At 40.0% G+C, this 144,179-nt stretch overlaps 2 protein-coding genes across 4 annotated transcripts in view; one reads left to right on the forward strand and one right to left on the reverse strand.

Moving 5' to 3' along the window:
- Positions 1-525: 525 nt before the first annotated feature.
- Positions 526-104,737, reverse strand: MAPKAPK3 (MAPK activated protein kinase 3). 3 transcript variants are annotated; one of them, XM_067463617.1, is made up of 11 exons: positions 104,524-104,737; positions 99,848-100,226; positions 28,484-28,623; positions 19,600-19,664; positions 18,689-18,768; positions 18,166-18,292; positions 17,352-17,427; positions 16,942-17,066; positions 13,710-13,795; positions 3,828-3,908; positions 526-2,476 (listed from the first exon to the last, which is right to left on the reverse strand). In XM_067463617.1, the coding sequence occupies exons 2-11, from the start codon at positions 100,067-100,069 to the stop codon at positions 2,318-2,320; spliced, it is 1,161 nt and encodes a 386-aa protein (XP_067319718.1). In that variant the 5' UTR covers positions 100,070-100,226; positions 104,524-104,737; the 3' UTR covers positions 526-2,317. The 3 variants fall into 3 exon arrangements, with proteins under 3 accessions (XP_067319718.1, XP_060621781.2, XP_060621779.2); XM_060765798.2 differs by having other exon boundaries at positions 3,828-3,905; positions 104,516-104,737; XM_060765796.2 differs by having other exon boundaries at positions 104,516-104,737.
- Positions 104,738-133,416: 28,679 nt separating this feature from the next.
- The window catches only part of CISH (cytokine inducible SH2 containing protein), a 13,786-nt gene continuing 3,023 nt past the window's right edge, over positions 133,417-144,179 (forward strand). The window contains exons 1-2 of the mRNA XM_060765795.2: positions 133,417-134,286; positions 142,945-143,171. Coding sequence (XP_060621778.2) covers positions 134,240-134,286; positions 142,945-143,171 — 274 coding nt within the window. The 5' untranslated portion in view covers positions 133,417-134,239. The remainder of the gene's footprint in view (positions 134,287-142,944; positions 143,172-144,179) is intronic.

Below are 144,179 nucleotides of genomic sequence, written 5' to 3' on the forward strand. Positions count from 1 at the left end.
TAGTCAGTGTTTCATATACATAGAATTCACCTGACAAGGAAACAGACTGGTAACTTTTTTAAAAACAAAAAATATTTTGTTGTCCTGTTTTTATTCAAAAACTGCTACTCATTTACAATTTTTCTAAAAACTAATAGGAAAAAAATTAGCCCTCTTATATTTTGAAATTAAGTTATTGTTCTCTTCTTAAATGATGCCTTTTTTGTGCTGGGTGGGGATAAGGTAAACCACTAACATTTAATGGAAGTGAATCAGCAGGGTGTAGTGGTTTGAACATTGGTTTAGGATTCTGGAAACCAGGATTTGAAGTTTGAATCCCAAGTTGGCTATGAAACCTCAGAGGGTGACCTCAGAAAAAAGCAATAGCAAAACCTCATCTGAATAAATCTTGGCAATAAAATCCTGTTTAGGTTCATCTTAGGGCTACCATAGACAGAAACTGACTTGAAGACACACAACATCATCAGCAACAAGGCTGATCCCATAAAAAATACAGCTTCATCACATTGAAGAAAGCAAGTCTCATTTAAGAAAAAATGGTAAAGAACCATTTATTGATTTATGCAAAATGTTAATCTATCAAACAGTCAAGAGTTTGTAGATTTGTCCAGTGCTTCTTGGTTTCAGTTCAATACCTACTTGCAGGTCAAAGGGAGACACCTAATGATGAGAGTCGACCTGTCAGGCACTGTAGTTTCCTGTTATCAGAATAACCCATCCTCTGTAATTTTGGCATGAGTTTCTGATGCAGAGTTTCCACAAATACTGGCTTGATCTGGCTTACTAGTCACAAGTCTCTTCCCTCTTCTCAGGCTGTCTCATGAGTTTGGAGGCCTTGTGAGACATTTTGCATTCATGTTGCATTTTGAAGACACAAAGAGCAGCAATCACCTGTTTTTATCTGGTCCAAATCACAGTGAAAATGGTGAAAGAAATAATTGCCATTTCTGCCTCCAGTCCCACTGAGAAATCCAAATGCTTTCTGGGATTTTTCTAAGCAGTGCTGAAGCTGGAGATCAGAGAAGACAGCTGCTGTCTCATGGTTTCTCAGAGCAAAGCACAACTGAGAATCCAGGGATGCGAACTGTGCAGTGTTCTTCTTACTGGGATCAAGTAAGGCTCATTTGTATGGAAAAATTAGGGTAACATGCACCTCTATGTAAGCATCCTTCTGTGTGAACTGCTCCTTAAATTAGGAGGTTTCTAGGAATGCTCACATATCTTATTTTTTTCATCAGGTCAACAAGGTGCACAAGCTGACATGTGACCATGAGTAAAATGGCAGATGTGAGAAATGAACAGTCTGCATATTGTACAAGCTTTGCTTGTATGCTGTAAAAGAGGAAATGGAAGGTGGAACTCTAGTTTCAACAAGACATTCTGTCTTTCACCTGAGAAAATTATCTGCTAAGAATGGTTTGGGCATGTGTAGATCAAGAAATTGGATCAACTCAAGCCTAACAACACTCACAGCTAGTTGCTACATGTATGTTCACCAGGAAAACATGGCCAATTATACCTCCTCTATACAGGGCACAACATTAAAACAGAAATGTCACTGTCACTACACAGGAGAATGCACAGCGTATTTACATGCATTTTCCTGTATGAATTGCTTTCCATCTAAGACATGTGTGAACATGGAATCATGGCTTAAATAATCCTTTAAGATTAAATATTTTCCTGAAATTTCAAAAGCAATGTTTCCCTGTTCAAACAGAAATTCTACTAGTTGACAGCATTATCTCTAGAACTAAAATAAAGCAGAAAATAAAGACCAAGAAAGAACATGTGAAAAACCTATTCTCTTCACAGAGACCCTGAACTTTCTGTTCCTGAGGTCTATACAACGGTAGGATTCATTTCTCTTAAGGACACTGGATATAATCCAGCCAAGGTTAAGTGGTTTTACATCCCATTGGATTCTGTTAAACTTAGGCCTACACTTAAATCTCTTCATTTTAAAGCAGGGAGATTTAAATGTGCTTAGCATGGCTACATATGTTGAACCTGCATTGGCTCAATAACCATCTACTCAGCTAAAGCTTCACTGGAATTCTATGGTTTTCTGGAACACCCTAGGTAATTTCTATTAAAATGTAAAAGAAAAGTATAAACAAATAAATTCCCCTTAGACAAAACCAAATGCCAAAATAAAAAGTTCCAGAACATCTTATGTTAGATGCTTCAGTGCACCTTGGCTGTAGATCACATGCTCATCAATATTTCAGAGAGGTAACCTTTGCTTTGGTGTGAAGGTGAGCTGAACTCTGTTCGAGCAACTGTTCCATTTTATGTTTATTCTTCACTCTTTTCTTTATTGGTTGTTACAACCAGGAGATGCTGAAGAAGTGCCTCCCTGTTTTTGCTTCTTGCGACGTTTGTTGAGGAGACGGTTGTTAGAGGTTTTCAAATCTTTAATTTTTACTTGGTCGTAGTCCACTCTCATGGTTGCCAAGGCACTTGTCATTTCCTCCTGTCAGCCCCAGGAAGGAAACAGGGAATTGGTTAGGAGGTCAAGTCAATCTCCTCCATGCCGTGACTAAAACAGACTCCTCTATTTACCACCCTGAGCAAAGACTTTAAAAAGGCAGCCTCTTTTCTGACAGGTTAGAATACATATAGTTACCAGATAGACTCCATGGCTGAAGAACCAGAAGGAAGAAATTTGTAAACAGAATTTAAATTCTACGTAATACTGATAAGTGGAACAGAATGACCATCATAAAATTAAGAATTTGATGCTATAAAAAGTTCCCAAAAGCAGTAGGCTTTTAGCACTACACATAAATTAATAGGTAATAAATTAATTACACTCATACTACATGCTAGAACAGACTATGACTTTTCAGATATTTTCTGGACTCCAGTTCCCATTATCCTTCAGAATTGGCTATGCTGGCTAGTGGTGATGGGAGCTGCTGCCAAGCAGTGTCTGGAGAATCAAAGTTGCCCCACTCCTGTTATGTACCACAGCTTTAAATGTATACAGGATACATCATTTACACCCCACCCCCTGGTTCATTTAAACCTATATTAAATCCCTCGTTTTAGCCACAGAAACACACTGGGTGACCTTGAACAAGTCACACCCTCTCAGGCTCAGATGATGGCAAAGGCAAACTGCCTCTGAAGATATTTTGCCAAATTACCTTATGATATATAATATGGAAAGCTAAAAATTGGTTGCCATGTCATAAATGACTTGAAGGTACACAACAACAAAGTAAAAAAATTAATAGTGAACTGACCTTAAGGTTCCTGCAACAGAAATTTATGAGCATTTTTCAAAATATAAACAAACAAGAAAAACTTTCACATATTTCTGAATTGGTTTGGAAATGACCACCAGAGTTTATAAAGTTACTTGAAAAGCTGTAGGTATTAGTTCTAAGGCACAAACAAACTCTTAACTACCCTATTATTAAAAAAGATAACATATTGTTCCTTTGCTCAGAAGTAATTAAAGCTGATGATACTTTTTAGTTATTTTTAAAAGAAATATACAAATGCTACATGTGTCACTGGCCTCTGATAAGAAACCATCAGCCCTCCTATCCACTTCATTGATGTTTAAACATTTTCAACAAACATGATCTGAAACCAGATCATACTTTTCACCCACTATCAAGTGAAGCCACTATTTAGTGAGGATGTACATCAGTTGACTGTAAAATAACTAAAAAGTTACAGTTGAAAGACAAAGGAAAGCCCATGTTATGTTATAATGGTAACATAATGTGATTGTTGGGAAAAATATTTATAGATGACTGATTACTTATAACTAGTTACTGCCAAGCAATATACAAAACTTAGGTCATCATTACCTTCACTTCGTCCCAGTGATCTTTATCCTCCTGTAGGACACGGGCCGTGTGAAGAGGGGTTGGGGGCACCACCATGGACTGCTAAGAAAAGCAAAGAGGTAGCAAGGTGTAAAAGTTACTTTGACAACAAAATAGTCCACATAAACACTAATTGTTTCTGATAAGATGATTTCAAGTTTTTATAGAGGGGGGGGAGGGGGGAATAGAAAGATGGAGGGAGGGAGAGAGGAAATATATCTCCAAAGCATCATGCAAGTGAAGATACAGTTCTTTGCATTCTTAAACACAGTTGTGTTTATAATGTGACAGAATTCTGCTTACTTAGGATACATGTTTGGAACCTCACAGAGGAAATAATTGATGGGGGAATATAAATCTGATGCAGAAAAATAGAGAAAGGGTGAAATGTCCCATTTTCCCCTCTCATTGCTTCTTTGCTTTCAAATTAGCTCTTTCTGTGAATATACAGAATGACCCCTGCATCTGTAAATCTGGCATCAAACAAACCATGCCAGAGAAAGTATTTCCCCTCGTGGAATTTTTTAGATCCTCCAGTACAACTCTATGCTATTATTATTATTATTATTATTATTATTATTATTCTATTTATTTATACCCTACTTTATCTCTCCTGCAAGAGCAGGAGACTCAAAGCAGCTTAACATAAAAGCATCAGTATACAATTTAAAATATACAAATATGTAAACACTGAAACAGGATTAAATATGAATGATATTAAAAATGTCCAGTTAAAACCATTAAAACAAATTCAAAGTTAAAAACAACAGCACCCCCTGAATTGATCTTAAATTCCTTCATCTGGAAAAGGCTGCCTGAATAGAAAGGTTTTAGCCTGCTGCAGGAAGGACAAGAGGGAGAGCTCCATTCTGGCCTCGTTCAGAGTTCTGCATATCAATGTGAAGTAAGGGAGCACATCCTGCACAAATATGGAGACAGGCTGTATTCTAATCTAGCAATATGTTTCTGTATAACTGTATAGTTTGGAAAAAATCTAGTTGTCCATCTACACTTGTGGCTTTGACTTTTGTGCATTTGATTATTCATGAACTTAAAACATTCTCTAGGGATCTAATCAGGTCATGCTGGAGGACCTAGAATTTTTTTTAGAGAGAAACACCTCTAATATAATTCTGTTTTAGTGAAAGTTGACCATAAAATCATGCCAGAAGATCTAGAAAATATGAGAAAGGTGTTCTCTCAGGTAAAAATAAAGCGTTTTTCCCCTTTACTTGTGGTTTTTCACTTTCACGGGGGTCCTATCCACCTAACATAGGAGCCCCCGGTGGCGCAGTGGGTAAAACCCCTGTGCCAGCAGGACTGAAGACCAAAAGGTCACAGGTTCGAATTCCAGGGTGAACGGATATGAGCTCCCTCTATCAGCTCCAGCTCCTCATGCGGGGACATAAGAGAAGCCTCCCACAAGGATGATAAAACATCACAACATCCGGGCATCCCCTGGGCAACATCCTTGCAGACGGCCAATTCTCTCACACCAGAAGTGACTTGCAGTTTCTCAAGTTGCTCCTGACACGTCAAAAAAAAAAGATTCTACCTAACTCCAGCATATACAGAAGGCTGACTGTAAACCCACAATTCCCAGCTGGAGAACACAGATGTACAAGGTGGGCCAAAAGTGTCAAAGGTGTCTGATGTTTTAATAACATTTTGATATTTCAAAAATATGTTACATGTAATATAATTTTCTATATATGATGCTATGGTATTGTAAATTAAAAGCAAAACAAAAAATCAAAGGGCTTATTAAATATTGAAATCCCTGTGTGAATTTTGGCCCACCCTGTAAAAAAGATAAGCAGGCTGATGCCTTTAAGATATTTTGTGATACAGTTCTCATTATCTCCAAACAAGGGCTTCCGGGAGATGTAGCCTAAATTCATAGCAATTTTACTAGAGCTAAGTATTTTATGCTATTATTTCTGTTTTCCCACTTCTACCATTTTCAACATTTTTCCCTTTTACTTTTTTGGCTGTGGCTGGATCTAATAGTGCTGAGCCCAGAGAGACACTGTTTTAGGACTCACAGGCAAAAATTAACCAGTGTAAGGAAGTACAGAGGATCAGAAAAGCTGTAATGAATATGCATGTGGGCAAACATGACACCTTGTCTTCGCAAATGAGTAAGACAGTGAGGTCTCATCGACCTTTCAATAGTCATGATCTAAAATACTGGTAAGTTAAAATAAAATCATCAGACCTGTTCTAATTTGTTGAAAAGAGAGGACAGATGGGAATACATTGAAAAAGAGTTTATGCAGAAATACCAAAGGAATGAAGGTTATTTTGGCTTTTTCCTATACTGGTTCCTTGTTCGTGGGTCTTTTATGGGAATCTAAGATGGTGCATTCTTAGGGAACACGTCTTTGCAGACATACCTGGCAAGAATCCTTTTCGTGAGCAAATAGTAGCAGGCTAATGTTACATGGAACTATTGTATTAGTGATGTACTGGCACAGAAAACTTACGACCTATATAATGAGAGGGTGCAGAAATAAATGTGTCTTTAATTGCTGAAATGTTTTCATTTGATGAATTCTAATGTGATGAATTCTAATAACTCTGTGAGAGCTGATTTAGAATAGTGGTTTGCGTATTGGAGCAAGAATGTGAAGGCCAGGGTTTGAATTTCCAGTTGGTCATGGAAACCCACTAAGTGACTTTGGGAAGGTCACACACTCTCGGCCTCAGAGGAGAGCAAAGGCAACCCCCCTCTGAAAAAATCTTATCAAGAAATCCCCGTGATGGGTTCATTTTAGGATTGCCATAGTTGGAAATGACCTAAAGGCTCAAAACAATACCTCTATAGATCAGAGCTTTCCAAAAAATTTCATATTGCTGACATATTTTTTCATGACACAGTGATTCAGTCTTACTAGCAAACTAGAGGTTAAATTAACCCGTTATAAGAAATACAGCCACATACATAAGTTGTAATAGTGAAATGTGTGGGGACAGAACATATCTCATGAAAACATTTTATTTATATATTTCAAAATGTATCATTTATAAGGCAACATACATTGACAGGATTTTTGTCATTTCTCATTACATTTGCACAGCACACCTACACACTGCAGCTGACATACTGAAGTGTCACGACACAGAGTTTGGAAAGCTCTGCTATAGATTTTGTTCATAATTCATTTGTTCTGTACACCAGTGGTTCTCAAAGTGTGCCCTTGGGGCTCCGCAAAGCATACTGAGGGGCTCCACTATTCTCTCCTTCTCCTCTGTCCTCCCCCCGCGAAGCTTTCCCCCCTCATTCCTGCTCTTTCCCCCTTGCTGCCAAAAGCCTTTTCCTTCATGGCAGAAGGCAGTTGAACTGGATGGCCCTTGGGGTTTCTGCTACTATTATTGTTATTATTGTTGTTGTTGTTATTGTTGTTATAAAGGCTGAATAGCCATCTATTGGGAGTGCTCTGATTGTGCTTTTCCTGCATGGCAAAAGGGACTGGGGTCTTCCACTGAAATATTGTTAAGATTGTGTTGGTTAAAACTGTTCTTCATTTTAAATATTTAATTGTTCTTTCTTTCTCTTTTTTTGCACTACAAACGAGATAGTGTGCATAGGAATTTGTTCATTTTTCCCCAGTTAGTTCATAGAAACACTATCCATCCTAAAGCCCTAAACGGTTGAGGCCTTGCGTAACTTTGTGACTGCATCCCCCTTCCCTATGAACATGCTCAAGCCTTAAGATCTGCTGGGGAGGCCCTCCTCTCAATTCTGCCACTGTCACAAACATGGTTTGTGGGGACGAGGGAGAGGGCCTTCTCAGTGGTGCCCCCCCAGCTTTGAAACGCCCTCCCCAGAGTGATTAGGCAGGCCCCACACTGTCCTTTTTCTGTAGGGATCTGAAGACTTGAATGTTTAAACAAGCCTTCGAGAATGTCTAGCTCCAAAGGTCTGCAATCACTGACACAGCACTGCACTTCATCCCATGTCCTTGTTCCTTAGTTACAATTTGCACTACCCCAATCCCTTGTTTTGTTTACAGTCTGGCCATGTCTTACGGTAGGTGTCACTATAGGCTTTTGAGCAATGTTCTGAGTTTTAAATTGTTGTTTTTATATGCTATATGTTTTACTGTATTGTATTGTATTGTATTGTATTGTATTGTATTGTATTGTATTGTATGTTTTTATGCTCTGATTTAGGCACTTTGTGCCATATGTAAACCACCCCGAGTCCCTTCAGGGAGATGGAGGTGGAGTACAAGAATAACGTTATTATTATTTATCCATCTGTCACTGGCCCAGCCCATCTGTCAAATTTTAAAACACAATGTGCCAACATGTGTACCCATGACTCACTCACTCACTCTCTCTATATATATATATATACATATAGTAATATATTTATGAAAAATTCTTGAAACTCCATGAGAAACTTTTGCTTCAAAAAGGTCTCCATGGCTGAAAAAGTTGAGAACCCTGCTGTACATTATTGCTAGTTGCCAAACACTGACTAAGTAAATTGTTGCTGTTGGGATAATGACTTATATTAATCCATTTTGATTTTGTTAGTACTGACCTAGTTTTCCAATTTGTTAAGATCATGATGAAATCTCATTCTGTCCTCTGGGATATTCATTTCCTCTCCCAATGTGTTATCTGCAGATTTGATATGCAGATAACTGATAGACTGATTCATTTCCATTCCTTGTTCTTAATGATCACAGCATCTTGCTCTAAATCAGGGGTCTCCAGACTAAGGCCCTTGGGCTGATGCACCTTTCCAAGGTCATTTACTCAGCCGTTGCCCAAAACTTTAGCCTTAAGGTCACTCTAAGCCTGAAACAACGAAGGCACACAACAATAACAATCCTGGGCTATGTGGCCATGTTCTAGAAGCATTATCTCCTGACATTTCGCCTGCATCTATAGCAAGCATCCTTAGAGGTAGTGACCTCACAACCTCTGAGGATGCCTGCCATAGATGCAGGTGAAACATCAGGAGAGAATGCTTCTAGAACATGGTCATATAGGCTGAAAAACCTACAACAATCCAGTGATTCCGGCCATGAAAGCCTTCAACAATAAAATAACAATCCTAATTATCTCATCAGCCAAAAGAAGACCCACCCTTCCTAGTGAAATACTGGTAAGTTTATATTGGTAAAATTGTTCTTAATTTTAAATACTGTATTGTTCTTTTGTGGTTTTTTTTGCAATAAGATATGTGTAGTGTTCATAGGAATTTGTTCATGTATTTCCCAAAATATAGTCCACCCCCCTCCCCCCAACAGTCTGAACTGGCCCTTGACTTAAAAAGTTGAGGACTCCTTCTCTAAATGGTCACAGACTGACTGTTTATTGCTCCATTCTAAACTTTTAAAAGGTATTGACATCAAGCTGATTGGTTGAGAGTTATCCAGATCCTCGTTTTTCCTCTTTTTTTTTTTTGAAGATGGCAGCAACATGGAGGGATTTCAATTGTTCACTAAGTCTCAAAGATTATAAAGTGAAAATGGATAAATGAATTCCTTTAGTATTTTTGGATGCAGATAACCTCATTTCAGACAGCTGAATTCATTTATAGTAATTAGGTATTCCTGTACCACTTTTATTTTGGGCTCTAACCCCTTTTCCTGTTTTCACAAGGTTGAGCACTGTACTCTTCTGGGAGAAGAAAGAGGCAAAATAGGCGTTGAGCAGTTCCATTTCTCTCTCATTTTTGTCATCTTCTCCATGCAGCGTACCCTCCATTTCCTTTTTCTTCCTCTAGTTCCAAACATAACCAGACCTCTGTTTTCAAATTATTTTTCAAGCTTGAGCTCCTTCTGAGCTTTAGTTTTTCAGACCTTCTTACAAATACTGACAATTTGTCTGTACTCTTGTCCCCTTTGAAACATTCAACACATTTCATAGAGCCATGGAGTTGGAAGATACCACAAGTAGCATCCAGTCCAACTCTCTGCCATACAATCAAAGCACTCCTGATAGATAGCTATTCAGCCTCAGTTTTAGAATCTCCACAAAAGGAGACTCCAGCACTCTCTGAGGCAACACATTCTACTGTCAAACATCTCTTACCATGTTTAAGTGGAATCTCGTTTCATGCAGTTTGAACCTATTGCTGTGTGTCCTAGTCTCTGGAGCAGCATAAAATAAGCTTGCTCCATATTCAATATGACATCTTTTCAAATATTTAAATATGGCTATCATGCCCCTCTTATTCTTCTCTTCTCCAGGCTGAAAAAAACCTCTCTAAGCTGCTCTTCCTAGGGCTTGACTTTCAGGCTTTTGACCATTTTGGTTGCCCTTCTCTGGACACATCCCAACTTGTCAGTATCCTTCTTGAAATGTGGTGCCCGGAACTGGACACAGTATCCCAGGAGAAATCTAACTAAAGCAAAATAGACCGGGATTATTCAGTCTCTGATGCAGCCTAAAATCTCATTGGCTTTTTACAATGCCAGATGACACCGTTGAATCATATTCAGCTTGTGTTCTACTAAGACTCCTAGATCCTATTCAAATCTACTATTTTCAAGCCAAGAGTCACCCTGGAGTCCTTTATCTGTACATTTCTTCTTCATTTGAGATGTTATTCATGCACCCTGGTATCTTTACATACATATTTCCCAGTTTTCATTCCTATTCTATTTGCTGTTTATCATGTTGTCTATATTTCATTTTTTATTTCAGGAGCAGTTGATGATTTCCATGCCAGCAGAGTGGCAAGTCTGCATTAGTTTTTAGTTTGAATTTTAAAACAGTTATCCAAGGTGCTGAACCATATTTCTAAATAATGTTCAGTGTTTTGGACAAAAACTTCGGCAGACTCATCACTCCAGGGACAAGGAAACTACCAGCCGCCTCTGGTTCCATTTAGGGTTCTTAATTTAATGAGTCTCTGTGAGGCTTGAACAAAGATGAAACAATTGAATTTCTTCTGGGTTAATTCCTTGGGAATTAGCATCCAGCATCCACAGTCCCAGCAGTCCCCTTGCTTCAGTTTCAGCTGGTTATTAATACATCAAATAAATGGGTAGTATTTACTTTCCGCATTCTCAACTATACAGTTTGATGATTCATCAGGATTTTACCTTTCATGGAAACTAGGTACCTGCCATGTCAAGAGAGGTCATCTTAATATGGTAGCTACTTAGCTTTACTCTGGTGTAGAATTCTGATTGTAAAAAAGTCTTCTGGACAGTAGGTACCACCATCCATTTTGATTTTTACTGACTTTGGATGTTTACTGCAGCACACAAAATAATTTCTAGCTTTCTTAATATAAAAACTGCCACTCTTCTCTGTAGGTTTGCTCCCTGGCTTTTTCAACATAAAGGATGGAGTAAAGAAAGTAACTACCAGAAAGTAACTATTTATGAGATACAAAAAGTATGACAGTTATTATGTATTTGTCTATCCCCGTTGTCCTAGATGTAACCTGAATTCTGTGGAATACTTATTAAAGATTAATCAATTACAGTTGGTGTTCTTCATCCCTTGATCTTAAAATTCTGAACACGCGGAATCATGTTTTCAACATCAAATCAGCCCGCCTCCCTGGGTTTTGTTGTTGTTGTGTGTAATATTTTCCCAGATTTGGAAATTTTGAAAGTTTTCCACAGTTTCGTATGTATTTAGTTGGCTCTAGCAAAAAGTATTGACTGACCACTAATTTTGGGCTTTGGCAGCCACGGCTCCCTCTGTGTCTCCAAGGAGAGGAAATTCATAATTCCTTTGTATACTACGTGAGCTTGTTAGCTTTCAAGGCACTTCTCTTTTCAACCACATTTTATTTAAATCTCAGGATGTGAAGCAGTTAATTCTTGATTTCTGTAAACTTCTCATTTTTAATTTGTGCTTGCTCCACATCAAACATTGCTGGAACCTAAGCAAGGTATTTACATTTCATGTTGGCCTAATATCAATTAAAATGATTCTGCAAGGAACAAATCTGTTGCATTCAGTAAGCTGAGGCATCTATTAAAGGAAGCAGCTGCTAATCGTTTTTTATGATATGATTAAAGCAAAACAAAGCCCCTAAACTAAAAAACCTCCAAAGTAATCCATATAATAACAGTACCAAGCACATCTTGAACATGGAAGTGGGATGGAGGGTGGGGGGAGTGAGAAGGGGGTTGGAATGGGTTACTTTGGTAAAATAAAGAAATGCTTAGGGAGGACGAAGTTTGCCTAGCATGAATCACTGGCCAAAGGGCCAAAAAGATGCATCACAAAAGATGCCTCACAACACGAATCAAGGAACATGAAAGGCACTGCAACCTACTTCAACCAGAGAAGTCAGCCATAGCAGAGAACCTGATGAACCAACCTGGACACAGCATATTATTTGAGAACACAGAAATGCTGGACCACACCAACAACCACCATGTCAGACTACACAGAGAAGCCATTGAAATCCACAAGCAAGTGGACAATTTCAACAGAAAGGAGGAAACCATGAAAATGAACAAAATCTGGCTACCAGTATTAAAAAACTCTAAAATTGCAACAGCACAACAACAGAGAAGAAGCAGGCAGGGACATCTAATTACCTCTCAACAAAAGTTTGCTCCAGACACAGTCAGCCCATTGTATGCTAATCAAGGTGGTCAGTTGAAACATTCACACCTAGCTCCAGCAGACAAGAGTCATTTTTCCCATCCTGGTCTTTCCACAGATATATAAACCCTTTTTCCTAGTTCCAACAGACCTCACTACCTCTGTGGATGCTTGCCATAGATGCAGGCAAAACGTCAGGAGAAAATGCCTCTAGAACATGGCCATATAGCCCGAAAAAACCTACAACAACCCAGTGATTCCGGCCATGAAAGCCTTCGACAATACATTGCCTTACAATTACCTGAAAGATGCTCTCAAAGTCTGTAGTTCACAGATTATTTAAGGACTTTTAATATATTTAAGTTTGATTGATTAAGTCTGATTGATTTGTTATATTGTTGTATTGATATATTGTTGTATTGATGTTTACTGTTAATTAACTTGTTATGTGATTGCTTTTAAATACCCTATAACCTTGTACTTTGTATACTGAAACTGTTGCTGTTAACCGCTCTGAGTCGCCTAAGGGCTGAGAGGAGCGGTATACAAATAAAGTAAATAAAGTAAATAAATAAATAAATTTATCCTTCTCTGAAAAATAATTAAGTACAAATATAAATGAAACTTATTTAGAGCCACCCAGGGCCTTAATAAAAACAGGGGACAGAAATCTGACAGACAAAATTAACACAGAAGACTCTGGTGACCCGCTGCTCAGCAAGATGGGGGAAGAGATCTCCTGAAACCTTTCAGGCTTGTAGCTTTAGTAGCGGCTTGTTTTCTGCTTGAGGCCAAGAATAGCGCTGCACAATGAAGGCTGAACCACCACAGCCTTTTAGTTAGCCTTTCCTATAAAAGCAGCCTCTGGTGTTGTTCGGTCAAAGTGCTGCACATAAACCTCCGCCACTGCTGCACTCACTGTCCCTAACATTAGCAGCAGATCTGTGCCAAAGACTGAGAATGCCCTCAAAGCAGTGGGTTCGCTTTTCACATCAACACAGTTTAGCGCAATGGTGCCTTGCATACCTAATAATAGCCCTCCATAAATCCTACACTGATGAGGTAACATAGCTTTTTATAAGTGAAGAAAAATGTATGTGCGCTTGGTGCAACGAACAGCAACTGCCAGCTGAGAGCAGTTGGGATGGGGGTGTAATGTACTTCACTGCCGCTCACAGGGAGAGAGATCATTTTTATCCCCAAGTGCTCCCTCACGCTGTGATGGAGAAATTGTAAACAGGGCTCAGTCCTGGTTAAGTTAGTTCTACTCCCCCCTTGTCACAGTAAGCCATCTAGTACCCTTCTCTCACGCATGGCAGGACTTACATTAATCCAAGGGTGATTCATAAATTGAGAAATTGTCATTCTCTCTGTTGGGTCTGTCTTCAGCAACTGGCGAATTAGCTGCTTAGCTGACGGAAAACAACAAAAACAGAAAATCAACATGGAAAACAAAAGCCCCCCAAATTCAGAAAAAATAATAAGATACTGAAAAAAAATGGATTAAATTCTTGAACCTTTCTTCTGCTGTCAAATTAGAAAATAGTTTTACACCTACACATGACTCTGGAACACACACATGCATGCACACACACACACACACACACTTTATTTAATAGCAATTTGCAGAGAAATCAAAAGTATGAAGGAGGAGAAAGGGAAGACTATAAAGACTTCAACAGACTCATTTTACTGGGACATAACCATGGCTTCCAGTGCGTCTCTCAGAGAATTTTTTATACATCAGAGGGGAAAGTTGTGGAGCATGTCAGACATTGCACAGGTATCTCAGCAGCCTGAGACAACATAGCTCCTGGCGAGAAATGCTGGGAGTTGCAGATCAACAACATCCAAAGGATCATAAAATTCCCCCCATCCCTCTGTTTAAGGTCCACATTTGACACAGCAATCCTAATGACAAAAATAAATTCCATCTGAGATAAACAGAATTGGCTGCTTCCATGTTGGTATGCTTAGGTCAAAAGAATTGATATTGTCTTTTATAAAGTTTATCTGGAATCGAATCCCATAATATATGAGTATAGCTAGTACCGAGTAGTAGTTTGAGTGTTGAACTAGGACAATGGAAAACAGAGTTCATATCCTTGCTCATTCATGGAAACCCATAGGGTGATCTTGGTCAAGTCACACTTTTTCAGCTTCAGAGAAAGGAAAAAGGCAAACTCTGTCTGAAAGATTCTTGCCAAGAAAGCCTCATGGAAGGGTTGTTTTCATTATAAGTAAAAACAACTTGAAGGCACACAACATCAGCAATCTGCTTACAGTTTCTCCAACAGAGATGTTTAATGCGTTGTGTGGCCAGAATCACTGTGTTGCTGTGACTTTTCCGGGCTGTATGGTCATGTTCCAGAAACATTCTCTCCTAACATTTCTCCCACATCTATGGCAGGCATCCTCAGAGGTTGTGAGACCTCACAACCTCTGAGGATGCCTGCCATGGATGTGGGCAAAATGTCAGGAGAGAATGCTTCTTGGAACTTGGCCATGCAGCCTGGAAAACTCACAGCAATCCAATCTGCTTACACATAATGACTCTTTCTGTGGTCAGTCTATAAAAGCAAAGACTTGAATGGAGAGTGAGTTCGCATCTCCACAATCACATTTATACAAATCTCAGGTGCGCACCTATGGAGGAGGCTAAGTCAGTGGATGTGTGATCCCACTCTTCCACATGTTCAGATTTAATTGCATAGGTGGGTGAAAACATTTATCTGGATGACTGCTTTTTCAAGAAGAATGTTGGAATTTCTGACATTTTCTGAGCCTTCAGTGCAGCCTAATTACATCTAATTTTAACATAACAGATTAGCAGGAACTGAAAATTCAAAAATTGCATATGCTTCTGGATTTGCACAAAGAAAACATTATCTGAAATATTGATTCACATCCCTAAAATAAACTCTTGGACCACATGGGGATGTACTGCATTTGTAGCTCTGCTAATGTGCATCTTAATCAGGCAGTCTATTCCATTTCAACAACATTGAGGAAAGAAGATTCATCCCCAATAATGACTGCAATGATTAACAACTGATTTGGTGACTGAGCAAACCACAGATGTCCCGGGTTGGGGGAGGAATCTCTCCAAATGTTCCTTCCCACTCTCTCTAAAAATTATACATTTCCAAGTTTATTAAATATTGCAGCATGTGAGCAGGGCCAATCCAAGACATTCTTCTGCCTGGATCTACTATTTTAGCTGACTCTTCTTTCAACACTAGTGATGGTCCAGTATCTTCTGCATGAAGGCAGTAGGGAAGCTTGGAAAATGAATAGAGGTTACATGTCACACACAGTTGTCTCATCCAATAACCTGCTGCTGGCTGCCACTCTGGCTAATGGTAGGGTTGGCACTGCCAATTAGTCATATACTTTATGAGCATCAGCCCCAACCTTCATGGCCAGTAGCTGGACTGATAGGATGTGTAGTGCAAAAACCTCTGCAGGTCTACAGGTATTCTCCACATGACAGGTATTCCCCACATGTGGTCAAGGGAGACAGTGAAGAACTTCTGTCCACAAAGAAACAGGAATTTCTAGTCTGTATGAGGATTAGGGAGTGTGACATTTCTGGTGCTTGATAGCTGACAGGACCTTCCTGTCTGGATATACCTTGCGGTAACAGGACGATGTGACTTCTATCAAGGTAGATGCTGCAGCTTCTCTGAGAGATAAACAAGGTCTGTCTCACCTTGTATGTATGTCAGCTGCAACAATCAGATGCATATGGCAATGTCAACACAGCTAGCCGTAGGTAGCAGAATATCTTTAACATGGTGCGTCAATGAACTACTCGCTGTGCACATGCTGCTTCATCTCTGAACACTTAATCTGCTTTAGGGAACATCACATTTGCAACCATTTCTATTGCTGATGTTTCGGTGTATGTCAACCAGGCACTAGCATGACATATTTAAATTGCTACAAGAGTAAAGAAAATGTCAGACAGCAATGCTGCCTACTGCCTAGATATAGGACTTGTTAACTGGAAACATTGTTGCCTTTCTCTTTTTTGCCCTGGTGTTTCCATCAAGTTCACTCTAATGCTTTGTCTGAATGTTTAAATTTTATTTATGTCTAATGTTTAATGGTTTTAATGAATTTAAGTCGAAGGTATATGTAGTAATTAGTTATTATGATTTCTTTGTGTTACTGTATGTTGACATTGAATTTTTGCCATTAATATGTTGTAAACCTCTTTGAGTCCCCTCAGGGCTGAAAAAGGTGGGATATAAATACAGCAAATAAATAAATAAATGAATGAATAATACCAGTACAGGGGATGAAGTCACAGTGTTTGAGAACAATATTAATGTATGGCTTTATAATTTGTTTTCTGGGTTCATAAATATTTTCTCTACAATGCTGAGTACTTTTTCTATACTTTTTTTGAATTTTATACCGTTTAAATAAAACCTTATACTCTCATAGATTTCAAATACGCTGTCCTATCATTCCACAGAAGATCCAGTGTATCAAACTTCTTTCACTCATCACCAATGCATGTATATGAGAGAAAAGCATTAGTTTAATTTACCTTCATCAGACACCTCTGACCATTCAGGGTTTGGAAATCCATACTGCCCCATCCGAATTCTCCTCTTCATTCCTGGAGAAATGGCTTGGCCAGTATTGGAGTAGAATGGAGGGAACCCACACAAGCTGTCAATCACAAGACATAGAGAGAAAGGCTGGCACTAAGAAGGAAAACACCACACCTCCCCACCTCCTTGATCCCATGTAGAGTCACATATGGCCACTCATTATTCTGATGTAGTGAGTAATAACCCAGTGACTAATTTCTCTTAGTGCAGATTAAATGAAAATACTGCTAAGGTGCCATTGGCATTAGGAACGGATGTGGGTTGCAATAACAAGCAACTGCTTATGTCTGACATATCAAGAGCTTTGCTTTATTAATATTTTTTCTCCCCACTTTACACTTACAGAATGTACATGATGACACCAAGAGACCACATATCACAGGACTTGTCATACTTCTCTGGACCAAGGACTTCCGGGGCTGTGGAGCATGGAGCAGGGTGGGAAAGAGAACCAAATGTACATGATCAGCGTTTCTCATTTTGATTACAGAACAACAAATGCTTGTTGTTATATATATATTCCTATTTAAACCCTTTCAGAACCACTGGAATCTGACATGCATTTACCATTGTTTTATATTTTGTGTGGGTGCAAAGTGGCAAGGATCTTGAGCCACTGTTCTACGCTCATGAGTATTGGCACCATAAATCTGGCAACCTCAGAATCTTTGTTGTTTTCAATTCCAAGCCCCAAAGGCTGTGATCCGAGAATCACAGCCATCTGTCTGATTGAGGGGTTGTCTGCCATGTCATCCAAAGTCTGTCTTCCAGGCCCAGTAAAGCCTCAGAGCTTGCCCTTCAGTCAATCATCTTGCAGTAAGTCCAAAGATATGACCTACCCGAGCTCCTGCCCCTTGTTCTCAATGTGCACCCTCGAAATTGACCTTCTGACCAGTTTTGGCTAGACACTTGCCTCCGCTTTCCAGATCCTGGACTGCTGTCTTGATACATGTACTCTGTCTGTTTTTAGGCCATGTATTTGCATTTGGTTCTGCTGAACTATTGCCCTTATTCCTGGAATACAGCTGCTTGAAATCAGACATTTGCTGGGGCTCAATAGTGAAAGCAAACTATATTTTCAAAAACACTACACTTTTCCTCCCACACCACAATCTTCAAAATAACTATGTGAAACTGAGTGGAAAACACAGACTCACCTACATAGTATGGAGTATAACACGGAGTTTGCAGGGCATTCTGTATTGTTGTCTCTTTGGCAAACCCAAAGTCTGTGAGTTTTAGCACTGCATCCTTCTCTTTAGATGTATAAAGCAGATTTTCTGGCTGTAATGGCATCAAGACAGAAAGATAAAATGAATTTAAACAGAAAAGTCTTCTGGGAATAAGTTCTGCTTCATAGTAATCTTTATTTCTTTCCTCTAGGTTGATAGGTAAAGTAGCCTTGTTTGTGCATTTGTTTCAATAGATTATGAGATGGTTGTCCCGATTTTAAACAATTAGATCTTCTCTGACATGGCTTTTTAAAATGCTCTGGGCTGTCAAATAATTGCATATATAGAAGATACTTTAGTTCCTGGCTCCTGCTTCTTTACACAATTTATAATGGGAAGAAGCCTTTTCATCTCCATGTAGCAACATGACCTGTATAAATCAGCTCTTGCCATTTGCTTGTATTGTTCAGTTTCTTCTCTATTCCACCAAGGCACTTTCAAGCCTCACCTTGACATCTCTATGGGCTATATTCATTCCATGTAGATACTGGATGGCTGTTCCAATGTCTCTCATTATTTCAGAGGCCTCTGGAAACATAATTTTAAAGAAAGGTCACATTAACATTCCCACCATGCCTCAGAGAAATGAAACTAGGCAATGTTTCTGACTAGCAGCTAGCTTATTTGTTTACAAGGTAAGTATCAAGACAGGGAAAAACTAAAATTAGTCCCAACAGCTGTGTTTTTATTTTGCAAATGACAGCCCCTCTCACTCCTCCTTAAGCTCTACTACTCACTGGTCCCTAGCTCACAGGGCAACCATAGATATGACAGAAATGCACATATTTCCTGCGTTCAACAGATTAGACCATATTATTTACTCTTATGTTGTGTTTAACCTATAGCCTATATGTAACAATGCTGGTCTTGTGTGAAAAAATGTTTAAAAATAAAGACTGCACAATTTTAGCCATTAGTTGTGCAATTTCCTGCAAAAAGCTCTGGTTAACCTCTCCGCCTCTCACCCACATTTTGAAGGTAGTTGGGAAAGAAACTAACTGCTGAGTGCTCCTAGCAAGACACAGGAGAGGGTACTCTTTGACGGGAGGGACTTGTCTTCTTTGGATTACAATCACTACAGCATTGACAGCCTGAGAGGAGAGGGGAGGATTTCACCAGAGTCTGAGAGGATGTACTGCTCCTCTACTTCTTGTGTCCATGAGATAGCAGATTGCAGCCTGTGCCCACTTACATCTGGTTTGAAAGTCAAGAAATAAAAGTGAAATACCTTTGAAATATCAGTTTAAAATGGAACAAAATAAACACTCTACAAAGTTTAGCACATATGCTCAGAGTTCAATTTTTCTTTCTAACATCGTCATTCCAAAAAAGGATGTTCACATCAAAGTGACATTTTACCTTTTTCTGTAAATGCTTGGTCTCCTCGCTCCTGGATCCTGCTGAACAGCTCCCCTCCCTCCATGCTATAAGGAGAGAACAGACCATTTCATTAGTTTATTTTCATGGGCCTGATATGTTCGCATTTCATACCTTCTGCTTGTTTCAAACATTAATGTCTTTATTCTTAAAAGGTGCCCAAAAGTTAATGTAGTGAAACCAATAATCATTTCCCTGCAAGCTGTTTGGGTAAATCATTGGAGATAGATATAATGTATCTTTTTATCAAATACTTTGTACTTTGTTACTTAAAGAAAGTAACTTCCTATGTAAGTGTGGGATAACAGGTGTAAATTCTCCTGCTTATGAAGCTTTAGAGTTTGGGGCAGTTCTGGAACTTTTGAGATGCCTGGAAAGTGAATGTGCAAGGATCCAGTCACAAAGCTGTTTCCCTTCCACATCCATACCTCAGGTGCAGGTCTAGATGTAATGCAAGCATCACTGCTTGACAAAATCCATGAAACCTAGAGGCTTGTGTTGCCCCTGTTGATTGCTGAGATTTTAAACCTGAAGCAGTTAAGTGAAAGGCTATCTTGAGACATAGCTGAACTTCCAAAAGCATCTTACTCTGATTACCACCAGACGTTCATATTATGCACTTCTTGTGGTAATCTGAAGCAGTACAAGGTACTCTGGACATGTAAAAGCTTGGATTCGACATCTCCTATAGCTAGGACTGGATAAGATGTATTTTCTAGATATAATGGACTGTAGTTCCACCATCCCCCATCACTTGGCTATGTAGATTAGGGTGTATGAAAGCTGTCTCCAAAAAGTATAGGGCCATAAGCAGAGGCAGCTCCTCTCTTTGGCCTTGTAAGCTCTGGGAAATGAAGACTCATAAAATACAGGCAATAAAATGACCAGGTAGCACTTTACACACAGGGTACTTAAGTATAATTAACTTCAACAGCATTTAAATTGCATAACAGCACATAAGATGATAGTCTCAGTAAGTGGCATGCTCGTGACTGTAGCCTGATGCCCTGCACCAAATTACACACACACACATAAATACACATATTTGTGTGTGACTATACATTGAGACATTTTCACCTAAAAATTTACTCTGTAAGCCTGAATTGACTGATCCACAGGTCAATGTTGGTATCCATAATAGCTGAATTAACAGCAATCACAGTCTAGATATTTTTTCAGGAACTGCTGAGGAGGCCATACTGGTGGTGGTTTGGTAAAGAATACAGATAATATAAAAGCAACCCAGCAAACCCCTCCTGGGCCTTCTCCACTCAACTCAGGGGGGATGGATGGAGGAAGCTGAGGCTACCAAAAAGGTCCTACAATTTGCTTCTGTGCACATGTACTCATTTGCATCCCTTGTTATATGCCCATAAGTTTTGTTCTGAACCTATCCACATGTCATAGCAGATCTCTTAATCTTGGGACCAAAACCTTCCCTTGATTTACACATGAGATTGACTTATAGCTGAGTATTTATGGTACATCTGGAAAGTTATCTGGCTTTGGTCAGGTTGATGGTAATGATTTTGTTTCTGAATGAAACATATGTTTGACTAAGGGTTGGACAAACACAACAAGTACCAAGTAGCAAGGGGACAATAATCTCAAATAAACAGCAAAGGGGAATGTCCCATGGGTTTGATGTCTTTACACTAATGCCCAGAGCATGGAGAATAAACAAGATGAGCTGGAACTCTTAGCATGACAAAACAGTTACGATGTTATAGGCATAACTGAAACCTGGTGGGATGAGTCCTATACTTGGAATGTAGCAATGGAGGGGTATAACGTATTTCATGTATATATCAAACAGGAGAGGGGGTGGAGTAGCATTATATGTCAAAATATTTACACATGTGAAGAGATGCTAGACTTGAATCATGGAAACCAGGTTGAGAGTATCTGGATAAAAATTAAGGGAACAAGGACATAAAAATATGTAGTTGTGGGGAGGGGGTGTCTACTACAGATATCCAAACCAGAGGGAAGAACTGGATGAAGCCTTCCTTGACCAGATGACCAAACATGCAGAAAACAGAGATATAATAGTAAGGGGGAATTTCAACTACTCTGATATTCATTGGAAAACAAACTTTGCCAAGAGTACTAAGTCCAACAAATTCCTCACTTGCTTTGCAGACAATTTCATTGTCTAGAAGGTAGAACAACAAAGGGATCAGCTATTCTAGATCTGATCCTAACAAACAGTGAGGATCTGGTCAATGGAGTCAAAGTGGTGGGAGCCTTAGGTGGGATTGACCATGTGCTCTTAGAGTGTGATTCCGTGGACAGGAATATTAAAGAAGGGAGTTAATGATGGATGGGAATTTCTTAAAAGTGAGATACCGAAGCCACAATTGCAAACAGTGCCAGCAAGGAGATAAATTGAAGAAGTGTAAAACAACCCGAACTTTTAATTAATCAAAGATTTAAAAAAAGACATGCACAAGAAATGGAAAAGGCAGGAAATTGCCAAAGAGAAATTCAAACAAATAACCTTTGCCATCACTTCATCACATATAATTATAAGGCTAAGGCACAAAATGAGCTCAGGCTTGCTAGAGAGATTAAAAACAATAAAAAAGGGTTCTTTGGTCATGTCAGTAGGAAAGGGAAGAAAAAGGAAATGGTAGTGCCTCTGTGTGGAGAAGGTGGTGAAGTGCTAACAGGGGATAGGGAAAACACAGAGCTGCTCAACACCTTCTTTGCCTCAGTCTTCTCCCAAAGGCAGATTGGTATTCAACCTGAGTGATATGGTGCAGATAAGATAATAGGAGAAATGCAACCCAAAATAGGTAAAGAAGTAGTCCTGGGATACCTGGCTATCTAAATTAATTCAAGTCTCCAGGGCCAGATGGACTACATCCAAGAATATTGAAGGAACTAGCAGAAGTCATTTTAGAACCACTGGAGAACAGGAGAAGTCCCAGCAGACTGAAGGAGTGCAAATGTGGAGATTCCACCTGACTGGAAGAACTGTTCAACAGTGGAACTCTCTGCCGCAGACTGAGGTGGAAGCTCCTTCCTTGGAAGCTTTTAAACAGTCTGGATGGCCATCTGTCAGGGTGATTTGATTGTGCTTTTCCTGCATGGCAGGCGATTGGACTACATGGCACATATAGTCTCTTCCAACTCTATGATTCGATTATAGCATCTACCACCTGTTAAAGAACATCATATCAAATTTCATGTAAGTAGACCCAAACCCAGTAATTGTACAAAGAAAGCCAATGCTTATTAATTGGCCCCAAATGGCACAATATCAACCTAAGTGTAATATCATTTGTAAATATATAGGAGCAAAATACAGAAATCTAACAAGTTTGTTTAGGTAATTTGATGAATCAGGTTCAAGATGTTATTACTGTCAGGTCTGATGACTTTGTGAGCAAGCATGCAAATGGTACAATTTAACAAAGAGGCACAATGAACTATAATATTTATAAAAAGTAAAGATCAGGAAAAACAAACAAAAAAGCACAGTAAGTTTTAAAGCCTATGATTTAATATATAGGCAGACTTCACAGAAAAAGCTGAATCACTGCTATTTGCTGACCCAACTGGAAATGAACAGAATAGACTGCAGAAATGTTACCAATAATCCCTGAAGTTCTCATGCCATCAATATTCTAGAAGAAATGAGAGAGAAAAATAAAGGAAGCAGCAAAAGGAAAGGAAGGTATGATTGAAGAGAAGTGTAAAACTGATTCTGTAGGGGTTAAAATTATAACGTGTATAAGCAAACATATGGACATTTGGGAAAGGAAAACTTAGATTATAAAAAGGTATTTGCTTAATTGCTGTATTTGGTTTAGGAAAGAATCAGATATTTTCTTAACTACCAACTCTATTAACCGTTAGTCTGAGTAGTGAGAACTAAACTGAGTAGTGAGAACTAAATAAAGACTCAAGGAATACATTTGTTAGGATTCATTTTTAACTACTGCCACGTATCTCACTAGATTTTGTGAATGATCCTACTAGAATTTTAGAAGGAAGGAAATATTCTTAGTATGGAATGGAAAGGGTGGGGGTGCCATCCTGCTCTTTTGTGCTCTGGGGTGGCAATGGGAATTGACTTCAGAATTATATAACATGATTCTGGAAGTCAATTAGCACCTTACATTAAGATCTGGATCTTTTCAGGTATCAAATGAATCCAGAGTAAACTGGGAATTCCCAGTTTACCCCAGATTATTTCAGGTTTACTTGAGGAATCCTTTGGACATGTTAGGCAAACCTGTGACCTGTCATGATTTGTGAGCCTCTGTGGAAGGATCCTAAAACAAATCAAGATAATGCTTGATTCTGTCTTTCCCCTTTATGTTAGAACAGGCTAACACAATTATAATATCAGGCCCTTGAGGTGAAAATGGTTAGGGGTCCCCCATTGTCCTATATATCATTCCAGAGGTGGAATGGGAGATGCATTATGAATCTTCTTCTGCTGATTTTATTTTGCTTTCTATGGAATATAATTTTATAATTTTATAATATACACCAAGTTGAAAGCAGTAGAAAAAGAAGGCAGTATTAAAGATGGATTGATTTAATAAAGGAAGCCATGGTACTGACTTTACTTCACAGAATCATAAAATCCTAGAGGTGGAAGAGACTACAAGGGGCACCTTGTCTAACCCCCTGCTATGGAGGAATGCATAAGTAAGCAAACCTGAAAGATACCCATCCAGCTGTTCTTTAAAGACCTACAAGGTGGTGAGTCACCCAGCCTCCAAAGCAATGTATTCCACTGTCAAACAGTTCTTACAGTACTCCCTCCCTTCCTAATGAATAGGTGGAATCTCTTTTCTTGTAATTTGAATCCACTGGTTCTCATTCTCATCTGTGGAGCAGCAGAAAACAAGCCCATTTCTTCTTCTACATGACCTTCTTTGAAATATTTAAAGATAGCTGTCATGTCACCTTTTACTTTTCTCTAAACTAAACATACCCATCTCCCTAAGTTGTTCCTCAGAACCATACAATTCTGGGATATAAGGACAGTGTAGAAGGGCTTTAGTGTTGTTATAAGTCAAAAGCCAGTTTGATGGGAAATGAGAACAACCAACTGTATATCACTGTTTATAAATGAAGTTTTCTTCAACAACACTCCCTTCCCCCAATTTTGGCTTCTCCACTCATTTTTCTACTATTCTGCTTTACTTTCAACCCATCCCTTAATTTATTGGCTCACACACCTGGACGGGCTGGAACTATTAATTCGGAGACAAAAGCTTCATTTAGTTAAACCTATGCTAGCCTATGCTATGCAATCCTGTAGTATGTCTATTGTTGGTGGACACTTGGATAATTAAATGGAAAGTCCCCTGCATTTCTTGGCTATTAAAAATGAAATCTGCCCCTTCTGTTCCTCCCTTTGGCTTTCTACCCACCATCTTTTTCAATGCATGATATAGCTGGAAATGTTTAGTAAGGTTCAGGCTTGAAGCCAAAAAATATAGCTGCTAAATTTTGGCCTGGGCTCTACAAGCTAATGGTACTCCACCAGACATCAGAAGAGCTGCAAAACCAAGAATAAGCCATGAGAGCTAAGACAAAGATCCACCCAGAGGAAAAGTGTTCCTGCCATATATCAAGGGAACCACTGACCGCATAGGGAAGCTGACGAAGAAACACAAACTACAAACTATCTACAAACCCACTAAGAAAAGCCAACAAATGCTGCATTCAGCAAAGGACAAGAGGGATCCTCTCACCTCTGCAAGAGTCTACTGTATACCATCTAATAGTGGACAAGTCTATATAGGGACCACCAAACGCAGCAAGGCCCAAACATGAATCAAGGAACATAAAAGGCACTGTAGATTAATTTAGCCTGAGAAGTCAGCCATTGCAGAGCAGTTGAGGCATATTATTCGAGAACACAGAAATGCCGGACTACTCTAACAACTACCATGTCAGACTACACAGAGAAGCCACTGAAATCCACAAGCACACGGACAGTTTCAATAGAAAGGATGAAACCTTGAAAACGAACAAAATCTGGCTATCAATATTGAAAAACTCTAAAATAAGGACAGTAAATAAAGAACAATCAAAACCAGGAGAATTCCAGACAAGAATAATCAGGGCCAGCTAACACCTCTAACCAAATTATCCTTCAGGCAGGAACCAGCCAAGCTTTGAAGCTGTAAGGCCATTAAATGCTAATCAAGATGGCCAATTGCAACATTCACACTTGTTTCAAACAGTCAAGAGTTTTTTTCTCCCTACTCAGAAATAATCCCTGTTAGGTTTAATCTGCAGAACATGTACTCTACCACTGATTCCTTCAGATCATATTTTGATAAGGCAGTAGGGAGCCAGAACACAACTAGTAATTGGGCAGCACTGTTTTCTGCATATGCTCAGAGGCACAGAAAACATGTATTTTAAGCAATCTTCATCCTTAAGTCACTGACTGATTTTTGTGGCCAGCTTTTTACTGCTGTGGTTGTAGTGGACCAGTGTCCCTTAACAGAAATAAAATTTTAAATTCTTTACTAATATTTAGTATCACTCCTTATTGACCTGAATAAGCAAGTTCTTTGAAATGCCAGAAAAAAAAACTGTACATGCTAGTGAGGATGTGAGGAAACAGAGAAAAAGGAAAGATATAGTTCAATGACAAAACCTAAGTGGTAATTAGGACACCTTTTCCAAGCCTGACAGTTTTCAGAGTTATTGAGTTTCCAGCATCCCCAGACAAAAATTGCTGTATGGGATTTGTATTATATCTGAGGGAAAATTCCAGGTTGGGGAGAAAGCACCTCTCAAAATTTTAAAAGTGTCAACAAAGTATACGTGGAGACATAAACACCATTTTTAAATATCTGAAAGGATGTCATAAGGAAGAGGGAGCAGGCTTGTTTTCTGCTGCCCTGGAGACTTAATAGGACTTGAAGCAACGAGTACAAATTCCAGGAAAGGAGATTCCACTTGAACGTTAGTAAGAATTTCCTGACCATGATTGCTGTTCAACAGTGGAACTCTCTTCTTCGTAGTGTGGTGGACGCTCCTTCCTTCCAACTCTGTGATTCAATGATTCTATGAGACAATCCCCTTGTCATTCTCTGTAAATGCAACAGTCTGTGCCGGTTTTAAATGAGTATAATTAATTAAGTATAAGATTTTTCCAATATTTGTGCTGGTAGTAATGAATTAGTTCCCCAATTTCCAACATGTAATATTATCAAATTAACATTTAAACCTACTGTTCCAGGTGCTGTGTCCAACACTCTAGTACTGTCTCCACCTTCTACTTTTCCTTCTAGTTTCTGGCAACTGGCCAGGGCAACAGATAATGGCACCAGCTTCACAATTTCAGATCATGTCTGTACAGGAACGTTCATTAAAGACCCTGAAGGGACTATCCTCACAAGAGATACCAAGAGACGAATGATATGATTTGCTCAAGCTTGGGTAATAAGCAAGCAAGAGGGACCACGGGAGAGGTGTATGTACATGGTGAGGAAGAAATTGATACAGAGGAGATTTTCTCCTTCTCTTATAATAGAAGCTGGATCATACAATAAAGTTAATGGTGTAATGTTCAGGAAACAAGAAGTATAGTTCACAGAGCTGCATATGAAGGCAGAATCTCTAATACCATTCTCATCATGACAGGAGAATTCTGATTTAATAGGCTAGTCTGTGGGAAGATATCATTTCTTTTTTACTACAGACAAGCCCTTTGTGACACAAGGAGAATACAGATTCTGTCCCCAAGTAACAGAGCACTCTCTGTTTAGAACACAGAGAGCACCCACCTGAATAAAACATTCCTAGTGTCTGTGACTTTTGTATTTATGCACAGATACTTCCAGACTTGTTTTATGTGGTTTAAGTACAAGAAGTGATGTTTATACATGATGTGTGTGTGTTGGCGAGTTACACTGGACATCTTTAAATCCATATGACACAAATCTCTCCTTTTGAAATATAGAAAGTAGGGGGTTCATATTGGCTATAGACAAGTGCAGTGTGCTTTGTGGGTGCTACTTGAGTCTTGAAAACAGATACTGTACATTTCAAACACTGAACTACACCACACTTCTATTTTGCTCTCTTTGGCTAAACTAAGGGCTGTTCAGCTTCTATTTGTTCAGGCGGCTGCATGGTCATTTTTGTCACACACATAGCCCAAGGGAAACAGGAGAATAACGCCTTGCCTATGCTCCACCTTGCCTTCTTGCTATGTGGACGAAACTGATCAAACATCCTGGAAATGTTTTAATTGAAAGGTGGCACATAATCTAAACAAGTAAACAGTTTAAACAAGCAGAACAGATGATGCATCCTTAGCAGGGTTCTGCAGGGAGACAAATGTCACGCACACCCTGCTTCTGACCTTCTCAGAGTCACGCAGCTGGCCACTGTGGGACACAGGACGCTGGACCAGCTGGTGCCTTGGCCTTATCCAGCAGGGCTCTATTGATGTTCTTCTAATACACAGGCATGGATGAGTTCACATAAATGCAGATTTCTAAAACAACACAGGGAGCTCTTAACACAGAGTGGGTCATGCCAATATCTGTTGCAGCTGGAAGGTCAGAATTCATACAGAAGTATCACATGGAGTGGGGGGGGGGATTAAATCATTGGCTGCTTTAGATTGGGTGAGACTTCTGGTCAAACAGAAACTCACAAATACAGGCTGATGAAAGGAAGGGCTGATGCAGGGAGTGGTGCAATGAGGAAACGCACCCAAGGCTTTCCATAAGATTCTCTCTACTTTATCAAATCTTTGCAGTCACCATGTTACTACAAAGGTGTATGTTATATTGCACTATAGAGCTCTTATAACTATCTCCTGGAACCCCCAAACATGAATTATGTAATAATAAACTTCATTGATTCTTACCATTCCATGATGATTAGGAGGCATCTCTTCCCATGATGTATATTTTCATAAACATCCAGGATGTGGACGATGTGGGGACAGCCAGAAGCCCGCCAATGATGATCCACCTCTTGTCGTGCTTTTGGGCTATCATATAAGAGCTGTGGAAAGGATAGGGAACAGGTAGCATGATCAAATTTAGCTTTTTGGTATAATGTCTAGCTCACTGTCCTAAGGATCCTAATGGTCATGAAATTTAGCAAATACAGAAACACATTCAGCTGGACAACAGTGAGAGAAGGTGGCCATTCCTGATTTTATCAGAGCTATTGTTGTCATCTGGAAGGACTGTTGTTGTTTGGGAATAAGCAGATTTCCAAAAGAGCATCCAGTATGTTGGGATTGAATACATTTGCTAAAACTACAGTTTTTTTCCAGAAAAAAATACCATTTCAAGAATATACAGAAATGTAATATTAGCCTTTTTGACAGACTGAAAGACATAACATTGTTTATCCTGGACAATAAATGCAGGTTTTTCACAAATTCTGGGAATGAGTTTGTTATTGGCTTGAGGTCCAAATCCTAAAACAGCTACTTACAACACAATATATAACATACATGGCAGTACAGAGACAAAGGCCTGCCACAAACCCAAATGCCAACTCCATCCCTACATCTACTCTGGGAACAAATATACAGGAACCAATAACATCGCTCACAACATGGGAACTATATTTACTTGCTGTTCCTCCAATGTGATATATGCCATCCTATTTCAGTAATGTCCTTCTATATTGTATATATATTATTTAACAAATAGTAAAATCTCAACCCAAGAGGATAAAGTTGACAAAAACAGTTGAAAATCATCCCAACTTTCTTAGACATACAGTATGGGATATACAGATTGCAAACTTTGACAAGGAAATTACAAAGGAAGACTAGAAAAAGAAACAGTTGAATAGAGCTATATTCACAAATTCCAACTCATTGGAGGTTCAAACAAGATAATGGTTTTATAGTGAACTGCATATATTAATATATGAGTCTTCAATAATGCATATAAAACAAAAGAATGTCCTCAGAGAAGGATTTGATTCCAAGGAAGCTAATATTTGGTAAGCCGATGTATTGCTTTAATACATCAATACTAACTGATACTCTAAAGATCTGAAAAACATGTACTGTCTCACCACAGTTTTTTGAATATTTGGAGGGGTCATGATTTGCATCTTCTCATTTCAATTACAGTCTATCCCATTCCCATCAGTGTATAAATATGTGAACTAATTTAAGGTTTTCATATTATTATGTACAGTATTGCATTTGAAAAAGTAGGCTAACATTTACGAACACTCATGCTAAAACAAAAAGTCAGTTGTAAAAGTGCTGCTTGACTTCTTTCCCCCTTCCCTTACCATTCTCCTTTTTACATTACTTTAGGAATATAAAATGAATAATGTGTATTTTGGCTTGACATGAAAGTATCATGCTTAATTTGGTATAGCTTATTTAACAATAATTATGAATTGAATATATATAGGGCTATATAACAATCAAACAAATAAACAAATGGTTTTTCATAGTTCCAAGCAAACATAAAGCTCATGCCTGGGCACTGTGATCAGTGAATGAGGCCCTGCTCTCGGTCCCACTCCCATCTCAAGTACGGCTGGTGGGAATGAGAGAAAGGACCTTCTCCATGGTCGTCCCCTGCCGCTGGAACTCCCTCCCTAAGGAGATCAAAAATTGCCCCCTCCTTATTCTCTTTTAAAAAACAATTAAAAACCTTTTTATGCACTCAAGCATATAAAGAGGAGGAGTTATAAACACATCTGGTGAAGCAAAGTGGAATTGGAATATGGAAATAGTTTGTTATACTGGCTTTAAATTTTTAATTTTTAACTATTGTTAGTTTTAATTGTTGAATCGCATTTTAACTGAATATTGTCTAGTTATGTTTGATTAATTTATTGTCTGGTTATATTATTATTTGATATTTCCTGTTTAATATGTTCTCAACTGTTTACGATTGTTTATTGTTTTTCTGCACTTCACAGTATTGAATGTTTGCCATTTTATGCTGTAAACTGCAGTGAGTCTCCCCCCCTCTCCCGGGAGAGAGGGCAGGACAGAAAAAAAGTATTATTATTATTATTATTATTATTATTATTTCCATGACAAGAAATAAGAAAAAGAAATACATGTAAGGAATTGAAATGAGTGGTCACATACATAGGTTTTAGAAAGAAGGTAGAGTAATACATGAACACCTTATCTCGAATATTTTATTATTCATTCTAAAAACTGTGATGTATTTCGCCTCCATTTTTTGGAGGGAAGAGGCTTAGGGAAAAATGAAGGAAAATGTGGGGACGGGAGGCTTTTTTTTGTTTACTTGGGTATCACAGATCTACCAATGATAAAAGAACAAAGACTTCATTCTTTTCCTCTTCATAACAGTATGCATGAAAAAACAATTTTATCATAATGTGCATATTCAGCCCCCAAGATCTAAGAGACAACAAGTTCTGGGCAACGGCAAATCTCATTGGACCAGAGACAGAAGTCTCAGCTCTTCAGACCATGAAAACAAAGTTTGTTTCTTCTCCTCAGCAGAAAAAACTGTCACCTGCAAAGTATACTCTGGGGCCTTCAAGCAACCAAGGATTGTTAAATACTCAGTGACTGTATGAATATGTTTATTGAATGTTGAACTAACCTCATGCATTTCAAGGGTCACTGCAAGTATGTTTTCTTATGCTTCACTCTCCACTATAGGCTGTAACTTTATTTTGAAGCATCCGCTAACATTCTCCATCATAGATCAAAGCAGAAAATAACTTCAGCCATCACAAAACAGGAAGCCACACCTACTGATTTGCCACACTCACAGAGCTTTAGATGGATGTGATGCAAAATAATAATAATAATTTTATTTTTATGCCCTGCCACCATCTCCCTGAAGGGACTCAGGGTGGCTTACAAGCATGACCAAGCCCAACACAAACCAACTAAAAACACATTTTAAAACATAATAAACATATAACAATCAAATTAAACAAATAAAACCAACAGAATATAAAACACCATTAAAATGAATCAGAACAAACCTCAATAAACCAAGAATCAGGAATAAGGTGGGCAATTAGAGAGGGCTGGGAATGGGCTTGTGCATAAAGCAGATTATAGGGCCAGGGCTGGGGTAAAGTGATGAGTTCACTCTAACCATCAATTTGGCCTGGGCATTCATGAACAGGGGCCTAACCATTATCAAACGCACACTGGAACATCTAGGTTTTGAGGTCCCTATGGAAGGTGGACAGAGTGGGTGCTAGCCTAATCTCAGTAAGGAGGGAGATCCAGAGTTGAAGGGCCACCACCAAGAAGGCTCTCTCTCTTGTCCCCACCAACCCTGCTTGTGACAGTGGCGGGACCGAGAGAAGGGCCTCCCCGGCAGATCTTATGGCCCGTGCTGGTTCATAGGGGAAAATGCAGGCATGAAGGTAGGCTGGACCCAAACTGTTTAGGGCTTTGTAGGTAATAAACTGCACTTTGAATTGGGACTGGAAACTTATCGGCAACCTGTGGAGCTGTATTAATAGGGGCTTCGTCTGCTCCCTGTAAGTAGCTCCAGCTAACAACCTGGCTGCTGACTTTTGCAACTGTTGCAGTTTCCGGGCTGTCTTCAAAGGTAGCCCCATGTAGAGTGTGTTGTCGTAATCCAGTCTGGATGTATCTAAGGCATGGACCACTGTGGCCAAGCCAAGCTTTTTGAGATGCTGTCTCAGTTAAGCGCTGAGTCCAAAGAGGATCACCAGACTGTCATCAGGGGGAGTGTAACCCCACTGAGCACAGGTTGTCATCCTATACCCCGATCGACCATGCAACTGACCAGGAGGATCTCTGTTTTGTTTGGATTAAGCTACAGTTTGTTAGCCCTAGTTTGTTAGCTTGTTGCATCACTCTCAGTTCTGTAACTGGTGAATTCGGTAAGAATGGCTAACTGAAATGTTGAGATTGTGGGCTATTTTTCAGAACACAGATGCATTTCTTGGAATGGCTAGCAGAAAGTTATTCTTAAGCAATTTCTGTGACTTGTGACACCATCCCCATCTAGTCTTGTGCATCTGCTGAGAAGTTGGCACATCCCTGGCCATTTCCTGGATGTTTTGTCTGGAATGAATACAAAAAATGGTACTTTCCATAGAATTTTTGTAGCATAAGTAGGGACTCTGATGGGCTTGTAGTGGGACAGCTCGGGACAGTACTATCAATGAAAAAGAATGACAATTAAAAATATTTTATCTACTTCCATTGCCCCACCTCTTTCCCCTTCCCTTCCTTTCTCTCTTACTTAAGCAAATTCCAAAGGAGCAGGAAGCCTTGCTTTAGTAGTCTCTCCTGTCCTGGTCATGTTCCTAATAGCCTGTTCTTTCCCCCTGTTCTGAGCACACCCCTCATTAGGATGCTGCTGCCCACTGCAGTCAATGGGATCAAAATAAAAATAAACTCTCTATTGATTTCAGTAACTTGACTCTGAAATTCACTTAATCCTCTAAGCATATGCAGCTACCTAATCAAAATTCAAGGATTTTTCCCCACACCATCTTCATGTTCTGTGCACTGCTGATATCCCAGCTAAGAACATGAACATACACACACACACACGCACGCACACAGAGACACAAAGATTCATCTATTCAGTACATCACACACATTTATGTTGCTATGAATAGCTTTTATTAGTTATTGGAAAAAAATAAGGCACAGAATGTTTTTAAACTAACACAAGTGTTTGTAAGCTCCAGTTAATGAAATTACTTCTACACTTTAACCAAACAATTCATAAACATCTATTCAGCAACAAGGAACATTTATTGTGCTATGAATACATGGTTTGGAAAGCAGCAGAAAAATCCCTGGAGTACCAAAAACATACCTTACCAACACACTATGCTTGTATATACTGCTTGCTATATGTGAAAATGATCTGTGTAGAAAAACTGTCTCCCCTGCCCCAAATGATCAAGTTAGAATTGCTGTAGTGTAAGAAAAATTAGAGTTACTAAGGACTATTTCAGACAACAATACTTTTTCTGACAGCAAAATAAATTTTATCTCACAAAAGTATGCATGTTTATTCAGTTGAGCTCACTGGGATTTGCTCTCAGCTAAGTGGTGTGGGAATGCAGACTTAGTTTGTGATACGTGAATAGCAGCATGGATTGTCAATGTTTTGAAACAAGCAAATATTAAATCTATGTTTTATGTACACAAAGCAGTTGGGATTCTCTTCCTTTTTCATTTAAGCAGCAAGATGAACACAAAATATGTTGCTACATTTAAGAAACGAGAATTATTTATTACTACTCATCTTTTTCAAATGCTTTTTTTGGTCTTATTATTCATTATTTTTTATTTCAACAAGCATTGTGTTACTGCATGAATTATATAGCATTAGTCCTATTTTCCATTGGGCCACAGGGAACAGGGCCCTGCCATTTTCATAGTTATCTCGTATAACCTGTTTTCTAAAATACAAACACTTCGGGGACCAAACACATGATTCTAGCTAGACTTTTGACTGACTAAAACCTATACCATGATCCGTTCCTGAGCATGTTTCAAATGCTTATCGTGACTTATAAAGTCCTATAGGCTTGGGACCAGACTATCTGAAGGACCGTATCTGCCAATATGAATCTTTTAAGCAGAGGCGGCTCAACCCATTACGCAAAGTAAGCATTCGCAGTATAATTGATTTTGCCCAGGGGCGCTCTTGAGGCGCTCTTGGGGGAAAATAGACCTTGACATATGCGAGTTGTAGTTACTGGGATGTATAGTTCACCTACAATCAAAGAGCATTCTGAACTCCACCAATGGTGGAATTGAACCAAATGTGGCACACAGAACTCCCACAACAAACAGACAATATATATCAGTGATTGGTTGGGGGGGGGGGGGCACCAAAATACTGTTCGCTTACAGTTGAAAATTACCTAGGGCCGCCTCTGCTTTTAAGATTCTCAGGGGAAGGTTTTTGGTCCCATCACAGACTTCCTTGAGATCACAAGACAGAGCCTTCTCAGTGCCTGCTACTATTCTATCAAATGTCCTTCCATGGGAGACTAGGCAAGCTCCTTCTATCCTTTCCTTTCATTGGGAGGCAAAGACATTTTATATAAGGAGGCTTTTAATATATAAGCTGGGTGTGTGGGTTTATTTTATAGGTTTTTTTTTTTACTGAACTTTGAAACCCTTTGGATGTTTTAAAATTGAATTGATTTAAATTGTTTTAAGTTTTTACTGTAATTGTTTTTAATTTATTGTGTTTGGAAGCCACTTTGGGTCCCCTTCAGGGAGAAAGACTACAATGTTTTTTTTGTTTTTTTTTTAAAAAAAACCAATTAAATACATAAATATGCAAATGATGTTCTGTTCAACAATGTTAGTCTACACAGGTGGATTTTGACAGAGTAATCTGTTCTAAAGTCCTATGAATGTGGATTTTCTCTCTTCCTTTTATAGTATTGGGTGCACCCCCACCTCCACTTTATCCTGTTTTATAGTCTCTACAAGTACCATTTCTGCCTTAGATATTTCAGTCCTTAGGAGCCAGCTGTCTATGGTACCCAATAAGCATGGTTTAGTCCTATAATTAAAAGGAAGTACTATCACTTCTGGCTATCATGTGTGCATTCATAGCACTCAGTTAAAGGGTGATCTACTTTCCCATTAATAATACAAGATTAGCAAAGCTGCAGAGGACAGCAAATACATATAAAGATAGATAAAATATAAAATTTATTCACCCAGAAATAAAATAAAATCCCATAAGAAAAGGTGTATAGTTTTGAATGATGAGCTGAGAGGAGAGAAACAATATCTATCAAATACAGTATCAGATTGGACAACAGAAAAGATAGCTGTCACTGTTAATTAATGCAAATTCACAGCAACTGAAATGTGACACGAATAACCAATGACATTAACATTGGGTCTCACATTTGCAAAACAGATAGCTTTTTTCTTCAGGCATTAACAGCATTCTATGCAGATGTAAATAAATGAATTATTTAGTTAGCTGTTTTGTGATTTCTTTAAATTACCGATTTTGGTTTTGGGTCATATCTTTTGAGAAACAAATGAGGTAGAAAAGCGAGGCAACCTATGGTTCCAAAATATGGACTAATTCCATCATATGACTACTGTTCGTGCTGGTTGATGTTGATGGCAAATGAGATCCACCAACATCTGGAGGGGCACTGGTGCCCTATTATGGTGGGTTGGGAGTGCTTTCATTGTGCGTTCTTGCAAAGCAGGGGGTTGGCATGGGTAGCCCTTGTGGTCTCTTCCAACTTTATGATTCTAAACACACCGCAATTAGTATTCTCAATCCAGGAAACATATTAAAGAGTAGCGTTGTTCGGCATACAGAAAATACAACAGACCCTCAAACCCATAAAAGGGCAATATCTTTATTGGCCAACTAAAATGAACAAATACATAATATGAGCTTTCAAAGTTTTACTATCTTTTTTATCAGGTGAAGGATGATTTTTTTAAAAAACCCGCACAGACACACTTTTTGTGTCTGATGTTATTTCAGCTGTGGTTCACTTGTTCTGGATGCATTTCAACATAGGGAAAGGCCATATGAAGGTCAGGGAGAAATGGTAATTAAAGACAGGTATTGGCATTTCAAATCCATTACTAGCTTTTCTAATGGAGCCTTCTTGACAGCAATAATGGACCCTTTGGTACTAGGATTCCCCCCAACATCAATACACAAATTCCTTTATATACAAGTGACATAGTAAAATTGTATTCCTTATACAAAATGGCAAAATTAAGATTTGCTTTTTGTTTTTTAAATTTGGAATATTTCCAAGCTATGGATGGTGGAATCCATGGACACAGAAACCATGGCTACAGCAGGCCAACTCTACCAAGTTTGAATGAATGTTCTCTCAGAATGGCTTACTTCGATTCTGCTTAGTAGAATCTAGTTTGGTATCAAGTTAAAACTCATACAGAAGAGACGGACAACTGTGGCCTTCCAAATGTTGTTCATTTATACTTAAAATCACTTACCATTGGCTATGCTAACTAGAATTAGTGGGAGATGCTGATCAATCCAACAAATAACACACATTGAGATGTGGAGCAACTAACCCCTGGTTTAAGATTTTCAATTGGATGAAAAAGAGGAATATCACCTCCTTCTCTAAGGAGCCCCCGGTGGCGCAGTGGGTTAAACCCCTGTGCCGGCAGGACTGAAGACCGACAGGTCACAGGTTCGAATCCGGGGAGAGGCGGATGAGCTCCCTCTATCAGCTCCAGCTCCTCATGAAGGGACATGAGAGAAGCCTCCCACAAGGATGATAAAACATCAAATCATCTAGGTGTCCCCTGGGCAACGTCCTTGCAGACAGCCAATTCTCTCACACCAGAAGTGAGGTCGCTCCTGACACGACAAAAAAAACCCAACAACCAAAAAACCTTCTTCTTTCTTTAAATGACACCTACCAATCAAAATGGGCTGCTGGTGGACATAAATGATTGGCTCTCCAGGGCATGAGTTACAGTGTCAGGAAATATCTTACCTTCCTCTGAAGAAGGAGAGGGATATCAGATCTCTTAACTTCATAGTTTCTACATGTTTTGTCTGTCATAAAGAGGAGAGATGAGCAACATCCAGGGAAGTGAAACTGGTTTCTTTTGCCCTTAGAAAGCAACAATTATAAAAAGCCTCCCTTCACCACCCAGACATCAATACAGTATGGGCTGTAGGAAAGAAAGGGAGAGAAGAGGGGAAAGTGGACTTTTCCCATCTACCTGTGCTATTATCAGCCTCAACTGTCAGCATGGCCTAGCTCTAAACCAACCACTAACCAAATGAAACCATCTGGATACTAGAAAGATGGACCTGCTGTGGTGTCACCCACAGAGCACACTTTACTTGCTAACCAACAGGAACATGACTCAAGATTGCTCCATCCCAACACCTTTGGGCAGTTATGCTTAACTTTCCAATAGGAACATGGGGAAGATGTGCATTTTGCTTTTAGGGCAGAGAAACAGGGGTGAGAAAGGCGGTATATAAATACTGTAAATAAATAAATAATTTTTTCATGGCAGGAGCGTCTTGAGAAACATATGAAGATTGGTTAACTAATCAGGGCAATTTGATACTGGAGAATCATTATTAAACGCAAACAAAAAGAAAAGGATAAGGAAACAAGCCATTAAATGAGTCACTTTTATGGGACTATAACAAGCAATGGCAACCGGTTACTGGTGTTAACACGGTAGTAAAAGGGGGAGGGGGAACTGTTTTTAATACTTTTATTAGGGCGGGCTAGACTAAAAGGAGAGGGATTGTCATTTTCTTTTGTTTGGTTTTTAAAAGTCCTAGGACATTATTTATTTCTGCATTTCCTTTCAATCTCTGTTTTTCACCACAGCTAGGGAAAATGATTGGAACGAGGTTTAACAGCACACGATTCTCAATACCCCCTCCTACATGTGGTGCTTGTTTTGATCACTACCTAATCATTGTTTTTTACTCTTACAGAGGCTATTGCCAAAAATGCAAGACTTTCTTGTTTTTAGAAACCCTGATTCCTGCATACCGCCTGCCTGTCTCATCCCCTGGCCTGAAGCCCAGGTGTTTTTTCAAGTGACAACAATTGTCTGTTGTCATGTGGTGATGACAGCTATCTACAGAAAAGATGCTAACCTGGCAGAGAAATTTATAGATTTTTTTCAGGGAGCATCAGATTTAAATCAAATCATTTTGCTTGTATCAAATTCATTATGGACAATATACTCTTACTGTACACTGTAATGATACATTATTGTATTTTTTTCCATAAAACTAAAAGTGAACAAAGGCAAAGGTCCGGATAATTTGCATGCTGAATATGAATTCTTAAGAACGAAGTTATCATTGCAAAATGGAGAGCATTACATATATGTACAGACCATAAAGCATAACCATTACAGCAATTAGACTTCCATTTTATGATTGTTTTATTATACATATGTCAATTTATGTATATAACCAAAGAGTTAAATTAGTGATGTATGAAGAAAAATCCTCCGAATGACCACTTGAAATCATTGTAGTAATAATAAGTGACTCTGACCTATTTCCTTTTTCATTTCACTGGATAATTTATAGGAAGAGTTATAGTTATCATGGTTGGAGGGCTAGAAATATCCTTTTCTGACCAAAGCGCATGCTCAGCTTTGTCCTAAGATGCTTCCTTTGAGGACTTATTCTTTTCTGCCTTATCCCTTAACACTCTACTGTGACCAACAAATACTATGCAAATATGAAGAGGCTTTCTTAATACCTGGAATCAGCCGAAAAGGGGAAAAGATTTAAGGAACCTCCAAATATCCAGATCTTTAACATCCTCTTCGAGAACATTCTCTTACTTTCTCTAATAGCAGTGGTTCTCAACCTGTGGGTCCCCAGGTGTTTTGGTCTACAACAGGGCTCCTTATTAAACTAAGGCCTGGTGGTCAGATACGGCCCTCCAAGGTCATTTACCCACCCTTGCTCAGGGTCAACCTAAGTCTGAAACGACTTGAAAGCACACAACAAGAACAATCCTATCTCATCAGCCAAAAGCAGGCTCACACTTACCATTGAAATACTAATAAGTTTACATTTGTTAAAATTGTTCTTCATTTTAATTACTGTATTGTTTTTAAGTGTTCTTGCACAACAAATTAGATATGTGCAGTGTGCATTGCAATTCGTTCATTTTTTTTCAAATTATAATCCGGCTCCCCAACAGTTTGAGGGACTGTGACCTGGCCCTCTGTTTAAAAAGTTTAAGGTCCCCTGGCCTACAACTACCAGAAATCCCAGCCAACTTACCAGCTGTTAGGATTTCTAGGAGATGAAGATCAAAACATCTGGGAATCCACAGGTCGAGAACTACTGTCTTATAGGATAATGACTTCCATTAATTCCTATGGTGAAATGTAAAAGTACTTAACTGTGTGACAATGTCGTTGTGATAAATATGAATATGGGGATGTGGATCACAAGGTCCTTCAGATGCTATTGCACTTTAACTTACAGCAGCTCTGGCCAGCATAGCCAATGATGAAACTGCTGGTATCAGTAGTCCAACAACATCTAGAAGGCTGCATAATGCCCATTTCTGTTGCTGGAAGAAATCCACCTTACAGCCACTGAAAATGAATACTCCTGCCCATAGGTACATTATAGGGAGCAACAATTTTCTGTTGAAGAAGTCTCCATAGTTGCACCAAAGGAAATGATAAGGCTATTTAACTATTTGTTTGAACTCACACAGAGAAGAGGACTACACAAGGTCTATTATTGCAAACTGGTTCCTCACCAGTTCCTGCCTGGGCCTCTTCTAAATTCTGTCAGACCAATGCTGAAGAGATGTATTATATATCCAAAAGTTCCTTTAACTCTAAAAATTTAGGATCTAGCTGATGGGATAGACAAACCCTAAGATGATGTTGAAGAGGAGGAGAAACTCTGTTTATCTTTAGGGTCTATAAAAAATGGAGCTTCTCAGAGTCCCTCTCTCATGAAAAATCTATGGAACTTAAGCAAGCAAGTAGAAAGGTTCATATGCAGCATCGTGAGCTGTCCTTTTCATAAAATACTTTTATGAGGAAAAAGCAATATTTGAAAAACACCCTTTGAAACAGCACTTCAGTATTCACATCCAAGTTCAAAATATCTCATATCTTGGTCTACATTGATATGCAAAAGAAAGCAGTCACAGTATCGCAATTTCTATTGCCTTCACAGGTTTTGGCCATTACTGCAGAATATAGTGACAACAAGAACTTCTTATGTCTGTCCAAATAATGTCAAAAACTAGATTTATTGGCAACTTTCAGCAAAAGAGGTTTAGACATTCTTGCCTGGTTGTGCATTACAAACTGCAAGTAGCTTTTATGCCCAGAAACTCTTTACCACAAGGTCCCTGCAGTGTTACATCCTAGGGCTGGTGTTTCTTAATTTAAATTCTACACATACAATACATCTGAACTGGAACATCTTGGTGATAGGTTTTAGTAATATAGCCTAAATTTCTCCAGATTCCTAGGAAAGGAAACGCACATGCCAATAACTCTTCTCTCTTGGTTAACTCCCTTTCCCAGAGTTCTGGTCTAGGTGGCTTTTCGTTCTATGAGAGAAAGTAGGGATGCTTGCTTTGCTTGAGCTAGGCAATCATTATATACATTTCAAGAACAAGATCTGTGGTTGCCTGGAAACCACCATGTGCTTGCCACAAGAAGCAGCTGGCATTGACTCCAACGCAGCCATGAATGCGCTGGTGCTGCTCCCACCATTATATACAGACATTTCATTTAGTAAAGGGCTCATAGGCACTCCTCCATTCTCATTGTCTTATCAGTATTGCTAATGTCACATGTAACCTTGTGTGGCTCTTTGAGATCTTTTATCATCTGCCTGCTCCCATAAATAAGGGCATTAAAAGAATGTCTGTGGAATGTGAGCTGCACTTTCTGTTGGCCTTTGGACTCCAAGCTACATCTTAAAGACATATTCTTTTGAAGACTTCATTTTTGTAAGTCATACTTGTGACCCGAAGGAGAGCCTACAGGACTACCGTGGGAAGATTTGTTCAGAATGGGGTTTTCCTCATTTTCCTCTGAGACTGTGAGAATGTGAACTGCTTAGGACAACCTAATGGGTTTCCATGGTTGAATAACAGTTTGAACCCTGGTTTCCAGAGTCCTAGTCCAAGACTTACACTCTTATGCCATGATAGTTGTGCACTGATAAAAATAAAATCCCTCCTTACATACTCAAATCATACCAGGCCCGAGTTGAGAAGGTGGAGCAACCATTTTACAGCAACCATTGCATCTTGATATGTTTCTATCAATGTCTCACTTTGCTTCCTCCTGAAGAGTTTGCTTCCTATAAGCTGCACTAAGATATTGTAATAAAATATGGGGACTTTAGCAGCACAAACTTTGAGGATGGAAGGAAAGTTCATTGATTGATTCACTAAGTGCTGCAGTTCATTCCCAATAGGGGGATCTTGTTTAGCATTACTGCTTGCTTGGAACATTATAAATCAGTTGACCTTGAAAACAGGATTTTCTACTGGGAAGCTCAAGTATCAGACACACTATACTTCAATCGTTCTGTTTGCAGGAACCTTCTCAGAAGCAGAGAGAATAAGAAATACTATTGGATGTAAGATCTTATGCCCCTTTTCTCAAGATATAGAACAAAATTGGGATAGGATAGAGCTCTTGCTCTGAGAAAAGACATCAACATGGCTTGCTCAAAATTCACAGTTGCTCAATATACTGTGGAAACTTCTCACTTCCAAAATATCTTCTGGTACTCGCTAATATACTCCCACAAAAATGGATAATCAGAAAAAAATGCTCCCAAAGAACCTCCAACTAGCAGGTTCTAATCATGTTTACTTGTAAGTAAGTCCCACTGGCTTTAGTTGGACATCCCATACACTAGCCATGCCAAACCCCGTTGATTGGTAAGGCTAATTAACACTATGACAGCAAGGGGTAGAATATTTTTATAATTAATCACACTACATAAAACAGATAGACAAGCTCCCATTGGTGAAAATACAAGCTTTCAAGACTAAGAGAGTACTTTTTCAGACAGCAAGCAAACCATAAAAATGAAGTGATAGAAAGAAGTTAACATTACGCAAGTCTTCGCCAAAATCAGAAGATTAAAAGAGAATAATAATGAATAAAGAAAGCCTGGGTGAAAGCCACAGAGTCTTTGCTCCCAGGTTTCAAATTTTTATTTAATGAAGGAACATTTGCACTTCAGAATTTTTGGATCATATTAACAGAAAGGAATTTTAGTTCTTTACTGAGTACACTCTTTATACCAAAGCAATCATTAAAAATCTACAAAGAAATCTAAAGGGCTAAGTAGGAATTTAGAGAGGTTAGGAATGAAGCATTCTAGCCACCTTGGCTCCTTATCCATCCATTCAGTACTTTAAGAGAAGAGAGCTCTGTCTCCCATGCTGTCAACTGAACTTTTAATAAGCACAGGCTTCAGTCCATAGAAGAAGATTAAAACTAATTTCACGCCTTCTCCTGGCAGACAACAGCAATATTAAGATGTGTAGTCCTATTAACATCCTAAACCTGTTTAGCAGAAAACAAAAAGCTCTCTTAGTGCCAGAATTATGTGGGCATGTCTTTCCACCCATTACTTCTAACAAGTTTAAATCTCCTGAAAATATAAAAAGTAATTTTGCAAACTGAAGCCAGCAACTACACTCCCAAGGCCTGCAAATTAATATTAACCATTAAAACTGTTAATACATTTATTTGCTCTCTCACTCAAACTTTGAACCTTGATACAGCAATAATACATTACTAACCATCTGGATCTTTACTTGAGTGAGGTGGAGAATTAGCTTAGTAGTAAGGACAGCACAATCTACACTATCAGAAGGCAGTGAAATATAAAAATAAGCAGGCAGGTCTTCTATCAGTTGCCAGCATTGTAAGCTAAATTATAACTGTGGCATAAAAAGAAGAAGAATGCACCTCAATAAACATGCTTGCCAGAAATAAGTGCATGGCACTCTGGCAAACAGTATGCCCGGCATCACACATATTGTCTTCTCCAATTTATGTGTGAGTTCTAGAGAATTTGGGAGAAGTCTCTTAGATGCACTGAGTATTTAAGCTTTTGCCTCATGTCTGAGCCCAGCAGGAAAAGCCATCTTTCTTTGAGTTCACTGCACATGCCAAAAGGAATTAGGGCTGGGCAATGCCTTTCCTATCTATTCAAAGAAAGGGGAGCATCTACCTAGCTCAGGGGTCCCCAAACTAAGTCCTGTGGGCTGGATGTGGCCCTCCAAAGTCATTTACCCATCTTGTCCTAAACATTAGCTTTAGGGTCATCCAAATCTGAAACGACTTGAAGGCACACAACATCAACAATCTTAACTAACTTGACTATCACCTCAACCAAAAGCAGGCTCACACTTCCCACTGAAATATTGGAAAGTTTATGTTAGTTAAAATTGTTGGTTTTAAATATTGCATTGTTCTTTCAATGTTTGGGGGACAACAAATAAGATATGTGCAGTGTGCATAAGAATTTGTTTCAGTGTTTTCAAACTATAGTCCGCCCCCACCCCAAAGGCAGTAAACCAGGCTTCTGCTTTAAAAGTTTGAGGATCCCTGATCCAGCTGATCAAGGAAAGGTGGGGGGGGGGGGGGAGGGGCGCTACCTCTATGCTGAGGCCACCCCATGGAGGCTGAAGGAAGGCTCAGTAATCTTAAGAAGGCATTCAAACATGAAGTATCACCAGATTACTTGGGACATGGAGTAAGTCTTCTTACAATGCATTTTTAAGCTGTGGAATTTGCTAAAGCAAGATGTGATGACAGCCATCAGCTTGACCTCTTTAAAGGAGGATTATACAAATTCACAGAGGATAAGTGCTTGCATGGGGCAGTGGCTTCACTGTTGAATCAGGACACCGGGAGACTGGTGTCAAATCACCATTCATTTATGGAAACCCACTTGGTGACCTCAGGCAAGTCAAGCTTTCTCTGTCTCCCAAGAGGAAAAAAAGGACAAATCCACTCTGAACAAATTCTACCAAGAAAATCCTGTGATATATTTGCTTTAGGGTTGCTATAAATCAGGAGTGTCTTGAAAGCACATAACAATAGAAACAACAGTGAAGACCCACCAGCGACCACTTCCCTCAATGGTTACAAACTCCCTTTCCAGGATCTGAGACAACATGCCTCTGGATACCAGTTTCTTATAGTAAGTTGTCTCACCGGAACCTAATAATAATAAAGACGACGACGATGATGATGATGCTTAATTTATAACCCGTCGTATGCCCCCAGGGGGACTCTGGAGATGTGAAGGAGAAATAGGATCTTAGTATTTTAAAAAAAAGAGAGAGAAGTTGCCTCATGCACTCCAGCTTAAAAATATTGGGATGTCGCTGTTCAAGGTGTGTGGGTGAGTGAAGGACATCATATAGATAATAATAATTAGTCCTTTTTAAACACCAACAAAAGGAAAAGAGCAAGAAAACAAGTCATGTAATGAGTTACTTTTATGAGGCTGTAAGAAGTAATCCAATACAGTTTATGTTAGCTACACTAACAGCACCCTTGTGTTCTAAGCACCCTTTCCCCTTGCTTGGCTGGTAGCTAAGATATGACTGTCATTTGAGATAGATATTTTGTCTATTTTAGAAGAAACAATGAATTTCAAGCTTTTTAAGAATAAAGGGGAGTTAATTGTTTCAGCATAAGACCAGGGCTCAATTCCCCATTTGGCTACAGAAACCTACTGGCTGACCCTGTGTGAGTTATACATTCTGAGCCCTAGAAAATCCCGTCTTAGTCACCGCAGGGTCACCATATATCAGAAACAACTTCTAGGCATACAACAACAGCAATCTTTGATACATTTACATTTACATGAGTAATAGTTCGCATGACAATTGGACCTGCTCCAGAATCCATCCCCAACTCAAATATGTTGGAATGGAACAGAAATTAAGGGGAAATTATCCTTGCAAAATATCCCTCCTACCTCATCTTGTATAATTTGGCTTGTTTCATTTTTGCGTCATCTGCTCACTCCTGTTTTTCTATATTAAATCTGTACCAGCCTGTTAGTGCAGGTATGTGGGCAGGATTTGTCTATCATCCTTCCTCCCAGATTTGTTACAAAGGAAAGAATGCTATCAGAAAATAGGCTTTACTGCACATTCACACAACTAGAAATGTACAATCATGCTATGATAGGGTATGCTAACCTGGCTTGGAGTTGATGAGAGTTGTATTCCAACCCATCACAATGGCACCAGGTTGAGAAAGGCTTGTGTACACAAAACAAATTGGTGAACTGTGGATAAACTGTGCTACTTTTAAGCATATTACAGAATTTTACAGTTAATTGACAGAATAAATCCAGAGAGTGCTCTCTAATGATTGCTCTTTATCCTGGAGAGTAGAGATTCGGCAGGGGTGCTGTTGTATTTCAACATCTTTCAAATTACTTGGACAGAGCAGAAGGCATGCTTATAAAATTTACAGATAACAGTAAATTAGAAGATGTAACTAAAATCCCAGATGATTCGATCAGAATTCAAAATTGCCTTGACAGTTTGGAAAGGTGAGCCAAAACTAGCAAAATTAACTATAATGAGCTATGTACTACATATAGCCAGTAAAATGAAATGAACTACAACAGAATGGGTGACACCTGGCACTAACACAGTATATGTGAAAAAGATATAGGGGTCATAGAAAACCATAAGTGTGATGAAGTGGTCAAAAACCTGATTTAACATGAGCATAATGTTCAGATTAAGAAAAGTAATTGTGCACTCTAAACAGTGTCCACAGTTCAAGAAGGGTATTTATTGTTATTGTTATTGTTATTGCTATTATTATTATTATTATTATTATTATTATTATTATTATTTTAGTGACACAAAAAGACAGTATGTCACAGCAAACAAGATCTATATGCTGGATTTCGAATCACAAGTCGAACACTTCCCAAGCGTTTAGGACTGTGTGATATATTTTTGAATGATGTGTGCAGATCCAAGTAAGGTGGCCTTTTGCAGTTAACAGATCGTGATTTTGTCAATGTTTATTGTTTCCAAATGCCAGCTGTGATCTTTTGGCATGGCACCCAGTGTGCCGATGACCACTAGAACCACCTTTACCAGAGCCTTTGCAGTTCGATTTTGAGGTCCTGATAATGACTGAGTTTTTCCTCAATGCGGCTGTCACCCGGCATGGCAACATCCAAACTTTTTTCTTTTCCACAATTGTGATGTCTGGCATATTGTGTTCCAAAACTTTGTCAGTCTGGATTCAAAAGTCCCACAGTATTTTTGCGTGTTCATTTTCCACCTTTGCAGGTTTATGATCCCACCAGTTCTTTACTACTGGCAGGTGGTACTTGTGACATAAGTTCCAATAAATCATTTGAGCCACAGAGTTGTGTCTCTGTTTGTAGTCCGTTTGTGCAATTTTTTGCAGCAGCTGAGGATATGATCTTGGAGTCCTCGTGGACAACAAGTTAAACATGAGCCAACAATGTGATGTGGCGGCAAAAAAAGCCAATGGGATTTTGGCCTGCATCAATAGAAGCATAGTGTCTAGATCTAGGGAAGTAATGCTACCCCTCTATTCTGCTTTGGTTAGACCACACCTGGAATATTGTGTCCAATTCTGGGCACCACAATTCAAGAGAGATATTTACAAGCTGGAATGTGTCCAGAGGAGGGCGACTAAAATGATCAAGGGTCTGGAGAACAAACCCTATGAGGAGCGGCTTAAGGAGCTGGGCATGTTTAGCCTGAAGAAGATAAGGCTGAGATGAGATATGATAGCCATGTATAAATATGTGAGAGGAAGCCACAGGGAGGAGGGAGCAAGCTTGTTTTCTGCTTCCTTGGAGACTAGGACACAGAACAATGGCTTCAAACTACAAGAGAGGAGATTCCACCTGAACATGAGGAAGAACTTCCTGACTGTGAGAGCCGTTCAGCAGTGGAACTCTCTGCCCCGGAGTGTGGTGGAGGCTCCTTCTTTGGAAGCTTTTAAACAGGGGCTGGATGGCCATCTGTCAGGGGTGATTTGAATGCAATATTCCTGCTTCTTGGCAGGGGGTTGGACTGGATGGCCCATGAGGTCTCTTCCAACTCTTTGATTCTATGATTCTATGATTCTATGATCAATGGTTTCATCAGCTTCCTTGCACAGTCTGCATATTATTATTATTATTATTATTATTATTATTATTATTATTATTATTATTGCTTGCAAACTCTGTTTTGCCTGTTTGTTAAAAATTGTTAAAAATGTAATACAATTGTCTGGTTGATACTGACACGATAAATAAATAAATATTTAATAATTAATAATAATAATAATAATAATAACTATTATTATTATTATTATTATTTTATACCTCACTTTATATCCTCCAAAGGGATGTGTATCTATAGGTGGGAAACCAAGGCCAGATCCACACTATCAAAAAAATTAAGACCCACTTTCGATTATCCTGAACTGATTTGAATTCCTTCAGCATCACATATAGCACTGAATGTGTGTTGACAGCAACATTATTGCCCACGCCCCACAAACTTACTTTAGGAAAAAGAGAGTGTTCTACCTGTTCCACATGATTGCTGAATCAGGTTATTTTAAGCAAACAACTTTTCTTGGACCACTCATCTGCACTATCATTGGCTACTATGTATACCTGTGCATGCCACTGTTATTATCTTTCGTAGACTTTTTTTTGTCTGAGTGTGTGTGTGGCTGTAATTGATGACACATAGGAGTTATTCTGGCCCTTTTATCACTATAGGCAGTCCCCAAGTTACAAACAAGATAGGTTCTGTAGGTGTGTTCTTAAGTTGAATTTGAATGTAAATCAGAACAGGTACATTTTTAAGTGTAACTCTAGCCATATGTGTGTTTGTGTGTCACACATAGGGAAGGGTCAACACTCCTGTGGCATTTCTTTTGCTGTCTGTGCCTCTGTTCAAAAGATTTTACCTCACTTTCTGTCTATGTGATAATTGGATTTTGAAAAATGTGGCTTGTTGTGGAAACCAGGATTGGTGATATTAAGTGGGGAAACTTTTACCCCATGAAAACTCTTTCAGGAGTGAATTTCCTTTCCTAGGGATAGATTTCTCTCATTTCCTGTTGTCTTACCCCTGTTCTTATCTATTAGTCATTTGTTAGTCCTATGTTTGTAGCTTGGGGACTGCCTGTGCTATAAAGTGAGTGAGTGACTGAGCCAAAAAGTGCATGTGCCTCTTCCTTTCCCAGTGTGATTTCCTCCTCTATGCGAGTGAGTGAGTGAATAGGGGTGCATGCATGTGATCACTTGACCCTAAAACTCCCAAAACGCAGAGGAGAAATAGCATTTAATAGAAATTTATAAACCATTAATTATTATAAAAAAAAATGTAACCCCCACCCCAATTAGAGAACCTTAGACTTTAAGAAATTAAAGGTAGGCAAAATAAATGGTGGGAGGTGTCCCAAAGGAGTTTAAGCTTGTGTCCAAATTTTTACATTAGTGTAGGTATGCATGTAAAACTCTATCCAATTGAGTGAGTGAGCAAATGATGAAGCCAGAGAGTTCATGCACTCTTCCTCTTCCTTTTCCTCATCTAATCCCCTTCCCATCTGAGTGAGTGGCTGATGTGCGGAACTGGATGGGGAAGAAGGAATAGGGGGGGGGGGGGCATGTGCACCTATTGTACCCTTATTTGGATGGGAAGTGAATCAGATGAGGAAGAGGGCACTTAAGTTGCCTTACAAAATGTGATGGTGTCCAGTGTGCTATGTCAAGGAAATGTCCTGGTAACGTGCTAGGACACTTCTCAACCTCTGTGTGATGAAGTGGTTAGTAATTTACTTGCTCACTCAAGCAGAGATCTGCATACATTTATAAATACATAATATTTGCTTCTGCTGCTTCGGAGACTAGAACATGAAGAAATACCTTCAAATTGCAAGAAAAGAGATTCTACCTAAACATTAGGAAGGTCCTTTTAATGGTAAGAACTGTTAGGATAGTAAACTACCTCCGGGCTCTCTCCTCTTTTGTGGTAAGTGAAACAGAGGTTGGATGGATGTTTCTCAGGCCAGCTTTGTGCAATTACTTTGGGAATGGGGGGGGGGGGGGAAGAGCTCCCCCATTCATAACATTGAAGCAATACATTGCTTCCAGTTAAGGAGTTACTATTTCCTGTCTAGTCAGTGTGAAGGCAGCTGTCTATTGCTGTTTGTTTAGAATAACCATGTTTAACCTGTTCCTCTGGTTTTATCTGTGTCTTGACAAGTCAGGAATAAATTATGTATGAACACCTCACAAATGGATAACATACTATTAAAACTTTATTAGCCACTATACAAAGACCAGCTCAAATGGAAGTCTTTTCCTAATATCTATCACATGACAAACTGGAGCAATAAATATGTACTATATTTGTATAATGAAATAGTATTTATGAATAAACTAGGACCCTGTCAGAAATGGTGCTGCTATTCTTGACTGTGCAGATAGAAGCTTTTCCACGCTGCCATGAAGAAAAGGGAACAAACCAGTTCAGTGGTGCTTTGTGAAGCAGTAACTCAAAAAGATTTAATTTCATCCTGTTGGGTGTCTGATACAGTAGAGGGTTTTTTTCCAAGCATGGCTTCTCCTAGAGATCAAGTTGGTTTTACATACATTCTAAGCCAAGAAAGGAACTGGTTATCCCATGTGCAAACAAAGGACAAATCTGATTCACAAATCAACACCAAATGCTTGAAATACAGTAGTCTCGAATGCCACTGTTGTCACAATGACTGGAAGCTTTCCCATCCAGTTGTTCTGGACTAAAACTCCAGTCATCCCAAGCCAGTGTGACTGGAATCATGAATGCAGTAGCCCAAGCACTCTCAAGTGTAGGACTATATATCCCAAGTCTCTTCTTCTGAACCCTTCCAGTGCCTCCAGACTCCCTGACTCTCCCTTTTTTATTTTCTTCAAGGGTGAATTACCTTTTTTGGAATGACAATTCACATTTTAAGTAGGTTACACCTCCACACTGTGCTATTTAACATATCCGCACCCACATGCTTTTCAAAGCTAGAAGTGTATGTGGGCCACTTCTGTTTGCTTCTTTCTGGGCATCTTTGGCAGTTTGTGAGGCTTCCAGGGGGCCTTTTGGAAGGCTGGCACAGGTAACCTCTGAAAAGGTGGTAAATGCATTTATAAGGTGCATTGCATGTCTGGAAGAAGTTTCTCTAGATAATCCTATGGCTCCAATTTTTCAACCAGCAATAAATAAAAAGAAAATTGGACATCAAACTGGCAACAAATGCCTGTGCAACACTGACACAGTCTCAAAAGGTAACACACAGAGAATAAATACTTGTGACTGCTGAGTCACCAGTACAGGGCTTTTATTACAGCACAGGTTTAGGTGTGGCATATGTGGTGTTCAGTTTTAAATCAGAGACTGCAAATTGACATTGTCCTTTTCTGTTGAGAAAAAAAATCTTAAAGTATATCAGAATGAAACAAAGAGAAAAGTGGCAGATAGTGAATGGAAAGCGAGAATTCAATATCAAGATCTTCCTGATTTTCAATGAACAGTTCCAAGGTTGCAAAGAACAAAGGGGGATAGCTGTTGCATATGATCCTATGTGGGAGTTAATAATTATAAGCTGGAAGGAACTTAGTTCTTTGATAAATTCTTACTTCATCTCAATTCTACCATAATCTTGACAGATGGAGTGGTGGACTCTCCTTCTCTGGAGGTTTTTAGACAGCAACTGGATGGCCATCTGTCTGGAGTGCTTTAATTATGTATTCTTCCAAGACAGAATCAGGTTGGACTGGATGGCTCTTATGGTCTCTTCCAACTCTATGGCCGTATGATTCTGCATAGTCTTATCCAGGCCACCTCCAATATGGGGAATACTGCCTTGCTATCCAGGCTCTTCTGTGGATTACCAACTTCAGGTACATAAAGCATTTTATAAAAGTAAAAGTGATTATTAGTGGCAATGGAGATCTTTTGTAGCTACTTGATGTCCCTAGCTCAGGATGCCATGGCTGAGGATGTTGTTCTTTTACTATATATTGTTTGTCCTGCTCTCCCCCCCCCCCCCCACGCACACACTGAAAGAGGCTCACAATGTATAAGAACAATACAATTAAAACAAACAAAAAGTGAACACTAAATGCAATTTTAAATGCTTAAAAACAGTTCAACAGCAAAAGCATGCGTTTTCTTGAAAATCTTTATTTTGTCATCTCATATTTAGGAGATGAAAATACACCAAAAGTTTGCAATTCAAGGAGAGAATGTATATATGCATAAGGAACCCACAAAACTAGCACTGTTGGATAAAACTGAAAACAACTTCATTATTCCTGTCGCTTGATGTTGAGAAGATTTTCTTATGCTTTGCAATACTGCAGAGGCCAAAAGTAGCCTTCCTTTATCTCATTCCTTGGTTAGTAGGGCTGGGCGGTTTCGTTTCGTTAATTTGCAATTCGTTAAAAATTCGTTTTTTTATAACGAAGTGATAACGAACCATTCTGGAGCAACTTAAAAACGAAACGAATTTTTAAATTCGTTTCGTAAATGCTTCGGATTTGTTATGTATTCGTTTCGTTATCGGTTTGAGGTCGTTTCGTTATTATTTCCGCATGTCTGGGGCAAGTTTTATAGTTATTTTTTGTTTAATTAGTGAAAAAAAAATATAATATCACACCAACAGTCAACAACAGAGGGAGAGGGAAGCTTCAGAAGTTCCCCCTGTCCCATTTGGAGGTTTTTTAGCATATTGCGCGGTCACGTCCGCCATTAACGAATTGATTTGTTATTGTTTCGTATTTGTTTCGTTAATGTTTCGTAATTTTTTTAACATTTACGAAATTTCGTAAATATCGAACTTTTTTAAAGAAAAATTTCGGAATTCTTTTAAATATTGAAACGCAAAACCCCCCAAAAAACGAATCGATTTTAGAAACAAATTTTTCCGTTGTTACCCAGGCCTATTGGTTAGGATCTGGTATGCCTCCTCCATTCCCCATAAGAAGTTCAAGATATTAAGTTGCTATTTATGAGCAGAGCTATGTTTCTTGCAACCTCCTGCAGAATTCTGGGGTTTGTAGTTTAGTGAGGCTCAGAACCTCTCTGGCTGAGCAGTTTAAAGGCCCCTCCCAAAAGTACAAGCCCCAGAATTCTGCAGGAGGCAGAAACTGGATTTAAAGTGGATCCATGCTCTAGTGTGATGAGGTCCTGTGTCAGGTTATAGGGCTGCCTTAACCTCTTCAAGAGACCTGGGATGGTCCCTTCCATTGTACCCCTGCAAAAAAGAAAAAAACCTTAAAAATTGGCCCCAAAGGTTTCCAGACTCCCTCTAGGGAGCATAAGGCCCAGGAGTGCCTTTATTTTACAATAGGAAATGATTGGAAGTCACTTTCTGTTTATGTCTGCTTTTGATCTCCGGTAGCTACAAAAACAGCCCTGAGGACTGCATGAGGCCTGCAGGCTGCACTTTGTCCACCCTTCTACTAGATGGTATCTGCTTTATTATGAAATTTGAATCTGTCCTGGACAAAACATCAATATATGTGACAAATTCCCCACACTCAAATCCTCACAGCAGGTTTGGTTCATTTGTATCTTTACACTGCAAGCAGGCAGGTACAAAGAAGCTCTAAACAACAGTCTGTTTGATGCACCTTAGAAGTGAAAAAAAATGTTAAAACAAATAAAGAAGATTTACTTAGGTTTCCTGGAGGATTAACACAGGAGCTTCAGTCCACATTTGATAAGTGATTGCTTTAGGGCAGTGTGTAAGAGTAGGATTTCTCTGTTTTCCTAAGGATGGAGAAATGTGCTCATGGGATTTTCCACCTCATATATAAACTAACTGGCTTTGGATACTATGAAACTTTGACTTGAAAAGCACTGTGTTTTCTGTGTTACATTAGCCAATAGCCAGCTGTAGTGCTTTCACGCAAACCTTTGAACAATATTATCTCGGATCTATCTACAGTGTTCCCTCACTACTTCGAGGTTCACTTACCGCAGACTCGCTGTTTTGCAGTACACACACACACACACTTACTTAGGCGATCCCTCGTTGGATGAGTAGGATAGTCTTCCAGGATCAGTATTCTTGTGGATCTGTAGGTGGCTGTGGAGACCTATTCTTGACCTGCATCTTCTCTCACAGTGAGGGCATTGGTTTCCAGGTGGAAGGCTCTCTCGGTCAGGGTTGGCTTGACACGCCTTCCTCCTGGCACGTTTCTCTCTTTCATCCTCCATTCGTGCCTCTTCAAATTCTGCAGCACTCCTGGTCCCAGCTGACCTCCAGCTGTAGCGCTCAAGGGCCAGGGCTTCCCAGTTCTCAGTGTCTATGCCATAGTTTTTAAGGTTGGCTTTGAGCCCATCTTTAAATCTCTTTTCCTGTCCACCAACATTCCATTTTCCATTCTTGAGTTCGGAGTAGAGCAACTGCTTTGGGAGACAGTGGTCGGGCATCCGGACAACATGGCTGGTCCAGCGGGGTTGATAGCAGAGGACCATCGCTTCAATGCTGGTGGTCTTTGCTTCTTCCAGCACACTGACGTTTGTCCGCTTGTCTTCCCAAGAGATTTGCAGGATTTTCCAGAGACAGTGCTGATGGAATTGTTCCAGAAGTTGCATGTGACGTTTGTAGACAGTCCACGTTTCACAGGCATATAGCAGAGTTGGGAGGATAATAGCTTTATAAACAAGCACCTTGGTATCCCTACGAATGTCCCGGTCCTCAAACACTCTCTGCTTCATTCGGAAAAACGCTGCACTTGCAGAGCTCAGGTGGTGTTGTATTTCGGTGTCGATGTTGACTTTGGTGGAGAGGTGGCTGCCAAGGTAACGGAAATGGTCAACATTTTCTAATGTTACATCATTAAGCTGTATCTCTGGCATTGGAGAAGGGTTGGCTGGTGACTGCTGGAACAGCACTTTAGTTTTCTCCATGTTCAATGACAGGCCGAGCTTCTCGTATGCTTCTGCGAAGGTGTTTAGAGTGGTTGTAGATCTTCTGAATGCGCACAAATGACATTGTCACCAGCATACTGGAGTTCTATAACAGATGTTGTTGTAACTTTGGTTTTGGCTTTCAGTCTGCTGAGGTTAAACAGCTTGCCATCTGTCCAATAGATGATTTCCACTCCGGTGGGAAGCTTTCCATCAACAAGGTGAAGTATCATAGCGATGAAGATGGAGAATAAAATTGGGGCAATAACACATCCCTGTTTGACACCTGATTCCACCTTAAATGGGTCACTTTGGGAGCCATTGCTGTCCAAGACTGCTGCCATCATGTCATCATGGAGGAGCCGCAGGATATCCACAAATTTGTTAGGTCCAGAGAGCGTTGCGATTCACTGTGTCAAATGCCTTTGCAAGGTCAATGAATGCCATGTACAGAGCTTGATTTTGTTCCCTGCATTTTTCTTGGTGCTGTCGTGCAGTGAAGATCATGTCCACTGTTCCTCTGGAGGGGCAGAAGCCGTTCTGGGATTCTGGGAGGGTGTCTTCTGAGAGGGGTAGATTCTTGCTAGGATTCTTGCAAGGATTTTCCCAGCTGAGGTCAGAAGGGAGATACCTCGATAGTTTCCGCAGTCTGTTCTTTCCCCTTTTTTTGAAGAGGGTGATGATGGTGGCATCCTTGAAATCTGCTGGGATTTTCTCGGTCACCCACATTTTTTCTATGAGCCAGTGGAGTTGTGTCAGCTCAGGTCCTCCCTCTTTAAAGATTTCAGCAGGGATCCCATCAGATCCGCTGGTTTTGTTACTTTTTTGTTGGCTGATGGCATTGCTGACTTCTTTCAAACTAGGCAGTGCTGCAAGCTCATCCCTGGTTTGTGAGAGAACCTCTTCAGCCACATTGGAGCTGCGGTTCAGGAGGTTTTGGTAGTGTTCTTTCCAACGTAGTGTAATTGAGTTTTGGTCCTTCAAGAGTTTGGTTCCATATGATGAGCGTAGAGGCTGTATGCCATGGTTTCTTGGTCCATAGATGACTTTTGTGGCTTTGAAAAATCCCTGAGCATCATGGGTATCTGCCAGGTGTTGGATTTCTTCAGCTTTCTTTGTCCACCAGTTGTGAGGGAACACTGTAGTGAGGAGGGAAGAAGAGCACCCCCTCACCCTCTTTACCTTCCTCCGCCTCCTCCTCGTTGCTGCCTGTGCCCCTTGCCACTGCTTGGGCGCGCTGCCTTCGCAGCAAGAGGCCCCGGTGGCAACGAGAAAGAGGAACGTAAAGAGAGCAAGGGGGCGGCTCTTCTTCCCTCCTCACCTTCTTTACCTTCCTGTTCCTCCTCCTTGCTGCCGCCGGGGCCCCAGAACACCTCCACCACCTCCTCAATCACAAGGCCCAAGCGGCGGCAAGAAGCCCAGGTGGCAACGAGGACAAGGAGGAAGAGGAAGAGGAAGGTAAGGAGGGTGAGGAGGGAATGGGAAAGGGTGTCCCTACTTCGCGGTTTTTCACTTATTGCGGGTGGTCCTGGAACGTAACCCCCACGATAAGTGAGGGAACACTGTATATGCACAGCCAGCTGATGGTGTGGAAAAGTCATTCAGTTATATGCTAGTGCTCCCCCAACCCCTGTAACATGGAGAACAGAAAAACTTCTTAAAATCAAACACTGTCTTCAGATCAGAACAAAATATTTAAGCTGAAGGAGTATATGAATAGTAATTATTGCTGGAAAAGTTATTTTACAAAGTAATATGTATAACCATTGCTGGGGAAAGTCAGAATTCCATCATAATTATTTTTTTCTTTACTTTAATTTAATTACTTTTTTCCTTTTTCTTTCGCTTTGTTTTTATGCCGGTTTTTTCCTTTTCTGTATTGGAAATCATCTAATAAAAAAAGATGAGGCCAAAATAAAGGGCTTAATGAATTCTTCCCATGTTCCAGCTGTAAAAAGTTTCACATTAATTCAACTGGAAACTGTTTTCATAAAGATCTTCTGGGACAAAAGAAGAGAGGTTAGTAATCTTCCCTGTACTGTTGTAGTTACAGGATTTTAAATTTGTCAGCCATCATTATGAAGATGCAAAATAATGTCAGAATGCACTGTACTTCAACATGAATTATCTCCTCCCCCCCCCCCCCCCCCCCGCCTGCCACCATTGCTTTACTATGCCCATTCTCTCAGATTGAAAAGATCTGCAATATTTTTGGAACATTCAAAGCTAGAATACAAAAAAATATATCAAAAGACTAAGTACTTCAGAACTGGGAAGCATCCACTGAGAATGTTTCACTAAGTGCATGTTTTTCATTTTCAAACTTCCTGTATGAATTATATATTTAGAAGACTTTTACAGATGATCTTAGAGATTGCTAGAGTTTGTAAATTTGTTTAATATACCAACTTCCCATCTTCTAAGAAGTCCCACTTGTCATTGTTCATTAAACACAAAAATCTACCCCGGGACTAGACTACTGCATACACCAATACTTTCTATTTGTTCTCAGCATTTTCCCCACTCAGATGCCTACCATCTTTATGACCTTGCTAAGATATATATCCCAGCCCCCATTTCATTCAAGCTTTAAGATTATGTGGAGGAGGGAAAAGACAAAAGCTGTTTTCACTTCTTCCAAGAGTCATGATTGATCTAATTTTCCAAGCATTAGGGGCGAAGCAATCTGCTTCCTTCCTCATGCCGACTGGATTACAAGGGTACAGAAGGGCAGGCAAATCATGTGGGAGGAAAGAATGAACAAATATGTGCAGGTAGAATACTTACTGTCCTGAACAACAAAACGTACCATAATCAAACACATCGTTCACACACAGCCAGACTTTTCTAAGCATCTTTTGTTCAGAAGAAATATTAATTCTTATGGGTATACATGCACAAGAGAGGCATACAACGCAGAAGAGGGGCATATGCTTGATAAAGTGCTGCAGGAATGAGTAGTATTTGGCTTCAAAGCAGTAACCAAAGAAGATGTTTGGAGATTCCTGGGATCTCATTAGAATTATGAAATCCAGGTCTTACATCTTCCTAAAAACTGAAAGCATACTCCAAAAAATAGCATAAGAAAAATTACAATGTTCCTAAACAAAAATACACATTCAAACAATGGATACACGTATTACTGTGCAGGAGAGGAGTTGGAATCATGGAAGTCCTGAAGATGTCATTGGACTACAACTCCCATCACCCTTGGCCAGCATAGGCAATGGTGAGGAATGTAGTAAGATGCAGTCTGATAGAATCAGAAAGCATCTGAGTCCCCTGAGATGTTTCAGGGGTCTCAGAATATTTCCTTTGGCTGAGGATGTTCCCACACTTTATGGCACCCTTATCCAGCGGTATTCTTGCAAGATCTGCTCAGGAGGCTTACCACAGTCTCCCTTTAAGGCTGAGAGTGACTTGCTCAGATTCATCCTGTATGTTTCCAAGACCAAGCAGAGATTTGAATCCTGGTCCAACTCTCAAACTACACTACCATACTGGCTTTTTCTAGCTACATTTTCAATTATAAAGGACACAGAATGTGAACATGAGATTATTGGGAATAGGATCCTTGGCTAATCAATTCCCACAATTCAGCAAATGTATTATTGCATCCCTCAGAAGGCACTGGGAACATAACATCTAAGATTACAAACAGCATTATTTCTAAGCATCTTCTGTCACCACAAGCTCGATTGTGCTCATTCCTGTCCATTTTAGCATTGGGGATTATAGATAAAAGAGCCCTCAATTACACTTGGAGACTGGAACACTCCACTGATGAATGCATTCCTGTTATCGTTCCAAAGGTGCTGGAGATTCCCCCAAGAAAAATGAGATGATGCAGGAGGCACAGAACTTTGTATCAATTACAAAGGTGATCAGGGTACATATGCCAGTCACCTCCTGACATCCTACTGAGACCCAAATTGTGCCAATTGATTACAATTAAGTAAATTAAATAAAAATTGAAAATATCTTGTTCTCAAGCCTTCCATTCAAAGTTTAACATAATACAAACCGTTGTTCCAATATGACTGGGGCAAAATAGAATGGGGGAAAGGCATAAAAAAGAGGTGGAGAACTCTAATGCTGATTAGGGAGCTGCTGCTTTTTGGAGGCAGAGCCATCAATTTTTTTCTTTTGGTACACTCTTTTGAAATATATGATGAATTTACTCTTATAGGTCGGTAGTTAATAACATTCCGAATGTACAGATGCCTATTGCAATAGCATGGCATGACGTGTTACGTGAATTCATTGTACAGAACAGGATGAACGATGTGACTGGTAAACATGCTTTTATCTTGCACAAAAGGGAGCTTGTCCTGGTCATGCAGCTGCAATTCTCAATCAGGATTCAAACAGCATTTCAGTAAAAAGTGAAAGAGTACAGAAACACCAAGATACAGAAAGAAGGAGCACAACACCAGGACTTTTAATATCACATCAAATTTCATTAAAAATTGGATGTAAAAGCCCAACACAGTTCAATTGGAGCTTCTTATCCACGGATTCTGTATTCATGGATTCAACCATCCACAGCATGGAAATATTTTTTTTTATAAAAAGATCAAAATGTAAATCTCGATGTGACCATTTTATTTAAGAGATGCTATTTTACTATGCCATTCTATTTTATGGGACTGGAGTATCTTTGGATTTTGGTATCCATGTGGGGTCCTGGAACCAAACCCCAATGGATACCAAGGACCCATTGGATAACCCTAATTCATCTGGTTATTACATGTTACATTAAACAAAGAAAAAAGAAGCTTGAAAAACTGATTTTCAGTTTTACATATTGTGTTAAAGGTTTTCAATGTTCATAAATTTCCACTGTCAAAAAATGGTAGCTTATAAATATAATAAATATATATGCCGCTTATCTTTTTTGCAGCACATCAGAGACTGTATCTTCGACAACTACACTTATATGTCTGTGGTTTGTTGTATTCTGTTGTGTAGTACTCTATGCTAGAATCTTACGAAGGTCGGTATATGTTACTAAGAACATGTTTTTAAATACCAAATCAGGAAACCATTACAGTTAGATCTAAAATTTGCACGTGATGGTTGCCTTGCTTCCTGTACCATGGAATGCTGCATGTTTCTATGGTATCTTTTAAAAGGTACTTTAACTTAAATGTATGCTCCGTATAGTATTTATATCTGTTCAGTTATCTTTGGCCAGTTAACAGAGTCATCAGTACCTTACTGCTATTCTGTTATCTCATGTCTATGGGGGAAAAAAACTTAATTCAGATCTGCTCTCTGTCATCTTATTGGGTCACACTAATAGTAATAGATGATGAAAGACCTTGATTATTATAATCCCAAAATTTGAAAAAAAATGTACAAAAATCTTCAAACTGGCATAATCATAAATCACGGCTGAAAACAGAAATTTCTTCTCTGTTTGTCTCCTCTTAAAATCAAACTTTTTATTCCATATTTCTTCAAATGCAACATGCCCCCCCCCTTTTTTCTTACTGAGGGAGGGTAAGACCACTCTTTTTCAAGTGCAAACATCAACAGACATCTAGCTTGTGCATGTAAATGCTAGAATACTTTACAGAAACTCCAATCCATGAAAACTGTGCAATCTGATCTCCAATCAAGTATCTTTTTGAAAGGAAAATTGCCAATTTGAATTTGGGAGCACAACTACTTCAAGATCAGGGCAAGGATGGTCACAATGGAAGAAAGCTGGGAATGTGATTTCAGGTAAAGTAGCTCTCAAGTGTGGACAGAATGCAAGCCTAAAGTGTGTAAGCAGTAATGAGTGTTCTTCCTCCATTAAATGTGAAGAAAAAAATGCCATATTGTAAGAAGAAAGTATAACAGAACATCTTGATACACACATAACTTTTACTAATGGTCTACCAGTAATGATATTCCAGTAATGTTCTACCGATAATGATAGCCCCATTCTGGTATTACTGCCTAAACCATGAAGAGTTTAGTGGGACCATCCATATTAATCTTGCCCTCATGTCCTGCATATCCAGTGACACCAGGCATCTTGCATTGAGGTAAACTGGAATTCTTCAGACATTTGGCTGAATACTTCTCAAAGTTTCCCATGATTATCAAATGAATGATTGCTTCCTACAATCTTTCCACTGACCCACTGTGCAGGCAGCACTGAAAATGGATTTGGCAGTTATGACCTTCCTCCTTCCTCTGTAACCTTCAAGGCAGTAACACTTTAATAGGGGCAAATATGTCTGTTGGAGCTCAGAACTGAAACAGTAATGACCCCTACATCCTCTGCTACTCAGCACAAAAGCACAACACAAAATAAAATGCATATATTAACTCCCATTAAAGCTTACTTAGTATTGGGAGATCTAAAGGACTATATTTTCAGTTGCAGGGATTTATAACCACAATTCATCCCTTTTTCTTGCTTGGTTGGTCCTTTTTCAAAATATTCATTAGTTCTCGGTCACAACTCTTTTCAAAAGGCCATCTCAGAATATAATGGTTGTCCCTCTATATTTTTATGTATGATGGAATGGTTACCAGGTCAACGAACATTTGGCCAGCTTAGCACTAATTAAAGATTTCAGATACATTCAACAGATATCATAGCAGTTTAATGGACTAACTAAGTTTAGTTAGTTAATCTTTTGTCTCCGACTTTCCTAACTGTTAATCTATTCCTGTTTCTGAATAATATAAGCTTTTAAAAACCCTAGCCTTCGACCTAAAGAGGAAGGCAACTCACATGGTCAAAGATCTGAAAACTGAGTCTTATGAAGAAGGGATGAGGGAATGGCTGTGCTTAGTTTGAAGAAGACTAGAGCCATCGTCAATTAGCCAAAGGAGAATCATGCGGAATATGGAATATGCTCATTTTCTGCTACTCCAGAGGTTGAAACCTAAATGAAATGATTCAAACCACACTAAAATGTCCTGATGCTATTTGGCAGTGTCTTGGAATGAGACAGTCTCTCCTTTATTTGAGGTATTTAAAAAGAGGTTAGAGGACTAACCGATAGGGATGTTTTAGTTGTAGATTGCTGCATTGGCAAGGGGTTGGATTAGAGTACTTTTCAGGTCATTGATTCTAAATGTTAACAACATACAGACCCTGCTTTCAGCAAGGTTATCTCATTTCATCAGTGGCTTACTGAACTATCCTAAGCAGATACACTCAGAGATAAGCTATAGTGAATTGTGTGAGATTTATTTCCCCAGGTTAAGTTTGCTTGACATGCCCTCAAGATGGTTCCATTTAATCTTACCGAAGCATTCATGACATACAGCAAAGTCATTAAACGGAATGGAAGTGGTTGAAAATGCAGGATGGGTAATTTAGATGAATTACCACTATGCATCTGTCATATTACTTTACAGCAGAAACCAATTCCCCTCATTTTCAGCTTCAAAAGTAGTCTTGTTTTGTATGGCTACAAAAATGTACAGAATTTTTTCAACTTGTCTATTCTCTATTAAGGTTTAGGATCCACTGTGCTGTTCATCTGAAGCAAGCAGGTTTCCTTTTTTTAAAGACTAGAATGACCAGGAGCCATGTCTTGTCTTTTTCCTCTAAGAGGTTTTCCTCCAAACATACTGTAATCATGTCAAAATCCACAACCACATGAGGCAGCAGACCAAAGGATAGCACTAGCATTACCACTTAAACTATATGACACTTTTCTTGTACCATAGTGAGGCCACATCTCCCTAATTATAAAGATAAGTGGAAAGCTAACATTACACTATAAAAGGAATAAAGTTATCCCTCAGTATGTTACAACTGTACCATAATGTAACAATAAAATCACTTACTGGGGAAATGAATTAATGAAAACTAGCTGTTTTATCATGAGTTGCTTTAAAATCATGATCTGCATAGACTCTCTAGTGCAGTGGTTCTCAACCTATGGGACCCCAGATGTTTTGGCCTCCAACTCCCAGAAATCCTAACAGCTGGTAAACTAGCTGAGATTTCTGGGAGTTGTAGGCCAAAACACCTGGGGACCCACAGGTTGAGAACCACTGCTCTAGGGCTTTAGATGGGACAACCCTACTTGGAAATAACAGTATCTCACCAGAGTGGAAAGCATGTTCTCTCTTGCTGACCTAAAGCCTTTACTCAAACAGGTAACTTCCCAATTTGTGTCCTTAGAAGGTAGTAATATGCCAGTCTTATCTGTAGTATGCTGAACCAGAAACAGAAGAAATACTGTTTTTGTATCTTGGTTTGTATAGGCTGATTTAGCTGTCATTCAATAACAAGGCTGTAAAACCTTTACTTACACTCTTAATACATACAGAGGTTTTCTAAAAGGCTTTTAGGGAGCAGTGACGTGTCTTAATAAGAGCTCTGAGAATGCTAACATGCAACATAGTAATTTAACCTCTGACAAATCTGTTTGCATGTGCTCACATTTCTGGTAGTAATTTGTTTCAAGTACAAACGTTTGAAATTTTACTCACATGAAATAGCAATAAAGAAACAGACTTTGAACATGGCAAATGGGAGACATACACACATTTCCAAATATTTTATCTGACAAAACCAGGGTTGGCAGAAGTAGGACTCAAGATGAATGAAAGGCATTACCTTATTTCCTCTCCCACCATTAAGGAGCATTCATGTACATATTCTCATTTGTGATTGTCTTATACAAACCTATCCATTGGGTAACATTTTACTCTCTGTAACAATTACTCAAAGACAGGAAGTCAGGGATAATCATGCAAATATTGCTTATTTGCTGACAGTGAAAATAGGTTCCATATTGTGAGTAAGGACTTCCAAGTAGAGTGAAGGTCAACAGTCACAAATAATTGACAAGCAAAGTGGTGATATGATAAAACTCATTAGGATAAGAGAATTCATATCAGGCAATGTTCAAACTAAAACTGAATAATACAAAATATTCATATGTTACTGGTGAATGCCACAAAATAAAGTACTTATATGAGATGTAATTCAAATACTTACATCTCAACTGCAAAACATGTTGAAATTACAGGCATTGTAACAATGATGCCTTATTCTGCATTGCAATGCATACTGAAGGCTGGGTATTATACTAAATCTGTATGCATCACTGAACAATTCTTACTAAGAAAATCCTATGATAGAGTTGTTGAGGGTTGCCATAAGTCAGAAATGACTTGAAAGAACACAACAACAACAAAACTCAACGAACAACCAACTGAAAATGTCAGCTGCTTCCCTCACCCTATCTAGTACAACTTATTTGAAGTTTAATGTCACAAAAGGCAGCTTCCTTCTATCCATTAATGCAGGTTTGGGTGGTGAAAAAGAAATACACTGTGATATCAGTCTGAGTCTCCTTGCACTATACATTATTTCGGTTTCAGGGACAGTTACACAACCAGAGTGATAGATTTTGTTGCTCTTTGAAAAAGTCAGCTTATGAAATCTCTTAGAGAGCAAGGGATGGAATGGAGGAATTGAGTAGCAGTCATACATGTACATGCCAACCAAACTGCAGTACGTGCACAATTTCTGAACACCCAAGTAGTACATGCACACTACCTAGCCAACTGATTCTTCTGATTTTTGTTTCTATGCCTTGAGAAGCAGCAACAAAGTGTTGAGACAGTTGAGTGGGTAGGGATGATTTGTGCCTACTTTTTAATTCAGTGGAGAAGAACTATATCATCCTACCTCTTGTGCTTGTAAATACCTCAGATTTTGAATATGTAATTCCTTCTTCATCACTTAGAACATGTGCCATGTACAAACAGCAATACATAGAAGTTGTGAAGAATTCAAGAGTTGTATATTAATTTAAAAACTCAAATTAAGTTAACTATTTTATAATCATTTTTAAAAGCTTATTTTGTGTGACAAGATAGTTATACCTCTCACATATTTAAAAACAAAAAGCCAGCATTTGAATAGTGAAGAATCATGTTGCTTCAAGTCCATCTGTCAAATTCTGAATCACAGTTGTCTTTCATACACCTCAAAATCATTTCCTTGGTCTTCCCACTCCTTTCACACTCAGAAGGCAACTGAGCACCTTAGCAACAAGGGGAGTGGGGAGAGATAATAAAGCACCAAGAGCCTGGAGAAAATTTCCACTACGTAACAATCCATCATAATTGCGGCAGTTTCTAAATGAATTGACCTTCTCATCAATCCCCTCCCTATCTATCTGTCTTTCCTCCGACTGCATTGGAAATCCTGTGGGATGACATTTTGTCACTTTCCAAATTTAGCAAGTCTCCACTGAAACCCAACCCAGTTAATCTTTCAACAAGCTTACCTGGAACAATACATTTCAGAAGTGCAGGCAGCCAACAGTTCTGTCCCTTTGTGCTCCACCAATTATTTGTGTACTGTAAATAATTGGAGGGCTCTGACAGAATGTAAGGCACCTGTCTAAAATGATTAACACATATAGAAATAACTCTGACTTAGAAGGGGAAATGTTTTTAAAGTCTCAAGGAATTGGGTTCCACATATTTTGGTAACAGTATAAAAAACCCAAAATGGCCTTATTTAGCAATGTGTACCTTTGAAGATAGTTTGTACATGTAAAAAAAAACACCCCATAAACAAATTCAGTTTTTAATATTTCAAAACTAGAACATTTAGGTTAGATAATTTTAACATCAATTATAAGTAGCTTCTCCGTTTCTTTTAAAACACTGGATAAGTTACTATTAAATATTTCGATATTAAGACTGTCAATCAAGAACAATTAATACTATGTAAGTAGTATTAATTGTAGTACCCTCTGAATAAAACTGCCAAGAAAACCAATGATAGGTTCATCTTAGTGTTACCATAAATTGGAAACAACTTGAAGGGACACACAGAAACCACACAAGACTCTAGATCAGATACTAAAACTGGAATATGCCATTTCTTCCAGCTTTATATGGTAGAATCTTCATTTAAAGGGCACATGTTAGTTATCATTGTTAAGTTATAAGATTAAGGGTCTAAGTTAGGGTGAGTACCATTGGGGGTCAGGAGGATGCACTGATTCCACCCCAGATGCTTGGGGGGTCATCCTCCAGCTGCATCCTTTTCCTTTGCTACAACAGAAAGTGACCCAGAAATCACCTCTGGTTAAGTTCCTGTAAGGACCAGGCAAAAGCAAGGTAAAATTGTTCCCCACATTCCCTCGAGCACAACCTGTGGCCCTCCAGGCGTTTGGATCTGTTGCTCCCAGAAGCTGTAGCCAGATTATCCAACGGCCAGGAATTCTGGAAGCCAAAGTCCAAAACATCTGGAAGGCTGCAAGTGTGTAGGCCTGCCCTAGAGGATATTTTAGGGCATTAAAAGACCAAAATGTTTTTCTGAAAAGGGTCAGAAAAATTGTCATATTTTGGAACCCTGGAGGGCACATGCAATCCAAGGATTACACTTTGCCCACAGCTGGTCTAAATACTGGGGGCAGTTCTGCCTATATTACAGGCAAGGAATGTAGAGAGGTTCAGGCTTTCTTAACCTTCCAGCATTCCTCATCATTGATTGTGCTAGCTTAGGTGGATCAGAGTTGCAGTTCAGCCATATTGAATGAGACACATGATACCCATCTTTCATCTTGAATATATTTCTGAAACCCTGAACATTAGCTTATCATTAACATGATGTGGTCCTGGGAGAGACACTATAATTGGCCTCCATTGCTCCTCTGTAACAGTCCCTTTTTCATATATCTGGATCAACATAGATAAAACTATAGAACCCACTGGAAATAAAAGCAAGTATATAAATGTTAATAATTAAATTGTAAGTCTTATTGCAACATGGTGGTACTTATTATTATTAATATCATTATTATTGTTATTTATACACTGCTTTATCTCTCCCGAAGGAGATACATGTAAAACTCCCGAAGGAGATACATGTAAATCCACTGACTGCCCTTGTGTTACTAGACATACCTAAACATATAATACATTGTAAGTTGTTAGCATTCATGTACAAGGCTCTGAAGAACTTGGTTGTTGATTGCCTTCATGTCAACTTCAAATCATGGGGATCCTATGAATGAGACACTTCAAAATCACCCTCTCTCCACAGCCTAGGTCAAATCTTGCATGCCTGTTGTATGAGAGACCACCTTGCTCTTACACTCTAGCTTGCTCCATTCAGTCATTACGGAGGGCCTTTTGAAATTTCTATATTCCTCTTGCATTTTTCTAGTGTCCATAACAAAAAAAAAGGTATTTAGCTTAGTGACCCTGACCACTATTGTGCCATACCTGGTGATTAAGTGATGTGACAACAACAGAGAGTCTTAGAAACATTTTTTTTTTGTCGTGTCAGGAGCAACCACTCCTGTTGTGAGTGAAAATGTTTCTTTTCACCATTCAGATTAATTTTGTTGAACTGAGCATTTCGCTGCTCTCAAACTGGTTCCCCTCCCCATTTTTATTTAATTCAATTGTGTTGCAATTATCACAACTTTGCACTGGACATTGTTTTTGTTTTTTTAAAAATTAAATGTCTTGAACCAACAGCACTAATTTCCAATTTGCTCCTGAGTTCATTTCAAGGTGCTGGTCTTCACGTTTAAGAGACAGCAGGGACCACCCACAGGTGATACATTAATCATTTTAAGAAACAGAAGGTTTGGGATTTAGCTTGGATAACAACTGGGTGCAAGGTTACAGGATTTTGATAACATGCAGCATTTTAATTTTAAAAATATGTAATACTTTTGTTGTGATCTTACGTGTGACAGCTGTCATGGCTATTTTGTTAGCACTGTACTATGTATGTTTCAGTAATATGACTAACTCTTTTGCTCTATTTATTTATCAAAAGTTACTGATGGAACTTAAGTCAATCGAAAAGAAATGAAGAAATAAGACTAAGGCACATTCATTTGACCTGAAGCTGCAGGATATTTTTTCAGACACAGCAGCAACGGTGAAAAAAGCCTTCAAGGTCAAACTGCATCTGATGTTTTGATGCTTACATGGAGGCTGTGCACATAATTCAAAGATATTATTATAAACAGCAATATGGAGGTTGTCTTTATGTTTTTACAATATTATCCTTTCTATATTAGCATCAGTTGACATGATTATTTCTATAATCATTTTAACCAACACACATTTTAACTCTTAAGTGATTTCACTTTTAATCTTCTGTTCCATTCAATTCACATTTTGGGGTACTCCACTTGTTTAAAATGTTTAAAATCATGATTATCTGACATACTGTCTCTTCCAATGTGAGTCTGCTCTGAATTTGAGATTTTTAGGGTTGGAATTGGCTGAATGTCCCACCACTCTGAGAGGTTAGGCAGGCAAGTAAATCAGAAGGGGCTTCCTCTGTAGAAGTATTTTGATTGTAGCACTTCTTCCCAAGCAAAGAGAAACTGGCTTCCCTATTGCGTTTTTCCAGTGCATGGCCTAGACTATATTGTTCCACGTGACCCTTGTCAGCCCTCCAGGTTGTTTTATTCAACTGCCAGATGCTATTTTAAACACCATTAATAGTAACCAAAATCTAGTAATTCTACTTAGATGTGTGAATCCTAGTGGAGAGTGACATAGAAAACATCCAAATCCACTTCCCCAGATTTTTTTTTAAAAAAATATGTATTATGAATTATTTTAGGATTATAAAAAAAAATTATTAAGACAAGGTATTGCAATGTTTACTGATCCAAAATCATTTCTAAAAACAATGTATCTGTGAGACTTTTATGTAAAGACTATGTGCAGTATCAGATCATTGACTTCTCTGGTGCTGGTTTCCTTTCCTCAGTTCTCATAATAGGAATGAATACTTTATGCCAACTTGACATTATGGAGAAATAAAGCAGGTAAAATGACCATTTCCTCCCCCCCCCCCCCCCCCCCGTTCACTGGATTCTTTCATTTTTTGTAATGTTTCTTTATTTTTCTATACTCTTCATATACTGGCAAAACTGAAGAGGTTGCTTACTCTTTGGGTATTTTTTTTTTTTGTGCAGGATCTTACAGTTTATGATTTTAAAAATTTTAAAAATATCTTTGAAAAAAGGATATTAATTATTTGAATAACCTGGACTTTTAATATGCCAAATACGATAATTTTACACAAAACACAATTTAAAGTAATACATATTATGTTGTAGTACAGCATGATAGTGACGTTACTACTACTGGTAGAAGGGAGAAGAGAGTGTCTCTAAGCCTTTTTTGTGTTTAATAAACCTTTGTTTGGACCTTTTATACTGTGTTTGGCATTCTTGAGGCTTCGGGGTCTTGACATATTATTTTCCTAAAGTAAAAAAGTGAGTATTCATCTGTTAAAAAAGCCAATGAAACATTTTTTAAATTTTCAAAAATGTTCAATTTTCTTATTTAAATTTTGTGGAAAAAAATCAGAGAAAAGGCCCTTCCTTCCCTTGGCTTCAAAATGTCTAAATCTTTGCATCTCTGTTCTGCTACCTAATGGCATTCAAAATCTGTTCTTCAAGATAGTGAACCTATCCAATGGATATTTTAAGAAGCTGTTGAGCGCTACAGGATGGAGGAGAGAAAGAGAATGTTCCACTGAACTAGTGGAAGAATCCTAGATTGTAAGTGCAACATTCAACTTATTGCTTGTGCCGTCGCACCTGGGGGCTATAGCTCTTAGTGAAAGAGGCATGGACGTGACATCTTTCCCCAGGGAATTGCTTCTTGCCCTCCTTTAGGAAACTGGAACTCCCAAAGACTCAAACACACTGTAAATAACTCAAAATAAGATGTATTGTTCACAAAGAGTTATTTCTTTAAAGCAATGAGCTGGAAACTTCAGAGGGGTGAAGGAAAATATATGTCACAGTCTCAGTTAGTCCTGGGTCCAAGGAGTTTGAAGCTGAGAAGCCTTTCCAAGTTTCCTCTTTCCTCAATGGCTGTGGATGCCGGAGCAAACCACAACCCCAGTTCAAATGACCTATGTTTGAAGATTCAGGATCTTCCTCTGGTGCCAAAAGAACCGGTTTGAAGGCGCTTGAGACTTCCAACGTCGTTCAGGTTGGTCTGAACATGAAGCATAAGTCTCAAGGGTAAGTACCTCAGAATTGGTGCTGAGAGGTATTTTAATCAGGGTCTTTTAGAGTCAAGTCTCTTACTCACGTCCATCTGATAGACACTCTGATGGCAGAATGAGAGAAGGGAAGGACTCCTTTCCTCCAGGAAGAGGTGGAGCCAAACAATTGAGCTTGAGAAAGCAATTCAACACTGATTGACAGCTATAAATAACCAATCAATCCAACTATACATAAGCAGGGTAAAAAGGCAGGATTAAGCATAATACAACAGTTTGAATCTTGCAACTAACAGTTCTGCACATAGGTGGCGCCACTCGTGCCATCACACTGCTATGGCCTGTTTTCTTCAATATTTCCATTCCTTATATTTCCATTATGTACTATTTACATTATAAAATCCTATCCCTTTAGATTTTTTTAAAAATATTTATATTAGTGAGATTTGGTCAGCTTAGCTAGAGGATTTGCACAACACAGAAAAACAAAAGCCATAAACCTCAGCCAGGAAAGCCAAAACAAGAGAGGGGGACACATTAGCCTTGCTATTAGGTTATGGTTAGTGTGCAATTAGTAGGATTTCAATCCACCTATCATTTTTATTGGGCCATCTGGTGGCGGAGTGGGTTAAGCCGCTGAGCTGCTGAACTTGCTGACTGAAAGGTTGGCAGTTCGAAACGGGGAACGGGGTGAGCTCCCACTTTTAGGCCCAGCTTAAACTAGCAGTTTGAAAACATGCAAATGTGAGTAGATCAATGAGGAGGTAACAGCAGTCCATGCAGTCATGCTGGCCATATGATCTTAGAGATGTCTACAGACAACGCTGGCTCTTTGGCTTAAAAATAGAGATGAGCCCCAACCCCCACAGTCAGACATGATTAGACTTAATGTCAGGGGAAACCTTTACCTTTACCTTAACATTTTTATGATGGGACAAAGATGTGTGTAGTAACATTAGGTTTATAGTAAAACGGAAGTTTACAGCAATGGACAGCACAAGCCTGTCATCCAATACATAAATTTAAGAAACATACACAGAAATCAAAAACTTATGTGGGGAAAAAATAGTGGGGTGTAATATGGAAACATCTAGCATTTTTTCTGAAAATTCAAGTGGATTTCTCATTCTACTAATCTCTGACCAAATCTTTGCTAGAGGATTGTCTTGTATTCAATTAAAGACAATGCAGTACAAAAGAAGATGAAAATTAAACTAGCTGTGTTTTCCCTGGGACACTTGGTGTACTTGTAGGATATTTTATAATTGTTTATAACATCTTTTGTTAGAATACCTACTTAAGAAATTTCATTTAATTTTATAGTCATTATTTCCCAGTCATTTGTACTCACTCTTAGTTTTCAAAACACTGTTTGAAGCCATCATGACAGCAGGGTGTTGTTGTATAAAAGACCACAAGTTTCTCATTTAAATGTGTTAATTTGAGCATAGACCTCATATGAGATAAACACCAAACCACCAGTTTTTCCTAAATATAAAGTATAGATAGGAACTCTGATAGGCAGGGAACAAAATAAACCTTATCACTGCAAGTTAAGATAAAATGAGAACATACATTTTAGTGGTTTCAAAATACCAAGCCAATAGGATTTAATACAACCCTAAAGGTTTATGTTTATTACTTTACATGAAACAATCCTTGCAATGTAAACATTCATTGCACTTTTCTCCCCAGTTTCCAGAGGGAGTGATTTCTACAGGTTTCCTAAAAGTTAGTTCCAGAGCACCACATCTTATTTTTTAGATTCAGCTGTCTACTTCTCAAGTATTTTGAGAGAGTTTAGAAAAGGATCACTTTGTTTTCCCAACTGCGACTCAACTTGGATTTGTGGAGTTGGCTTATATGAATGACAATTGGGTTATGAGTGGCAGCAATGGTGGAATTCATGAAGTGTATCAAATCTTGTTTTATAAGACTTTCCCCTCCAAACCTTTTCAACCTTCATTCTGTTGCATTTCACTTACTATTAAAAAAACATATTTTATACAAGAAACTGTCCTTCATGATTTAAATTGTTTCCTTTTGTTTTTAATTGTAAATTTGAGTGAGAAATTAAAGCTACTATTTTAAGAATCTCATTTCTTTCTAATGTTTTCCCTCTTCCCACAATGTCATCCCACAATATACCATAGTAAGTTGATTTAACTTTTTAAAAGTTTTAGAAACTGAGAACATTGCATTATTTGGGTTATTTCAAACTGAATCACAATGCAATTCTAGCTTATTTACCAAGAAGGCAGCCTCACTCTGTTCGGTGAAATTCAACTTAGAATGTTTAGAATTACAACCTCATTTTTGTTTTAAATATAATAAATGTCTTCTGCTGTATTATCCTGAAATTCCATCAGCATAAAATAGTTTCAAAAAGTATGTACTGAAGAACTTGGAAAGGTCTTTTTTAATTGGTCCCCCAGAATTCTTCACCAGAATGACCCCATGGCTCCAAAATTCATATTTTCCAACTTGATAATTGTTGATTTGTATAGCATAACTATTAATTCTATTAATTGTCTCACTATATATCAACACTTAAAGACTTAACTAACCTGTGCATTATTTTCTGGTACTGTCAGGATTACATTCTGCTTTTGGTTTACTGAAAAAAATGGGAAGGAATACATAATTTTCTGTATTTTCCCTTTAAAAGAGGTTATCTGAACCACTCTGGCATTATTCCCATCACAGCCTGTGAGCAGTATTTTCTCTAAAAGCAGAAGGCCTGAAATAGTTTTTCAACAAATCAGAAGTGACTTTTTTCAGTGCAAAAATGACCAATCGAGCCCTCACTGCAGCACCATGACCCATTTTTACACCAATGTTTTTTGTCAGCATGGGAGTATGTGTGTGATTTTATAAAACACCCACTAAGACCTGGTTTAATGCAACTGCACTTTACGTATTTTCAAAGTTGCCTGACCTGATTCATGTACTGCCTTTCCTGGTAGCCACAGGAAAAGGCTGGTTTTAATGAAATATGAAGGAAGCTCTGGAAAAGAACAAGTTGAGTATCTTTTATCAAAAATTATTGTCACCACAAGTTTTTTAGATAGCAGTTTTTTTTTTAAAAAAACCCTGAACTATCTGTATTAGTGTATACATACACAATGTGATATGTTGGAAATGGGACTCAAGTCCCAAAATTTATTTATGTTTCTTATACAGATAGCCTGGGTGATTTTATACAACATTTAAAAAATAATATTGTGCAGGAAATATCGTTGGTGCACAATGAACCTTGAAAAGTGGAAGTGTCATTACTTCAGGCAATTTAGGATTTTGGAGTGTTTCGGGATTTCGGAATTCCGGATAAGGATGCTCGATCTGTACCTATCTTTCTCCACTTACTATTGCCAACATTATCACACAAGTCCCTCTCCTTAAGCAGGGTGGTAAGAAAAAAAATGATAACCATGCATATCTGTGACCATGTTGCTGTGCTGATGGTCCCAATTGGTCAGAAGGGAGCAGCAGCATCTGCCTAAGACACAAGATTTAGCAAATAAGACCAGTGTCTAATCGTGAGTGTAAAACATATTTAGTCTTTACTTATCAGAGACAATGGATATTTTGTACAGTAATGTGACTGCAATAGGCAGCACAGACATGCAACCGAGGCAGAGAAACCATCCCCCGCTTCTCCCTACCTTCAAGTGATGACATCTTTAGCGTCAACAGTTCTGTTGCTGTGGCAACTGGACTGCTTTTGACAAAAGGCACATTGATAGAGAGCAACATGTGGGGAAGTGGAATCTCTAACACCCTGTGAGAAAGGGGTTCTGAAACAAAAATTTGGATCAAAATGTTGGGGTAGCTAAAATAAATAAGTAAAATATGAAGAGTGGAAGGGGGAAAGATGCTTTGTGCCATCAAATGTAAAGTGGTTGATCCTAATGTTGTTTCCAATGGATTCAGTGCAATTCCCACAGTACCTGTACAAAAATGTACCCTTGAATGTATGAAAACTTTAAAGCACAAGTATTACATTGCTAGCTTTTATTGTGTGTGTGTGTATGTGTGCATTATTGTGTATGTGTGGTGTGTGTTGCATTATACTGGCCTACTAGAACCAGTGTTCTGGGATCAATTCTCCTTTTGCCAGCAATAATTATTCTGCTGCTTTCCAATGGACTGGCACATCATTTCTGCTGTTCCTGATATACTCCAAGATATATACACTGAATCTTAACTGTGGGTTATCGTAGTATTTAATATCCTTATTGCAAAGGAGGAGGATATGATTCACAGTGGTGGCTGACGTCTACTTGAACTCCGACGATCATCAGAGACCAAGCTAAGGGTTTATCAAAAGAGGAACCAACTACAGCTAGTTGTTACCTTACCTTATCCTTTTAAAGCAATCAAAGCAAAGGATTATAATGAATGAAACTGAAGAAGGATGTTTTCAGAGATGGGTGTTATCATGCTCAGCTCTGTTCTAGGGATGGATGGATGGATATCCTCCAACATCCATTTCATTTGTGCACCCTTCAACAAAGTTGTGAACTGTACTGTGAAGAGCTGTCTTCAAATTGTTCAAAATGGTAATATACCTAATGATCAAAGTTAAAGCAATTTGAAAACCAAGAACATTATCAATTGAGACAAGGTTTTATAGACAGCAAATTCTGAGCACCATAAACATCTCTACATGTAATTCGATCATGATCAATATATAGATAAGAAACCACTTCTTTAGAGTGTCAATTAAAATAGGTAGCAAGTTCTAACACCACTCCAAAACATTTTGTAATATGTATTTTTGAAGAATGCATCCTCACTCTGAAATAACACTGAGAAGGTAAAGTCAATTTCATATGGGCCTACTTTCAAATAAGGAGAATGGAATTATTAGGTGGGTTTTGGAACCTACTTTTCACATAAGGAGGTTGGCATGTAGAGTAATTAGCATTCTCACATTATTATTATCATCATCATCATCATCATCATCATCATTGTTGTTATTATCATCTCTATTTATACCTTTCTCACTGTGGGGACTCAAGGTATTTATTTATTTAAAACTTTTATATCTTGATCTAGAGGGACTCAGACCAGCTGACAGCAAGAATTCAATGCTAACTATAAAATCTAAAACATCATATATCAACAGTAGATTAACAAATACATATAAAAGTAATACATAAAAGCCGTTCGCCAAGATAAAAACCATGTCCAACTCAAGATAGCCAACAATTCCATATTTTAGTCATAGCTTAAAAAATGCAATGCATTTTTTAAAATAAAATAAAATAAAATAACATAATGTCGATTAAGGTTTAAAAATATTTAAATATAATAAATACATCTTTAAAAGCCTTTAACACCCCCCCCCCCCCCCCCACATCCCATCTACACTTCCCTTGCAGCATGCCCTTTGTTCTTCCCCAAATGCCTGCTGGCAGAAGAAGGTCTTAACCTGCCTGCAAAAGGCGAGCAGGGATGGGTCTCTCTTGGGAGGGACTTCCACAGTCTGGAAGCAGCCAAAGAAAAGGTCCTCTTCCTTGATCCTACTAAACACATTTGAGAGGATGGTAGGAGAGAAACAAGGTCCTCCCCAGTACATTATAGATATCTACCAGGTTCATGGAACGAGATACTGTCCTTTAGATAGCTTGGACCGGAGTCATATAGGGATTATAGGTCATAACCAGCCCTTTGAATTGTGCCTGGAAACATGTTGGCAGCCAGTGGACCTGTTGCAACAGAGGAGATGTATGCTCCCTTTAGCCAGCCCCAGTTAGGAATTTGGCTGCTGCTCTTTGGACCAACTGAAGCATCTGAACAGTTTTCAAAGGCAGTCCCATGCAGAGCGTTTTACAGTAGTCCAAGCAGGATGCAATCAAGGCATGTACCACTGTGGCCAGATCTGATAGGTGCAGTTGGCATACTAGCTTTAACTGTGCAAAAGCACTTCTGCTGATTGCTGATTCCTGGCTTCCAGGTTCAGAACTGAATCCAGGAGTATTCCCAAACTGCAAACATGCATTTTCAGAAGGAGAGTGACCCCATCTAACACAAGCTGATTCACTATTCTCTGTTCTATCTTTTGACTGACTAGGAGCACCTCTGTCTTGTCTGGATTAAGCTTCAATTTGTTTATCCTCATCCAGTCCATTACAGCTGCCAGGCACCGGTTTAGCACAAGAACTTCTTCCTTGAAATTAGGTGGAAAGGATTGATACAGTTGGGTGTCATGTGTCTATAGATGGCACCATAATCCCAAATTCTGGATGACCCCTTCCAGTGGTTTCATGTATATGTTGAACAATATGGGGGACAAAGTGGAACCCCAGGGGCCCCCACAAGCCAATGGCCAAAAAGTCAGACATTTAGAAGTAACACAATCTCTAGTGCAGTGTGATAAAGACATTACTGAGTCACTTTCCCCACTCTTTAGGAAATAATTACACATACAGTGGTGCTATATATGAAAATGTCTAAGATAAGCTATGAGAATTCTATGAGGAATAACAAATATATCAGGATGTAGCATTTTTAGTTCCGCCAAGAAAAGTACTATATTCTATTTTTTCCCTACATATTTTAAGGGCATATCGTAATGATCATCTCCGCTACTAGAAAGAACCAATGAATCCAAAGAGTCCAAAATTACTCAAATGCCAAGCCCCAAATTCTTTTTTTAGTCTTGAGATTTTTTAGAAGGAAACTTGAAGCTATCAACTAGATAAATTGATGAGTATGACTCTGCTTCAGGCATTCAGTATTTGGAGAAGAAAACTAACCCTTAACTTGACCTTTGGGTCTATAGATATATTAAGAATGTTAGTCAGAGAATGAACAAGAAAGGCCCTTTTTAATGAGATACCTTCCCTTGCTTCAATTCAATTCTAAGAAAGCTGACTGTGTAAATTATGACAATAGTTTCATCCTGAATGAACAGAGGTAAAAAGACGTTGAAAGCAGCTAAGACAGGAAGCATGCCTTGTTAACCACACTCTAAGACTCCATGTCCTTTTAAAACCAAGATTCTTAATTCTGTATACTTGACCATTGCAGATACACACTGATTATGCAAAGAAGATATGAAAGGAACACTTTAGAGGAAATTTAGCTATTTGGCTAGCTTGTTTATTGCTGAAAACAAATGTTACATATATATTTGCTGCTTCTCACTGCCTCTTCCTGAGAGTGTTTAATATCCTGACATGAGCTGCTGCCACATTGTAAAAACTCAGATTACAGAAACTGCAGTGCTGGTATACAATGCTAAATTTATGTTGTTTGTATTCATAGTGTATTCAAATGCAAGAGAATTATAGTTTAATCTTACTGAGAAAGCTCTGAATCATCTTAAACACTTAGGGTGTTTGTGTACAATCCTACCAAACAGATAACATTCATTTCCCAAAGACAAAAAAAGCCTCCCTATTTCCCACTGATAGAAAAGGAAGGAAGGATGGAATCTCCAACTCAGTGAAGAGATAATCAACTGTTCTCAATCTAAACATATCCATGCCAATGGAAACCAAAGACTGGTAGACACATTGCAACCCAATAACATAAACATCTTGAAAAATAATTGATCACTGTAACTACTCTAAACAAAAAGCATAATGTTTTTAAGTATCACATATTATATATTATAAAGGAGATAAGCGACACACTGGACAGGAGGCAAGACTAATCTCAACCTCTGTCCACCAGTGTGAAGGAGTTAACGTTCAGCTGGACACTGCTTCAACAAAGACAAATGACTATGACCATGCAGACTCTCTTATCCCACCTCAGTAATATTGTTAACTGTGCTAACGATGTTAATGACCAATCTAACAGTTTGATTCGCCGCCACCACCTCAATTATATGTCTGAGGAAAACATAAGTGTGAATGTGAAATAGGTAAAGTTTTGTTCAATCCCTTGTTCTTCTTTAATGACTGCTTCTTTTGCTGACTGGACTGAAATTGAGTTGTCTTCAGGCTAACAGAGGTCTAATGATTGTGACAGACCGAGGCCGACACCAGTTTAAAGATGAAATAAGCAACAGGTTTATTTAAACTTGGTGAACAAAACAACTCTTAAAAAGAGTGGTACAAAAGCGTAATGCGTTTCAGAGGCTTAGCTGGTTAGACAAGCAGTCTTTCCTTAAAGACTTTAACTTTCGTTTCATTTGAGTCCCTTGCTTCACACTGTTCACTTCACTGACACAGTGTGTCCCTGAGAACAGCCCACTGACTGCCTCACAGAGCAAAATAGGCTTTCCTTCACTGACCCTTCTTTGTACAGTGAACCAGGAACCTTTGCATTTCCTATGCTCTAACTACAAGGCTCACTTCAAAAGTTTTCCCTCCCTGTCTAAATTCCTCTCATCTCCCTCTCCCTAAAATACTTCTTCACTCTACGATGTTTAAAGCCCTTCTCTCCAGCTTGTAAAAAAGACACAGCCTTTTTTCCCTCTCAAACCTAACTCCTCCCCTGACTGCTCTAGCCAATCAGGAGCCGGCTGACTCCTCCCTCTTGCCTCTTAGCTCTCCTGCCTATCTCTCAACATGTCAGCCACTGACTTTCCAGGCTTCGGCCTTCCTGGCAAAAGGTTAGATTCATGACATATATCTATAATCTATATGCATCAGAATCTGATCATCAGCATACTACAGTCCAAGGTAAGAGACAGCTCTGCTTTTCAAATGTTGCATTAATACAAATCAGTGGGGACATCTGCATGCTGCATCAACCCATTGTTTATAGCAGTCATGGTTTCTTGCTAAAGCCTTGTAGATAACAAAACAAATCACAATTCCCTCCACTTCACATGGCTCATTTGTGGTCCACTTCTTTCCTAACATCCTTTCAGATCCTATTTGAGGGTGGGCACATGCCATACTTCTGCAGGAGTGGCTGAAACTCCCTGCAACCTCACCATACCCCTGGAATTGCTTCTTCTCCTCTCATCTTACTCTAAGATCATTGTGAAGAGCAGTGCCCTCTACACAAAATTGTTGTTTGTGCTTTTTACAGGGCAGCTCACAAAAATGCCTTGTTTCAAGGGATCCTTCCACAGCCAGGTATTCTGGATGGCATACCTTTGAAGACTAGCCCTGGCACATTATCGTCTTGGTGTCTGGTCCTAAGGAAGCATTCTGGAGGGAAAGGAACTTGAGAGCCTGGCAGCATTCTTAAAAACAACAACATTCTTTTAAGCATTGTTTTTTAGGCTATATACCAGGGACTGGTATCAAATGTATGCCACCGACCAGCAGCCAATGACCTGTGGACTGAAACCACATTAGTAACCTTCCTGGGATGGGGAGATTCTGTATTCAGAATCTGATTTTAGCTTGGTCTTTGACCTATTGAATGTAGGTTGTTTATAGGAAAGACTGGCTGCAACTACCACACTATTAGCAGGCAGTTAGTGTGGTCAAACCTTTTGCTACATTACAATACAATAATAAGAGAAAGTTAGCCTCAATAATTCCTCAATGAAATCAGTCTTGATAGCAGAAGGAGTAAAATAAGGGGAGTCTGCATGAGTAAAAAACCCCCCAAAATTATCACCCAGAGCCCTTCTACACAACCATATAACCCAGAATATCAAGGCAGAAAATCCAACAATATCTGCTTTGAACTGTGTTATCTGAGTCCACACCATGATATATTCCATTTCAAAGTAGAAAGTGTGGGATTTTATTCACCTGTGTAGAAGGGGCCCCAGAGACCAGTGCTAGCAATCTTCACAAGGTGTCATGACTTTTTTGCTCCTTGACTCAAAAGTAAGCAAATTAGAGGGAAACTCTGGAGTTCGCAGGAAACTCTTGTGTCCTCTAAGTTTACAGCCATGTGGGCAGTTGGGCCAGGTTCCATTTAGCCCAATCCATTACCAACAACCACCATCACTTTATCCATGTGTGGAACAGCAGAGGGAAAGGGATGGGTAGTCTTTGCATCCCCAGCACCTCACTGGCCAAAGAGCTCCCTGTGAGAGCCTGGCTATTGTGGTGGTATCTGGTGAGGTTGGAATGTGGTGCTCAACTCATGATCAAGGAAGGAGTCCTCTACCAAGTAGTAGCAATGGAAAACAATTACAAGGGGACAGGCCAAGAGGGTTGATACAAACAGAGTGACACAGAGAATTTGGTCCAGTGTGTGTGGCCACCATCATGCTGATCTAGGGCCAGTGCAGACATAGCTAAGGTTATATATCTTGGTTCCATTCTCATTTGGTAAGTGTAAATACTAAGCATAGCTAGAAATATTATAGATAATTATTTTTCTTCTAATTTGGAAGATCAACCCTCCTTTATGGAGGGTTGATCTTTTTAAAAAAATGGAATTCAGAAGGATGCTGCCCAAATGTGGACCTCTTCAGAAGGAAGGGCAGATAGTTATTAGCTGCTTTTAAGACTCAACTTATGGTTCTAGTAATGGATTTCAGAGAAGTAAATGGACACTTGACAGAACAGATACACTTCCATTAAATATATGAGATTCATTTGTTGTTACGAGTTGCTAAGGCTACATGACCAATTTCATAATGTTTTTTTCTTGTAAAGTGAAAACAAAAATAAAGAAGAGTAACTGGTGTTTTTCTTCTAAACCTTTTTATTATCAACACTTTGCTCAACTAATATGGGGAGGAAGGGCTTATGAAAACAAATCTGTTTTTATTCACATAATGTTTCAACGACTTCACCTCAAGCACCTTGGTGGGCTGAGAAGTGACACATGACTTCTTTAGAGTAGAGTTTCTTTAAAGTATTTATGCATTTCTCAGTCCACCAGAGTAACTGAGGTGATATAATTTAAACATTACATTATTAAAAACAGATTAAAAGTTCATCTCAAAAATAATTTAAACCCATAGACAGTGAAAACAGCCAGAGAAGCTAGTCCTCATTTCAATTACCTGGAGGCCACATGAAACAATGCAGCCTATGTGGCTTGCTATTTTTTTTTCATGTCAGGAGCGACTTGAAAAACTGCAGGTTGCTTTTGGTGTGAAAGAATTGGCTGTCTGCAAAGATGTTGCTTTACCATCCTTCTGGGAGGCTTCTCTCATGTCCCTGCATGGGGAGCTGGAGCTGACAGAGGTTGCTCATCTGCGCTCTCCCTGGATTTGAACCTGTGACCTGTCCGTCTTCAGTCCCGCCAGCACAAGGGTTTAACCCATTGCAACACTGGGGGCTTGCCATAAACGACAGAGTATGAACCATATAGACCTCACTTGGGAGGGACTTCTACAACTGGGGTCCTGTCACGAAGAAAGCCCAGTCATGCGTACTCATTAGCTAAGCCTCACAGGATGGTGAGATATGCAGCAAGGCTTCCACTGAGAATCTCAAACTGTGGGCAGATTCATATGAGAGAAAACAGTGTTTCAGTACCTGAGCTGTTCAGCAATTTGTAAATCAAAACCAATAAGTTTAGAAACAATTACATAGCCTCCAAAATGTTAGACTGTTGCATCTTATGATGATTTTTGTACACTTTAAGTAGCAATCAGTCCATAAATCTTGCTATCCATAGATTAGCCTCACCCTGGCCAGCTACATACGTAAGTCAGGTATAAAGCGAGATAGGCCCCTGGTTGCTATGAAGTTTTGAGCAAGTCCCAATGAAAGGGTCTTTAGGATAGACATTAATTCCCTTTCAATGATGTTTGGTGGAAATCAGCACCATCTCCAAGAGAAGCTCTGCCAGTTCAGACAAGGAGACCGTTCCGCAAAGGGATGAGCTCTACACTAGAGGCATATACATAGGTATGAATTTTGTCAAGCATCCTTTTGCAATAAGCAGACAAACACCATAGAACACTGTAAGAAAATTATCAGCAGGCAACAATGTTTTGGTAAGGACAGAGAAGAGATTCTTCCCAGTGGCTGCTTGCAGACAGATTCACTTGTCTCCTCCTGTTCTTTCCTTTTATCAGCAGGGAAAGACCTCTTTATTTAGGCAGACCTTTGGCTTACAATTTATGTGAAAAATGGTTTTAATTGTGTGATTTAATTTTTTTTAACTATGTTTCAATTTTATATGCTTTTAAACTGATACTTGTTTTTAAACATTCATTTTAAACTGTACCAATTTCTTAAAATCTATGCAATCTGCCTTATCTCGTGCATAAAAAGAAAGGTGGGATATAAATGAAACAAGCCATCATTTTATATTATTACTTAAGAGTGGCATTCTTTGCTAGATCTGTTAGAAATTTATGGTGATGTTTTTATAGTTTTAAGATATTTTATTTGATTTTATTTGCCAACCACAGTTTGCTTGTTGGGTGGGTTCGGACACAACAAGGTAGAATTTTAAAACTAGAATCTTTATGAGCAAACCTGGTCAATGTGTGAGATGAAAGCCTTTTGCATACTATGGCTGGATCAACACTGCCATATAATGTATTTGAATCTGTATTATATGGTCAGTGTAGATCCATATAATCTGGTTTAACTGCATTTAACTGACAATTTAGTGATACCTAGCTTGAAAATAGAATTATAGAATCAAAGAGTTCGAAGAGACCTCATGGGCCATCCAGTACAACCCCCTGCCAAGAAGCAGGAATATTGCATTCAAATCACCCCTGACAGATGGCTATCCAGCCCGTTTCAAAGCTTCCAAAGAAGGATCCTCCACCACACTCCGGGGCAGAGAGTTCCACTGCTGAACGGCTCTCACAGTCAGGAAGTTCTTCCTCATGTTCAGATGGAATCTCCTCTCTTGTACTTTGAAGCCATTGTTCCACGTCCTAGTCTCCAAGGAAGCAGAAAACAAGCTTGCTCCCTCCTCCCTGTGGCTTCCTCTCACATATTTATACATGGCTATCATATCTCCTCTCAGCCTTCTTTTCTTCAGGCTAAACATGCCCAGCTCCTTAAGCCGCTCCTCATAGGGCTTGTTCTCCAGACCCTTGATCATTTTAGTCGCCCTCCTCTGGACACATTCCAGCTTGTCAATATCTCTCTTGAATTGTGGTGCCCAGAATTGGACACACTATTCCAGGTGTGGTCTAACCAAAGCAGAATAGAGGGGTAGCATTACTTCCCTAGATCTAGACACTATGCTCCTATTAATGCAGGCCAAAATCCCATTGGCTTTTTTTGCCACCACATCACGTTGTTGGCTCATGTTTAACTTGTTGTCCACGAGGACTCCAAGATCTTTTTCACATGTACTGCTCTCAAGCCAGGCCTCCCCCATTCTATATCTTTGCATTTCGTTTTTCCTGCCAAAGTGGAGTATCTTGCATTTGTCACTGTTGAACTTCATTTTGTTAGTTTTGGCCCATCTCTCTAATCTGTCAAGATCGTTTTGAATCCTGCTCCTGTCCTCTGGAGTGTTGGCTATCCCTCCCAATTTGGTGTCGTCTGCAAACTTGATGATCCTGCCTTCTAGCCCTTCATCTAAGTCATTAATAAAGATGTTGAACAGGACCGGGCCCAGGACGGAACCCTGCGGCACTCTGCTCGTCACTTCTTTCCAAGATGAAGAGGAAGCATTGGTGAGCACCCTCTGGGTTCGTCCATTTAACCAATTACAGATCCACCTCACCGTAGTTTTGCCTAGCCCACATTGGACTAGTTTCCTTGCCAGAAGGTCATGGGGGACCTTGTCGAAGGCCTTACTGAAATCCAGGTACGCTACATCCACGGCATTCCCCGCATCTACCCAGCTTGTAACTCTATCGAAAAAAGAGATCAGATTAGTCTGGCATAACTTGTTTTTGATAAATCCATGTTGACTATTAGCGATGACCGCATTTGTTTCTAAGTGTTTGCAGACCACTTCCTTAACAATCTTTTCCAGAATCTTGCCTGGTATCGACGTGAGGCAGACCGGACGGTAGTTGTTTGAGTCATACGTTTTTCCCTTCTTGAAGATTGGGACCACATTGGCCCTCCTCCAATCTGCTGGAACTTCTCCCGTTCTCCAAGAATTCTCAAAGATGGTTGCCAATGGTTCCGAAATGACTTCCGCTAGTTCCTTCAATACTCTTGGGTGGAGTTGATCTGGCCCTGGGGACTTGAACTCATTTAGAGCAGCCAGGTATTCCTGGATGACTTGTTTCCCAATTTGGGGTTGGATGTCCTCTCATCCCTCACCCACTCCATCTTGCTGAGGTTGAAGATGACTTTCTTTTTGTGAGAAGACCAAGGCAAAGAAGGTATTAAGTAGTTCTGCCTTTTCCCTGTCCCCTATCAGCACTGCCCCATCTTCTCCTCGAAGAGGCCCTATCGCCTCCTTGTTTTTCCTTTTTCTACTGACATAAGAAAAGAAGCCCTTTTTATTGTTTTTAATGTCCCTGGCAAGCCTGAGCTCATTTTGTGCTTTAGCCTTGCGGACCTTTTCCCTACAGGTGTTGGCTATTTGTTTGAATTCTTCTTTGGTGATTTCTCCCTTTTTCCATTTCTTGTGCATGTCTCTTTTCTGTCTTAGCACAGTTAGAAGTTCTTTGGACATCCATTCTGGCTTCTTTGCACTTGTCCTATTTTTTCTCTTTGTTGGCACGGTTTGCAATTGCGCCTTAGGTATTTCACTCTTGAGAAACTCCCATCCATCCGTAACTCCTTTGTCTTTTACTATCTGTGTCCATGGAATGCTGCTCAGTGTTTCCTTCATTTTTTGGAAATCAGCTCTCCTAAAGTCCAAAATGCAGGTTTGACTTGTCTTAGTTTTGGCCTTCCTTTGTACCTCAAATTGCAGGAGCGCATGGTCACTTGCCCCTAAGGATCCTACCACTTCAACCGCATTGATCAGGTCCTCCGCATTTGTTAGGATGAGATCAAGAGTAGCCAATCCCCTTGTTGCCTCTTCTACCTTCTGGGCCATGAAATTGTCTGCAAGGCAAGTGAGGAATTTGTTGGACTTTGTACTCTTGGCCGAGTTTGTTTTCCAGCAAATATCGGGATAGTTGAAATCGCCCATGACTACTACATCTCTTCTCTGTACATATGAAAAAGAACTAGAAGTCTTAGAAGACTACAAGCTGAACATGAGTCAACAGTATGATGCAGGAGCTTAAAATTCAATGTGATTCTATGCTGCATCAATAGTGTTGAAGTCATAGTCTCACTCATAGATCTCACCTGGAATAAATATCCAGTTCTGGGCACCACAATTCAAGAAGGATATTGACAAGTTGGAATGTATTCAGAGAAGGGAGATCAAAATGACTAAAGGCTGGAAACCAAGCCATATGAGGTATTTGTAGCTTGGAGAAAAAAAGGTTGAGCGGGGATATGAGATCCTTGTTTAAATATTTGAAAGGATTCCACATTGAGAAAGGTACAACTTGTTTTCTGCTGCTCTAAAGAATACCCAGCAATCGATTCAAATTGCTGGAAAAGAGAGAAAGAACTTCTTGACTGTAAGAGCAGTTTGGCAGAGGAACGTATTGCCCCTGATTTTATGATTCTGTGTTTAAAATTCCTTCCACTGCACATAATCAACTGAACTCTCTATTGCTTAAAGTGTTTCATTATCCTACCACCAGAAATTGAGTGTATCTATAAATGAAATTCCTCTGTACATCATGACATCCATGAGATCAAGCCTTATTCGCACACTTCCTTGGGTTCTTCTTTTCTGCTATTAAGCGTAATCATAAAAATTAAAACAAAGAATATTCTATTAGTTATGGCACAGCTGCCCAAAAGCTGATTACGATTCATGTAATTGTTAGTAATGAGAAACCTAGAGTAGCTAATGCTTATTATAGAGGAAATGTGACTCACTCCTGTTCTTCTGCTGACTTTGTACTTGTTTGCAATAATGGGATGTCACCTTCCATTAAAACAGCCACACTCCTAGGGCTACACTGTTGGGCACTTGGGGACCAATAGGCTGCTTCAAAACAAAGGTGGTAGAAGCCAGCAATTTGAGGTTCATCCTGCAGCTATCTAACATTAGACATTAAAAAGTATTTCTCAATCTCACTAGTCCCTAAAGATTACATTTATAAAACCAGTGGGAGTGTCAGAGTGTCAAGAAACCTGTTCTTCCTCTAGCTTTCCCAAAGCGGCCTCTTAATAGGTCAGCTTGCATCAGATTTGGGGGAATAGCTTCAATTTAAACTGCACATAAGCTACAATCATGATGCATTTGGGAGAGGAGGAATCAGAGACTCTGCTGCTACCAGATATTTTTTGGAATCAAAACTTTGAATGCCAAGATGGGAGAAAAGAGGGAAAGAACTTTGCCCTTTGTAAAATGCCCTCAGATTTTCTGATTTGTTCAAATCAGAGGGTTCCATCTCAGCAAACAGAGAAAGATGTATGTGAGGGGAAGTCATAGGGAGGAGGGAGCAGACTTGTTTTAGGCTGTCCTGGAGACTAGGACACAGAACAATGGTTTCAAACTACAGGAAAGAAGATTCCACCCTAAATTAGGAAGAACTTCCTGACTGTGAGAGCTGTTCAGCAGTGGGACTCTCTGCCCTGGAGTGTGGTGGAGGTTCCTTCTTTGGAGGCTTTTAAACAGAGGCTGGATGGCCGCCTATTGGAAGTGCTTTAAATGCAGTTTTCCTGCTTCTTGACAGAGGGGTTAGACTGGATGGACCATGAGGTCTCTTCCAACTCTATGATTCCATGCTTCATAACCAAATTACAAGATAGTGGAAATCCACATACATACATAAAACACTTAAATTTTCCTTCAACATAATTGAATTAGATATTTTCAGGCTATTAACCACTAACTGCTTTCATTAACCTACCCCCCTCTCTGTTTGTTAAGCACATATCTATTCCTGTCTTCCCACCCATGAACTGAAGGCAGTAAACATGGCTCCATTCCTCCACAATTTAACTTCATAAGAAGCCTATGAGGCAAGGTAGGCTGAGAAGGCAACTGGTCCAAAGGCAGTCACTGGGATAAAAGGAAGTTATGTGGTTATTAATAGTTATGCACCCAAACTAACACCTAAACCATTTTCCTGATGAAAGCAGATCCTCTACAGCAGTGGTTCTCAATCTTTGGGTTCCCCAGGTGTTTTGGCCTACAACTCCCAGAAACCATGCCAGTTTACCAGCTGTTAGAATTTCTGAGAGTTGAAGGCTAAAATATCTGGGGACCCACAGGTTGGGAACCACTGCTCTACAGTGACTTAAATATTTTTTTAAAAAATGAAAAAGAAATTGAAGATTTCCCTGTGAATTCCATGCAGCTTCATCTATATGTTATTAGGAAAGAAGGGATGACATTAGTTCAGAGGATGTCAAATAGATGCACAGATACATACACACTCCATTCAAAACAAAGGGAGACAGATAACAAATAGAAATTCATACAACGCATTTTTAATTGTGTTCAAGGTTATAGAAAGATGCCTTCATCCTTCTGAAGCTTTGTGAAGTCAGAATTCAGGATAAACCTGTTTCAATTTGGTAGCAGGATGAAAAACAAAATGAAATGGGAGCAGCAGCATGGCTTATTTTTACAAAGATACCTTGTGGCTATGCAGCCATTTCCTCTCCACCTCCTCCAAATCCTGCATTTCCACTTTGCAAATTTGATGACTTAGCATCCACTTACTTGAGCTTTCTTATGTAATCCTCCTTTAAAAGGAAATCAACAACACCAGTGTATTTAAAAATTTAACAAAAGGAACTGCTAAGTTAACCAGCAAACATCATCTCTTGAGAAGACTACTTTATAAATATCTAGAGATTTATAAAGTCCATAAACACATAATGAGCAAAGGGTCTCAATGCCAAATTCACAATGTAACAAAATGTAGTAGGGCAAAACCACTACATTTTGTGTTCAAAAACAACAAGAAACTGAAATAACAATGCAGTCGTGGATAAAAACTGTAGTCCTGCTAAAATAAATATACCTCACATTCTACAATTCTCCGTGTTTAGTGGCGAAAGTCCCAATTAATCCTCTGTTATCCCATTTTTCAGCTGCTTGTAAAATGCCCTGGTTTTTCTCTCCTCTTTTCATTTCCCCTGTTTTTCTCTATCTTACTTCAGTTGCCACAAACTGAATTTAAAGTGAAAAAGTCATTTCCACTCAATCAACTCACCAGGCAAGATAAGCAAGGAGAGGGTCTAGTCTTGCCTTTCCCAACAGGCCCAGGCAGTAGCAAACCGCTGTCCTAGTTTGTCCAATCTTCCTCATTAATGATTTTTGTCATCTTGTTCAGACTCTTACGTTGCAAGGCCACACATGTCCAGTTTTTAACAGTGAAATCTTGGAGAATATGGGTCCTGCATGTGGGCTGGGAACATTAGCAAAGTATAGAACTCCCCTAAACCCCTTTTAAAAATAAGGTTTTATTCTGTTGTTTTCTAATAACAACACCAAGGACACAAACATAGAAGAATACACTGGGTTGCTGTAGGTTTTTCAGGCTGTATGGCCATGTTCTAGAAGCATTCTCTCCTGATGTTTCACCTGCATCTATGGCAGGCATCCTCAGAGGTTGTGAAGCCAATACATAGAGGAATACAGATTTTTTAAAAATATTCTAGAGTATTTCTCTGCCTTTGGAAAAGAATTTCTCAAGGGCCGGTTCACACATTCATTTTCTCTATACGAAAGTAACAATTTTGTACAGAGTCACATATTTAGTATAATGTAAGGGTAGCTTTGCACTATTCTTCTAACAGAATTGTAATTCACGTTTCCTGCAAAGATATTGTTTTCCTGTAAGAAAGTGCAAACATAAAGGATAACTTTCAATAGACTGAAGGCTTTTGTGCTCTGTCCAAGTTCCTAGTCAATCAAGGTTTGTCACACTACATCCCCTTCACCATTTAAAGTGGATTGTACTGTGTTCACACCCATATTAAAGCTGTGGGAAGATTAAACTGTTAAGCAACTGACATGTTTCACTCCAGATTTGGCTGTTATTCATCAGCGGGCTAGACCATGGTAACCAGTATGAGAACAGCCAAAACAAAATTTCTTGCAACAAATAATTTTAGCTTGCAATAAATTATCCTCCTGAGAAGAAGGAACTTGTGATCCTTTGCAATTAAAGACTTTGGATATTTTGAGAAACTACAGTAGTATTAATTAGCAGGTGATGACGATAATAATAATAATAATAATAATAATACATTTAAATATTTGAGGATTTAAAGATAGAGCTGCAAAGACTCTGGTACAAGTCAGTAAAGGTGGTTCCAGTGGTGATTGGCACAGTGGGTGGAGTGCCTAAATACCTTGATTTGCACTTAAAAATAATCGGCATTGGCAAAATTAACATCTGTCAGCTGTAAAAGGCCACCCTACTTGGATCTGCACGCATTATTCGCTGATACATCACACAGTCCTAGACACTTGGGAAGTGTCTGACGTGTAATCAAATACAAAAGCTAACATAGTGATCTTGTTTGCTGTGTACTAATCTTGTGTGTCAAATAATAATACATTTTATTTATAACTCACCACTCCTGATGGCTCAAGGCGGGGTACAACAAATTAAAAAAACAAATTAACATAAAAATACAATAGACAATTTTCAAATTTCATAGACAAAACACACACACACACACATACACATATGAAAACCTATACCAAACACATCTACAGAACTGAGATCTAGTGGTAAAAGAATAAAAATCAAAACTCATGATTGAATATTGACTAGGCAGGCCAGCAGGAAGAGATGGGTCTTCAACTGTGTTTTAAATTTCGATACCTTGTTTAGATGTCGGATCTCTTCCAGCAGTTCATTCTACAGTCATTGGGCGGCCGATGAAAAGGTCCTCTGAGTGACGGTCACCAGTCAGGTTCTGGCAGGCTGGAATAGCCATCCACCAGAGAACCTAAGCAGGGTTATAGCCGGGGTGGTGGTAGTGGTGGTTAAGGTTTCAACCCCCCGCCCACAATGTGTCAGTAAAAAAAACCTGGTTTACTCATGAATGTTAACTGGTTAACCAATTCATGAGTAAACCAGATTTTTTCTAACCTGACACATTTCAGGGGGAGGCGGTTGAACCCTTAATCTCCCATCCTCTGGCTATGGGCCTGAACTTAAGTGTCCTAACAGTGGATTGTGCTCAGAACAGGCATGTAGCCGGGGGGGGGGGGGGGGGGGGGGCTTGAAATTCTTATGGTGGTTCGCGAAAAGGCCTTACTGGTGCATTTTTAAACTGTTATATTTATTCATATCATGATCTGATCACCATACTCAATATATCCCATATGCATGGGGTTATTGGAGTACTGATACAAAAGGTTTGCTAGGGTAGACCCTCTTTCACTCAGACTCAGCCCCTCCCCCGAACCAAACTCAGCCCCCCCCCCCCGAAAAAAACTCAGCCCCCCCTCCCCCGAATCAAAATCCTGGCTATGGGCCTGGCTCAGAAAGACATGTTTCTATCTATTGGTGCTGAGAGAGACATGTTTTCAAAGTATCCTAATCTGCAGCATTTTTCTCATATATCTAACAATCTAAAATACTGGAAAGAATCTGAGGAAAAACATCGTTTTCAAATATTTACTCGAAGACACACATCACAGGTTTCTTCAAAGCAGATGCATAACCGTACAGTATAATCAAATGTGCATATTATGCTGAGCCATGGTTTATGTTAATCGGTGTTTAATCCCCAAAATGTCTAACAACTGACCTATCAAACCACATTTTATTTTCTGTGTTTTTGGTAAATTTCTCTCCTGCACCTTTTCTCACCTCCTGTTTTAGGATGAACTACTGAAGAAGAAAAAACCCCACAATTTAAGATTCAATAAACCACAGATTCAATAAACCAAATTTCAGAAACAGCCCATAGCTGTGGTTTGCCCATGGGAAGGGGTTCAGACATAATTGCAAGACAACGTATTACAGTCTGACTTACAGCATCGATTAAGCTTGGTCCCTTATTTTCCATATCATTACTTGGTTATTAAAAGGGAGGAGGAAAATAATCAAAATGTCTCCATCATGAAAATAACCCAATTTCATCATTTAATTTGCTTTCTGTAGGGCAAATATCAGACGATGATTCAAGGACAATATGAGGGATTAAAGATTTTTGATGCTTAGTCTCAAAGGAGAAAGACCTATTGCCCCATTTTTCTAATTCTGGTGCTCTGTTACTAACACCCTGCTTTATTATACTCAGGATATGGGGCATTGTAAACAGATTGCAATGAAAGATTTTAATGCACCTTTCATTCTGGTGCATCTTTCCTTCTTTCATTAAATATAGAATTTAAATTTTAGTGCATTCAGAATTTCATATACAATCCATGAAACAGATCACTGTTTTATTCCCCAAGCAAGAAGAAAGAAATCAAGGAGGGGAAGACTGAAAATTTCTGTGTACATGAAAGTCCTACAAGCATGAAAGCAGTCTCTTTTAATCATGTCCTCAAAAGCAAATGAATTATGCTGCATTTATATTAACCAGAATGGGCCTCAAGTGAAGCAACATAGATTTGAGAAGATCTTCTTGCTTTGGACAGGATGACCTACCCAGGTTTTTCATTCTGTCCTTTGAAATCCATGCATTCCTTCCACTGGGAATACTCAAACAGTTTGGTTTATATGCCAGTAACGTGTTTAGGCCTTCTAGACTAAGGAAACAGTGTGTGGCATTTCAATCAAATGGAAACAAAGTTGACAGAGCTTGTAAGAAGTGCATAGATAATTGCTATGCCAAGCAAAGCTAACTAATTAACACTTTAGGAAAAGCCACTATTAAAGCTCTCACAATATATTGGGGAAGGATTAGAATTTATATACCCGAGACAAAAATGATCAGTGAAAACTTTTAGTAGTTCCCCTTATAGGAGGTGCAGACAACCTCCCAAATTCAGCTCAGCACTGATTAAATGAATGACGTACGGCTCTGTGGATGTCTTTCTGCCCATTGAAGGCCTTTTGCTTCAAGCAGTTCAGTAAAAATTCTTTCCATTGAGGAATCTGTCCAAATCCAGACTGTTTCCAATTTGTTCCCACAGTGAAAGAAAGCTTGTTGGCAAAAAACAAGCCATCTACTAAATCCCAGAAAAGATTTGATGGGCAGAGATTGTTGCTGCTGGATGCCTGCTAAGAATCAGCTTCCTCAACAACAAAAACTGGACTGGTAGCAGGGGCTCATTAAAGAGCATCAGTGGATAACATCTAATTGTGTGTATATCCACATACCTTTAAAAATACATAGATCATTTCAATTCTATTTTCTGGGTATAAAAATAAGATATGCACTTTACTGTATTTTTTTAATATTCATCCATTTTTTGACTCTAACTGACTCTAACATATGGCAGTTGAAGTTTTTGGTCATCACAAAATAGTGAAAATCATTGTGTTCTTTCATTTATTCTTTTCCCATTGAAGTGAGTCATATTCTGTACAAGTGACAAAATAACTTGGACCTAAAGTAACATGTGGATGTTAACCTGAGGAAAACATTAAGTATTCTTTAGTTCAAGAACTACCACCACCCCATGGATACCAAAATCCACTGATGCTCAAGTCTCATTGCATACAATGATGGAGTAAAATGCTATAGATCATGAACATGGACAAACCAATATCACTAGTTTCCAAATTGCAAGGCAGATATATCAAAACAGACTCCTTTTATAGAATGGTTGAAGGAAAATAATATAAAACTATTAATCTAAAAAGAAAAGAATAGAAGATACCATAGCTAAGAAAGCAGAATGCAAAAGTAAAAAAAAAGACTATAACAAACTTTTTAACACCACTATAGAGAAGAATGGAAGTATAAATTCCCTTTCCCAACCCTATTACTTTCCTGTTATCCCCCACTCACCTTCCTACCACACTCAAATCTTTTAGATTTGCCCTCCCTCCCTTCACTTCCAACCACTCCTTAATCACTCCCTTCTCCTCTTTTCCCTAAAATTTACTTCAATTGTTTTATCCCTATTTTATGTAAATTTTCCCATTCCAAAATTAGAATAAAAATTATTATTAAAAATATTCACACACACACACGAAATTTGGCTGTGCAATATATCTGCACAGGCAGCCTTTTCAAGAAGGTGTAAGTTAGAGATGGGAGGCATTTGAAATTCTGGGCATTTTGACCTAAGGCTCCAAAATCTCGTCATTGGTTATAGCTAATTATGGCTTCTGGTAATTAGATCAATACAGCAGAGTTAACTAGCTGCTATGGATCTTCAAGTCATTTCTAACATGATGACTACAGCCAATGATGATGATCAAATGAGGATTCAAACACTTTTATTGTTTTATTTAAATATTTTATTGCATTTTTACTTCCAAGAAGGAAGAAAAATGTCTGTATATTAATGGTCAAACCATTACATCACACTGACTCTAAATGTTTACCTTCTTTAATATAAACAAAACATATACAAAGGCTGCTTAACCTCTTTGCAATAATGTGATAATCAATATAATTCGTTCTTGGTTTTCAAACAGATTTAGAAGACTGACCAACTCGGGCCAGTGAATTTCAGACCCCGAGTTATATGGAAGGATCACTCTGAATCGTATTTAGTAGGGTTTTTATCACCTCTCTCACTCCACCCACACTTGTATTTATTGCCACTGGGTGAGATTTAGTGTCATCAAAGTAGAACATTTCTTCTCCAAGAGTGGCAACAGAGTGGCAACATGTATAATGGATCAGAAATACAATGCCTTTGCTATGCCAAGGCAGGTTTCATAAATCATGTGCATGTTAGGATTTGTGCACACATAAAATGAAAATGTGAGCACCAAGTAGAATATATGTTTTGAAATTATTCTTCTTTTGCTTCACAGAAACAATATCAACATGTTTCATGCTAAGGATGGTAAACAATATTTCAAGACTCTCAGTTGGCTTATTAGAATGTGCTGTTTGCAAGAATTAGTTAGCAAAACGAATGAATGAATGTACAAGCAGTTTCTGGAGAGTAAAATACAAACATAAAAAACTAGAAACAGAAATTTTGGGTTAAACAAGTATATGCACAGTCAAACCAAAAGATGCTGAAATAAGCATAGATGAAAGTTAATGATCAATATAGTCCTACTTAGCTGAATTTCAGTAGGGCAGAGAACAAAGACAGCCACAGTGAGACATTAATATTTACCACAATAATTAAACAAATATAAAAATAGACAATTTATTTGAAGTTCTCTACAGATACACACATCTGCAGAATATGGTTTAACCCTTAAATATGAGCGCTAAATAAATAGCTTCAGAAGCCTCACATCAATTTGCCGAACTCTCTTTTACTTATACAAATTGGCATGTCAATGACTTGGCTTGCATGCTAGCTTAAAACTCAAAAAATAGAACTCATCTTCCTGACAAACCAGCATTTAAGAAGCATCTGTTTCATACAAAATAGTATCTCACTGTGTGAGCTGCCAATTGTAGTCTAAAGTAAAACATTTCAGATGCAGGTTTATCTCCTCCTCTTCCTCTGCTATTTGTAAGTTTTCCTACAGAGATGACACTTGAGAGTCTTTAGCTGCACAGTCCCACATACTTCTGCTCAGAGGTATGTCACACTAAATTCACTGGGACTTACTCTTTGATAAATGTATGCTGCTTGCCAGTGTCCTTGCTGGTGACAAACGCAAGAGGTGTAGTCCCACACATCTAGAGGATAATGGTTGAAGATGTTTGCTATGTAGGATTGCAGCCAAAATGCTGCAACTACCCAGTTTTGCAAACACAATGCTATTTCTAATTATAAAGGTATGTTTGACAGGATTTGCAAAGAACCCGAAAATAAATCTAAGCATTCCTTCGGATGTAAATAACACTCTGAAATGTCCTGCATGTTGTGGAAACTAATGCACATTTACTCAGAAGTAATCTCCACTGGTTTCACTGTCTTTCTGACCTTTCTGATATTATCAGTGAGGTGGACAGAAATAGGATTTCTGCATCTTTTGAAACATGTGCAAAGAGGGCATTTCAGCTGATGCAGCTTGCATGATGAATTACATCCAGCTCAAATTTTCTCTCATACAACTTTTTGCAGACACAGGAACTTGTATTCCTGTGGGGCTGCAGCCCAGTCCTTTGCCTACTGAATCCAGATGGAATGGACAACAGAGCAAGATAAGCAATCATGCATCAGTATGAATAACTTTTTACTAGAACAGCATGTTTGCTCCCTAAATAGAAAAATGGACCATCTATTGAGTAAAGTCTCATGAGACCAGTTGTGGCTAAATACTGAGAGTTCTTTAGATTAAAGTGATCTCTGTGTTTGCTATGATAGCTTGTTTGTTCTATATTTCTAGTCAGCCAAATAAGTGTTCAAAAGGATGCTTTTAATCTTGTATTGTTGTATGATGTTTTAATTTGTATTAGTAGCATTGAATCCTTGTTGTAAGCTGGTCTGAGTCCCTCTACAGAGGTGAGAAGATTGGGATATAAAAGTTTTAAATAAATAAATAAACAATATCACACTACAAATTTCCAGACTACCAATGAGAAGCCAGTTAACAAAAATATCAGCATAATTTTTAATGAAAGGTATTTTAGACTCCTTTTTGTGGTGAGTCCAGCCTACACCATAACAAGAAAACAAGAGAAAGATTTCAGAGAAGTCATCTCAGATACTGTTGTGATTGTGTTTTGCTACATAAAACAGGCATAACCCCAGGCCTGTATTAGTGAATGTTTTGGAATAGTAACTATATTTTCATTATCCATTGCATTGTTTGTTGACCACTTCACCCTACAGATTTATTCAGAAACTAGGTTTGCTTCTCTGTAGCAAAGCCATGTGACATAGTTACTAAGAAATAAATTGCATTTAATGCAGCTTATTCTCATGAAATAATGTACAGAATTACAGGCTTAAACATACTACGTCCCAATGAACCCAGTGACATACATGTAAGTAATCTTGCACAGATTTGCAATTAGAGTTATGAACTACCAACAATATTTGTGAGATCAAGAGAAAGTTATGCTATACAATTTAGCAAGGATATTGTCAGATTCTACAGAGAACTCTCTCAATACGAAATAATGCTTGTTCAAGTTCCCCAATCAAGTTTTAGACAAGTTTCAAATTACTGTCCTATGAAATTGTGCAAGTTTTGCTAATTTCATTTGAAAAAATGAATCTGGACCCAAAGCAGATTAATGATTTAACAAGTACTAAACATGCCATCATTACAACTGAAATAAAAAAGACATTGGAGAAAGTTTCGAGCAAAAATGATGTAAAATCCACACACAAACATAAAATCTCCTTGCATGACACGCAAGATATAATGCCAGATTATGCTTTGGACAAGAACAAATAATTCAACTGCTCCTTCCAGTATCTGTTTGCTACCAAACTATAGTTTACCACGTCCTGACACAACAGTTGTGATTTGCCACAAATTTGGCATTTCTGGAGGAGGAGGATGCAGTAGTGCTCTCAGTTCCAAATCTTGCTTTCATGTAATGTTTGAGTGACACCAGTCTCTTAGAGAACAATCCAAACCCACGAAAATACTGATGCTCATTTGAACCAACACCAGATAAGTGCTAAATTCAAACCCCTCCCTGACACTACACATCTACATTGACACTACAATGCCGCTTGGAACCAGTTTGGGAGGAACCAGTTTGACTACATGGGTGTTTCAATTGATAGATCTGGAACAAATTTGAGATCAGGAAGGTGTGATGACATTAACTATAGAACCTGGCTTCAAACCACTCTGTGCATTTCCCTCCATTTCCAGATGGCACAGGAGGTGGGGAAAAAGTGACAGTTAGGAGCAGAGGCAATCTGTTACCTGTCCCAGGGAATCAGTTAGCTCCCTGTAAGCCAGCCATATCCTTGGGGCATTATTTGGCAACCCCTCACCCCCTCATTCCTAATCCTATAAAGGATAGGTACATACAATGGGCTCCACACACAGCAAAACTGATTTTGTCTTGGGATCTGGAATATATTGGGATCTATTGCAGTGCACGAAAGAGCTTAACTCAGACTTTCCTGAGAGTTTCTTTATAATGTGCTGTATGCCCTTTGCATTTTGTTGGAGCCACTTTCAATGATATGTGTAGATGAACCCATATTCTAAGGATGGTGGAAATTGCATAAGACTACCTTCAAAATGGGGTGCATCTACAGTGTAGATGTAATGCAGTTTTACATTACTTTAACAGTCATAGCTCAATGCTATGGAATAATGGGGATTGTATTTTTACAAAGTCTTCAGTCTTCTCTGCCAAAGAGTGCTGATGCTTCACCAAATCACAGCTCCCAGGATTCCATAGCACCAAGCCATAGAAGTTAAAGTGGTGTCAAACTGTATTCATTTTAAAGTATATATCAGACATGGACAAACTAAGGCCTGAGGGCTGGATGGGGCCTCCAGAGTGTTTACCTCAGGCCCTCCTCATTTCCCCTGTCTTCTTGCCATAAGGGCACGGCGGCCCGCCATGTCCTTATGACCAAAAGACAAGGAGGAAGGCACACAGCTGCTGAGAGCCCTCTGGAATGTTCTGAGCCACCACCTGTCTCATCCTCCTCCCAGCATAATGATGAGGATCAGAGGACAATCAGGAGGAGGATCAGGGCCGTCACCTCCTGTCCCACCTTTCTCCTGGCATAAGGATCAGGCAAGAAGCCCCTTTCTTCTGCTGGGGGACAACCTGAGGATGACCCAGTTCCTGACCTGCCCCCTCCTAGCCCAGCCTCTCCCGGATCAGTGCCTGCCCAGCATGTGCCCCCCCCCCACCTCCTGGCCTGGCCCTACCAGCCAACAATGCGGCCCCAAGGCAAAAAAAAAATGACCATGCCTGGTATAGATGCATTCCTGGCCTAACATTGTGTAGGCATTATGGCTGTACTCCTGGGCTGAAGCCTGTTTGAATCTGGCATACTGTAATCCTAAATATGAAATGCTCCATTTGCTCTGCCTTTTCTCCACACATTTGCTATCTCTTCTGACAGATGACCTCAGCCAGCAGAGTGCTTTACCAGTTGATCTCTAAGACAAGACAGCAAAAAAGGGTTATGCTGGCATAAGGCCAGTTCAGCCAGTGCAGCTGACACAAAAGGTTTCTGACTATTTGTAACTCATGACAGCCAGCACCACTTTGAATTAGGATTGCACTGCTAGCTTCTAAAGATTTCTCTTTCTCTCTCTTCCTCTTCCATTCAACAACCCATATAACGGTTTCAGTTGGAATCAAGCAAGGGAAAAATGTAGAAAGTTTCTTCTTTTTATGATCCAACTTGCCCTTGTACTTTTCTAAAGCTTTGTTTATGGAATTAAGTTGGGATTTGGATATAATAATAATAATAAAAAGACTTCATTTATATTCCGCCCTATCTCCCCGAATGGACTCAGGGCAGATTCCAACAAACAAAAAAAGGCAAACATTTAATGCCACAATACAAACAACAAATGCAAACATAATAACACAAAATAGCTCAACATATAAAAACACATTGCAACGTAACACCTAAAGTTAAATAAAACATGACCTATCAGATAAATTATATCTAATCTAAAACATGAACATCAAACATCCACATCAATTTACAAAAGCTGACAAAGGTTCACTAAAATATGTAAGTTGACTATGTGGCTAGTGATATTAACTGGGCTGATAGGGTCTGCAAAGCCCAAGTACAATAAGTTCTCAATCAGAGGTATATTAGTGGCAAATCCTCCTCTAATCCTCCTCCTCTCCATATGCTAATGACCAAAAGTACGTTTTCAGTCATTTTTTGAAGGAGAGAAGGGAAGGAACTGTCTTTATTTTTTTAGGGAGGGAGTTCTAGAGGTAGGGGGCAATCACTCATTTCCAGCAGCCGTGAGATGAGGGTAGGACCGAGAGCAGGACCTCCTCCCCTGACAGCAGTGTCTGAATTAGTCTAAAAGAGGAGAAGTAATTAGTCAAATAGCCTGGACCCAAACCATTTAGGGCTATATAGGTAATGACCAGCAGTCCATATTTAGCCGGGAAGAAGACCAGCAGCCAGTGGAGCTGCTGCAATATGGGAGTGGATCTCTCCTTGTACAGGGCTTCGATTAGAAATCTGGCTGCCAATCTCTGAACCAACTGAAGCTTCCAAACTATCTTCAAAAGCAGCCCCACGTAGAGATGGACATGTAATTAATTATGCGCTACCTCTCCTCATCTTTTTGGGCTGATATAAGGAAATTAATACATTCAACTATTATTATATCTCTTGCACATATTTATGTACCAACTGAGCCATATATTTTATTAAAAATTAAGCTGAACAAGAATTCAATTCTCTCTCTCCAGTCTCGGAAGCTGCCTGGAAGGATCTCGCCTAGCCTGTTAGTCACGTCCCTGTTTTGTCATGAGTGTCACCCTTGCACACAGAAGTATACCTTTTGACAGGATGTTTACTCTCTCAGTAATTAATGCAAACTTAATTATTCTAATTGTGCACTGAAAATACATTTTAGAAGTATAGATGGTGAGCAGAATCCTAAACTAAACTTTTTTACACTTCACCCTGAAAAGTAGTTCATAGGGCACTAATGGGCTACCAGTTCCACACATCTATGGATGCAACACCTTCATTCCTCCAGGGGAAATTATCCACATATCAAGAACCAACATTTTAATTATCCATAAAATAATCTTTTTCTAGACATTATGGCAGCATTTATTAAATTGCACTAATGAAAGCATATATTAGCTGAGTTGTAATAAAACAAACAAATGGTGCTATTCAACGGAATGGGGTAATGGCAAGCAGAAGCCCTTGGACCTGAACAACTGAGGATTTATGTAAAGCTGTCAGTTTCTTCTAAAGAGATTTTGGAAATGTACTTCTTGAGTTTTCAGCTCAAACCTACTGCAGCTCAAGCAATGTTTTCCTGGTTCACTGGCACATCAGTATTCAAATCACTACCTGACTCACTTGTGGGGTGGAGGAGGAGGAGAAGGAGGCATACTTCAGCCCACGCCAAGGAGCAGAACAATTTTACAATTAGTAATTTAAATCCAGAATTTGGGGACTGGCTTGGAGAAGCCTTGATAGTCTGGAAAAACTGGGGTTTCTAACATCACAAGGTTGTCCTACGTGGGCTTTAGAATGTCTAATGCAGACAATATGATTTATGGACAGAGTGTTCAGTGCTTCTGACAGCTGTGTCAGTGTAACAGAATGGGTAGAAGGCCTATCGACATTTCTTCGAGGAACACTAGAAAAAAAGATAAAATTCTGCTTTGAGGTCTATGATATGAATAGTGATGGATATAAATCACGAGAGGAAATGTTTCACATGTTGAAGAACAGCCTGCTCAAACAGCCATCGGAAGAAGATCCTGATGAAGGAATTAAAGATTTAGTAGAAATAACACTGAAAAAAATGGACTATGACCATGATGGCAAGCTTTCTTATGCAGATTTTGGAAATGCCGTAAGAGATGAGGACCTCCTTTTAGAAGCGTTTGGACCATGTTTACCTGATATGAAGTGCAGGTTGGCATTTGAAACTCAAGCATTCCGAAACACAGCTGAGTTATATCTCTGCAAGCAAAAGATACTATTTGAATTCCTGTGAAAAGGACCGTGATCATCTTTCTTTAAGTAGAATCATAGAATCAAAGAGTTGGAAGAGACCTCATGGGCCATCCAGTCCAAACCCCTGCCAAGAAGCAGGAATATTGCATTCAAATCACCCCTGACAGATGGCCATCCAGCCTCTGTTTAAAAGCTTCCAAAGAAGGAGCCTCCACCACACTCCGGTTCACTGTAAAAATAAAGCAAGCCATAAATGTAAACATAAAAAAGAATGTCTAATGTGAAGTCTTCTGTAAGATTTAAGCTTCAGCAGGGAAGACAACAGTTGTCTTTAGCTTTTAAAAGATGATAGAAGAGAAAAGACAGTGTAGATCTACATACCTTTAAAGCACATTTCCTCCCTGTTACCTTGTGGAAGCACTCCAATACTCTGCCATTAATGCCAAGGCCCAGGACTCGCTTGGAGATTTTGTAGTCATCTGTAACAGCATGTTTCTTTATCTCCCCCTTGACAGGCAGGGTTCCACCAGGCAAAGGTCTTGAGCTGCTGATGCCATCTTCCTGACTCTCCTGTGGGAGATCCTGTTGTTTGCTTTCTTCCATAGCAGCAGAATCTCCAAGTGTTACAAAAACAAGTTGCCAGTCTCGGTCCCTACCCACCCCAGTGTACAGCCTTCAGAAAAGTACCCACATGAAGCAGTTCAAAGCAAAGATTTCCAGCAGACTGGATCCATTTTCTAGGATTTCACCACACAAGGGCCTTTAAAACAAGTTAAGAAAAAGTATCATTACTATAGAGACATAGTCTGATGAGGTACTGCTCACCCCCACTTTCTCCTCTGAATCCTCCCCCCCCCCCCCCGGCTCCTGTATGTGCTTTCAGGTCAACTGCTGATTTATTGAGACCTTCTTCTTAGATAAGTAACATTCAGAGATGGTTTTGCCAGTTCCTTCCTCTGAAATATAGTCTAGACTAGTGGTTCTCATCTGTGGCTTCCCAGATGTTTTTGGCCTTGGACTGGCAGGGATTTCTGAAAATTGTAGGCCAAAACACCTGAAGACCCACAGGTTGAGATCCACTGGTTTACAGTATCAGTTATAGTAAGGGCTGATCCTACTTAGCTTCCAAAATCTGGCAGGATCTGGTGTCTCTGAGGTATTTAGGCAGGTCCCCGATTCTCCATCATGTGGCAGTGATTTACCGATTGCTAAAAAGCAGAAATTACATAAGCAGCAGTTCAGGTTGACTCAGTCTTGCCAGATCCCCCCCCCCCCACCCCTGAATTTGCCTTTAGGAGGTTGAGGGTCAACAGGTAAAGTGCCACCTTTCATTGCATTTCATACAAGAAACATTACAACTGTAAAATTTCTGGGGTTTGTGTGCTTGACAAACATATAAACAGTATCATAGAATCAAAGAGTTGGAAGAGACCTCATGGGCCATCCAGTCCAACCCCCTGCCAAGAAGCAGGAATATTGCATTCAAATCACCCCTGACAGATGGCCATCCAGCCTCTGTTTAAAAGCTTCCAAAGAAGGAGCCTCCACCACACTCCGGGGCAGAGAGTTCCACTGCTGAACGGCTCTCACAGTCAGGAAGTTCTTCCTCATGTTCAGATGGAATCTCCTCTCTTGTACTTTGAAGCCATTGTTCCGCGTCCTAGTCTCCAGGGAAGCAGAAAACAAGCTTGCTCCCTCCTCCCTGTGGCTTCCTCTCACATATTTATACATGGCTATCATATCCCCTCTCAGCCTTCTCTTCTTCAGGCTAAACATGCCCAGCTCGTTAAGCCGCTCCTCATAGGGCGGCTTAACGAGTAAAAGGGATGTCAACCTCAGGCTAACATAAACTAGCTTCCCTCAACATGATGCCCTCCACATTTGGAGGGCTAGAACTTTTACTACCATCCCCGCCCAGCATGCCTTCTCCAACAGAGTGGACTTCAACAATATGGTCAATGGTCAAGGATGATAAAAAATGTGGCAGAGGAGGAGAGAAAAATAAGGCGAACCCAAACTTTTGTAAAAAGTAACAATTAGTACCTATAAATTTAAAAAGCATGCTAGGAGACAAAACAAAAATGCATTATCCCCATTTTCAAATTTGTATGAAGTCCCATTTTCAACAAAACCCAGCTACCTGATTAGGATACTTGAGTGGGTCCGAACTATGGAGTGGTGAATCATCTCCATAAGGGTCAGAAACAAGGCAAACCCCACATTGAACTGCTTCCAAACAACAAGCCCTGTTTATGAGAATTGCGTGAGCTGAATCCATAACTGTGTCTGGCATCTTGTTACATGTTCCGATATGCTACTGCTGACAGTTATCTTGAGTGCCAACTATGTACTGCTGCCATTACTTGTATATTCAACTGCACAGGGAATGCTTCAGTACCTTTACTGATCATACTTGATTCAATACAGATAAGCAGTGATCACGATGGACAACTGAACAGAAGCATCAGTTCCATACCAGTAGAATCAATTTAAGATCACAGGCCTAAAATCAGTTGCCATCTCAATGAGAATTTGGACTTCTGCAAAAATCCCATTGATGAATTTACTCTAATAGGGCCTGTTTATTGTTCATTCATTCAGTCGTTTCCGACTCTTTGTGACTTCATGGACCAAACTAATAGGGCCTAGGAATTGCATTTAATCCCAAAGAAACATGTTTTCTTAGAAAAGTTTCCTGTTTACAGTATTGCTACATGGTTCGTGGAGATGTGGCTTCAGAGCACTACACAAACTGAAAAAATGGGTTGAGGGCGGACAGGGAATATCTAATTCAGTGGTTCCCAACCTGTGGTCTGTGGACCACCAGTGGTCTGCAAGAACTAAAATATGGCCTGTAGCCTCACAGTTACTACAACACTGCAATGAGAGTGACTGGTCTCGTGAAACCCTCTTATAGTGCCGAGGTTTATTAAATATGGTTTTTTGTGGGCGAGCAGATGGCAACAACTGGATGGCATATGTTCTGTATCAGAAACTAGAGATGATGTGGTCTATCCAATGCAATTATCTGTATCAAACCAAACCAAATCTAAAGTTGACCAAAAACTGATTCATAACCTTTTGGTACTAATGCTGGAGAGCATCCCTGTTCAAAGTGGTCCCTAGTAAAAAAAAAAAAAAAAAAAAGGTTGGAAACCACTGATCTAATTACAATGAATGTCAGGAAAAAAATTCCTCAGTGGACGTTTGACCTCTATCTTCCATTTTAATTGGACTATATGTGGTTTGTTGTAAAAGATATGGCAAAGCTTGTGATTGTCAGAGTTTGCTGTGAGGTACACCAAAAGATAATGATGCTGGGGGAAATGGAAGGAAAAGGGAAGAGGGGCCAACCATGGGCAAGATGGATGGATATTATTCTTGAAGTGACTGGCTTGACTTTGAAGGAGCTGGGGGTGGTCATGGCCGACAAAGATCTCTGGTGTGGGCTGGCCCATGAGGTCACAAAGAGTCAGAAGCAACTGAATGGATAAACAACAACAACACACCAAAAGGGTCTTGCAAGCACGTAGCGATCCCCCTCTCCCCAACATGTACATCTGCCAGGTAGTGACAGGGCCCTGAAGTTGGAGGACATGAGACTTTTATGGCCATAATGACTCTCTTGGTGGAGATGAACCAGTACCAACATAGTGAAATATGCTTTAAAGACAAAACTCATTGTTAATGATCTAGGCAGGCAAAACAAGTGGCATGTTTGGTAAATTGCTTACTTCCTCCATAATGTACATAATTTGACAAGAGGTGTTGTCTTTAATTACACCTGCCCCGTCTGTGTCTCTTCTTTGTTTGGGGAGAGAAATGAGGATTGAGCTCTTTAAATTTTAGATGTGGGGATGGTGTAGGGGACAAAAAGCTCTGAACCAGATTTCTAAAGCTGTCCTTCAGCCTGCCTGTCTTGGCCAACACAAAACCTAGGAGACCTCTTCCATGCTTAGCTTCCATTGTCAGGTTCATAAGCTTCCATTGTCAGGTTCACATGGCTATGGGACCAAGCATTCAACCAGTAAATAGTGCAATAAGGATAACGGACTAATGAAACTGACAGTTGGTCAGGTCTTGAACTACGATCTGGATTATGTGATTTTAATCGATGCTTTAATAATTACTGTTTAATTGTATGGTTTTAATTGTATTTATTTTTCTATTTATTTGTATTGGCATTGCATCAATACCTGCTGTAAGGCTCCCCTGAGTCCCCTTCTAGGGTGAGAAGGGTGGGATACAAATATGTGAGATAAATAAATAAAATACAATTATGGGGCACTTTTGCTCTCTTTTGAGTTTTGAGTCTCTTTTTCCCAGGCAGGGGCAAACTTCGGCCCTCTGAGTGTTTTGGACTTCAACTCCCGAATTGTGGGAGTTGAAGTCCAAACACCCGGAGGGCCAAAGTTTGACCATGCCTGCTTTAGCCACTTTGAGTCTCATTGAGAAGAAGAAAACTGAAATATAAATATAATCAACACCATCATCACCATCTTGGACCAGTGATTCCCAACCTTTTCTTCCTCTAGATCAGGCATGGGCAAACGTTGGCCCTCCGGGTGTTTTGGACTTCAACTCCCAAAATTCTTAACAGCCAGTAGGCTGTTAGAAATTGTGAGAGTTGAAGTCCAAAACACCTGGAGGGCCAAAGTTTGCCCATGCCTGTTCTAGGTGTATTGGGCTTGGGCTCCCAGAATTCCCTACAGTGGGCCACATTGCCTGGGAGTTGAACGCCCAAAGGCTGGGGAGAATTCTGTGGAGGGAGGAGTGGCCCCTTGTTCTGGTTGGCAAAGAAAGCTCCATTGGCAGGAATAGGCGCTCCTTCAAGGAAGGGAACCATACCAGGGTCTGAAGGAAAAGCAAGCCAGTCTCTCCCACACGCCGGAGGCCCGGGGAGCCACTGGGTTTGTATGTGGGGCAGGGAAGGGCACCCTCGGGAACAGCTCCTGTGTGTGTGTGTTGAAGGGAGAACGCGCGGGTGGCTGGGTGGCCGTGTGTGCGGGGAGCCACTGCGCCGGCGACGCTTCGGGAAGGGCTGGTTACCTGCCTGCCTGCCTGCCTGCCTGGGGCGCATGCTCCTCCTGCTGCTGCTGCTGCTCACAGGTGGTCGCTGTGTTGCCGTGGCCTCCCTCAGTCCAGGGTCAAGCAAGGGAGGGGGCGGCGGCGGCGGCCATCAGAAGCCTCTCTCCTCCGCCAGGCAGCCGGCTCTTCGCGAACCGCCGAGGACAGGCTCCATCATGTGACTCCCCGCCCCGGACGGCCCAACCCCGGGCCAGGCAGAGGCGGGAGGGGGAGGGGCATGAGGGGGAGGGAGGGAGAGAGCATGAGGGAGGGAGGGAGCCCGGGCTCCGCAGGGACACCTGGCCGCCAAGGCGGAGGAGGCCGAGCCTCGCCTGCACTCCAAAGCTGGCTTCCAAGCTGCGGCGCCGGGAGGCAAACTCCCCAAAAGCGCGCGAAAAGAGACAGTCCTTAATCGGGGGGCTTGTGTAGTAATCACCATTCGGGGCCCAAACTGGATCATCCTCATCCTCATCCGCACAGCGAAACCCTGTTTGCCATGCCACAGTTTCAAACGGACTTCCCTAGCCAGTGTAGATGGGCACTGGCCTCACCTGCACTGCCATATAACGCACTACAGACCTACCTAATGCCGTTCAGTGCACCGTATGGAGGTATCGATGGGCCTCGTTTACCTAAGGCAGGAAGGAGGCACCTACGGGAAAGGAGATTCCACCTGAACATTAGGAAGAACTTCCTAACTGTGAGAGCTGTTCAGCAGTGGAACTCTCTGCCCCGAAGTGTGGTGGAGGCTCCTTCTATGGAGGCTTTTAAGCAGGGGCGGGATGGCCATCTGTTAGGGGTACTTTGAACGCGATTTTCCTGCTTCTTGGCAGGGGGTTGGACTGGACGGCCCACGAGGTCTCTTCCAACTCTATGATTCTGTGTCCTGAGCAGGGCTCGCAACCCCTTGAGCAGACATCCTCAAACTGCGGCCCTCCAGCTCCCAGAAGCCCTAGCCAGTCTGTTCAGTCGTCAGGAATTCTGGGAGTTGAAGGCCCAAACAGCTGGAGGGCTGCAGTTTGAGGGTGGCTGCCCTTTAGGGTTTTGGAGGGGGGTCGAAAGAAAAAAATATACCGGATCCACAACACGAGCCTATTCTCACCTACAATAACAGAGAACTAAAATGTGGCGCCAGCTCATCAACCCGTCTGGCGGGGAGAAGCCCTTGAAGAGAAGGGCACGGGTCTCTTTCTGGGAAGTTCCCTAAACCGTTCCGACAGAGGAGCACCTGCTTGGGGGCTCCCCTCTGAGTCCCCGCCTCCCCCTTTCCTTTCCTCGGAGGAACCAAGCGGCGGGGCCTCCCTTCACCTGCGCGGCTGCGCGCTCGCCCTCCTTTGTCTCCCTGAGGGCGGGGCCGGAGCCCTCGGGGGACAAAGGAGGGCGAGCGCGCGGCCGCGGAGGTGAACGGAGGCCCCGCCGCTTGGTTCCTCCGAGGCGAAGCTGACTCGCCTCCGCTCTGTCTGCCTTTCTCCTTGGGAGAGAGACGGTGCCAGGGCAGCCCCTGCTGGTGGGCCGAAGGAGGACGCGGCGGCGGCGGCGGCGGCACGAAAGGGGCAAGCTGGACCGGCCTTTCGGGTCGCCAGGCTGCGGGCGAGGGCGGCCTCTTCGCCTTCATGGCGCCCTCCTCTTCCTTCCCACAAGAGGAGGAGAAGGTCGGTCCAGCACGGCCCGCGTTGCCGCCCTTCTCCAGAGCTTGACGTCACGAGCCTGGCGCTTTTGCAACGCCCAGAGGCACCTTTCGTTTCCCCCCAAATGAAAGCCTTCAAACGATGCTGGGATGCTGCGTCCAGGACAACAAACCGTGCTCGATCCCAGAGTATTTTACTCCCTGTTGGTGTTTGATAAGCATAACAACAACACTATGAAACACGGTTTTTGTTCTTGAGTTATAAATGGTCGTTTCCTAATTGGTTCTGTCATAAAAACACGGGGAATGTTTATTAAACTGCAAAAATCTTTTGCTATCGTTTTGCAATGAGTATCTCATAGAGCAGTGGTTCCCAGCCTTGTTTTGACCAGGGACCACTTTGATCAAGGACCACTTTGACCAGGGACTACTTTGACCAAGGACTACTTGGCCAGGGACCACTTGGACCAGGGACCACTTTGACCAGGGACCACTTTGACCAGGGACCACTTGGACCAGGGACCACTTTGACTGGGGGCCACTTTGACCAGGGACCACTTTGACCAGGGACCACTTTGACTGGGGGCCACTTGACCAGGGACCACTTTGAGCAAGGACCACTTGACCAGGGAGCACTTTCACCCAGGACCACTTGACCAGGGATCACTTTGACCGGGGACCACTTGACCAGGGACCACTTTCACCAAGGACCACTTGACCGGGGACCACTTGACCAGAAACCACTTTCACCAAGGACCACTTGACCAGGGACCACTTGGACCAGGGACCACTTGACCAGGAACTGCTCTCCAACATTAGTACCAAAAGGGTTACGAATCTGTTTTTGGTCAACTTTAGATTTGGTTTGGTTATTTGGGGAGCTGAATCAGAAAACTACATTGGATAGACCACATCAGCTCTAATTTCTGATACAGAACATACGCCAACAGTCACCATCTGCTCACTTACAGAAAAACATATTTAATAACCTAGAGCCATGGACCTTATTTTAGGTCTCACGACTCACAGGTTGGGAACCAATGAGTCTCAACATAGTTTTTGGCAGAAGTTTCTGGAGTATAACAACTACTTTCTAAGTAAGTCCTGCGCAATTGAACAGGAGATAATGCTTTCAAAACAACACTTTTTTTCAAATTTTGTTACATAGTGTAATAATAAATAATAAGATCCTACTTGGATCTGCACACATTATTTATTTATTTATATATTTATTTACAGCATTTGTAGTCCGCCTTTCTCAGCCTTGCGGCGACTCAAGGCAGCTCACAGAATTAGCACATTTAATGCCATATATTCATAAAAATCCATTAAAAATATACAACACAACATTATAAAAAGCATATATAAACCATTTAAAAACATATGATCACCAATGTTGTCCTGTTAAAATCATTGTCCAGCAGCATAGTCTAGCCATTCCATGTTCATTCTTCTTATTTCAAAATTACTTATTCGCCGAAACATCACATAGTCCTAGTCACTTGGTCGAATACAAAAGCCAGCATAGTGATCTTGTTTGCTGTGTACTAATCTTGTTGTATATCTAATAATAATAATAATAATAATACTTTTATTTGCTATTTGCTCTCAAGACTGGAGGTGTGGTGCAGCAAAATCAAAATACATAGCTAAACCATAAGGCCATGGAAATATCTAGATTATGAGACAGATTTAATGACAGACATTCAAATCATATATATCAATAAAATCATGTATATCAATAAATGCAAATGTAACCGATCTATTGATAGCCATTTCAATTCCAAGTGATTCCAGAGGTCAGTTCTGAAGATCAGATGGAAGTGCTTGTTGTTTTTGCTAGGAAAGACAATCTATCCGAGAAATACAACACAGGCAAAAACACATTTTGGTGCCTCAACTATCAGCCTTGTTTCTGGGTCTATTTGACCTGCTGATTTTTAAAAAATGGCACCAGGGATTTTTAAAAACTGGCACCAGTTTCCCCCTATCAGCACTATTTTTGAGAAACAGAACATATGCCATGTACCAGTCTTCATCTGCTCATAGAAAATCATGATAACCATATCTTAAAAAAACTAGTGGTGTTGCAGTTTATTAAATGCAATTTTCTGAATCACATCCCTAAATAACCCCAGGATCAGACGTGAAAATCAAGACACCAAGAAGCTTTTGTTGTTGTTGGGCTATGCAATCAATTTCATTTGTTACTCAGGTCTCTTCATGGCTGGAGGCGGGATGCATTGCAGTCAAAACACATTGATAAAACAAGGTATTAAAATACTTATATTAAAAGACAGAGAGATTTGATGATATGCATTACAATCATTGTTTATATCAATTAAATGTAAAGGTAATTGATCCCTTGATAGCTGTTTCAATCCTGGGTGATTCTGGAGTGAATTTCTGATGGAGGCTATGTTTGCTTTGTGGTTTGTTTGGTTTTTTACTGAGAAATACAGACTCTATCCCAGAAATATAATCTAACAATCTTTGCTAACTCTCCCTGCACCTCCCACCCAGCATTATAGAAGAAGAATGGAGTTATAAGGAATTTCACCTGGGGCATTGCAGAGAGATCAGTTTGGAATCCAGTAGCTGAAGCTTTTAGGAAATTACTTGAAAAACTGAGGATGAGGGTTAAAAATAGTGACAAAGAACAAATGTCAGCAATATGTACATACATATATATACACACACACACACCCTGCATACATGTAACTGACCACTGGACAAATGAACGTATGCTACTTAGATAGCTAAGGAACTTGCAGGTTTGAAGTAATTAATTCCACTGTGTAAATCAATTGATCCAGCCAGTAATTCATCTTAAAAGCTGCTATTACAAAATATCCAGGGAGGATTTTCCATAACTCAAAAGTTAATGTTGATACGGTCAATGGACTAATCAATAAACCTTGCTTATGCATAACTCAAAAGGTGGAGACCACTTTCAGCCCCGTGGGTGTAATTCAATTTTAGAGAAATTATGATGTATTGCTACTAAACGGCCCCAGCCCAAATTACCTGTCTGAACGCATCTCTCCCTTTGAACCATCGCGGAGATTAAGATCCTCCAGGAAGGCCCTGCGTTCTGTCCTACCATTGTCACAGGCATGATTGGTGGGGATGAGAGACAGGGTCTTCTTGGTGATTGCTCCCCAGCTATGGAACTCCTTTCTTGGTGAGATCAGGTCAGCCCCCTCTCTCCTGTTCTTTAGAAGGATGGTAAAAATTTGGCTTTTGGGACCAAGCTTTCGGGACAGGGCAATAAAGCAGCAATAGGAAAAATTACCAGGCCAATTAGATTTGACGTGGATGACTAGGACAGTTTTAAATGGTGTATTTTAATATTTTGTTAAATGTTTTTAATGTTTATGTATGTATATAAGAATTTGTTTCCCGGCATTGAATGTTTGCCGTATATATGCTGTGCTCTGCCCAGAGTCCCTTTTGGAGTGAGAAGGTGGAATATAAATGTTTTAAATAAATAAATAAATAAATAATATTGTGTGGAGACAAAAGACAAAAAAGACAGGACTCAAAATATCAGCTTATTTTGTGCTGGAGATATCTCACTGCTAATAAGAGTGAGAATTAGGAGGAAACCAAACAAAAGCTGGGAAACCATCAAATGAAGGTGTGATGGGAATGGTTGGCTGAGGTGGTCCCGATTTGAATCTTAGAAAGATCAAATAGGGCTCCTGGGGTTCTTGGGCTGGTTCTACAGTGCCATATAATGCAGTATGGACGGCATTATGATTAGTTCAAGCTGCATTATATGGCAGTGTAGAAGCAGTCTCAGTTTCCCTACCTTTTCCAGTGTTCTCCTATAGTTACAGGCAGTCTCCAAGTTAAAAACAAGATAGATTCTGTAGGTTTGGTGTAATTCCAGACACACACATATATACACACACACACGCATATTCATGTGCGTGCATGCATACTGGATAGTGTAGGGAAGGGTTAATACTCCTGTGACATTTATTTTGCTGTCTGTGCACCTGTTCAGAAGTTTCACCTCACTTTCTGTCCCTGTTATAATTGGATTTTGCAAAAAATGGCATGTTGTAGAAACAAGGATTGGTGATAAATTTCAGTTGAGACTCCTTTTTTCTATGATAACTCTTTCAGGAGTGAATTTCCCTTGCTTGGGATAGATTTCTCTCCTTTTCTGTTGTCTCACTCCTGCTTGTAACTGACTCATCATTTGTAAGTTTGTAACTCGGGGTCTGCCTGGGAAGGGACTGACAAAATAATCTCTGAATATCCCTTGCCCTAAAAACCCTAGGAAATTAATGGAGTTGCTATATGTCAGCAGGCGCACATACATATAGGCAAAGCTTCTTAGCTTGTCTAGGCCTGCTATTGTCTCTGCCCAGAACCAAGTTTCCACATGTACACCCAAATGCAGAAAAAGCCAGATCATCTTGGATTAAGTAATAGACATATTACTTAACCCTGATTAATCAAGACACGTTTGGAGTTCTCAGCAAAATAAACCAGGCAAACATGCCACATGTCAACTCCTGGGCATAAATATTGTTATGTGTAGGGCAGAGGCACTTGCCCTCTCCTTGCAATTCCCCTTCAGTGGGGAGAAAATAAGAGGAAGAGCAAACCACATGTGACAGATGTTAATGTTCCTTAATGCACTAATAGGAGACACTAAGACACTATGATAATGAGAGCAGTATAAAACCCCATTGAGAATTCAATTAAATGCCTCAGGGATCAAACCGGATTTTGCATGCCACACATCAGCAGCTATATAGGTTAGGGCAGAAAATGTAAAAACCCCAAAACTAATGAATCCTCTTTCCTTATAATACAAGAGTCACTATCCTGGCTTTAACCCAGAATCTGTCTGTTAATGCAATAAAACTAAATAAGGTTATAAACAAATAATCTTCAGTGATGAAGCAAAGGGTACTATGTTCTGATCCCGCGAGGATTCTTGTTTCAGCAAGCTTTGCATAAAAAGAAGAAGAGGGATGGCAGAAGCACTGGCTTCTGTGATAACGCTGTAGTAAAGGGGGGCGGGGGAGAGATGCATCTGATGGCACTATGTGTTCAATTTGATTTATGACACAGAAGCTTTCTCAAATAATTTATTAACCTGAAATATTATTGCTAGGGTAGATAAGGACCTTGATCAAGCTAAACATCTGATATGAAGATTGTGATCTAAGTGAACACAATTTTTTACAGCAAAAAGCTGATTTTACTACAAGAAACAATGTTCATATTCAAAACAACAGATGCTACAAACATAATCATTGAAATCTGTGTCAAATGGCTTAGGTATTACTTTGGTCACATGACAGGGAATAAGCCACACAGCACATAGGTATAGCAAAAGGTGTTCCTTTGTGTTTACAATTTCCTTTGCTAAAATTATGCATTTCTTTATTTGATTTTTGGTTTGCTCTTAGCACTGAATATAGCGAATCTTTGCAGTGTAGTGGTTTGAGTGTTGGATGATTACTTTGGAGACCAGGGTTTAATTCTCTTTTCAGCCATGGAAACTTATTTGATTAACTCACAACTCCAGGTATTCTTGAGAGACACTGATTATCTGGATTCGGCACAGTCTGGTTTCAGACCGGGACATGGTACTGAGACAGTCTTGGTCGCCTTAGTGGATGATCTGCGCCGGGAGCTAGACAGGGGGAGTGTGGCCCTGTTGGTGCCCCTGGACCTCTCAGCGGCCTTCGATACCGTCGACCACGGTATCCTTCTGGGGCGTCTTGCGGAGATGGGCCTCGGGGGCACTGTTCTACAGTGGCTCCGGTCATTTCTGGAGGGTCGCACCCAGAAGGTGTTATTGGGGGACACCTGTTCAACGCCACAGCCTTTGACTTGTGGGGTTCCACAGGGCTCTATACTGTCCCCCATGCTGTTTAAGATCTACATGAAGCCGCTGGGTGAGATCATCCAGAGTTTCGGGGTGCGGTGTCATCTGTACGCAGATGATGTCCAACTCTGTCACTCCTTCCCACCTGCTACTAAGGAGGCTGTCGAGGTCCTGAACCGTCGAGGTTACAGCCTGGCCGCTGTAACGGTCTGGATGAGGGCGAACAAATTGAAATTGAATCCAGACAAGACAGAGGTACTCCTGGTCAGTCGCAAGGCTGAACAGGGTATAGGGTTATAGCCTGTGCTGGATGGGGTCGCACTCCCCTTGAAGGCGCAGGTTCGCAGCTTGGGTGTGATCCTGGATTCATCGTTGAGCCTGGATCCCCAGGTCTCAGCGGTGACCAGGGGAGCATTTGCACAGCTCAGGCTCGTGCGCCAGCTGCGCCCGTACCTTGGGAAGTCTGACTTGGCCACGGTAGTACACGCTCTGGTCACATCCCGCCTTGACTACTGCAACGCTCTCTACGTGGGGCTGCCCTTGAAGACGGCCCGGAAGCTCCAGCTAGTCCAGCACGCAGCAGCCATGTTACTAACAGGAGCGGGACACAGGGAGCATACAACGCCCTTGTTGTACCAGCTCCACTGGCTGCTGATCTGCTACCGGGCCCAATTCAAGGTGCTGGTGTTGGCCTACAAAGCCCTAAACGGTTCCGGCCCAAAATACCTGTCTGACCGCATCTCGGCCTATGAGCCCACGAGGACTTTGAGATCGTCCGGGGAGGCCCTTCTCTTGATCCCGCCTGCCTCACAGGCACGCCTGGCGGGGACTAGGGACAGGGCGTTCTCGGTGGTGGCCCCCCGGCTGTGGAACACCCTCCCTGTGGACATCAGACTGGCGCCCTCCCTTATGACATTCCGCAAGAGACTAAAGACGTGGTTGTTTGAGAAGGCGTTTGAGTAAATGCTGCAACAATTGGCAATGACGATTGGAACGGAACATGGATAACGAGATTTGGATTGTGATTCAATGATGAGACGTCGCGAATGATTTAGTGTAATTGTATTATTGATAGTGATGTTGTTTATTGTTGTTTGTGATATTGCTTATGTTGCAAATTGTACCTGTTTTTATATGTTGTACACCGCCGTGAGTCGCCCTAGGGCTGAGAACGGCGGTCTACAAGTGCAGTAAATAAATAAATAAATAACTTGAGATCGTCACTCACTCTTGGCTCCAGAAAACAGGTTTGCCTTAGGGTTGCCATCAGTGGAAATGACTTGAAGAAATGCAACAACAATTGAAGGTTCACAGAATGGAAACATGTTTTTCAAATGTAATATTGATTTAAATTAAGCAACAGAAATACTTATTGAAAGCAATATTCTGTCAGGGATTTCTGTTATCTTAACAGAGACCTGGAAACTTCCCCTGTAGATGCCTGATAGAATCCAAGCTCCTCTCCTTGTAGTTGTGGCAGGAACTCAAGACACCAGAATCCAGATGTTCTTTTCAAACACAGGAAGACTTTATATACTCAGTTCCACTATATACAACATATTTATTACAACTCACAGCTCTCTCCAAGCTCTAATCGATCCTACTTACTCTCTCCTACACACGTGCCTCCCTTTTATACTCTCCCCCAGGGCATTAGACACCACCTGCTTGCTGCCTGGTGATTCCACAATTTACAGATGGTGGCTAGACCTCAGATTTTCTGTCAATTTACCATCCAGGATACTAGAGTATGAAACCAATTCTGACAGATTCTAAATTACCATTCTAAATTACCATAATGATTGAAAGCCAGCTGAGCCAACCTTAAACTTTCTAAAGCTTTGTTGAGTCCAAATCTTTGTCAGGCTACAAATTTTGAAAATTACCAGAGACAGCCCTGGAAATATTTTATCATTGCACAAGCATAGTGATTGTTTCCTTGGACTAGGGAAGGTTTAGATCTGGCACAACTTATCCTCTTCCTCATGTCACCCCTATTTGGCCTTTCTGTCAGCTGATCTCTACTAGCAGAGGCCTTGGATGGATGGTGTCACCTTCTAGACTGAGTTTGATCCATTACAGAAGAGTCAGGTACCTTAAGACCCTGGCTTCAGATGATGCCTTCTCCCCCATGAATCTAAACAGTGAGCTGCTGGTGAGAATCTTCTGCAGAAAGTGCTCCCACCACAGCTGGAGTCAAAGAACACCCCATCATTTGTGGAAAACCATCACTACATTGAGCAGGTGATGGAGCCAACATCTCTTAAATAGATATGTTGAGCAATCACACACTCTTCTCAAGGGCGGGTAAGTATCAATTATACAGAAAAAGCTAGGAATTTTTGTTCCCTAAAGTTCATCTTCCCTAGATTTGTGTCCTCATGCTTGTGAATTTCCTTGGAGTCTTGACATCTGGACTGGATCATAGTGATTATTTCTTTTGTCTTTCCACCCATTTGTCATGATTGCTGGCTTCTTGTGATAGATTGCCTGCTTCTCATTAATACACCTTCCTTCAAGCTTATTTTATTTGTGTGTATGTATATCTGTGTGTGTGTATAGTTTAATCCTTGCACTACATATTTTAACATCTGTAATTTGTGATAGTGTGTTTTAATGTATGTGTTTTATGGTATGTACTTTATGATGATGTGTTTTTACTGTGCTGTGCCCTGTCTCAAGCCATGAGGAGAAGTGAATAACAAATATCATCATGATCATCCCTAGAATGCCTCTCTTTGACCTGTACTGGATTGACGCACCCATAACTGCTTTTGAACCACTCTACCCTGCCTCTCCTTGTACTTGTTGCCTCTAGGCACAGGAAAGCTGATCCTTGAGACCAGCCAGTAGAAGACAGCTATACCATCTCCAGAGTGGTTCATCCATGAGTGTTCAGTGCATTTTAGCTGGCATAGTGGCCCTTTCTCTGTTTCCTAATCCCCTCTGCATCCATCCCCTCTCTGATATAGGGTTATTTTATTACAGAAGACAGAGGACTGCATTTATATTTATATCCCAATTCAATATTCAAGCTTGTTTACAAAAACTAAAGCAAATACAATAATCTATGTAAATTGGGTGTACTAGCTTTATGTAGACACTATTCTACATAGAAAAGATATGGAGAAATAGGTCATTTCTTTAGTCTTTCTCAGCTTCTTTTGCCTGATCTAGTCCCATCACTGCAGATGAAAAAAGTAGCCAGCCAAAGTAGATCAGTACACAATCCTTGGATACTGGCATTGGAGGGGGTAGTCAAAGAGAAAATTTCTATCTCTGCAACTAAAGCCATTGAGAATAGAACATATTGTTAAGATTCAGCACAATTAATCCAACCAGGAGAAGAAGCACATAACATCATGGAACATAGTAATTTGCAACAGCAGTTGTTTCCACTGATAAAATATATGTCTTATCTCTCTTAGGTCAAAGATCCGGTTTCCAACACATTTCCTATTACTATGTGCTTACTATTGTTCTGTGCATACATGTGGAAATGTAAATGAATAAGCAGTGTTCCAAGTATAATTTTGGCCTGCTCTTAGCCAAGATTCCCCCCTTCCTCATCTAAGTGGTAGTTTTAATTCCTTTGCTAGAAGGAATTCTATGTCGCCAATTATGCTGTTTCTTGTATATATATTAAGAACAGGGGACTATGTTTTCATTTGCTGTCCCTGTGGAATTGCAATCCATTTAACATCTTTCTCTGCTCCTTGTAAGGCTTTACAAACCTGCACTGCCCTGTCATACTTAAGTATGTGCACTGAAAAGCATCAGAGTTTATCTGTTAAGACACATTTGCTACATAAAACTTTGAACCAGCTCTTAACAGCCCTTACATGATTGTAAGTCACTCTGAGCCTTAGGGACAGTGGGTTGAAAATTAAGATAAATGGGGCAGTATCCAATGTTGAAAGAGCCAGTTTGGTGTGAGTGTTGAACTAGGACTCTGAGAAATCTGATAGGCCATGGAAACCGTGGGCAAATCACAATCTCTGCACCTGTAAGGAAGGTAATGTTGACTCTCATCTCAATAATTCTTGCTAAGAAAACCCAATGATAGGGTCACCATAAACCAAAGTTTTTGTGAAGGCACATATGATCAACAGTTCTGGATTTGTGATGATGAACAGAACAGATTTCAAAACATTTGGGAGAGGGTGTTTATTCTCTTTGAACTCTATGTATAAGCCTCCCATACTGTTCTGAAGGACTGGGATCCCTTCAGAAGAAATTTCCAAAGAGGGTCCAGGGGTGTAGGGATTGCAGCATTGGAAAGGACAAAAAGAGCCACTTCATCCAACCCTTCGACTCATAAGAATACATAACTAAAACATTCCTGAAAGATGCCCATCCAAGCTCTGTTTGAAGACCTCTGAAGATGGGAGAGTCCATTACCCTCTGGGGTAGTGCATAACACTCAAACAGTTTTGTAGTTTAAAAAAGTTTAGATGGAATCCCTTTTCTTGCAGTTTGGATCCATTGGCTTATGTTCTAATCTCTCAAGCAGCAGAAATCAAACTTTCTTCATCTTCTACATGTTATCTCTTCAGCTATTAAATGATCATCATTGTATCACCTCTCCATTTTCTCTTCTGGCTAAATACCTAGTTGCCTATGACATTCCTCATGGTGGTTGGTTTCTAGACCTTGATCATCCTGTTCTGAACTAATTCCAGCTTCATGATATCTTTCTTAAATGATAGTGCCCATAACTGGATGTGGTCTTCCAGGTAAAGTGTGACCAAAGCAACATAGAGTGACACTAATATTTCCCTCAGTTTAGACACCGTACTACTGCTAATGCAGTCTAATTTGCACTTGCTTTTTCGGATACTACATCACACTTAAGTTTAGCGTATAGTCTGCTACAGCCCCTAGATTTGTTCCACATGTACCACTTTCAAGCCAGCTGTCATGCATCCTATATTTATTTCTTTTTTTCCAACCTCATTGTAGTACCTTGTGTTTATCAGCATTTAAATTAGTTAGTTTTGACCCAGCTCTCTGATTTGTCACGGCTCTTTTGAATTCCGATACTAACTTCTGGGATATTAACTACCCTACACTCATTATGTGGAGTGTGTTATGTCTTGATTATTTAAGTTGTTTTATAATTTATTGCATTTTTGATTTGTTTATATATTACTGCCGGCATTGAATGTTTGCCACTGTGTATTGTGTTGTAAGCCATCCTGAATCCCTTCAGGGAGATAGGGCAGGCTATAAATAATGTTTCATTCATTCTCCAATAAAAGCAAGCAAGCTGCCATGGGAATAAAACCCCATTGGTAGTACAACTGGCTTAGGCCATAATCTCTAGGTACCACCACTTGCACTGTCAAACTTAAACCATGCAAAATTTGAATCACAACCATTGCAATGAATCTCAGTGACTTGGGTAAATAATTTTCAAATATTTTTTTAAAACTAAAATAAACAGTCCTCCTCCTGCCCCTTTGAGCAGTTACAATCTCCTCAGAGCTAGTTAAAGTTTTACCACTTCTCTGCCAAGGTAGTTCTCCCAAGAACAAAAGTGCAAGGTCAGAAATTCCTTTGCCTTGCAATTAACCGCTGCCACCTGGGAACAATGAGCCTGTCCCGGTTACTTGGGCTGTGTTTGTTTGCATTCTCCATAGAGCTATGTGGCCTTAAGATCCATATCTCAGATCTTTAAAAAATGTATTTGCTTTTTTTAAAAAATCCCATTCTCTTTATCATTTCATTTGTGTTTGTGGTGGTTCAAATAGCTGAGGATTCCTGTGGGACACTGAAGTAGGATAAGTTGATGAGCTCAGAGGAGTTGTGAATGCCATAGGAACTTTTTTTTTACTCATTTGAAGTATCTTTATTGATGTTTGCTTTTTTTGAGGGGAAAAGAGAAGTAGAAGTTCCCAGAAGACAAAAGTTTCCTTTCTTCTTTAAACTTTCATGAGCCCAGAAATTAATTATTAATTAAAATTTATTTTGCTGATGAGTTTTTTTTTTAAGATTCCAGACTTAAAACCAGTTCCTTTATAACCACATTATTGACTTAGCACAATTTCATTTTTGTAGCATAGTCTCTCAAGTACTGGTTAATATGTAAGGTCACATAATAAATGTGCTGCCTTGATAGTGGATTAAATTTCTGGTGAATGTCTGTTTTAGGAAAGCTGTGTGCTTTGGCACACCTTTTGAAGGACCAAGTTGAATACTGAGGAAACACTCAAAAGGTTCGGAGAAATGACCAGGCATTGCGGTGGGTGAAACGACATGGCAATGGTCACATTCACCATTTTAAGGAATTCCCATCAGTTAAGTATTTCATTGAAAAAAAAGTTTAGAAAACCTATAAACTAATTTTAGAAACAAGCTGTTTGAAAGGCTTTGCTCCTCATATCACATTGGGCCCTCCCACACAGCCCTTTATCCCAGAATATCAGGGCAGAAAATCCCACAATATCTGTTTTGAAGTGGGTTATCTGAGTCCACACTGCCATATAATCCAGTTCAAACAGATGCTATGGGATTTTCTGCTTTGATATTCTGGGATATAGGGCTGTGTGGAAGGGCCCATTGTTTTCTTCTTATTTCTTCCACTTCTTTGAGATCAGGACCAAATTTCAAGTAAGTACTAGAATTTCAATGAAAAAAATCATACTTCGAATGTGTATGCACACACAATATCACTATTATCCCTTAGTGTGGACCCTTCCACACAGCCCAATGTCCCAGAAGATCAAGGCTGAAAATCCCACAATATCTGCTTTGAACTGGCTTACCTGAGTCCACACTCAGATAATGTGGGATTTTATGTCTCGATATTATGGGATATAGGGCTGTGTGGAAAGGCCCTATGGAAGGACTTAGAATAATACCATCATAGTGTTTGAAGAAGCCAAAGGGCCATCCAATCTAACCTCTGCCAGGCAGGAATGCACAATCTAAGCACTCTTAAAAACCTTAAACCATACTCTGAGGACCCTTCCCCACAGCCCTATATCCCAGAATATCAAGGCAGGATATCCCACATTATCTGAGTGGGGCTGTGTGGAAGGGCCATTAGTCTTCAGAGCAGCAGAAAATAAGCTTGCTCCATCTATAATATGCCACACTTTCAAATATTTAATCATGTCTTTTCTCTTATCTTTCTCTTCATTAGGCTAAACATACCCAACTCCCTAAGATCAACACAGAAATGCAGCAGCAGGGGTAGGACTGGGAATGGTTGAATACAGTTACAGGGTTCTGAGAGAATAGTCAGCAAAGGCAAAAGTTAACACAGGAGGGCTGTTTGATTGTTTTTAGTATATTATGACTCACCACATTCCCATTAATTTTCACTTTTCTGATGGCCACTGATAAGGCATGAACTTGTTGAAAGTCTATCTCTGGCAGGGTTGTGGGATGTGTTTTCCTCAATATGGTGCTGAACTAAACTTCTCATCAGTCCTCCCCTGCATAGCCAGTCCGGTGGGGGGGGGGGGGGGAAGCGGGGAGGATGATGAGAGCTGAAATTCTATGTCTTGATCAGGGGTAGTACAGCCTTCTAGATATTACAGGACTGGAAGTCCCAACAGCCCTAGAAAGTGTGGCCAGTGAATGTAACCTTGGTAGGGTTCCTGAAGAGGCTATGTTAAAAGAGCCCCCCCCCCCCCCCCAGCATCTGCTCTGAGATCAGAGTGATGAGAGGGGCCAGAAAGGCAGTTCCATCTTGCCTCCTGCACTGTGCTTATAATGTAATGTAATAAAATAAATATAATATAATGTATATGCATATAATATTGATAATATTATAATGTAATACAATATAATACTTCTAATTATAATATGATAATATAATTATATATTTTATATTAAATGTAATATTACTAATAATAATACAGTATAATGTTATAGTACAATGTAATATATAATATTAATACTGTGCTATGGTAATAATATAATATATTGTATTTACTTTTTACTTGTAAGCTGCTCTGAGTCCCCTTCGGGGTGAGAAGGGTAGCATATAAATGTCGTAGATAAATAAATAAACTGCTGAATCTTTAAAAATATTTGAAAGGAGGGGGCAAGCTTGTGCTGTGCTGTGCTGCTCTGGAGACAAGGACATGAAGCAACAGATTCAACATGTAGGGGGAAAAAAGATTCTGTCTAAACATTAGGAAGAATGAGATTTTCCTGCTTCTTGGCAGAGGTTTGGACTGAATGGCCCACAAGGTCACATCCAATTCTATGATTCTAAGAACTTCCTGATGGTAAGAGCAGTTCTGTAGTGGAATGTGCTGCCTTGGAGTGTGGTGGAGTTTCTTTCTCTGGAAGTTTTTAAGCTGGATAGATGTTGGGAGTGCTTTGATTGTGTATCCCTACATAGCAGAAAGGGGTTAGATTAAATACTGCTTGTGATCTCTTCCAACTCTACGAGGCTATGTGATATTAATATATAGCTACATAAGCCCTCTGTTCAAAAGTGTATTTCTTTCAGTAAGAGCTGACCAGAAACCCAATGGAAAAGCATGTATGTCTTAGCCGTTAGTTTGTGCCCAAAGATTTTTTGAAATCTAAGCTGTTAGTCAAGGCATGGCAACAGCTATTTTAGTCTTTTCAGATGGTTCAAGATGACAGCAGGCATTTCATGAGAAGTTTTAATTAACCTTCAGGGTTACCAGCAGAAAAGCTTTCATTGCCTGATAGTTCTCTGCTAAAGGAAACCAGTTTGAACATCAGCATTATAAGATACATTTCAGTGGATTCATAACTACCCACTGAAAGTAAACAAAGTAATTAAAGTTAGGCATCCATGTACCTTAAGTTACAAAAAGAAAACTTTGCACTCACAAGAAGAGAAACAAAGTTATTTAAAATTTTGAAATATAAGATTTGTCCTTCATGCCTTTAATATGGCACCATGAATAAATATAATATTCTATGATCTTGTAGTTGTGCAAAAATGGATAGATTTTTATCTCCACCAAAGGAGGCAGCTTTAAGGGGAATGCTTCCTCAGCGTGCTGAAGCAGCCCCTCCCCCCCCCCCCCCCCCCCCCGGCTTTTGGTTCAAAAATAAAACAGGCAGGCCATCCCAGTCTTTTACACTGCATAAGACTGCTGTGTTGACCTGGGAAATTGTCTGCTATATGCAAACTGTCCTACTGAGGATGCAGAATGTATGCTCTGATGCCTGAACTCTGCTCAAGGTTATGACTTGTTCATAGTAATCTGCATGAACAGGATCTCCAGCAGGACTGGATTAAGATTTTTGGGGGCTCTAAACACTTGCAAGAGTTTAGTGCCTTGTGAGATTCCAGTGTTATCCATAGGCAGGGGGACATCATAAGTATGGTCATCCATTCTGTCAGTTGCTTATGACAAACAAGACTCAGACAACTGTTTGGAATACTCCCAGTAGCTCCTGAGACACATGTACTCCTTTGATTCAACTCCTTGGATTTTGCTGGTGTTTTAAAGGAACAGCTTCTTTCCAACTCCTGGGTGGGACCCTCCACTGTCTCCCCTTTATAAGGTAAAGGTAAAGGTAGTCCCCTGACATTAAGTCCAGTCATGTCTGACTCTGGGGTGTGGTGCTCATCTCCATTTCTAAGCCGAAGAGCCATCGTTGTCCGTAGACACCTCCAAGGTCATGTGGCTGGCATGACTGCATGGAGCGCCGTTATCTTCCCGCTGGAGCGGTACCTATTGATCTACTCACATTTGCATGTTTTCGAACTGCTAGGTTGGCACCCATTTATACACCCTTTATACACCCTTTATACACCCCTTTATACACCACCCTTTATACACCCCCATATATAACTAATTCAAAATATAAACAATAATAAACTGTAAATAAAATTAATGTCTATCATTAACCTTTATTATTACTGAAAGGTAATTTATTGAATGTCCATCTACAGCAGTGTTATTTTCATTTATTGGGGGTACCCCATTTTGTGAAACCTGGTTCAGCTGTGTCATTTGCAGTTTTGCACCATATGATCTGTGTTGTCCTCTTTCCCTTGATGCCTTAAGCATGTGCTTATTTTGCTTGAGGTTAATCCAACCCTTATCCCCAAGCAGACAAGTAATTACATCCATATCATTTTATTTATTTATTTTGCTCATCCTCTGGCAGGTCAAGTATGAATGAAATAAATGTTGGTCATTATTTAATACAAGCTGAAGATACATTGTTGAGAACCAATTTCTATGCAAGTAAAATTGAATTACTGCATTATGAAATCATGTATTTCTAAAAAGTGTGCCCCCAAAATGAAATGTTTTGTAAAACTCTGCACCTGTCCCTTCACATACATATTCGAGATATATATATATATATATAGAGAGAGAGAGAGAGAACCAATTTCTATAACAAAAAGGAGACTGCTGAGGAAATTGCTTGTTGTGCATAATTAAAGGCCGGATTTTAAAGTGGGATAGTATGTATATCACCAACAATTATCCTATCAAAAATACCACATTGATAGGGAGCCTTAATTAGAACTTAATTCTGTCTGTTGGACAACGTCCGAGGAAACAATGTTGATCCACTGGGTTGTTGATCCAGCCATCTACTTGCTGATACTTGACTACTCGATTTGGTCCTACTACTGGATATATAGGTGGCAACATAGCTGACTGCCTTTCACTAACTCTGAGTCTTTAGGATCAGTCTTGCTTATATATATATATATGTCTTGCGTATATATATCCTAGTTAATTACCGATTGGACTATGCATCATGCAGCCTTTGCAAGCCTGCTTTCTGCTGATCTAAAGATTAGAGCACACTCCATTTTTGGAGATCTCTAAACAGAGATTGGATTGGCATCTTTCAGGATGACTTAAGTTGTGTATTCCTGCGTGGCTAGATATCCTTGTGGCCCTTCCAACTTTATGATTCTATAAAGAACCATTCAAACATGTGAAATGGTTTATGTGAGTCTAGTATCATAAACTGTGTGTGTGTGTGTGTAATATGTTTACATTGACTGACATCTTGATGGTTGTATTGAACTATGCTGAATGGTAAGTCAACATGTAGGCAAATTTAATTGATTTGAGAGGTCTACTCTAGTCTGGAATAACAATGGCTATTATCTGCTAACTTCGTTTTACAGGAACAGCCTGGTTGTCTAAAATATAGGTCATATCATAATTGAAGCTGTGTGCCTTCAGGTTCTTTCTGACATATGACATCCCAAGGGCTAACCTATTGGTTGCTTTGAAGTAACTTTTCCCCAAAATCTTGCACTCCTGGTGTCTTGAATTACAGCTCCCACAACCCTGTTCTCTGGGGGTTATATTCTAAGATGTTTGGGGAGTGCTGGGTTGAGGTATATCGCTACACAGCGCTAGCTTTTAATGTTATGATTCATATATTTTTATTTTAAGCTGCTGTGCTTAATTTTATCATTGAAAACTGGACTAAAAATGTACAAATAATCTGAAAATAGAACCAGCTGGAGGTTTTCTTGTCCTAACAGGATTAAATAATTTTTCAGTTGTAGCTCCCAACATGCTGGGCAGCATAAGAATATCTATGCATAGTGAATGTTTGCTGAACCTTATTCATACACCTCAACTGCCACTTTGAGTCTTCTTTAAGGAGGGAAAAAGTGGGGTATAAATAATAATAATAATAATAATAATAATAATAATAATAACCACCGATCCAGCAAGAACAATATTGATTAATCATCTGGCAGGAGGCCCCTGTCAGAGGTTTGATTCCGGGAAGAGCATGGATGAGCTCCCTCTGTCAGCTCCAGCCCTCTCTGCAGGGACATGAGAGAAGCCTCCCACAAGGTAAAATATCTGGGTGTCCCCTGGCAATGTCCTTGCAGATGGTCAATTCTGTCTCACAGCAGAAGTGACTTTCAGTTTCTCAAGTTGCTCCTGACACGGAAAAAAAAACCCTGTCATCCCACTTTTCAGCTATTTTAAAAATATCCCAGTTTCTTTCTCCTTCTGCCACTTTCCTCCTTTGTCCTTGGCTCACATCAGTTGCTGTACCCTGATTTCAATGTGCAAAAGATATTTGCATTCAGTTCAGCAGCAGAGAGAGGGAAGGAAGAGGCAGAACGTTGTCCTTTCCATTAGGTTCAGGCAAAAGCAAACTGCTGCTGCTCTCTCTTAGCATTCTCTCCTAACATTTACCATCTTGAGGCAATTGTCTTTGCTTGGCTGCACATATTACAGTTTTTAATTGGTTATGTGTTGGAGGGTGTGCTTTATTTCTTCTTCTTCACCTATGTCTCTTGTGGCACTTCTGTGAACAGTTCACAGTGAGCAGAAGGCTCTTGATAATGTCCCTTATATTGCATGTATTTTTACCTATAATCTCATAAAGCTACCTGTATTCTATCTTTTGCTGCCCTTTTCCCTGGGCCCAACTTAAGGGGAGTGGCCTTTGCCTGCATTAAGATCCTGCCAGAACAACTAAACTACAACAGAAACAACATGTGAAACAAAAACACGTTGATCTGTGACACTACCACTGTCACTTTTTTCTCCTGTGTGATTTCTTAAAACATCATACTTCAAATGTATTTTGTACATTTCATTTGACCAATAAAAGTATTGCTCTTTTGTTGATTTCATTGTCCCTTTCTTTCAGCAGCGTGAGAGTGTTGGGGAAGACATAGTTCAGAAACAGCTATGTAGCCAAAGGACTGTCCTCCAGGATCCTGGGCTTCAGTCTTGGTATTCTCTCAGGCACTGGACAGACTTCCTGCCCCACTTGCCATCTGTATCACAATAGTACAATCACAGGTCCTGTTCTTGAAATCTGTTCAGTAACTGTGCCTCTGCTTCACTTAAAAACAGTAGGAAGTATTCTAAGAATTAGCTGTGTTAGTCTGTGTTGTGGCATAAAAAGAAAGAAAGAAGGGAGATGTGGTAGCATCTTTAAGACAAACTGATTTTCATTTCTGCATGAGTGTGTTTGATTGTGCCAAGGTACAAGAATTCTATAGAAAAATAAAGGGGAAAACTGAAGAATTATTAGAGCAAAAAAAAAATAGAGTTGAACAAAAAACAGCTTTTCTCTGAAACTGGAAGGGAAAAGTGGCAATAAAGACTGGCCCTAGGTGACTAAATATATGTTAGCTGCGCCACAAGCTACAGTTGCCTTAGGATGGAAAGAACATAAAAAATGGGATAAACAAAAATGGTACAAATATTTCACAGACTATATGCTTCAGGATTACATCATGGATAGGAAAAATAAATATACCAATAGATACCCCAGGGGAAAATGGGAAGGGAAATGGGAAGAACTAATAGCTAAGGCAAAGGGCAACAGAAGATATAAGAAACTGAACCAGCCTATCTTTAAGATCCAAGAAACAGAATGAATGGGAAATGTACAACTGTTCCCAGAGGGAGGGGGGTGAATGGGAGAGGGAGGGGGGAAATAGTGGAAAAGGGAGGGATAAAAGTAAGGGACAAAGGCATACAATTTTTAAAATCTTTATTTGTTAAATTCTGAAAATATATACTGTATAAGTTGCCTATGTTATCTTCTAAACTTTCTCATGAGGAAAAGTGGTTCTGTTATACTCGTTTGACCCAAATAAATGAACTAAATAAAAGAATTAATGATAATAAATTGGCATTTGCAAGGCTTGCTGAACAAGATGGTTTTCCTTATTGTGGAGTGGAGAATTTTCTGTAGAATCCACTGTAAACACTGCATGTTGTTGCTTACAGATTTGAGTAAATAGGTGGCATTCAGAAACTTTTTTTACTGTGGCCACGTTTTCTGTGAACACAACATTGAGCTAAGGGGACCCCATTTGGGATCAACACCCACCATTTAAGAAGCAGTGTTTTAGAAAATGTTTATCTGACCTCAGTAGAGACATAATTCATTATACACTGGAAGTCTTGTGCCTTGGAGCATTGTAAATTAAAGTTAATTAGCAACACTCTGCACCAGATGCTGCTGTTTGATTCTCAATACATGTGCCCCATTTGTTTTTGCACAGAGGTGATTTAACCAGTAGGTGGTAGCATTGCATTGTCAAAAACTTGAATAGACTGTTTTCAGAAACTATTTTTAGATCTCTCACTCTTTTTTGTTTTTGTTTTACTTCCCAGTAATAGTACTCTGAGCTTACTCAGAATGTTTGCAGTAGAATTCCTTCTAATAACATTTGTCTCTTGGATCAACATGTCATTCATTCACAGTCTTTTAGGCAATTGGATTGTTTACACCTTTGAAGTCATCGGCCAAATTCAAGGAAGACTTTTCAGGTGCTACATAAACTTGGCTTAATCATATTGCCCACTTTGCTCCAGAACTGGGTGCAGTTTCATGGCCTCTCCAAGGTTTTTTCTTTCTCTTTTGTGTTTAACACAGACACAAGTATTGTCATAGTATAAGCTTAATGTTGAATGGTGAAGCAGATGGTGCACAGCAGAGAAGCATTTCTGCCTTTTGATTGATGAGGTTCAGCACTTCTTGCAGCTGATGATAATATTAGGCTTCCCAAAGAAATTCTACCCAAACCAGGCCCGTAGCCAGGATTTTGATTCGGCGAGGGGGGGGGGGGTGCTGAGTCTGAGTGAAAGAGGGTCTACCCTAGCAAACCTTTTGTATCGTTACCCCAATACCCCCATGCATATGGGATATATTGAGTATGGTGATCAGATCATGATATGAATAAACATAACAGTTTAAATAATGCACCAGTAAGGCCTTCTCACGGACCACCATGAGAATTGGGGTGGGGGGGCTGAAGCCCCTCAAGCCCCCCCTCCCCCCCCCCCCACGCTACATGCCTGACCCAAACTATCCTTTGGATGACAATAAAATTCCCCATTTCTGACTAAATAGGGAGCTGGGATGCACTCCTCAAGCCAAGGCCAGTAGAAAATAGACTACCAAGAGTTATATAGGGCAGAAGCAGACAAAGAAAATCGAAGTGTGCAAGCATGACTCATCTCCCCAGTAATAGCTGTGAGAGCTGTACAAATAGGTTAGCAACAGCGAAAAATTCACTCCTCAAGTTCATGCTTAGCTACCATGTTTTTTCTAGCCTCAAATTGCAAAAAAATAAAATAAAAATAATGCAGCACATATCCAAGGTGCATGCTAATAGAAATTAACTATTTCATATTACAGGACAGCTATTACAGTTTGGCTATGATGCTAACAAGAACTCTAAGGTCCCTCTATCTTGTGTTAGAGACCTAACTCAATACAGCAGTGGTTCTCAACCTGTGGGTCCCCAGATGTTTTGGCCTTCAAGTTCCAGAGATCCTAACAGCTGGTAAACTGGCTGGGATTTCTGGGAGTTGTAGGCCAAAACACCTGGGGACCCACAAGTTGAGAACCACTACATTATAATGTTAGAAATGTATATAGTGATAAAGAAACCTGGTACATTCATTTTGCAATGTTAGTGTCAGTCATACACATAGCACAGAAAAATGGCAGGTAACCCTCCAAATGTGTTATTCCTCTAAACATAAATCTGCAAAACAAATAACTTTTAACTAGTTCTGATAAATTAAGAACTAATGAGATTTATAGTTCTAATGATCCTTTCGTGCTGATAAACACAATAAATATGTTTTCCCAGACTATAAGAAGAAAAAATATTTTTCACTTTTTATTGGACTTACTTGAAATATGTTTGAACAATGTAACAAATGTATCTCTGCATGCCATTATTCCATCAGCTTGATATTATGTTTAATTCTTTCAAAAAATAACATTGCTAGATCCTTTCATTCTAGCTACAGAGCTATGAATGAGCATACCCAGGAGTACAATATAATTTAACAGAGATGAGCAAGAACACTGAACATGTACTTTCAAAAGGTTAAAAAAACTCCCAGAGAGAACTCTTGAACAAATCTAGGAAAAACGTGAAGGTCATGAAAAAGTGGTTTCTCTACTGTTACTCATCATTTGTGGCTGTGATGAGCTGCAGTGTCCATAACATTATGTGCACTGTAACTTTAATCTCAGCGATTCTGCTTTGAAATGGAAAGGGTTTAAATTTCCAAAAGGTTAATTGAGGTTGCAGAAAGGAATAGCCTCCACATAGATACTTTCTAAATCTGATCTTGTTTATTCACTTTGTGGTGGGCGGGAGCTTTTGGAGAAAGGAAATCTACTTGGGAGTATGAGTGTGCTGGCTACATGCAACTTTCTTGTTGCAACATTGACACTGGCTGCAAGTCTGTTTCCAGACACAATGCAAAGTGTTGGTTTTGACCTATGAAGCCTTAAATAGTTTGTGTTTAGGCTATTTCAAGGACCCTATCCACTCATATGAGCCTGCTGGAGCTTTAACATCTGTAGGGGAAGCATTTGTATTTGTTCTACTGTCTTCACAAGCATGCTTGGAGAGAATGTGGAACAAAGACTTCTCTGTAACCCCCAACAGTTTGGAACTGTGTGAGACACTGAGGAAATAGAACTCTCCAATGGGAGCTTTTATAATAATGCTTTATTTATAGCTCGCATTATCTCCCTGAAGGGACTCTGGACAATTTACAACAAAATAAAACACAGTGGCGAACATTTGATGCCAAGGATAATATATAACAAATCATAAAAAAGTTCAAAAAATTATAAAAGCAATTTAAATAAACAAAACATAATACAATCCACACAATTACAACATATTAAATCCTTAAAATTTCTTAAAATTTGACTAAAATTATTGGAGTAAAGATGGTAGTTAAGAGACACTTATGATTTAATTGATTTTGCTAAGAAATTATATGTTAATGTTTTTAAAAGCTTTATGCTGTTGTTGGCATTAAATTGTTGCCTTGTTAACTGCTCTGAGTCACCTGCCAGCTGAGAAGGGCAGTATAGAAATATAGTAAATAAATAAATAAATAAATACATAAGTAAACAGCAGATAAACTCTACAATTCTATAGATATCTCTGAGTCTAATGTCACCTACATTGTCATATCTAATTTTGCTTTGAACTTGCTTTGAACTCCAGTGTATAGGTCTGAACCTTCTTCCATCACTTTAAGACAGAAGTTAACCAATTGGCACTACTAAGAAGTAATCAAAATTTGTCCTTCCTGTTGTTGTCTTGTTTTCAAACTTCTATAGTCAAATTCCCAGCACTTTTCGAAAGGAGAGCTGTTAAGTTTTTGCATGTAAACAGTAAAGAGGCAGGTAGCACCTTACAATTTATATATTCATGAGCTGTCATGGATAATTGTCTGTTTCCTCAGTTGTATGGAGTACAGAGCTAGACAAATACAGTTTTCCAGATACTATTAAACTGTAGCTCCCATCAACTCTACATGGCATGGCCAAACTGCTGGGGGCCACAGAGAAGGTTTTCTTCCACATTCTCTCCAAGCACACTGGTGAAAGTATTTCATTTCAATAGGGCTCACTATTATACACAGTTAATAGTGGATAATAGTGAGCTCTATTGTCTGTACAGGAATATCCCATGGAAACAAGGATCATACTGTATATTATCAACAAAGGGACCCAAGTGTTACCTGGTCCAGCTCCATGCTGATGTCGAAAATTCTTGACAGATAGTCATTCAGCTTCTTTTGAGATACCTCAGTGATGGCAAGCCATTTTTGCCTTTGTTTTTGCAGCAAATCAAGAACCACATGGCACTTTCCTCTTTTCTTAATGTGCTTAATTATTGCAATGAAAGAGAATGAACGAGAAAATACTCCACACAGGGATATGGACACAAACACACAATAAAATAAAAACATGTTAAAGGAAAATCTAATCAAAATATGCCCAAATGTACAAAGAAAAACCTGTGTAATGTTGCAATTTTTATGCCACATATTTCAATGTTGAACGTTTTGTTGAGAATCCCCAATTCCTTGAGCAGCAGGTGTAGGTCTCTTATGTTCCTCATGTCACAATATCCATTTTTGAGCCACAATAAGGCCAAAGGTGTCATGTGATATCCTTAAGACTAACATATTTAACATAGCATGCTCCAGGCACATGCAGTGGTGTTCATCCTCCAGGGTGTCAATTCAGGCTGGCTTGAAGAACAAGATGAAGTAAAATGCAAACAGCCGACCACAAGGGCCAATCTGGGTCCATGGAGCCTTATAAAGCCGGTGCCTGAGAGTGGGATATTCATTCAGAGCAGCTTGTGTCACTGAAGAGGACTTCATTTTGGTAAACCAAGCTCCTCTCTTGACTTTCTTGTCTTGGACATGGATTTTTATTCATGTATGGCCTTCGTAACTTCGCCTACTGTTTAGGGAAGGTGAACATTTATCCCAGATTCAACACTCTTCGCTCACCCCCACCGTGAAATGTGATACCTCCAGAACCCTGAAACTCACCATCCATCCCCTCCCAGTCTGTGCACACATTTTCCATGCACAGATGGTTAATGTTAATCCTGGTGGGTTAGAAAGGAAGTTAGATATGGGCGCTGCCTTAACGTTTCTGATCACAATCCCTTAACGTGTTCGAGCAAGTCCTCTCATTTCATTTCAAGAGTTCAAGGCTTGAGAGAGAAAATTGGATTCCTTTGTTCTAGGAAAGAGAAGATCACAGTGTTATTTAATCTGCATATTAATTGCCTCACATGTCTCACAGTGAATATGGGATTTAATCTTCCAGGAGTGGCTGCAATCAACACAGCTGCTTTTGGGTGTTGTGACAGTGCCTGCATCATCTTTCCTCTTACAGGTAAGCATGCTGTGTTTGTATGAGACGCATCATTTGATGATTTTAAAACACATTTTTATTGGTTATATTTATATCCCACATCTCCATATATCATCCTCCTCATAATGCAACAGAATCAGCACAAGAGAACAATTATCCCCAAAGTCCCACTAAGGCCCCTTCTACACTGCCATCTAATCCAGATTATCAAAGCAGATAATTCATATTATCTGCTTTGAACTGGATTATATGAGGTTACACTGCCATATAATCCAGTTCAAACCAGATAATCTAGATTTTATATGGCAGTGCAGAATGGGGTAGAGACTTCTATACAGAGTTATGCAGATTATAACAATTGTACAGCTCACAATATTCTTGACAATGTGTTGGGTTGCTGTGAGTTTTCCGGGCTGTATGCCATGTTCCAGAAGAATTCTCTCCTGACATTTGGCCCACATCTGTTGGAAACTAGAAAAATGGGGTTTATATCTCTGTGGAATGTCCAGGGTGGGAGAATGAACTCTTGCCTGTTTGAGGTAGTTGTGAATGTTTCAATTTGCCACCTTAATTAGCATTTAATGGCCCAGCAGCTTTAAAGCTTGGATGCTTCCTTCCTGGTGGAATCCTTTGTTGGGCGGTGGTTAGCTGGCCCTGACTGTTTCTTGTCTGAAATCCCCCCCCCCTTTTTTTTAGTGTTGCTCTTTATTTACTGTCCTGATTTTAGAGTTTTTTAAATACTGTCATTTTCATGGTTTTGTCTTTCTGTTGAAATTGTCCACATGCTTGTGGATTTCACTGGCTTCTCTGTGTAGTCTGACATGGTGGTTGTGAGAGTGGTCCAGCATTTCTGTGTTCTTAGATAATATGCTGTGTCCAGGTTGGTTCATCAGATGCTCTGCTATGGCTGACTTCTCTGGTTGAATTAGTCTGCATTGGCTTTCATGTTCCTTCATTCATGTTTGGGTGCTGAGAATCCTGAGAATCTTTTAGGAATCCAATCACACATTGCTGAGCTACAGACATAGACTCCATAGCAGTAAGATGCGAGTGAGATGTGTTCCACACTGGGCATGCACACTCAGCAGCAGAGTAACAAAGCGCAAGGGCAGATGTCTTCACTGTACCTGGTTGTGATCCCCAGGTTGTGCCAGTCAGCTTTTGTATGATACTGTTTCTTATTTATTTATTTATATTCAATTTTAGACATATGCTATACATTTCTCCTTTTATTTACATTCACCCCTGTGCTCCCCTTCCCCAGAGCCATCTCTTCTTCTAAAGTCTCACCAAAAGTTCAATTCTTCATTTATTATATATATACTAGCTGTACCCGCCACGCCTTGCTGTGGCCAATCTTCCCTCCCTCTTTCTCTCCTTCCTTTGCTCCCTCTTTCCTTCCTTCCTTTTTTTCTTTCCTTCTCTTCTTCCTTCTCTACCTCTTCCCTTCCTCCCCCATTTTTCTTTCCCTCCCACTTTTTCTTCCTTCCTTCCCTACTGCTTTCCTTCTTTCCTTCTCTATTTTCCTCCCTCTTTCTCTCCTTTATTTCTTTCTTGCTCTCCTTCCCTCCCTCCCTCTTTACTTCCCTTTTTTCTGTATCATCATTTAGCTTTTTGTCATTTAGCTTGTTTGGGTTTCCAGTCCTTTCCGGGTTTTTTTTGGGGGGGGGGGGGGGTTATGAGTGATGGTCACACGTTAGTCTGTTAGGGGTGAAGTGTCCAAATTTTGTGTTAATTCTTTCAGTGGTATTTGAGTTAAGTTAATCCCACAAACGAGCATTACATTGATATATATATAGAGAGAGAGAGAGAGAGAACAAAAATATTATATATATAAGAACAAAACATATATTTAATGAATTGAGAACAAAGAAAGACAAATTAGATAAGATAGAACTAGATGAGGTTGAAAAGAATTTTATATATTTGAAAGGGGAGTTTTTCAAATAGGTTTAGGTAAATAAAGGTTTTTCCCTGACATTAAGTCCAGTCGTGTCTGACTCTGGGGGTTGGTGCTCATTTCCATTTCTAAATCGAAGAGCCGGCATTGTCTGTAGACACCTCCAAGGTCATAGTGGCCGGCATGACTGTTTGAAGCGCCGTTACCTTCCCGCCGGAGTAGTACCTATTGATCTACTCACATTTGCATGTTTTCGAACTGCCAGGTTGGCTGGGGCTAACAAGCGGGAGCTTACGCCGCTCCCCAGATTTCAACCTGTGACCTTTCGATCAGCATTTCAGCAGCTCAACTCTTTCACCCACTGAGCTGCTACCTATAGTATGATATTGTTTCTAGGATCTACTTTTTGCTTGATATTCAAGTAGAGGGGGGAAAGGAAAGGGTCTGAGACTGTTGGGAATGGTGGGAGTTGGAGTCCAAAACACCTGGAGAGAGGGCCCAAGTTTGCCCATGCATGAGCTACCTTGACCTACTAATTTGCATGTGTTTTCTGATTGGTCAACATTCTCACATTCTTAAGCTACTGAGGGGGAAAAGGAAGGAGCGTGAGGCTGTTAGGAATTTTGGGAGTTGGAGTCCAAAACACCTGGAGGGAGGGCCCAAGTTGGCCCCGGCCTGGTCTAGACCTTGTAGAACTGCAGCAGCGTTGGCACGCGCTGGCCCGGGTTCGGCTCCTGGCAGCATCTTGGCGTCATCCGCCTCCGATTGGCTGGCCTCGGAGGCCGGGCTCCGCCCCCTCCCCTCCTATTGGCCGACCGCTCCGGCCCAGCCCCGCTTTCCTGGAAAGTTCTTGGAAATCCATCAAAGGTATTTCCTTGAACGGAGGAGGCGGGCGGGCTGGCCGGCGAGCGAGTGGAGCCTCCACTGTCGGTTCCTCCGATCTCCTTTCAACGCGCGCTCGCTCGCTCGCTCTTGATCCCTTTCCGTTTATTTCCCCTTCTTTTGACCCACTTCGAGATCGCTTGCGGGCGGGGAGGGGGGGGGGAGGGGGTTCTATTTATACTTTTCCTTTTTGTGTGTGACTCTCGGAACCGTGATGCGAGTGCGATGCAATTCCTGGAATCCGCCACTTCCTGGAATAGATTAAAAGGCAGCAAACAAAAGATTACTTACTGGCGGCTGGCTCTCCCTCCCGCCCTCCCTCCCTCCCTGCTTGCCTGCCAGTGGAGTCAGCGTCGTCGTCGGGGCAGGTCGCGCCAGAAGGGAGCCCTTCCTCTTGGTGGCCAGAGGGCTTCTCCGCATCCCTTCAGTCGCCTGGCTCCGGCCTTCCCGGATTTTAAAAGCCGGCGGGAAACTAGATTGATATCAGAACCGGGTCATTTAAAAGAAAAACACGGTTATTTTCTTTTTAATCCTTGCTGAGAATTCCTGAGGAAACACTGGCACGTTCTTCAGCTCTTCTCTTGCTGGAAAGGAAGACTTTCTGGATACCTCAAGTGGTTGGGTTGTGTTTCTTTCTGTTTACCTCCCTTTTGGGAGAGAGAGAGAGAGAGAGAGAGGACTCCAAGGGGCTTTCGAGAAAGTCTCAACGCGGTCTTCTTCTCTCGGGGACTTTTCCACCCTTTGTGTTTGGGAACAAAGGCAGCCACGAAAGAAGAAGAGAAAATCCCACGGTTCCCTGGCGCCTGGATGCTCTTTCCTTGGTCCTGGAGGGACATGATCCTCTGTATTCAAGGGTAAGGAAGGGCCGGCTTTCTCCTTTCCAGCAGAGGGGCCCTTTGGGCAAACCCCAAAGAGACTATTATTATTCTTATTATTCTTATTATTATTAGAAATACAACAAGATGAGTCCACAGCAGACAAGATCACTCTGCTGGCTGTTGTATTGGATCACACGTTGGGCATTTCCCAAGTGTCTAGGACTGTGTGATGTTTATTATTATTATTTATATATTATATGTGATTGTTATTATTTATTGGGTGGGATGGGAGCTTCAGTGGGATAAATATGCTGGGGAAGATAGTATAGGCAGGTAGGGGCCAGCTTGGATCCTCCAGGTATTTTGGACTTCAACTCCCACCATTCCTAACAGCCTCAGATCCTTTCCTTTCCCCCCTCAGCCGCTTCAGATGTGCTTGAATATCAAGCAAAAAGTTGGTGCTAGAAACAATATCGTACTATATTCAAAATACTTTTCAAATATATCAAATTATTTTGAACCTCAATCTATTTCTATCTTATCTAATTCTTCCTTCTTGGCTTTCAATTCATTAAATATATGTTTTATTCTTTTATGATATATATTATCTATATAAATAAAAATGTAATGTTCATTTGTGGCATCAACAAAACTCAAAAACCACTAGACAAATTGACACCAGATTTCGAAACAGTACACATATCAGGCCAATGCATGACCATCACTCATAAAAACTCTGAAAAACACAGAAAAGACTTAAAAAGCCAAAAAGTAAAAACATACATTACAACACATGCGCAAAACCACACACATGCAAACACACATATACACAAATATATACACACAAAGCACATATACACAGACTGGGCCACAGCAATGCATGACAGGGGATGGCTAGTATATTATATATTTTTGTTCTATATATATAGAAGAATTGAACTTTTGGTGGGACTTTAGAAGAAGAAATAGCTCTGGAGAAGGGGAGCACAGGGGTGAATGTAAATAGAAGAAGGGAAAATGTGTAGTATATGTCTAAAGAAGAAAAAGAAATAAAAAGAGACAATATCATATGAAAGCTGACTGTAATGCAAATAAAAAGGGGGGGGGGGGGGAGGAAAGGGCCTGAGGCTGTAGGAATTGTGGGAGTTGGAGTCCAAAACACCCGGAGGGCCCAAGTTGCCTGATGCAGGGAATACCTTTTTAGCTCTTTTAAGTGGGTTCCCGCTCACATTGGTGTTTGTGGAGGGAATGTTTCCCTGGAATGTAAAACCCTTTGTGTGAGTTTCTACTCAAAGCAAAACAACAGGCGCTTTCCCTCACCTTGGGAAATCGAGCCTGCCCCATCCAGAGATGTTAAAAAGAAGTCGGCACAACCTATATTTCTAAAAAGTACAGAAACAAACAACACTGTGCTCTGTTTGAGAGAAGCAAATGTGGCTTTCTCAGTTCTGTAGCAAGGGAGAAGGCGGTACCCATGGGAAGTGAATTTCAGATATGAGCGGAGACATGGTGCTTTGGGGTGAAGCATATAATTTATTCAAGAAGTAGGCTTATTCTGGAGTAGATGTGAATGGCACAATGCATTTTAACTCAAGTGCCTGTAGTACTCTCTGTCAGCTTCCTGCCTTGTCCCTTGTGCTTAGTTCCTTTCCGCACATGCATGGCTTCTCGGCCCCATACCTTTGTTAGAATTATGTATTGTTTAGAAGCCATTTTTGTTCCGCTGCAATGTAGATTGAAAGACATTGGTGGCCTTGTGGCTAAATTTCATTACTATGGATGTATTGTTGTGTTCGGACATTGAATGTTTGCCTTTTATGTTTGGAATCTGCCTTGAGTTCCTCCAGGGAGATAGGGCAGAATATAAATTAAGTTGTTGTTGTTGTTGTTGTTATTATCATCAACTGAGATGCTTGATGGAATTTGTACCTATATAGTCCAACACTATCTGCAGCAAAATTGGGGTGAATTTGCATAGTAAGAGTTGTATTGATTTCATACAACTTTAGTTAATAATAATGTTATTCTTGTATCCCGCCACCATTTCCCCGAAGGGATTTGGGGTGGCTTGCACATGGTGCAAGGTGCCAAAAAACAGAACATAAAACGAAAACAATTTAAAAATGCAATTAAATAAAACATATGGACATATAAAACAACAACTAACACTCAGTTTAAAACAGCACTCATCAACCAGTGGTGATAAGCTACTACTAACGTGGCCACTCCAGGCAGTAAACAATCAATCTGGGAATATGATAAGTGGAAAGCTGTAATTGTCATGGACCCTGAGATTTGTAGAGAAGCAACGAGAATCCTGTCATCTAGTGATTCTCAAACTGTGCTCTTCCAGGAAATTCAGCTCCCAGCATGCCTACATTCAATCATGCTTGTTGTTGAGAATTATTAAGACTTGGAGACCAAAATATCTGGAGGGTGAAAGACTGGAGAACCACTCCCTTCCACAACAGTTCTCAGCATACCTTGAGAAGAGAGTGTTTGAAGATTAAATCAGTTGACTTCTGTAGCGTAGACAAGTTCTAAACCTCAGTCCTTTTGCTGATGCACCATGTTTTGAAACTCTTTCTTTTGCAGTAAGTTTTTAATATTATTTGTTGCTCCCAGTATTGAGCAGCCTGCCCCATGGCTATGCTTCTCCTTTGCTTCCCCCTCTGATAAATTTTAGGAAATGACTTCTGTATTCCACATGCCTAGGTTAAGATCACTATCTGTTGTATCGTGCTTCTACACCTACTCAAAAATGTTCCCCAGCTTACTATGCACCTGTCTCTCTTGTACTCCCGGTTGGTGTCTTTGCTGCCCGTCACCCACACACTCTCATACTTTCTTTCTTGCTGCCTTGCCCCCTCACCTGTAACACAGAGCAGAATGCGTTTCATCAAGGAGGAATGCAGAGAAAATCCTAAAAATGAAACACATAGGCCACTGCTCCCGGAGACAAAAGGGCAGGAGAGAGTGCTTTAAAAAGAGACTGGGACAATGTGTTTTGAACCCTACAAGCAATACATGAGAAAGGATTATTAGACTTTTGGAACAGTGTTTGATCTCTTCCCACTCACCCCAACAAGTTATTAAAACAAATGGTGTCTCCCTTTCAAATCTTTTGTATTTCTCTCTCTTGTAAGGGGAGACCTCTGGCTCAAAGAGTGCTTTGTCAAGTACTTATTCAGTCCAGAAAATAATGTGGGTTGTATTAACATATGCCTTCTTCTCTCTTTGGCAAGGAGAAGATTGTGACTAGTGATTGACTGCTAGGGCCAACAGTGACAGTTTTGTTGTAGGTTTTTTGGGCTATATGGCCATGTTCTAGAAGCATTCTCTCCTGACATTTCACCAGCACCTATGGCAGGCATCCTCAGAGGTTTTGGGGCCACAGACCTCACAGCCTCTGAGGATGCCTGCCATAGATGCAGGCAAAATGTCAGGAGAGAATGCTTCTAGAACATGGCCATATGGCCCAAAAAAACCTACAACCCAGTGATTCCAGCCATGGAAGTCTTCGACAATTCAGTGACAGTTTTAATAGCTGTGATCTAGGAACTGGTTGTTGAGTGCCTTCAAGGCATTTCTGACTTATGGAACCCTAAAGCAAACTTATTATTGGCTTTTCTGGAGCTGAGAGTATGTGACTTGTCCAAGGTCACCCAGTGTGTTTCCATGGCTGAGCAGGGAATATCTAGAGTCATCCTCTGATGAACAAACCGCTATACCATGCTGACTTTTGCTTTTAGGAGATGTGTAAACTCAGTTAATTGTCATGTGGTCATTTCCGCAGCCAGGGAGCACAAATCTGATTCTATAACTTCTATATAGTAAGGCCACATATAAGTAAATATTTTAAAAGGAAAGAAACCCACCAATAGCAACTTGTTGATGCCAATAGGACTGGATTCAGCCGCACCTACATTCTAGTCCTTTCTAAGGTTCAGTTACCAACAAGAAATTATGGAACACAGTTTCCATGAAATGAATGGGGAGGGGATTGTGACATGTTTACTACTTCACTTATTTATATAGAGTCATTAATATGCTTGGAACGTTTTACACTTTCCTTAGAGAGAGAAAAGTAGCTCCCCCAAGTAGGAAAAGGTAGAAATATGAACAGGAGAGATAAAGTAGATGATGGATTAATATTTGCAGGCATGTCCACTTGATGTTCTTGAGCATGGGGATTATGGGATTAAGCCAAAGGCCAAAATATCTAAATACGTCAATCACAACATTTCCAAAGAAATCTGTCATTATCCATGAGAGCTTGGAAAAGATAATTCTGGAGTGCAACACATCCAGTCCATGTGGTTTCTGACCCTGATGGTCAGGGCACTCTGGGATCTATAGTCAGAATAACCTTGTCCTACTTTTAGCACACCAAAATCAGATATTTCTAGGACACATCATACTACCTCAGGACCTCCAGTTCTGTCTCCTCCTCATCACAGAAAAGCTGTTGAGGACAAATATGTTTGGACAGAATGCATCCCTCATACAATCATAGAATCATAGAATCCTTAAGCTGGAAGAAACCTTGTGGGCCATCCAGTCCAACCCCCTGCCAAGAAGCAGGGAAATTGCATTCAAAACACCCCCGACAGATGGCCATCTGGCCTCTGTTTAAAAGCCTTCAAAGAAGGAGCCTCTACCACAGTCCAGGGCAAAGCGTTCCACTGCTGAACAACTCTCACAGTCAGGAGCTTCTTCTTCAGGTTCGGGTGGAATTTCCTTTTCTTTAGTTTGAAGCCATCGTTCCATGTCTTAGTCTCCAGGGCAGCAGAAACAAGCTTGCTCCCTCCTCCCTATGACTTCCACTCACATATTTATACAATGGTCATCATGTCTCCTCTCAGACTTCTCTTCTTCAGGCTAAACATGCCCAGCTCTTTAAGCCGCTCCTCATAGGGCTTGTTCTCCAGACCCTTGATCATTTTAGTCACCATCCTCTGGGTAGGAGTGCAACAACATGAGGAAAAGATTGACCCCTGCATTAGTTTAACTGGGAATAATCACATAAAAACTGAGGAAGAAAGGCCAACCTTTACAGATTACTTTTTAAAAAAAGAATAATGTGAAGGCCAGCATTTGACCTGAACTGGCAGAATTTGGAACTGGGAACTTCCATCCTACCTTGTTTAGTAATTTACTGCTGTACAAAGTACTGTTTATCAGGATTTGCCAGCTGGTATCACACCCACTTTGGAGAGCCAAGTGGTTACACAAGACGTAATGAAGCTCAGAAGTCAAGCTAAGATAGGTTGTTTTTTGCTGAAAGGCCTCAGTTCAGAAAAACTGTTGAATTTAGCTCTGTTGAGATGCTTAGCATAGAGCTTGTTCTTGTTTTTGATCCTGCATTGCACAAGAAGGTCTTTTCCCCATGGTTATGGAGAAGAGGTGAGGGCCAACGTGAACTTTTCTGTCTTTGTAGATTTCTAGCAATATCTGTTTACCATGTGAGTCAGGTTTGTTGCTCTATCTCCTGCCAGTGAGCGTATTCTGCATGTGGTTTTTTTTAAATTCCCATGCATTTTCCTTCTAGGAAGATACAAAAGGTTACTGCTCAGAACCTGTTAAATTGTTATTTTAAAATAGTGATGAAATCAGAGGCTTTGTGAGTGGTATTACTCCATGCATGCTTTTCCTGTGCTCACTGGAAATCTAACTGGCTGTTTTCAAAGAAGGAGACGTGTTAGTCTCTTGCAGCATAAAAAGGGGGAAGGAAGGGGGAAGGAAGAGACGTGGCAGTACATTTAAGAATAACAGCTTTTTATTTTTGTGAATATAAAGTTACAGTATTGAGTTTTAATATTAGTACTACGTTTTACTACTAGTAAATTGGGTTAATCTAAAAGATAGCAGGATGAGATTGTACAAAGTGGGAGATGGCAGAACAAAGATAGCATGAGATAGATATAATTTTATCCTCTGGCTTCATCAGGGCATTATTGATACTATATACGGTCAATGCAACTTTAAAAGACAACTACAACCACACTCATGCAGGAGGCTGTATAATTCAAAGAGAAAGGCATTGGGGCATTTCCAAACATTTCTTTCAAATTTCTGCATGTGTGCCTGCTCCATTCTGCATAGAATCATAGAGTTGGGAGAGACTTCATGGGCCACCTTGTCCAACCCCCTGCCAAGAAGCAGAAAAATGACATTCAAAGCACCCTCGACAAATGGCCGTCCAACCTCTGTTTAAAAGCCTCCAAAGGAGGAGCCTCCATCACATTCCAGGGCAGAGAGTTCCACTGCTGAACAGCTCTTACAATCAGGAAGTTCTCCCTAATGTTCAGGTGGAATCTCCTTTCCTGTTGTTTGAAGCCATTGTTGAAAGCAGAGCTAGGAAATTCTCCATTTTTGGATTACAACTTCCAGCTTCCCATCCCTAGCCAGCAAGAGCATCCAGCTAAGCAATGCTGAAAGATGTTGTATCCCAAACACTACTAACTGAAACTGTGGTTGAAAGAAAAGTAAATAAGGGTTTGTAAACAAGTGGCCAATTACAACTGATGGATACAGTCCCACTGCCAGCTGGAATAGGGTGCTAGTTCATGTAACTGGCAGGGGAGGAGGAACATGTGGCAAAACCAGATTCAAGAGGAAAATAGTCTTGTATCTAACAGTCAGTTCTGTTCTTTCAATCAGCAGCTCTTTATGGAATTGGTATTGTACCTTTGCTGTTGTTTTTCCTTCCTGGCACAATCAGCAATATCCAGCATATCTTCTTTAGCAAATGTTTAGATTCAGATAAACAATTTTTTAAAAACGTGAGAGGTAGTTTCACAGAAAAGCAGTGTAGTGGATGCTTAAAAACATATTGTGTGGCAGCTCTTTGGGAGCAGGTTGCCTAGCTTTGGCCACCCACTGAGACAAGGATTACTGTGCCCTTCCCTGCAGCTCCATTGAGTTCAAAGGGGCTGTTAAAGCTTGATAGCAGTCACCTTGCTTGAAGGGTAGAGAGGGCGGGCAGTCCCTGTGGTTGTGGAGGCACTACAGGGCCACTGTTCCTCAAATGAAGCCACCCTGCTGCAAATGATTATTTGAAACCACCTTGAGTCAAGGAGGAGTGCACATTTTGTTTCTGTTCCACCATGTCCTTGACATTTCTGGGCTACACGGAAAGAAAAAATCTATATATGTTAGTGCCTATCTATTTTTGAAGTGGAAGTTCTTTGTATTTAAAAGTGGCGGCGGCGAATGGAATGCATGAAACAGTGGTTTAGTAGTTTAAAAAACTATGCCTGTCTTGTTTTCTTAATAGAATATGTGAGCACACAAATAATGGTGAAACTGATTTTAATATAGAACATTTTTATTTCTGTGTATTAATAGTTTTTTTGATCCCTCCTACAGTTAGGTTATTCAGGTATAATGAGTGTTAGAAATAAAAGTGAAAACAGAATGTTTCAATTCTATTGTTTAATCCTAACCAGAGTAGATCCACTGAATCAATTGTTGAATTGTGAGTGAAGGAACACATAGGTGTAAATAGTGATTCAATGGGCTTACTCTAGTTCAGGTCAATATTTGCAAAATAACAGCCTGTATTTTAAAATTTTGTCCAAATACCATTTTTTAAAAAAAATATTGCTCTTTAAAGGATGCATTAAGGCACTAAACCCCACTGGGTTATTATTTGAATTATTTTATTTATATCCCACATCCCCCCCTCTCCCAAATTGAACAACTGTTTATAATCCATTGGAAGACAATATTAAAAGCAACAACAACAAAAAAAAACCAGCACAACCCATCACAGTCAACTCTTGACAGAATAGGAAAACATTTTACTTGCTAGAAGAAGAAGAGGAGGAGGAGAGCCATCTTGGTCTCTTTAGGGAGGGACTTGCCAAGTCTGGGAGCAGGCACCAAGAAGATCCCCCCCCCCCCTTGTTCTCACCAGACAAAGCTGAGAAGACAGAGAGGAGAGCCTCTCTTGGGAGTCATGCAGGGTCAGCCCTGGTTAGTATTTGATGGGAGATTGCCAACAAATACAATGAGCTGTAGGCTACATTTCAGAGAAAGGAACTAGCAAAGCCACCTAAGACTTTTATGGGGTTGCCATCAAATTAACAGGCAACATGAAGTCATATACACACATCTAGAGTCCTGGAGCCAGTTGTAAATGAGTAGTGGTGCATGTAATTGGCAAGAGAAAAGGAGACTGCTGGGCTAAATCAGAACCAAATTCAGGCAGCACTGAGTTCTGTTCTTTAGCTAATTTTGTTCTTTCACTAATTCTATGTGAATTAGTGAAAGAACTAATTCTATGTGAATTATGGGAATTGTATTGTTGACATTTTTCCATCTCAATATCTACAGTTTAGAGTATTTTTTTATGAATGCTGCAAGGATCTCATGAGTAGACATGTACTATTGGTTGTCCCCTATCCAGCAGTGGGCACCAGATGTGTGCTTAATTTTACAAACTGATGTATGCATACTCAAAGGAAGATCTCACCAGCACTTACTCTCAAATAAGTACGCTTGATGATTGCAGCAGAAGTGACTTGATTTGATCTTCTTATCCTCCTCTTTGAGATGAACTTGCATAGGAATCTGCTTATGCAATAAAGTATGTGGTAGCACAACACGTTAGTGCAGTAGGCAGTAGTATGATGATGCAAACTGGTTCTGGGCAGGATAAAAATAACCCAAAATGCTCTTCTTTTTCAGAACCCATCCTTTGCTGGCAGAGGAAAAGAGGAGGCGGTCGCTTGGGGGCCTTACAGTTAATGTGCCAGAGCAGGTCATGCAGCCTCTTCCAGTTGTGCCCTTCCAAGATGAGGCTGCTCCTCCTCCCTTGGTGGCACCCACACTTGAGAGCAAGCCACCTCAGGCACGAGACCCGGAGGAAGACCTCCTGTGTATTGCTAAAACATTTTCATACCTGCGAGAATCTGGTAAGAGTCCACTACAACGATATCCCCCACCCCACCAGCCCCGAGTTTGCAGAAATTGTCTTGAGGAAGATGTAACTCCCAGAATAGCTCCACTGGCATAGCCACCACTTCTGATAGCAGATGGATAGGGAAGATTTTGGGATTTGTAGCCAAAGAATCCTACATCTTTTCAAGCCTCTGCCTCCAGCCCTTGAAATCAGGGTCCTCCCCATGGTGGAATAAACATGAAACTATTATTATAGGCTGCCTCTTATTGAAATGTAGCTGTAGGAGAGAAATGAGTCTCACACATATCTCCCAAGATGGCAAGAGATGCATCAGAGGAGAGAAAAGGCCTTACTAGCATTTTTACAAGGGTTCATTATCAGGCAAATGGTAGTCTGTTCTTTTAAATACCTTGCTGGTAGAGCCCAGGGAATTCTGTATTCAGTAGTGCCTGCAAACAAACCCAAAGTGGTGAAAACATTTAGTTGTTTGGAAGGACTACATTCTCTCATATGATCCTGCACACCTTCAGGGGGCCCCTCCTCTTAATCCAGTTACTCTCACAGTTGGTAGTGACTTCCAGGCCTTGGAGCTCCCTTTCTCAAAGGCTGTTCAGATTAACCGCCTGGTATCCTTCCATTGGCAGGTAAAGGGTTGGTTATCCAGGCAAGCTTTGGGGATTTGACTCTTTATAAAGGACTTTTTATAGCCTGCTTCACTGTTGTTTGCTACCCAGTTTTAATGGACATGCTTCAACATTGTTTAACCTGCCGCCTTTGCTGGGTTAAGGTCACAAGACCCCTGAAAAAGTAGAAAACCTTTTTAACCTGAGAGAATATCTTTCTAGGAAACTAGATTCTCCAGTGGGATTCTGTGGTCAGTTTTCACTAGAAGTCCTACTAGAGAGCCTACAATTCCTAGAGAGATCATATTAATCAAATCCAAAAAAAGCAAAACTCACTTATGTGGAGAGTTGACTAGATATTGGAATTATAGCTTTTTGTGTATTTTATGTATGCTTGT

Source organism: Anolis sagrei, chromosome 2 (assembly GCF_037176765.1).
Source record: "Anolis sagrei isolate rAnoSag1 chromosome 2, rAnoSag1.mat, whole genome shotgun sequence".
Taxonomy (NCBI): Eukaryota; Metazoa; Chordata; class Lepidosauria; order Squamata; family Dactyloidae; genus Anolis; species Anolis sagrei.

What these genes read in the sequence shown, in the direction of transcription:
- MAPKAPK3 (XM_067463617.1), bottom strand. Translation starts at nt 100,069, where the DNA reads ATGGAAGAAAGCAAACAACAGGATCTCCCACAGGAGAGTCAGGAAGAT. An exon ending in TAGCCCATAGAGATGTCAAG is followed by an intron (nt 18,293 to 18,688) that starts GTGAGGCTTGAA and finishes ATGCCATTACAG; the next exon opens with CCAGAAAATCTGCTTTATAC. An exon ending in GTCAGAGGTGTCTGATGAAG is followed by an intron (nt 13,796 to 16,941) that starts GTAAATTAAACT and finishes GTTTTCCGTCAG; the next exon opens with CTAAGCAGCTAATTCGCCAG.